The 107,060-nt window shown below is 42.7% G+C and overlaps 3 protein-coding genes, 1 long non-coding RNA gene and 1 other non-coding gene across 14 annotated transcripts; 3 read left to right on the forward strand and 2 right to left on the reverse strand.

Moving 5' to 3' along the window:
* The first annotated feature begins 7,833 nt into the window (after positions 1–7,833).
* Positions 7,834–60,746, forward strand: TFCP2 (transcription factor CP2). Of its 3 annotated transcripts, none has more exons than XM_037030932.1 (16): positions 7,834–7,977; positions 8,500–8,649; positions 34,830–34,981; positions 37,505–37,581; positions 38,740–38,845; positions 41,424–41,530; positions 45,453–45,605; positions 46,337–46,447; positions 46,767–46,855; positions 48,153–48,201; positions 48,611–48,704; positions 49,468–49,558; positions 54,001–54,122; positions 54,552–54,694; positions 58,828–58,879; positions 59,264–60,746. In XM_037030932.1, the coding sequence occupies exons 1-16, from the start codon at positions 7,868–7,870 to the stop codon at positions 59,299–59,301; spliced, it is 1,644 nt and encodes a 547-aa protein (XP_036886827.1). In that variant the 5' UTR covers positions 7,834–7,867; the 3' UTR covers positions 59,302–60,746. The 3 variants fall into 3 exon arrangements, with proteins under 3 accessions (XP_036886827.1, XP_036886828.1, XP_036886829.1); XM_037030933.1 differs by having other exon boundaries at positions 59,267–60,746; XM_037030934.1 differs by having other exon boundaries at positions 7,887–8,285.
* LOC118976528 (small nucleolar RNA SNORA28) lies at positions 47,060–47,184 on the reverse strand. Its single transcript, XR_005064292.1, has one exon. It is a non-coding gene; the product is annotated as a small nucleolar RNA SNORA28 (small nucleolar RNA).
* Positions 60,747–66,600: 5,854 nt separating the features above from the next.
* CSRNP2 (cysteine and serine rich nuclear protein 2) lies at positions 66,601–84,523 on the forward strand. Of its 4 annotated transcripts, none has more exons than XM_037030904.1 (5): positions 66,601–68,923; positions 73,697–73,933; positions 75,185–75,243; positions 78,842–79,138; positions 81,187–84,523. In XM_037030904.1, exons 2-5 carry the CDS (start codon positions 73,783–73,785, stop codon positions 82,108–82,110), a joined length of 1,431 nt encoding a protein of 476 aa, XP_036886799.1. In that variant the 5' UTR covers positions 66,601–68,923; positions 73,697–73,782; the 3' UTR covers positions 82,111–84,523. The 4 variants fall into 4 exon arrangements, with proteins under 4 accessions (XP_036886799.1, XP_036886797.1, XP_036886798.1 ...); XM_037030902.1 differs by having other exon boundaries at positions 66,603–68,923; positions 75,185–75,444; XM_037030903.1 differs by lacking the exon at positions 66,601–68,923 and adding an exon at positions 72,115–73,070 and having other exon boundaries at positions 75,185–75,444.
* A 760-nt stretch (positions 84,524–85,283) lies between these two features.
* On the reverse strand, positions 85,284–93,570 carry LETMD1 (LETM1 domain containing 1). Of its 5 annotated transcripts, none has more exons than XM_037030965.1 (9): positions 93,370–93,570; positions 92,669–92,820; positions 90,809–90,924; positions 90,105–90,187; positions 88,591–88,777; positions 88,393–88,494; positions 88,139–88,291; positions 87,615–87,711; positions 86,122–86,282 (listed from the first exon to the last, which is right to left on the reverse strand). In XM_037030965.1, exons 1-9 carry the CDS (start codon positions 93,552–93,554, stop codon positions 86,212–86,214), a joined length of 1,146 nt encoding a protein of 381 aa, XP_036886860.1. In that variant the 5' UTR covers positions 93,555–93,570; the 3' UTR covers positions 86,122–86,211. The 5 variants fall into 5 exon arrangements, with proteins under 5 accessions (XP_036886862.1, XP_036886860.1, XP_036886859.1 ...); XM_037030964.1 differs by having other exon boundaries at positions 92,669–92,841; XM_037030966.1 differs by having other exon boundaries at positions 93,334–93,506.
* A 199-nt stretch (positions 93,571–93,769) lies between these two features.
* Positions 93,770–97,629, forward strand: LOC118976458 (uncharacterized). The gene is made up of 2 exons (XR_005064277.1): positions 93,770–93,861; positions 97,498–97,629. It is a non-coding gene; the product is annotated as an uncharacterized LOC118976458 (long non-coding RNA).
* The last annotated feature ends 9,431 nt before the right edge of the window (positions 97,630–107,060 follow it).

Genomic DNA, 107,060 nt, shown 5'->3' on the forward strand with positions numbered 1-107,060 from the left:
AAATTAGATCAAAGCCAGCACTTACCTCCATCCAGATCTCACAGCCCTAATGCTAGCTGTCCACACTAGGCTATGACCTACTACCCTGGCCAGGGGCACATTGTAGGTGCTTGGTAAATTTCAGATAGATGACTGAATGTATTTCCTATTCTCTCCTTCAAGGAAATAGTAAGAGCTGACTTCAGGCTACTGGGAGAAATCAGGTAGAGAGAATTCTGCTTAGCTGTACGGGGTTTAGGCTGTGATACGGGAGTGAATGGAATCTGGGTAGCAGCTGGTGGTGACTGGAGAGAGGCAGATCCCATCAGAAAAGTCAGTGGAAGCTGATAGCTCTGGCTCAGACCAGTGTGTGTGGCTTTTGGCAGTTGGCCCAGGAAGGTTTTAAAGAAAGAGAGGTAGGTTTTTGGAGAAACCACACTTTCTATTCCTAGGCTGTTCTTTCAGGTTCCTGGACCCAAATCCAACATGTGTATTGGGGGGGCAGGGGGCTTCCCCACACCAACAAGCAATTCTCAGACACCAGCGGGGTGTCCCAGAACCCAGCTCCGACACTATCTACCTGGAGGTGGTAGCATAGGATTCCACAGACAAGCGTCTCAGTTCCACCCTCCACTTCAGTTACCAGGCGGGAGCCCAGGTTATTTCCTGTCCTTCTGACCAACCTACTGCATATTGGAGGCTCCGACTATGTCCTTCAACTCCAGATGTCAATCACACGTTTGGGCTGTTACCTGCGCTTCTGACCGAGTGGCTCTAAGTCAGAGGTTTCCATAACCCTCTCCTTGCGTTTGGTTAATTTCAGTGCAAGAACTGCTGACAGAACTCAGGCAAACCATTTACTCACTCGGTTGCCAGTTCCTTACAAAGGGTACTTAGGATGTGAACAACAGCCCGATTTAGACATACAGAGGATGAGGTCCTGAACAAAGGGGCTTCTGTCCTCGTGGGCCTGGCACAATGGCCCTAGAAAGTGTTCTGGTTCCCCAGCTTGGAACCACTCCAAACCGCTTCCTCTTGGGTTTTTACGGGGGCTTTATTACATAGGCATGATTGATTAACTCATTTGCCGTAGGTGATTGATTTAACCCCAACCCCTCTCCTCCCAGACATCAGGAGGTGAAACTAAAATTTCCAACCCTCTTTCACAGTTGGTTCCCCTGGCAACCAGCCCCAACCCTTAGGTGCTTTCCAAAAGTCACCTTCATTAACATAAACCTAGTTGTGGTGGAAAGGAGCTTGTTATGAAAACAAGACCCATTTCACCTTTATGGCTCTGAAGGTTTTCAAGAACTGAGGACAAGAGACTGAATGCTGCAACGGAAGATGCTCCCAATGCTCTTAAGCTCAGAAATTTCAAGGGTTTGGGGAGATGTGGGTCAGGAACTATGGATGAGGACCAAACATATTTGAGAAATATATTTGGGTGGTTCAAGAGACCGAATATATATGTTAAAAAACAAAACTTCAACTCAGTGGATTTGAAGATCCAATTGGCTTTATTTGGTGATTCTCCATCGAGCAGCATCTCAATCGGCACCTGGAAGGGTGCTCCCAGGAGCTGTATAAAATGGGGGGGTTTTATAGGGAGATGGGCACAAGGGAGATGCTAGGGAAAGTAAAGAGAGGGTTATTCTTGGGCCAGGACATCTTTTCTTTAGAAAAGGGAAAGCAGAAAGTTTTTTATCCTGGAGATTGTCTTGCCTCTTCTTTTTATGGGGGATAGAGAGGGCCTGTACTACAGGTTAACTTACTGGTGCTTGACCAGAAAATTCCAGAATGGTTAAGGTTAATTAAGATTACATTTCTTGGAAAGTTTAAAGCTGCAATTAGATCAGGTATTAAAACTAAGTTTGGTATTGTTACTGAACAGGGACCAAGCCAGAGCAGGTCAGCCTTGCACTGGTCTGTAGTACCTGGGTTCTCGACCTCATGCGGGCAGGACTTCACAACACAAGACCATGTGATCTGAGAGTACTTTTATTAAAGCTGAGGACCGTGAAACAAGGAAGGTCCTATGATAGAAGCAACAGGAGAGAGACTAGGTGGGGCTGCTTTGGCTCTCTAGAAATGTTTGGAAAGGAAGTGAGCCAGAACCAGGCTGCTATCAGCCACTAGGGAGTCAGAGAAAAGGGAGCACTGGAGACAGGGTCAGGGGGTCAGCCTAGGATGAGCTGCCGCTGCTCATTGCTCCCTGGGTTGCAAGTCCCGTGGGGCTCCTTGGAGGTCAGGGGATGTGTGCTGGTGGGGGAAGTAGAGGGAGTGGGAAAGGTGTAGTAGGTGTGCTTCCAGAGGTTCCTTCTTGAAGGTTTTAAAGGCTAGGAGTTTAGAGGAGGTCTTAGGGAAGGATCTCAACAGAATATTCATCAGCTTCCCCAGGTATGCCCTTTCAGGGTCTTGGTCCTCATTGATTGGTCAGTCCCAGGGCACAGGGTGATTAGTTATTGCCTTTGGCCGGGCATCGGGCATCGTTCCCCCTGGTTTTGCTGCTTTTCTGGGCCTGTAGCTGAATCAATGTTATCTCCAGGGAGGAAAGCCAGAGGATCTAAATCACCTGGCCAGCTAGAATGCCATGGGCAGAAAGTCTACTTGGGGGCAAGATCCAGCACGAGTTTTGCCCATCACTTGGCACCTGTGGCTTTCTGTATCTGGCTGTAAATTACTCGGCCAGTTTGTCCAACTATCTGAGTTTCCCTATTCCACTTGCCAAGGAATTTTCCTAGTGTCTCACTATCCTGCCTCAGTATCATGGACTTTTAGTACTAATAATGCCATTATATTTAACATACATATTTCTTATAAACCACAACATCACAGATGTCCAATGTGCTATGGATGGTGGTAAAGGAGGAACTGACCTTTTCTGAACTAGAGAGGACGTGGGCTGGTTCCTGGACTGGAGATGGGAGTGGAAGGGAATCTAATGTTTGGAACTGTGTGGGTGAGAAAACTTTTAATTTCCTTTTTTCTCAACTGCAGGGTCCTTCGGGGAAGATAGACTGGGTGGGCCTCACAGTCTGAGGGGGGTGTAAAAGATGTAAAAACTTAAAGTTAGATGGTCAGTCTAGCTTTACAGTAAAAAAAAAAAGTTGGCCTGGATGATGGTTTCCTCTTGTCCTTGGAGGAAAAGGCCCAGTGACTGGCCCAGAACCCCAGCAACAGGGACCAACTTGAGTTAGTGAGTGAGAAGGGAAGCCCTGGTGCTGATCCAGGGAGCTCGAGCCCTCGGGTCTCCGAGAGAATTGATTTGTCTTAACAGGTAGGCAAGACGGGTGCTAGAGTCCCCTTTTTTGTCACTCACAATAATGGCTAACCCTCACTTATCACTTGCACTAGGCACTCTTCTGAGCATTTGCCATGCATTATTTCAGTTAATCCTCCTGTCATTTCATAAAGTAAGAACTATTATGATACCCATTTCACAGGTAAGAAACTGAGGCATGGGAAAAAATGAGAGAAACTGACTCAAAGCTGCTTTGCTTGCGAGCAGCAGCACCAAGTCTTGAACCCAGGTGAGCGATCTCTGGGTCTGTGTGCTTAATCCACCCCCCATACAGGGTGGTACCCAGGGGTTGCCATCTGTCCTGACCTTTTTGGTAGGATTTCCACATACCAGGGTAAACCCTGCCAGTTCTGTCTAAACAGTCTGGTTTCTGGAATTGAATCTAGGGAAAAGAACCTTTTGCAATGAGCCTTAACTCCACCCAATGGTTTATAAAAAGGATTTTGGAACTGTGCCACAGGTGCTCTGTTTTCAAGTCATATTTATTACATCTAACAGGATTCTGGATTTTTGTGGTGGGATGAATTTATAGGCACAAAAGTTTGGTTTATTGATAGATGTTGCTGGATTTCCAGGGGAGCACTGGTGATCTTTGATTGGAGGGAAACCTCCCAGGGTTGCCCCTGAAATCCCTGTTTCCATCCACGGCATTCAGATTTCACTCTTAGAACACTGGGGAAGGGAGAGGAAGGAAAAAGTCCACTCCTCCCAGGCACAAATTCTCAAGGGCCTTCCTCCCCTCCAGGACATAAACCTCAAGGCTGATTGGCACTCCAACTGGGAGAAGCCAAGGTTTGGACCCCTCACCTCAGATTATTTTAGAATTAATCAGAATTAAGGTAAAGAAAACCTTTGTGAAGCCTTTATTTTGGTTCAGAATTTAAATATAGGCTCAAACATTTCCAAGAAGTACACTTCCCTGTGTCTGTCTTTTTCTTTTCTTCTTTTTTTTAAAGATTTTATTTATTTATTTATCTTTAGAGGGGAAGGAGAGGGAGAGAAACATCAATGTATGGTTGCCTTTCGTGCATCCCCTGCTGGGAGTTGGCCTGCAGGGAACCAGCCTGCAACCCAGGCATGTGCCCTGACTGGGAATTGAACCGCGATCCTCTGGTTCGCAGGCCCGCGCTCAATCCACTGAGCTACACCAGCCAGGGCTTTGTGTCTGTCTTTTTCTAAATATTTCCCCGAGGACAGAGCTCCATGAAATTTCCAGATATGGCAAAGTCATCTCTTCCAAACATCTCATATGAGCTATTTCTCTGCATCTGAAAAGACATGTGTTGTCCAATATTCCTTCATGGGCGCAATTTTCTGAAAATTCAATATTCTTACCTCCACAAGCTTCAAACTCATCTCTAAAGAAAGTATATAGGAAGTAAATCTTTCTCAGGTCAGAACTACCCACAGGGACAGACACCATGGTGGTGAGATGCCCAGACTTCTACACTGGCTTGAAATTTCAGTCAGGCTTTAACGCTCAAGCTGGGTGGTCATGAACTAGCCAATTAACTTTTCTAAGCCTACCTTTCCTTATCTACGCAATTAATCTAGAAATAGTACTTTCCTCAGAGAGGTGGTGTGAGGATGAAATGAGATTGTACACATAAAGCACCTAGTCAAGGCTTGGCACTCAGGAAGGGGTCAGTAAATATGAGACTGTCATTTTTATTAGTTACTATTTGCTGTATGTCCCTGTGGTTTCTAGGAACTTGAACCAGCATCAGGGAGGAATTGCCGTAGACAAAGTCCAGCTAAGAGAATCAGGGACCAGGAATGTAGTTTCTGGCTCAGCTGCTGGTTTATATAACATTTGTTCCCCATTCAATGATACATTTTTTGTAAGTTATGAAGCATAATGATGACACAATCACCCATGGACCTGCCACTTAATGTGAGTAAACAATTACCACTATTGTTTTTAAAGATTTTATTTATTTATCTTTAGAGAGAGGAGAAGGGAGAAAAAGAGGGACAGAAACATCTATGCATGACAGAAACATCGATTGACTGTCTCTCACATGCCCCAAGGGACCTGGTCTGTAACCCAGGCATGTACCCTGACTGGGAATCGAATCAGCAACCTTTTGGTTCACAGGCCAGCACTCAATCCATTGAGCCACACTAGCCAGGACCTATTACACTATTGAAGCTACTTTTGAGTTCTTTTCCTAGCCCACTCCCCTGCCTTTCTTTAAAGTGACCGTCTAGAGCACAGGTGGCAAACACAAGGCTCAGGGCTGAATCCATCCCTCCACCTTGTTTCTACCCGGCAGCAGCACTGAGCTCTCGCTTAAGGAGTTAAGGAGTAGTTACATTCTTACAGTCCTAAAATTACATTTGGCCCTTTGAAGGCAACTGTGAGGCTGATGTGGCCCCCACTGAAAATGAGGATTGATTTATTTATATATGTCTTGCTGCTCTAAATAATGCTGCCCTGGACATTCTCTTACAAGTCTCCTGGTATGTACTCGTATGTGCAAGACTTCTCTAAGGTATACATGTAGAGTAAAGTCGCTGAATCACAGAATAATTTTCAGGATAATTTCTAGAAAGGCTGTAGTCTGCTTAATCACATTGCCTTCCCTTAGCCTGTTTCTTCATATTAAAGAAATGCTGAACAACAACTCCTAGGAGGATTAAATAAGAATATATGTTAAAGTGCTACTAAAACCATAACATATCATATAGTGTCACTTAATGTTTTTAAATAAAACAATATTGACCCAATCTTAACAGTGAAGTGAAAATGGCGAGTGGAAGACTGAAGTTAACATTTATTGAATAATTAGTATTTAATAATAATTATTGGCCTCTTGGCACTTCATTTAATTCTCCCAACAACTTTAGGAGTAGTGTTATTTTCACTAATTTATGAATTAAAATACTAATGCTCAGAGAGGTAAAGTTACTTGCCCAAAATTATGTATCTAGTGATGGAGCTATCATTCAGACAAGGCGTGGTTCTACCTAATAGATGTTTAAAAATACTTTGGACATAATACTTGAATACAAGGGGTTTTGATTATGACATCTGTCTTTCTGTGTCTGAGCTCAGGACCCATTCCTTTAGCCAGAGACATATGTTTTGAGATGACATGAGCTTAAGAGAAGAAAATATGGCTCGAGGAGACACTGAATGACACAAGAATGAACCAAGATTTGGATGCCAGGGCTTATAAAGGAAAAAGATGGAGAAGCCTAGAGCTCTCAAAAAATGAAGCCAGTGGCTGAAACTGGGAGCATGCTGTCGACTTCATGTCAACCTCTTTCCTCTAGCTCTTTCCTTTTATAATTCAGTAAGCACTTTTGTTCAGAAAAAGTCCTATTGGATGCAGAAACTGTATTAGAAGAGTCTTAGAACAGGAGCCTGTAAAAGCCACCTTCTCTATTCTTTAGGAGATGGCAGTCTAGTGAAAAAGGCAGATATATATAAAACGTTAATTCAAGGCAGATTGTAAAAGATTCAATAATTGACTACTATAAGCCAACACTTTTACAAGTAGCCTATGTATTGTAGTGAAAAATGTCAGGCTCCAAAGTTGGTACATCAACTTAGCTCTGGCCAATTTAAGACCTTAGTCTCCACTTCTTATTAATAAAATGAGGGTCACAGTACTTAGCTTTAGAATTATAATTCTAGTTCAAGATTGTCTTGAGGATTACTGACACGGTAACAAAGTTACCCGGCATATAGATGTTGCTCAAAAAACTACGAACATTCTTATTTAATCCTCAAGGAGGAAAGTGGAGTAGGCACGGTTATCCAATTTTAAATGAGGAAATTAAATTTCAGTGAGATTAAACGACTATTCCGAAGTTACCAAACCAGTTAAGTGAAGACACAAACCCAAATCCTGCTCTTCATTCAGACCACAGCCTTTTCTTTCTTTCTTTCTTTCTTTTTTTTTTTTTAAGATTTATTTATCTCTACAGAGAAGGGAAGGAAGAAAAACATCGACGTGTGATACATCTCTCTCTCCGTTGCCTCTCGCACGCCCCCAACTGGGGATGGGCCCGCAATCCGGGCCGTATCCCTTGCCTGCGAGCCAAACCAGCGACCTTTGGCTCACGGGCAAGCACTCGATCCACTGAGCCATACCATCAAGGGCTAGACCACCCCCTCTTAAAAACCACATTTTCACCTATTTTATGCTGTCCTGTTCAAACGCATTAGGAAGAATGCAGGAGATAAGAAGACCATGGAGGGAGTGGGTCTTAAGCAGGGTCCTGACCTCTAGAGTTTAAGAAGAGAGTATTCCAAGAGCAAACGAATGCGGGTAGGTAGCGTCTGGGAAAGAGTCGTCATGGGTGGGTGTGCGTTCAGGCGAAGGATCCACCCACGCCTTAAGAAGGTGACTGGGTACCCAGCGGAAGCCAAATCGCAGGTATCAACACCGAGGGAGGTTTAAACCAAGACACCTGACGTACACTAGATTCTCTGCCACATCGCCCAACCCATTTTCGGGGCGGGAGGCCATGGTGTAGCTGGCCTATTAGCACTGCCGAGGCCAAAGAAGTCTCTTTTCCATTGGTGGGCGTTAGGGTGACGTCATGTTCTCCGGACCCACATAGGAAGAAGGCGCCATGATTGGTTGGCGTTGGGGCCGCGGGTGGAGGAGCCTGACGACTCCGTGTTTCATACCCGTGCTGGACTCTCCCCTTCCATGTTTCGAGGCCGTGGGGGGGCTGCAGAGGTCAGGGAGTAGGCTGAGCGGAAACGTGGATTTGGTTCTAAGAACCGTGGGGCTGACCGGAAGTGATCTTGGGGTTGACCGGAAGCAAGGCCTGGAGGGGAAAGGGAGAGTGGGTCCCGGGAGGGAGGGGTTGTTATCGGCGAGGGGAGGGGTGAAAAGGTGTGAAAGGTACCTGAGAACTCCTCGTAGGCGGTGGGTCGCTGCTGTTGGTCTCTTTGGGAAGTAGCGAGTGACCACCACGAGCAAAAGGGGAGAGCCCAGAGAGTGGGAGTGTCCAGGGCTGCTTCTGGACAGTCTAGAATAATTAAGTAAAAGGGCCCTCACGCGGCTCCAGAGCGCTGGGTGGGAGGGACTTTGGAAGTCGAGGCAGCCCAGAACGAGGAGTCAAGGGTACGGGCGATTAGTGAGGGAGGGCTTGGGGGTGGCTGGTGGGTACTGCGTGGGAGATCTTGGTTTGGAGTTTCCTACAGTCCTTGCCCCCGTTGGGTAGAATCACACTGCTCACCTTTGTGCAAGAAACAGTGTCGCCTGGGGCAAGGAAGGAGCCAGGATGGCTTGGGCTCTGAAGCTGCCTCTGGCCGATGAAGTGATTGAATCCGGGCTGGTGCAGGACTTTGATGCTAGCCTGTCCGGGATCGGCCAGGAACTGGGTGCTGGTGCCTATAGCATGAGGTGAGTGAGGTCTTCCCAGAACCTGCACTTTCTGAATAACAAAGGCAGGATAGAGAGTCGGGGCGGGGGGCGGGGGCGGGTTGGGGGGGCAGAGTAGTGTATAGAGTTAAAGAAGCTGTCTGCGTTTAGGGAAAAGGGACTTGTTTCTTACGTTGCTTTGAGTTGTGAGTGTTGTGAAAGAAATGGAACAAGAGATTGTAGGCAGTGTCAAGTCTGCAGGGTCAGTGGAAGAAGGAAGAATGGCCCTTGATTAGCAGCCATATAAATGTTGAGGGGCTGTTGTGCCTGTGTGAGACTTGGAGACTTGTTCTGTGTGTGTGTGTGTGTGTGTGTGTGTGTAGGTTGGACCGGACTTGTACGAAGAGGCCACTTAGGGAGCTGGGTCTTAGTGATGAATATTGGTGGACTGCTCCTTGGAAGGAAATGTGAGACCTTGGTGAAGAAGTCCACACGTCTGTATCTTAGCGTCCTTTTAAGGCTTTGCTTAATTCTGCGGGGTTTTGAAACATAGCTGTGAAATGAAAAGTGTCAAACATAGCTTTTAGATACTTCTAGACCTTTCTGTATCAAGCTAAATGTTGGTAATAAATAAAAGTACCCTTTGAATTACTCTTCATGTAATTTATTTGTATCCATCAGCTCCTTCATTCCCCCAATATGGTTTGTTTCATTTATAAGATGTGCAAGAATCATGTGTGGAAATGTTGAAACATCTGCATTTTAGGGTTAGATAGAATATAGTTGGATTTCCAAATGTATTATAAGGCTTAATCTAAATAAGTCAAAAGAGACCTTATTGAATTTATTAGGCTGACGTTGGTTAATAAAAGTATATAGGTTTTAGGTGTACAATTCCATAATACATCATCTGTCTATTGTATGTTCACCACCCCAAATCAAGCCTTCTTTCATCACCATTATCCCCCCCATTTAACCTCTTTTACCTCCCCCACCCTCCTTTTCCTCTGTAATCACCATAGTGTTGTCTCTCTGTGAGGTTTTTTTTCTTAATTCCTTCACCTTTTTCACCCAGCCCCCAACCTCCTCCCTAAGACACTTTAAAACTTAACACTTTAATTGGATTTAGGGCTTTATAGGGGAAAGATGTTTTTATGGGGAAACTGCAAAAATTTAAATTTTGCATTCTGATATTGAGATCCTTTTGAGAGTTATGTAATATAAATTCCTCTCTTTATCCCTGTAAAACTAAAATGGACTTTCCTTGTTGCAGTAAAATTACGAATTACACCTTAGTAAATACTTTCCCTTCAGTAATCTTTGCTTACAGTTAGAATAATGAAGGCTATCTGTGTATGCATATTTTTGTGATTTTCAAGGAAATTTGAGTTCTGTCATGCAATACTCTTGAGAAGTTTAACTCTAGCTTTCCCTGTCCTTGTTTACATAAATCTGACCATAAAAACAGAGACTAACTAGGTCTGAAAGTAAATGTCTGACCTTGCATGTTGGTATCTGGCATAATGTTCGACAATTTATGCTATTGTTCACTCAAAGATTATCACAGCAAAGTTTGGTCTTTGTCAAGGTTATTAGAGTTTAGGATGGAGATACATAATCATAACTGTAGTTGTTATAAAAATAGTGAACATTGGCAACCTACATTTGTGGGTCCACTGTGTACCCTCTGCTGTATGACCTTCTGTTGATGAGTGCTTTCTCTGTTATACCCTGCCTGGTCATTGCAGGAATTAGTAAGATTGGCTTGTATATTTACACATTTAGAATTTTTTTCCAACATCAAATCCACAAGTTTTCAAACATTATTTTACATTTTCTCAAAATCACAGTGTGCCACATTTTTACTATTATTTTGTCTTTTCACCTTTCTCATGCATTTTGCTCTTATCACTATTCTTTTGGCTCTTCCATACATTTAATCATTTGCATTAACTTGTGTCAATTAGATATTACTTCCCAAACTTTACTGTTTATGAGAGTTATCTGGAGTGCTTACTAAATGTGGTTTCCAGGGTCCCATCATTGGTGATTATCTGGGACACAGTCCAGAAACCTGATTTTTTAAAAACAAGTTCTTAGATGGTCTTGATTCAGGTAGCCCAGGAACGACATTTTGAGAAACACTGCCTAGAGGAGTTTTTACAGGTAGAGGTCATGGTGTTTTGCTCTTCCTGTTTCTCCTTTTAATTAGACCTTGTGATTGCATTTTTTACACCTTCAATTAGGGAAAATGTTCTCTTTGACAAGCATTTTGTTTTGTAAAATTCTTTCCCTGATGTATTTGTTTTACCCTAGTTTGTTTACTTTAATGATTTTGTTTCAAATATGTTGATTTTTATTTTATAAAGATTCATCTTAACTGGATTCCTCTTTTGGATTCTTGATCTGCCATTATATTAGGTTAATGTTCTTTTCATAAGTAGTCCTTTAATATTCTTCTTACTTTTTCCCTTACATTTTAATAAATGGCGCAAACTTTATGGTTAAAATAAAGGAGATTTCTTGAAAATATGCTGAGTGAAAGAAGCCAGTCACAGAAGACCACATAACAGAAGATTCCATTTCTATGAAATGTACAGAACAGGCAGATCTCTAGAGACAGGAAGTAGATCAGTGGTTAATGAGAGCTGTGAGAGAGGAGGGAATGGGGAGTGACCACTAATGGATACCATTGTTTCGGGGAGGGTAATAAAAAGGTTCAGAAGTTGTGAGGTTGCACATCCCTATGATTACCTAAAGACAATTGAATTGTACATTCTTTTTAAAACATATTTTCCTGGCTGGTGTAGCTCAGTGGATTGAGCGCGGGCCTGCGAACCACACGATCGTTGTTCGATTCCCAGTCAGGGCACATGCCTGGGTTGCAGACCAGTTCCCAGTTCCTGGCAGGGGACGCACGAGAGGCAACCATACATTGATCTCTCTCTCTCTCTCTCTCTCTCTCTCTCCTTCCCTTCCCCTCTAAGATAAATAAATAAAATCTTTAAAAAAACAAAAACATATTTTATTCATTTATCTTTAGAGGAGAAGGGAAGGAAAAAGGGAGAGAAATATCAATGTGTGGTTGCTTTTCGTGTGTCCACTACTGGGGACCTAACCTGCAACCCAGGCATGTGCCCTGACTGGGAATCAAACTGCGATCCCTTAGTTCCCAGGCCCGCACTCAATCCACTGAGCTACACCTACCAGGGCAAATTGTACATGCTAAATGGGTGAATTGTATGACATATGAATTGTATTTCAATAGGACAGTTATTAAAAAAGCAAAGATTAAATTTTGTTTTAAGATTTTACCTTTTTCTCGTTTTTTAAGTTGAGGTGGAATTCACATTACATGCAGGTAATCATTTTAAAGCGAAGAGCTCAGTGGTATTTAATGAGTTCACAGCGTTGTGCAACCGCCACCTCTAGTTCTAGTTTTTTGTTTATTGCCCCCAAAGAAAACTCTCTGCCTGTTCCACAGTGCTGCTCATTTCCCCCTCCCCTGTCTCTGTAGTAACCACTAATATGCATCATGTCTCTGAATTAATCTGTTCTGGATAGTTCACGTAATGTAATCATAGGATGGGTAATTGTGTGTGTCTGGCTTCTGTCACTTAGCATAAGTTTTCAGGGCTTGTCCACATTGCACCATGTATTAATACTTCAGTACTTCATTCTTTTTTTTTATGGCTGAGTCACATGCCATTTTATGTACGTATCATAATTTGTTTATCCATTCATCTATTAATGGACATTTAGGTCATTTCTACTTTTTGACTTTGATGAATAACTAACATAGCATTGTGTTTATGAAGGAAATGACAACTGAATGTTTATAAACATTCATGTACACGATTCTGTGTAAACATTTTTTCTTTTTACTGAGGTATAATTGACCTATAACATTGTATCAGTTTCAGGTGTACAATGTAATGATTCGGTGTATTTTGTGGAACTGCCGCCACAGTAAGTCCAGTTACTGTGGGTCACTATACATAGTTACAAAAACTGCCAGCGACATTCAGATGTGCAATACATTGTCACTGACTATGGTCACCATGCTGCACTGTACTGCTACAGGGCACTGACTGTAGTGCACCAGGCTGCTGCATTATAAATGAATGTCTTCATTTCTCTTGGGTATATATTTAGAGCTGGAATTGATGGGTCATATCAATGATTATGATTAACTTTAAATTTTTTATTAACTTTTTTTATAATTTAAAGACCTTTTTTAGCATTCTTAGGTTCATAGCAATAGAGGAAGATACAGAAATTTCTCACATATCTCCTGCCTCCATCCATGTAGAGCCTCCCCTACTATCAAGGTCCTCCACCAGACTGGTAACCGGGCTTGCGCTGATGAACCGCATTGACACACCATAATCACCCAAAGTCCATAGTTTACTTTAGGATTCACTCTTCACGCTGGGTATTGTACATTCTAGGGTTTTAGACAAATTTATAATGACATGTATCCATCATGTCAATATGGAGTATTTTCACTGCCCTAATAATTTTCCATGTTCTGCCTCTTCATTTCCCCACTCCCATCCCTTGCAGCTATTAATCTTTTTGCTTTTATTTTTAAATGTGTTTATTGAGTTTAGAGAGAGAGGGTGGGAGAAAGAGAGAAACACTGAGAGAGGAACATTGATAGGTTACCTCCCATACACACCCTGATTGTGTATATTAAACCCTCAATCCAGGTAATTGCCCTGACCAGGAATTGAACTGCTAGCCCTTTGGTGTACTGGATTGTGTTCCAACCAACTGAGCCACACTGGCCAGGGCTGGCAACTTTTAATCTATTTACTGTCTCCATAGTTTTGTCTTTTCCAGAGTGTCATACAGTTGGAATCGTACAATATGTAGACTTTCCTTTCACTTAGTAATATGTATTTAATATTCTTCCATGTCTTTTTATGGTTCCGTAGCTCATTTCTTTTTAGCAGTGACTAATATTTCATTGGCTGGAAGGAATGATATTTATCTACTTACCTGCTGAAGGACATCTTAGTTTCTTCCAAGTTTTGTCAGTTATGAATAAAGCTCATATAAACATCTATGTGAAGGTTTTTGTGTGAAGATAGTTTTCAACTGCTTTGGGTAAATATCATTGAGTGTTATTGCTGGGTTATATAGTAAGAGTGTGTTTAGTTTTGTAAGAAACCGCCAAAATCATCTTCAAAGTGGTTGTACCATTTTGCTTCCCATCAGCAATGAGTGAGAGTTCCTTTGGCTTCACATCCTTGTCAGCATTTGGTATCATCAGTGTTCCAGATTTTGGCCATTCGGTGTGTAATGTAGGCTTAATTTTTTTCAAGAACTGCCAAGCTGTTTTACACAGCAGTCGAACCACTTTACAGTCTCACCAAAAATGTACAAGGGTTTATGTTTCTCTACATTCTCACCAACATTTCTTTTTTTCCCCAATTTTTAAAAAAAGATTTTACTTATTTTTAGAGTGAGGGCTAGGGAGAGAGAAAGAGGGAGAGAGACATGGATCAGTTGCCTCCCATATGCACCCCAACAGGGACCCAACCCACAACCCAGACACATGCCCTGACCGGGAATTGTACCTGGGACCTTTTGCTTTGTGGAACAACACTCAACCAACTGAGCCACATGGGTCAGTTTTTGTTGCTGTTGTTGTTTTAAATTAAAGCCATCCTAGTGAGTGTGAACTAGTATCTCATTGTAGGTTTTTTTCCCCCATTTCCTTAATGTTCATGATGTTGAACATTTCATGTGCTGGTTAACCATTTGTATGACTTGTATGTCTTCTTTGGAGAAGTGTCTGTTCAGTCCCTTGTACAGTGTTTTTTAAGTTATATTTTATTTTTCATGCCACTACAGCTGTCCCAGTTTTTCCCTCTTTACTCCCCTCTACCCAGCCCCCCCACTTCCTCAGGACTTTATATCCTCATGACTGTTCTATAACAACCAATTTGTACTTCTTAATCCCTTTACCTATTTCACCCATTTCCCCAACCTGCCCCCTCATCTGGCAATCATCAAAACGTTCTCTGTATCTGTGATTTTGTTTGTTCTGCTTGTTCATTTATTTTGTTTTTTAGATTCAATTGTTGATATATATTGCCATTTTATTGTTCATACTTTTGATCTTCTTAGAGAAGACCCTTTAACATTTCATATGATACTGGTTTGGTGGTGATGAACTCCTTTAGGTTTTTCTTGTCTGGGAGGCTCTTATCTGTCCTTCCGTTCTAAATGATAGTTTTGCTGGGTAGAGGAATCTAGGTTGTAGGTCCTTGCTTTTCAACAGTTTGAATATTTCTTGCCAATCCCTTCTGGCCAGAAAAGTTTCTTTTGAGAAGTCAGCTGACTGTTATGGAAATTACCCTATAGGTAACTAATTGCTTTTCTCTTGGTGTTTCTGAGATTCTTTCTTTGTCTTTAACCTTTGACATCTTAATTATGATGTATCTTGGTGTGGGCTTCTTTGGGTTCATCTTGTTTGGGATTCTCTGCAGCAAGAAGTTACGGAGACTTAGCTCCCTGGCATTGGAACCTTGGGCTGTGGGGGCCTGGTGTGAGACTGGCGCCCTTGTTTCTCAGCTGTGACATCACTCCTGATTTTTGCCCACCCTAGTGCGTGTTGGACCAGCCTGGTCAGCCTCTCCGCCCCTCCTACCAGACTCAGTGTGGTTTCTTCTTTAATTCCATAGTTGTAGGACTTCCAGTCAGCTCAATTTCTGGCTGTTCTGAATGATGGTGTCTCTGTAGTTTAGCTGTAATTTTGATGTGGTTGTGGGAGGAGGCAACTACGGCATTAACCTACACTGCCTTCTTTACCAGAAGCCCCACCTTGCCCAGTTTTAAATTGGGTTGTCTTTTCTGTTGTTGTATTGCAAGAGTTATTTATATATTCTGGATACTAGATCATTATCAGATATCTGCTTTGCAAATATTTCTCCCATTCTTTAGGTTGTCTTTTCACATTCTTAATAATCTTCTTTGACTTACAAAAGTGTCTAATTTTGATGAAGTCCAGTTTATCTGTTTTTTAAAAGATTTTATTTATTTATATTTTTTTAGACAGAGGGAAGGAGGGAGGAAGAGAGGGAGAGAAACATTGCTGTGCAAGAGATACATCAGTCAGTTGCTTCTTGCACATCCCCAGCTGGAGACCTGGCCCACAACCCAGGCAAGTGCCCTGACTAGGAATTGAACCAGTGACCTTTTGGTCCACAGGACAGCACTCAATCCACTGAGCCGCACCAGGAGGGGCAGTTTACCTATGTTTTCTTTTGTTGCTCATGATTTTGAAGTCAACTCTAAAAATCTATTGCCAAATCAAAACCCATGAAGTTTTACTCAGTGATTTATCCTAAGAGGCTTATAGTTTAAGCTCTTATATTTAGGTCATTGATCTACTTTTGAGTTTTTATATATGGAGTGAAGTAGGGGCCCAAATTCATTTGTTTGCATGTAGATATCCAGTTATCCCATGTACCGGGAATAGGTACATTCTTTTTCATTCTTTCTCCATTGAATGTTCTTGGCACCTTCATTGAGAGTCAAGTGGCCATAGATAAAAAGATTTGTTTGTGAACTCTTACTTGTATTCAGTTGGTTGGTATATCTATTATTTGCTAGTACCACACTTTTTTGATTACTGTAGCTTTGAAATAAGTTCTGAAATTGGGAATTTTGAGTCCTATTTAGTTTTTCTTTTTCAATATTGTTTTTGCTATTCAGGGCCCCTTGTAGTTTCATATGTTTTTGAGGATTCATTTTTCTATTTCTACAAAACACGTGATTGGAATTTTGATAGTGATTTCGCGTCTGTAAATAGTTTTGAAAGTAAGGCCATCTTTTTTTTTTAAACATGTAATTGACTTTATTCAACAATTCAGTAATTGGGCAGCTGCCCAGCTGGTAAATAGAAAGGTGCTCCTGGAAGTGCTGTCATCTTAAAATGTTAAGTTTATCAATCCATGGACATGAATGTTTTTCCATTTATTTAGGTCTTTAATTTTATTCACCACTGTTTTATAGTTTTCAGTGTACATGTCTTTCACATTCTTGGTTAATTTATTCTTACATATTTTATTCTTTTGGATGCTATTAAAATAGAATTATTATTTTTTTGATTATTCATTGCTAATGCACAGAAACAACAGGTTTTTTTAGTTGATTTCATGTCCTGCAACTTTGCAGAATTCACTTATTAGCTCTTTAGTTTGGGGGGATTCTATGAGATTTTCTTTACACAGAATTAGTAATCTACAAATAGAGATAGTTTTAGTTCTTTTTCCCCCCAATTTGTATACATTTTACTTCTTTTTTCTTGCCTAATCATTCTAACTAGGATTTCCAGTACAATGTTGAAGAGCAGTAGTGCATCCTGGTCTTATTGCTGATCTTAGAGGGAAAGCTTTTAGTCTTTCATCATGGAAATTTGGATTTTTCATAATACCCTTTTAATGTTAAGGACATTTTCATCTATCCCTAGTTTGCTCTGTGTGTGTGTGTTTATGGTAAAACGGACATAATATAAAATTTACCATTTTAGCTATTTGTAAGCATACAGTTCAGTAACATTACACACATTCATGCTGTTGTGTAGTCATCACTGCCATCCATTTCCAGAACTTTCTCGTCACCCCAAACTGCAGCCCTGTACACACTGATCACCACTCCCCGCCCCGCAACCACCACTCTGTCTGTGTGAGTTTGACTACTCCAGGTAAATTGGGGTCACGTAAATTTGTCCTTTTTGGTTACCTTATTCACTTAGAATAATAGTGTCATTAAGGTTTTACTGAGTTGGGTTTTTTTTCATCATAAAATGGTGTTGAATTTTGTACAGCCTTTTCTTGGATGAGATGGTTATGTGAGGTATTTCATTGATTGATTTCCCTGTGTTGAACTACCCTTGCATTCCTGGGATAAATCCTACTTGGTCATAGTTTATAATCATTTTAATGTACTGTCAGATTCAGTTTGCTAATATTTTGTTGAGGACTTTGTGTCTTTATTCATAAGAGACTTGGTCTGCAGTGTTCTTTTCTTGTGATCTCTCCACCTGACGTTGGTTTCAGAATGACACTGGTTTTATGGAATGTGAGGAAGTGTCCCCTCTTCTTCTCTTTTTTGGAAGAGTTTGAGTAAGATTGGTGTTAATTCTTTAGATGTTTGATGCAGTTCACCAATGAAGGCATCTGGTCCTAGAACTTTTCAGTGTCGAGAGGTTTTTGGTTGCTAATCCAATTTCATTGTAAATGATCTGTTGAGACTTTTTAATTCTTCTTAAGTCAGTTTTGGTACTTATGTAGACAACCTACATAAAACACATGAAGTTTTATGTAGGTTATCTAATTTTTTTGTGTATAAATTATTTATAGTTTTCTCTTATAATCCGTTCATTTCTGTAAAGTTGGTAGTAATAGCATACTTTCATTTCTGATTTTATTCTTTTGTGTCTTCTCTCTTTTTTCCTGGACAATCTAGCTATAAGTTTGTTAGTTTTGTTGATCTTTTAGAATTGACTTGGTTTTTCTGAGAAGGTATTTTGAGACCATGGAAATATCCTATTTTCAAACTTCCACCAGTTTTAGTATTTATCGATTATTTTTCTTGACCTAATCAATTATCTTTATGATGGTTGCTAAATGATGATTTTTCTAGTCATGTCTTTTCTTCTACATTTATTAGTTGGCTTTCAAAGAGCTTTCCCTTATTTATTTATTTTTATCAATGTAGCCTCAAATTACTTTATGTAACAGGTTATTTAATATCTTACAAGCTCTCAGGAAATTAACCTTTTATTATCACTATATATTTTGATAAAATTGTTCCAGATTTGGCCAGAGGAATCCCTTCTAGCTGGCTCTCTGCAGAAGCTTTTTAAAATAAGGTCTTGTTGATGCTTATTGTCCTGAGTGAACTATTAACAGCACCCTCCTTTGCTCACCAAAATGTCCCTGTTTGAGTAATAAACTGTATGACAAATTACATATGATAACAGATCATGTTACTTTCCTCCAGAAAACTCTCCAATGATTTTGCTTCTCACTTTGAATAAAAGCCTGAGTTCTGGCGCTGATCCCACGGACTGCCTCTCTGGCCGTGTTGTCCTGATCTCCTCTTCTCCTGGCTTGCTTTGCTCCCGCCGCATCTGACTGCTGTGCGCTCCCACCTCAGGGCCTGTGCAGGTGCTGTTACACTTCCTGTGGCAGTAGTTTAGAGGAAGTGGAGTGAGGGGGGGCAAGGAAAAGGCACTTCAGTTGTTCAGCTGGAACTTTAAAAAAAGGGAAAGGAGAGGTGGGAAATATGAGAGATGAGACTCTACAGGTAAGCTGAGCCAGTTTAGAAAGGACTTGGGAGCCCTAGTGAGAACTATCATGATTTCACTGAAAGGCCACTGAAGCATTGTAAACAGAGTAGCGATATTTTAGATTTACATTTTTAAAGGTTACTCTGGCTCTAGATTGGAGAATAATGATAAAAAGTTAGTTATCATTCCTAAGAAGGGTTGATGCTTAGCAACTGAACTGGGTATCTTCTGGTTTGCATGTTCTTAGAAATGTAAGTTGATTATCTATAAAAGAAAGGGAGCAGATAAGAGTTCTGCTTTGATTGCAGCATCAGGACTGAGGACATCTTGGAAGTGTTGGCCATTTTAGAAGAGAGGGCCTCCATCAGAGGTGTGGTCTGAAGGAAGAGAAGGAGGAGAACTTTTATAAGCCCTGAACTGTGAGCATGAAGGGAGAGGAGGTATCTGAAGCCTTTTACCACTTCATAGGACTAGTGTTCTGGCACCTTTAGGATTTCCCCAGAACTCATTATCAGTTAGTCTTAAAAACCAAAAATATCTGTGCTTCTCTTTCAGCGCAGGGAGGAATTGGGGCTGGAGAGATTGTGTGGTTTTGAAACTAGGTTTGGTAGTGGGGATGGAATAGGCAAAGCAGAAGAACCCCAAAGGTGGTGAGTGATACTTCTTGCCAGTGAAGAGGGAGAGAAGCGTAACTGCAAAAGAAGAAAAAGGGGCGACAGCGGTAGCAGCAGCGGCAGCAGCAGCAACTGGTAGACATTCTAGACCTGCAAGAGGCTTTGAGGCTTACCACTGTGAGGGGCTAAGTGTGGTTTCCCTTATCCACAGGAAAACAAACACAGAAACTGTTGTTCCCCTGTTAGGTCATATGATGATGGTGTGTCAGATCTTTGAATGCTGAAATGGGAGTTATGCTTTTCTCTCTCTTTTTAAAGTATTTTATTTGTCTATTTATTTTTAGAGAAAGGGGAAAGGAGAGAGAAGGAGAGGAAGAGAAACATCAGTTGGTTTCCTCTCACGCCACAACTGTGAACCTGGCCACAACCCAGGCATATGCCCTGACTGGGAATCGAACTGAGGACCCTTTGGGCTGAAGGCAGGCACTCAATCCACTGAGCCACACCAGCCTGAGCCACAGTTCTACTTTCTATATCGAAATTGTCAGGTTTCCTGAATATATAACCCATGAATACTGTGTCAGGTTGCCATTTATCACCTTGCCATTAATAGGAAGAGTCAGTCATTTCAGAAATCTAATACAAAAGCCTGGTATTAATGATGTCACAGGTGATGTTTTCTTTCTTTTTCTTTAAATATATTTTATTGATTATGTCATTACAGTTGTCCCATTCCCCCCTTCACTCCCCTCCACCCTGCACACCCCTCTCTCACCATTCCCCCCTTTTGTTCATGTCCATGTGTCCCAAGTTCTTCAGATTCTGTATTTCCCATAGTATTCCTGCCCTCCCCCCTGTCTATTTTCTACCTACCGTCTATGCTACTTATTCTCTGTACCTTCTCCCCCCTTCTCCTCCTCCCACTCCCCTGTTGCTAACCCTCCATGTGATCTCCATTTCTATGGTTCCGCTCCCTATTTAGCTGTCCTCTTAGTTTGCTTTTGTTTTAGTGTGGTTGTTAGTAACTGTGAGTTTGCTGTCCTTTCACTGTTCATATTTTTTATCTTCTTTTTCTTATATAAGTCCCTTTAGCATTTCATATAATAAGGGTTTGGTGATGATGAGCTCCTTGAATTTGATCTTATCTGAGAAGCACTTTATCTGCCCTTCCATTCTAAATGAAACCTTTGCTGGATAGAGCAATCTTGGATGTAGATCTTTGGCTTTCATGACTTGGAATACTTCTTTCCAGCCCCTTCTTGCCTGTAAGGTCTCTTTTGAGAGATCAGCTGACAGTCTGATGGGTATTCCTTTGTAGGTGACTGTCCCCTTGTCTCTTGCTGCTTCTAGAATTCTCTCCTTCATTTTAATCTTGGCTAATGTAATTATGATGTGCCTTGGTGTGTTCCTTCTTGGGTCCAACTTCTTTGGGACTCTCTGAGTTTCCTGGATTTCCTGGAAGTCTATTTCCTTTGCCAGACTGGGGAAGTTCTCCTTTATTATTTGTTCAGATAAGTTTTCCACTTGTGGCTGTTCCTCTTCCCCTTCTGGTACCCCTATAATTCCGATGTTGGAATGTTTAAAGATGTCCTGGAGGTTCCTAAGCCTCTCCTCATTTTTTTGAATTCTTGTTTCTTCCTTCTTTTCTGTTTTGTTGTTTCGTTCTTCCTTCTGGTCCACTCCCTTGATTTGAGACCCAGTTTCCTTTCCATCACTGTTGGTTTCCTGTGCATTTCCCTCACTCTTGGTTTCCTTTCCTGTGCATCCCTTCATTTCAATCAGTTTAGCTTTCATATATTCCTCTAATTTGTGGCTAAAATCAACCAATTCTGTGAGCATCCTAATCACCAGTGTTTTGAATTGTGCATCTGAAAAATTGGCTATTTCTTGGTCACTTAGAATTATAGACTCTGGGGCTTTGAGTTGTTCTTGAGTCATATTGTTTGGTCTGTTCGCACCTGTTATGTATGAGGGGCGGAGCCTTAGGTGCTCACCAGAGCCGGGCAACCCAGTTGTTGGGTTGTGATGCTGTATGTGGGGGCGGGGTCAGAGAGGGAAAAAATGGTGCTTTGCTCCGCTCTGCTCTCTTTCAGATTTCTGTTCCCTCTGTGGCTTCCCACAAGCAAATTGGGCCCCTCTGGTGCTGGTTCCTGGGTGTGTGGGCCTGTGTATTCTCCAGGACCCTGTGGGTCTCTCCAACGAACTCTCTGTGACCCTGAGAGCCTCTCCCGGCCCCTTGACCCCAAGAAAGTCTTTCTAGTTGGTGCTTTCAGGCTCTAATTCCAGTTGCTGGGGCCCTGGCCTGAGCCGTCTGTCTCACTGTTCACTCCTTTACTTGGTTTATCTGCGCGAATGTGTGACCGCAGTCAGCCAGCTGCCCTGTGCCCTCACTGGGTCAGCCCCTCGCCCCCCACACCTGGGATCCACCAACCGCCTCCACTTCTGCTCCTGGGTGGGTCAGACTGAAGATCTTTCCAGCCCAACCCCACTCTGTCACTGACTCCGCCCCTCTTACCGGTCTGGCTGAGTGGTTCGTTGTTGTGGGACTTCCGTACAGTTCAATTTTCACTGTTTTGGCTGCTTTGTTGTTTCTGAAACTTTGCTGTTTGTTTTTTTTTTTAAAGATTTTATTTATTTATTTATCTTTAGAGGGGAAGGAGAGAGGGAGAGAAACATCAATGTATGGTTGCCTTTCATGCGCCCCTCCTGGGAGTTGGCCTGCAGGGAACTGGCCTGCAACCCAGGCATGTGCCCTGACTGGGAATTGAACCACGATCCTCTGGTTTGCGGGCCCACGCTCTGCTTTGCTGTTTTTAAATTTAGTTGTGGGAGGGGGCACAGTGTTTCCACCTAGGCCTCCGTCTTGGCCGGAAGTCTGATGTTTTCAATTAGCAGTGTTTTAATGAGATTTTTAGGCTGGTAAGAAGTAATCCTGTAATGCAGGGGGGAAAAAACTGAGAAAGAGGCCTGTATCTGGCAAATCTCCTGAGGCAGGGCTTTGCTGATTCAGAAGTCTTTGATTAAACATTTAATATTTTACAAGCTCTCAGGAAGTATCTGACATTGGTCAGATACTTTTCCACTTCCAAAGTAAGACTTGTAGACAGATTTGAAATTAGAAGTTTTTAGTGACTTTCTTAGCTAAAGGAAATTAAAAATTACATTGCGCAGAGGAGTAAATTAGTGAATCTACTCTGCAAATAGCAGAGTAGAAATGAGGGGGATTCAAAGACTTGGGCGGAAAAGAAATTAGCATCAGTGTTAGGTAAATTTGAGAGGTACAGGATGACTATTCAAACCTCTGGTCTGTCATAACTGTGCTGAAGAAATAGAATGCTTTATACCTAAAAGCACCTTCTTAAAATATTTTTTTAAACAGATTATCTTTATTAGAGAAATCTGTTTTTTTAAAAATGTGAATGGAGGAGGATTTATTTCCCTTTCTGGGCCTTAATTTTCCTCAGATGGAACTCCAGCTCTTTGCCTTCTAGCACGTAGCCATCTGCTCGGCCACACTGGCCTGGTTTGAAGTGATGCGTGTAAGAAGCTTGCCCTGCTGGAACTGCTCCTCCAGAAGACTGCTGATTTTGGCGTTCTTTTTCTTTTCATCATATTTCTTCTGAATTTTCTTTGATCTTTTTTTGTTTAAAATCTCTTCCTCTTTGGAAGTCAGCTTGGCCCCCTTCTTGCGGCCTAGGGACAGTACATAGTGGGAAGATACCACTGTCGCTATGGTATGTGGTCAATGAGCACGATGCAGTTCTTTGCTAGGGTCTTGGTTTGGACCAGTTCATGTTGGATGTGTTGTAGACAACATCAGTAATCCTTGTTTTGCACATACAACACTGAGCCCCAGGAGAAGTTGCCCACATCCAGCCTCAAGGCTCAGTACTTCTTGTTGCCTCCTCGCACCCGAACTGTGTGTGTGCGCCAGGGGCCAATCTTAGTGTTGGCTGCAGGGCACCCCAGCTCATGTTTTCGCTTCTTGTAGTGGGGCTTCCTCTTGCCCACACTCTTGTGGCGCTTGTGCCAATTGTCCCGAGAGATGCCTGTGGCTTGGTGCTGGCTGGAAAGAGCCTTCTTGAAGTATTTAAAGAATATTAAGCCCATATTGAGATCTGGAGAAAAGTTCCACAAACAGTATTCTTAAAGAAAGACCGTCAGATGACCAGTGTCTCTATTAGGGGCAACATCAGTATAAAATCCAGATACGCTGTTTTTCCTCTCCTGCTTGCTTGTGTTTTGATTTCATATTCAACAGTCTGTGTTCTGTGCTCCAGGTTTGAAGCTGGAGGGGAGTGAAGTTAAGCTCCTCAGAGCAGAGTTGAGTAAAGTACCTACTAGAAACACACTAAGCCCTTTTGAGTCACATCATTTTTACTATATTTTTAAATAATTGATTTATGCTTCCTTGAGTGTTAGTTAATACTGTAAGGACAACGAACTGGGATGTAGGAAAACAATAGGTGTTTGTAGAATAGTATGATTTGTTGTTGTGCAGAGTTAGAAATTTAGGTAACAGTGATACTATGCTTTGTAAAGGGACCTAATCCACAACTTGTTTATTGCTATGTCCTGCTACCTACAGTAGGGCCTGGCCTGGAACACCATAGGTGCTCAAAGACTATTTGCTAAATCAATGGAAAAAATAAAAAGGTTTAGAAGGGATTTACTGATTCAATGTCAAGCTCAGTGTTTGCCCCCTGTGGAGGTCATGGAACAACTCCTTTGCCCTAACTAGTTACATTTGAAGATGGCTGACTGGAGACCTGTGTAAAATCAGGTCTTGGTGAAAAAAAGCGGTCATGGTAGATGACAGAGATCAAATGTATTACCTTGACTTATTAAGACCCAGCACTCTAATTAAGCTCACCAACCTCTTCCTCCCAGTTCTGATTTATTTGGCATGGGATATGGCCTGGAAGGGATATTTAAAACCTTTTCCCCGGTGATTCTTAATACACAGTGCAGCCACAGTTGAGAGTCACTGGAATTTGCATGCCTCCCATACAGACCTGACTCCCTTAATTTAGTAAAGCAATCTATAGGTACAAAAGATGACTTGAAAGCTATTTTATTTCCAAATATTTGCTCACTTAAAAAGCAGCATTTGGATTGCAGTTTTTAAAGACAGACTTTGGTATGAATATGTTGGCTGTTAGGTTTAGCAGCATTGTTTGTTGCTTTGCATTGGAGAGTTAGGTATATATGAGGCTGTAAATGAGAGAGTGAAAAGGGACCCAGTAAGGGTGGGTTGGAGGAGGTAACTTTTCTATTTGAGTACCATCTGCCTTTACTCTCTGTGTGAGTCTCTGTGAGTATTTGTTTAGTTATTTATTAAAGTAGATAATACCCCTGTTTTTAAGTAACTGAGTTACAGTCCGATGTGGAAGGCTTGTCTTTTATTGTGTTAGTTTTTTAAATACTGGTAAATGGACTGTAAATAAACGAGTTAATTTATTGCAAAGTTCTAAGGGAAAAACTAGAACAGTGTTTTCAAACTGCAGATTGTGGGCAACATTTAAAAAAGTCAGATAGAAAATACAAAAATTAGTAAGTATTGTTTTTGAAGCTAGTTTCAGTTCTGCAGACACATATATATGTATCTTCTGGGCCTTAATATAAAAATGACTTAATTAGCCCTGGCTGGAGTGGCTCAGTGGATTGAGCGCCAGACTGTGAACTAGGGGGTCGCCAATTCGATTCCCAGTCAGGGCACGTGCCTGGGTTGTGGGCCAGGTTCCTGGTGGGAGATGTTCGAGAGGCAACCACATGCTGATGTTTCTCTCCCTCTCTCTTTCCCTCCCTTCCCCTCTCTAAAAATAAATAAATAAAATCTTTTAAAAATGACTTAATTAATGTGAATGGTATCCAAAGTTTGAAAGCCATAGGACAGCGCATTGAGAGGTGGAGGAAAGAGGCAGCTGCCTTCATGGGTCATACCGGTCACTGTGCATGTCTTTGTCCTCTTACACATATTTTTGTTTGTTTTTTTATACAGCTGCTTATTCTTTGAATCTAGCCACATAGTTCACATTCTTGTTTTTTTTAAAGATTTTATTTATTTATCTTTAGAGGGGAAGGGAAGGAGAGAAGGAGAGAAGTATCAATGTATGGTTGCCTCCCGTGAGTCGCCTGCTGGGAACTGGCCTGCAACCCAGGCATGTGCCCTGACTGGGAATCGAACTGTGATTGTGTGGTTTGCAGGCCCGCGCTCAATCCACTGAGCTACACCAGCCAGGGCACATAATTCAAATTCTTTACTACTCTTTCTATACCTGAAGAGTGAAAATAAGTATGCTTTATTGGCAATGTAGTTTTTGTAGCATCAGTTACTGTTTCAAAAGGTAATGTAAGTAAAGCACTTCTGTGCTTTGTTGTTTATTTTTCCTTAAATGCCATACTGTGGCTTTTGGAATGTACCCTTTTGGGTTTTTTTCTGTGTGTAGGGATTTAATATCTTCCTTTACCTATTCAGCACTACTATTATGTTTGGTTATAAAGAATTCTTTAGAAACATTGGAACAGGGGCCTATTCCCTCTATTTTATAACTTAACAAACCACCCTTAAAATGCAGTGGCTTGAAACAACAATTTATGACTTTTCATGAGCCCATGGATTGATTGTGCAGATTTGCTTTATGGGGGACATTCAAGATGGCTCCCTTGCCTGACTTGCATCTATCTGTCTCTCTCTTTGCATATAACCTCAGGCCTCTCCCTTTTCACAGCACCGCTCCAGGTGGTCTCTGTGAAACCGAAACATCAGCATTCCCCAAACAAAATGCAAGTTAACAGTCCTTAAAGATTAGTTTCCCGGCCAGACCTTGCACATTGCTGTTCCCTCAGATTGTCTTTGTTAAAAGCAGTTTACCAGCCCAGATTCTCAGATTCAGTGTGGACGCAGGGTCACGTAAATGTGTGACTACCCGGAGATGCTGATCGTCCTTGGCCCTCTTTGGAGATTAGCTACTAAGGGAAGGTTCAGCAGCCTAGGTACGAAATCTCACGCAATTTTTCTGGTATACAAAACCTAAGACTATATTTGGATTGTCTAGATTTATTCATTTTCATTTTTTCCCCAGACTCTCGTTTACCATTTGTCCTGTTACACTTAGATAGGAATTGTCTACCAACTATTTACCTGTAAGTTAGGCATAGAATGAAAAAGAATTCAGTAAACATAAATTGGTTAGGGATAAGTGTGCACAGAATGGGAAAGAGATGCCGCAGTAAACTTTGTGTTAAATGATCAGTAAGAACTAGAAAGAGGCATCAGTTATTCGGTACTGCTGAAATAGGGAAGACCAAAGGAAAGAAGAAATAGAGTCCCCTGCACAATGTGGCCCAGTTGGTTGGAGCGCCATCCTGTAAACTGAAAGGTCGCAGGTTCGATTCCGGTTGGGGCACATGCCAGGTTGTGGGTTGGGTCCCCAGTTTGATGTTTTTCACATCAGTGTATATCTCCCTTCTTAACCCTCTCTCTAAAATTGGTAAGCATGTCCTCAGGTGAGGATAAAAATAAAATTAAAACAAAAGAGGAAAAACGAAAATAAATTTATATATTTTTCAAGATTTTTAAATTTTATTTTTAGAGAGAGGGGAAGGGAGGGAGAAAAATATCAGTGTGTGGTTGCCTCTCACATGGCCCCCACTGGGAACCTAGCTACAACCCAGGCATGTGCCCTGGCTGGGAGTCAAACTGTCAATCCCTTGGTCTGCAGCCTGCGCTCAATCCACTGAGCTACACCAGCCAGGGTGGAAAATAAATTTATGTAAGAAATCGTATGTGAATTAGTACTTAGAGTGGTATCTGGTGCCAGCAGGCACTCAATAAATATTTGAATGAATGATGGAAGCTTTTTTTCTTTAATCCTCACCCAAGGACATGCTTATTGATTTTTTTTAGAGAGAGGAGATGGGAGAGAAGGAGTAAGGGAGAAAAACATCAATGTGAGAGAGAAATATCCATCAATTAGTTGTCTCTTGCTTCCTCCCAACTGGGGACCTGGCCTGCAACCCAGGCATTTACCCTGACTGGGAATCAGACCCATGACCTTTCAGTTTATGGGATGATGCCCAACCCACTGAGACATGCCAGGCAATGTGAGGACATTTTAAAGAGGCCAACTCTTTCACTCCTGCACTGGTAATTGAATCTCTTTATAGAGTAGATCTAACAAGATTTCTTTGCTTCAGGTAGACATCCTCATTTCCTTCATTTAACTCTTCAAATGGCATGATGTTAGATCCCCTCAATTCTTATTTCTCTCTTAGATTTTTAAAGTCCTCTTTTTAAAAGTTCTGTATTTATAACTAAGAACAGTACTCAAGTGCTGTCTGATTTGCAAAGAGACGGATGTCATTTCTATCATCAGTCTTTGTTTTGAATGAAACCTGATATCAGCATTTTTGGCAGCCATAGTTCACTGTTTGTCTCAATATAGATTTTTTTTCTTTTTTTTTTCTCAGAGCATGCTGTTGCCTTCACTTTACTTTTTTAATGTTAATTTTTTTTATTTAATTATTTTTCAAGTACAGTTTTCTGTCTATTACTCCCATCCCATCTCACCCCCTGTGCTCCCCCCCTCCCATTTCCACCCTTCTCAGTTGTTGTCCATGTATCCTTTATATATGTTCCTTAATTTATTTACTTTTTTAAAATATTTTTTAAAGATTTTATTTATTTATTTTTAGAGGGAAAGGAAGGAGAGAGAGAGAAATATCAATGTATGGTTGCCTCTGGTGTGTCCCCTGCCGGGAACTGGCCTGCAACCCAGACATGTGCCCTGACTGGGAATCAAACTGCGATTGTGTGGTTTGCAGGCCCGCACTCAATCCACTGAGCTACACCAGCCAGGGCTATATATGTTTCTTTAAATCCCTCCCCTATTTCCCCTGAAATTCCCTCCCTTCTCCCCTCTGGTCACTGTCAGCCTGTTCTCTATTTCAGTGTCTTTGGTTATATTTTGCTTGCTTGTTTGTTTTGTTGTTTAGCTTCCTGTTAAAGGTGAGATCATATGGTATTTGTCCTTCAACACCTGGCTTATTTCACTCAGCATAATGCTTTCCAGTTCCATCCATGATGTTGCAAAAGGTAGGAGCTCCTTCTTTCTTTCTGCAGCATAAAATTCCATTGTGTATATGTACCATAGTTTTTTGATCCATTCATTTACTGACGGGCACCTAGGTTGCTTCCAACTCTTGGCTATTGTAAATTGTGCTGCTATGAACATTGGGGTGCATAGGTTCTTTGGGATTGGTGTTTTAGGGTTCTTAGGATACAATCCCAGCAGTGGAATTGCTGGGTCAAAAGGCAAGTCCAATTTTAGTTTTCTGAGAAAATTCCATACTGTTTTCCATAATGGTTGTACCAGTCTGCAATCCCACCAACAGTGGACCAGAGTCCCCTTTTCCCCACACCCTCTCCAACATTTGTTGTTTATTGCTTTGTTTATGATAGCCATTCTCACCGGTGTAAAGTGGTATCTCATTGTGGTTTTAATTTGCATCTCTCTGATAGCAAGGGATATTGAGCATCTCTTCATGTGTCTCTGGATCCTCTGTATGTCCTCCTTGCAGAAGTGTCTGTTCAAGTCCTTTCCCCATATTTTAATTGGGTTAGTTGTCTTCTTAGAGTAAAGTCGTGTGAGTTTTTTGTATATTTTGGAGATTAAACCTTTGTCTAAGGTATCATTGGCAAATATGTTTTCCCATACAGTTGGTTGTAATATAGATTTTTTTCTTAAAGCCCTAGTCTTTCTCATGTATATTGGGCCATTTTGTTGTTTTTAGTTCTAAGTGCATGCCTTAATATTTATCCTCATTAAATCTTATCCCATTAGGTTTAGCTTCCTGTTCCAGCCCATTAGAATTATAGCGGTGCCTTGGTGTACGTCAATTCGTCCCAGCACTCATGACAGATGCCAAGACCAATGAGTACTGAATGATGAAGCATTTTCTCTTGCATGGCAGTGCTGTGACTCATACAAGCTCTAGCGAGTGTGGCAAGTCCTGAGCAAGCGCAAGTGCTGAAACGTTTTTTCTCATCAAAATATAACAAATACAGGGTTTGATGGGTTCTAAAGTCAACAAGCACCAAGGTATGACTCTACTTTAAAAGTTGAGTTTTTTTTCCCTGGCTGATGTGAGTCAGTTGTCCTGCAAACCAAAAGGTTGCTGGTTCAATTCCTGGTCAGGGCACATGCCTGGGTTGCAGGCCAAGTCCCCAGTTGAGGGTGTACATAGGCAACCAATTGCACATTGATGTCTCTCTCCCTCCCTCTCTTTAAAAATAAATAAATAAATAAAATTTATAAGTTAATTTTCTCATATAGGATATTTGCTTTTCTATCCCAGATTCCTATGATTTGCATATTTGGTCATCATCCTGTGTCCTCATCAAGTCATTTATTGTGAATAACGACGTTGCAGAGGATGAGTTTCTGTAGAGTCATGTGGCATACCACTAAATCATCTAGACATACTGTACTCTTTAGGTACAGTTGTATAATCTGTAAAGCCACTTAACTGTAGCAAAATTCATGTTTTCACCTTGAACAGGGGTATCAAGAGAGACTTTATTTTATACATTGCTACAATCCAGAAGTACTGATGCTTCCAGCATTCCCTGGTCAAATCATATAAAAAAAGAAAAATGAGTTAGTTTGGTTATGGCTCCTGTTGATCCCTGATGCCCTGCCTAACTACTCAAACTATTCCTCTATTTTTATTTATTTTTTATCAAACTATTCTTTTAATAACCTGCTGTACAGTCTTGCCCAAATTTCATGTCAGATGGCTCTGGTGTAAGGTGTGGGGAATGTACTCTCCTCATTTTGAGGAGACATAAAAAGCTGATGTGACATTTGGCATTTTCAGAATCGTGAAATGTGTCTGAGTTTACAGCGTCACTCATGGATCTCAATTGTACATTCTTTAATTCTGGTGTATAATTTCATCCAGGTATATTAATTTCATTCCTTCACTTTTTGATAGTCTCATTATTTATCTTGGATGTTAATCTACTTTCCCCATATTTGGTCTTCTCTCTCTACTTTCAAAATGGATAGAAGAAAAACAGGAATTGAGATGTTCTTCTATCTCTGCTCATATTAATTAGTGATATGCCATTTACATCAAAGAGTAGAACTGTGCCTCCCTTACCTTTTTGCAGGTCTCAGCACATTCTGGACTTTGGCTCAGGCTTGCTGCTTCTGTGTATCAGTGCCACATTTAAAACATAGTTTCTTTCCTGTTATATGTATTTTTCTTGTGCATATCCTTCTAATTCTGAGTTAATGGGTGAGCTTTTCATCCAGTCTTTCTAGGTCCTTCCACTCTTCTTCCCCCTCTATGTCTGATAATGTGAAATTGGCAGAATTTCATTTTTGAGGATCTTAATCTTTTTGTGTTCCCCTTTAGCACCTCAGACCCTTTGGCTTGGGTCTGTCTTCACTGTGTGAAGCCTGTTCTTTAAGAGTCTAGGAATCACATCTGATATGTTCCTTTTTCTTTTTTCTTGTCTGTAGCTTGGTTGCTTTCTTTTGAAGCTCCCACCACTTCCTCTTTTCTGATGAGTTTCTTCTTGGTCAAATGAGGTTTAAAATATAATTCTACTCATTTTTTATGCCTTCTGGGTGAATAGAATAATTAGCAAGGCAATTTTAAAAATTATATAGGCTGCTGCTTACTTGAATGAGATTTTTCGTTAGATGTTCAGGTAGCAGGAATCTTTTTTATCACTTTGAGACAGAAGGCTTCTAACAAGAAAGTAAGACAATTTCACCATTACTCAGTAGTCAGGATATCTCACTGGCTTCATGTTAAAACTTGCAAAGCCATCTCCTCTCTTTGCCAGGTCTTCTCCCTGATCTGCTCACAAATCCAAGGAGATCAGTCTGCTTTCTTCTCCTCTTTAACTGGTGTTATGACCAGTTACTTACTGGATATTTTTTTCTTTTGAAGCTGACCTCAAGGTGGGGTGTAGTCTCTTCAATTATTGCCCATTTATTCTTATAACATAGGGATATTGGCATGGTTTTCAATTTTTTTTTGTTTTTATCATGATGGAGTCTAAATGAGGGTTATAAATAGGGAAGTTAGAAGCTAATGACATCTTATTGTCCCATGTTAGTTCCTAATTTCTTTAGATGCTGTAGATGCCTATCTACTTGCCTCTCTTACTCAAGACAGCTCATCAGGCCTCTCCCTGTCTATGATCTAGGCCTCTTTCTAGAAAAGGCCATTCAGTAGCTGGTAGGCCTGAGGGAGAAGGTTAAACTGTAGTTGTGAATTGATAGAGATCATTCAGAGGCTGCCTTGTATCAAAAAGGGTACCATATTTTGCCGCATGTAATGTGCATTTTTGCCCAGTTTCTTGAAGGTAAAATAAGGAGGCACATTATACATAAGTAGTACTAATCCCATATCTATATAAGTGTTTTATTTAAATTTTTTAGCAATTTTAAATTTATTTTTTAATTTTAAAGATTTTCTTTATTTATTTTTAGAGAGAAGGGAAAGGAGGGAGAACAAGAGGGAGAGAAACATCACTGTGTGGTTGCCTCTAGTGCTCCCCTTACTGGGGACCTGGCCGGCAACCCAGGCATGTGCCCTGACTGGGAACTGAAGCCACAATGCTCTGGTTCATAGGCCGTGCTCAATCCACTGAGCTACACCAGCCAGGGCTGTATATAAATGTTGTAAATTCTTTCATTTATGCTTATGCGTTAAAAGCATAACTCTAGAAAGCAATAATGATATCTGTACACGAAGTAATACCCCAGAATATGGTGATTGGTTTTGTTGAACTTACTATGAACTTGCAACGAAAGCAGTTTCAGCCAACAGTTCAACAAAATGAAATGAAGAATGACGTATTGTTATCTGCAGAGTGAGATAGATTCTTGTACCTTGTATCTGTTCGTATGTTTTGTAATTATTTTTTACATAAAATTTCTTGTACCATATGTTCAAAAATAAATACTAAAATTCTTTTATAATACAGAAAACAAGTATCTAAATATAAATAAATAAATAACTGAATTTAAAAATTAAGACAAAATATTTTTTTCCTGAAAGGTTGTGCCAAAAATGTGGGTGCACATTATACACTGCAGAATATGGTAACTTATACTTCAGGGGACCACAAAGCAGCTCTTCAGAGAATCCCAGTTATATATAGGGAAGATCACTTCTTTTTTTAAGAAATTATTTATCTTTAGAGGGGAAGGGAAGGAGATAGGGAGAGAAATATCAATGTATGGTTGCCTCTTGTGTGTCCCCTGCTGGGAATTGGCCTGCGACCCAGGCATGTGCCCTGACTGGGAACTGAACTGCGATCCTCTGGTTCGCAGGCCCGCCCTCAATCCACTGAGCTACACAAGCCAGGGCAGATCACTTTTGATACTGTTATGCCTCCACTCTCAGGTGTATCAACACCTGAGTTTTTTTCTATTTAGCGATACCTATTTTAAAATATACTCAACGTATTATTTTTAACAGGTAAGCTTTCCATATCCTTATCTTTGGTCAGAGATACTATGAGGTGTTGAGAATTCTATAATGATCACAATGTACTAGGTCTGAGTATTTGGGGGAATGGAAACAATCAAACATGTAAATCATACCAAAAATATTTTCTAAACACGGAAAAGATGAATTCCTTCAAATAGCTGATGTTTTATTGAATGAATTAAATACATGAAGCAATCAGAGAATATAATAAACTGCCAAATTACACATTGGTAGCAACTACTTAAGAGTCCACCAGAGTGAGTTTTCCTAATGCACTCAACTTATCTCTGAGATGGAGCAGACTTTTATTTCCAGAGTTGTTTCTGGTTGAATTTGTTACTGTTTTTGTATAAGCAGGGGCCTAGAACGGTAGTTACCAATGACCTTTAGCCTCCATCTCTAGGAATGTGGAACTCAGTGGTACTCTTGTTCCCACAGCAGAGTAAAAGAAATTCAGTGTATCAAGAACATGAGTAATTCAGATATATTTGAGGTCTTTAGATCTTACAGTCTCTGGTGAGAAAATACAGTTTTGTGTGTTTAGTTTGGCTGTACTATTTTGAGTTAATTTTAGGGGTAATTTTAGAATCAATTTTAGAATTCCAGCCTCAGATCATAGTCCATTGCTTAGTCATGAGGGGTTAGGTGTAATGCCACATTTTATTGAAAAGACTAGGAACTGTTTCTATATATTAACCTTGCTAGGCACTGAAATTTGAGAAGGAAATAAACACCCTACATTCCTAAAGGTTGAGCTGTTGCTATGTTGCAAAATCCGATTTGCCTTGATTCCTGGTAATCTTCACTAATCCTTCAAGGAATCATCAGATGTGATACACTTACGAATGGAATGGCAACAAAGTCTCCCAAAGACTAATGTCTTTTATTACACTGTAGCAAAAGGTATGTGCGTGATGCATGTGTGTGTGTGATCTCACTCTCTCTAAATATCTGATAACTGACAGTGCTGCTAAGTGACTGACAAGTGGGTAACAAATTCGGAGTGTATGGTGGACAAAGGGATGAGCCACGCCCTGGGTAGGACAGAGCAGGACAGGACAGGGTGAGATTTCATCACACTACTCAGAATGGCGTGCAACTTAAAACCTAGGTATTGTTTATGTGTGCAATTTTCCATTTAATATTTTGAGACTGCAGGTGACTGAAACCATGGGGGAAACAGTGAATAAGGAGGGTTCTGTTTTATAGAGATACTGTAATTGGATAGAAATAAAGAATAATCTGACAGTAATCAGAGGGGAGGGGGAGAGGGATAGTAGGGGGTAGTGGGGGGCATCAAGGAACCTGTATGAAGGACACGTGGACAAAGCCAAAGGGGGTGGGTTTGAGGGTGGGAGGCAGGGGGGACATGGTCAGGTGAAAATGGAGACAAATGTACTGAACAACAATAAATAATCTTAAAACGATAATGTAGTTGGTACCTTTCTGAGAACAAGTATATTACTGAGTGTCTTAAATTGAGATTTGGGGACTCCACATACAATTTTCACAGCCCTTCTAGGGATACTTATGTTTCCTAGAAATGCAGCCTTTGGGCACTTAGGTAGTTTTCATAGTGAGTATCTGTCTTTGCTCACAGTGTTATGGTCGGGGGCGGGGTGTGTCATAGGAGGTAATCTGAATGGTTGGGAAGAAACTCCACAAAATGAGTAGTGTTTATGGTTTTACAAAGCAAATTGCAGTGAAATTACTTCGATAATAAATCTGTTCTTGCACCTTCGTCAGATGTTAACGAGAGTCATTTATTTGTTTTATTTCAGTGACGTCCTCGCATTGCCCATTTTTAAGCAAGAGGAGTCAAGTCTGCCTCCTGATAACGAGAACAAAATCCTGCCTTTTCAGTACGTGCTGTGTGCGGCCACCTCTCCAGCAGTGAAGCTCCACGACGAAACCCTGACCTACCTCAATCAAGGTGAGGTGCCTCCTGTCCCTCAGTGGTGGTGCAGGCCTGCTGGAGGCCTGACGTTTAGTTAGGCACACTCTGTGTAAAAGCACACCTTTCTGCTGTGACCTGTCGGAGTCGGTGGCTTGCTTCAGATATTTGAGTTTTAATGTCGTATGTGATATACACCATGTTACTGGCTTCTTTTGTCTTTCTGCCCGTTTTTCGTTCCCATCTCTTTTTTTTCATTCGTGTTCCCCAGACATGGTAACTGTTGGAGAAGTATTGTCCTACCCAGCATTATTGCTTATCAGTTGTGTGGCCTTGGATATGCTGCTTAAACTCTTTGTGTTTCAGTTTCCTCATCTGTAAAAATGAGATTGATAATACCTCAGAGAGTTGTATCAACTAACTGGTGTAATGTATGAAAACACCTAGCACTGTGCCTAGCATACAGTAAAGGATTGTAGTTGTTATTAATGCTAGTAATATTACACTCTTGTATATTTAACCAACTAAATTTTCTTTTTTTTCTTGCCTCCAAGGCAATTTATGAACACTCCTCCTGCATTTACCTGTCAAACCTCCATAAAGAAGATATTGTGGGGCATGCAAACTCTCCGGAGACTCTGTCTCTGCTCTTCTAGGATAGACGGGGTTTTCACTGAGTTTTACTCTTTCCTTAAGTGATTTGAAAAACACTGTCTATGATGTATCACTTCTAGGTGATGTTGGCAACATAGCAATGACACACATTGAACCATTGAGTGTCAGGCGTTGTTTTAAATGTGTTATATGTATTAAGGCATTTATTCCTCTTATAGCCCTGTGGACTAAATCTTACTCCCATTTTTTGGATGAGGCAATTGAGGCAAAGATAAACTTGAAAAGGTCACACAGTGGAAGAACCAGGTTTTATAAAATATTTATTTATTTACTTTTAGACAGAAGGGAAGAGGGGAGAAACAGAGGGAGAAAACCATCAGTTGGTTGCCTCTCCCACACGCCCACTGGGGACCTGACCAGTAACCCAGGCCAGTGCCCTGACTGGGAATCAAACTGGCCATCTTTTGGTTAGCAGACCAGCACTCAGTCCTCTGAATCACACCAGTCAGGGCAGAACTGAGTTTTACCCAGAGAATAAGTAGTTTGGCTTCCAGCTACATTGAATTCCTGAGGAAAAGGACCGGGCTTATGTATGCTGTCTGTCCAGAACAAGTCCAGCCATTGTGAATATAACGAGAATGGTGTGTGTGACATCCATGTAACCTGGCAGCCAAGGAGAGTGGACTGGAATGTGCGTGGGTGAACAATGATGACTTCACTGTACTAGTCAATGGGGATGGTGGACGCCATTGAGTGAGCATGTGTACTATGTGGCTGTCCCATTCAAAATGAGCAAATAGAGCAACAAATCTGCATCAGATTTTGCTTGAAGCTTGAACAATCCTCCATGGAAACTATTTGGATAATTCAGAAGGCTGCAGCTGTGGGCAACTGGTGATTGGCAGCTTTATTACAACAATGTGCCTGCTCACGCACCATGTCTCATACAGAGTTTTTAAGCAAAGCATCAAATCACTCAGGGGACACAGCCCCCCTACAGCCAGATTTGTTGCCCTCCAAATTTTGGCTTTTCCCAAAAACTAAAATCATCTCTGAAAGGGAAGAGATTTCAGACCCTTGATGAAATTCAGGCAAATACAATGGGGCAGCTAATGGCAATTGAGAGAACTGTGTGAGGTGCCTACTTTGAAGGTGCCTACTTTGAAGAAGACTGAGGTGTCATTGTCTTATGTACAGTGTTTCTTATATCTTCTTCAGTAAATGTCTATATATTTCATATTACATGGCTGGGTACCTTCTGGACAGACCTCGCATACTTTTATTGCACACAGAATCTGACATCACTTTCAAAGCTCCAAAAAGGTAAAATGCCCTTTTGGGGGGTAGGTTTGTGGAGAAAGAAGAATCTTTATTCATTCAGTAGTCCAAGTCATGATTCTGTCTGAAAGATGAATACTTCCCATTGCACCGCAAGGATAGTGGTATACATACGTATCTGTGCTTGGACCATTTTCTAGCTGCCCCAACTCCAAGCTGATTCTAGACACGTGTGTCGCCTCTGGGCGCCTCAGTCTACCTGCAGGTAAACCATTGGGGGAGGGGAAGCGTTGCACAGCCTGTGGTGTCATGGGAGTAAGGGGTTTCTCATCTCATTCCTCTTACAGCACACAGGTTCCGGTCCCTCCTGGGTGCCCTGGGGCCCACTGCACACCTTCCCTTCCCCTGAGCTGCCTGCCTATGTCTGAAGCATGGGTGTACCTGCTGGTTCTTTCCCCCACCCGGGGACTCACGCCCCTCAGCCCTTCAGCCCATCCAACAGCACGGTGGCCCCATACCCAGAATCCTCAGAGAACATTGCTCTCCTAAAATTCAACTCGCTGCCGCCACAACAAACCACACAGAAACTCTCCCCCCAGGTGAAATTTTCCTTTCAGAATTTTGAAGTTAATTATGATGAATATAATACATGATTACTTTTTCTTCTAGGACAGTCTTATGAAATCCGAATGCTAGACAATAGGAAACTTGGAGAGCTTCCAGAAATTAATGGCAAGTTGGTGAAGGTAAAAGAAAACTTAACCACTCTGTGTCAGGATAGTCTCCTGCCTCAGTGAAACTCTTTTTGGATGGAATAAAGTAACCTTCTTGGGATTGTTAGAGAAGTACCAGTGTGTTTTTGGATGCCTGGTCTAGTAACAAGGAAAACAGAAGCTAGTGTGGATGAATAGCAGGTTTCTTTGTCTAGACTCCCGGTAATGAACTCACAGCACAGTTGGGATAGAGGAGTTGTCAGCGGGTATAAAAGGTAATAAGAAGGAGATTAACAGGCACCTCTGCAAAGTAAGAGTAACGAAAGGAAAGTTGATAGAAACAACCTCTGCCTACCCGCAGTGTTTACAGCTTATATCAGGGGTAGCCAACTCATTTTCACGGGGCGCCACATCGGCCTCATGGTTGCCTTCAAAAGACTGAAATACTTTTAGGACTGTATAAATGTAACTACTCCTTAACTGTTTAGGAGTTGAAATTACACTTGCCCTTTGAAGGCTGATGTGGCCCCTGGTGAAGATGATGGAGTTTGATACCCCTGGTTTATATGGTGGGTTAGCAAGCAGAGGACTTGGTGAGGTTTTCATGCCCATCTGAAGAGCCAAGCTGAATATCGATTGCATGGTAACAGTAGGGGCGTGTGGAAATGCCCCGATAGGGGTCCTTTGTGTTTAGTTACCATCAGGACCGATGTTTCAGCCAAATATGGTACCAGTCAAACTATAGAGATTATATCTGGGCAATTATAAAATTTACCTTAAAACAGAGCATGGTATGGTATGGGTTTTAGAGCGAAATAGTTCTTGCCCTGGCTGGGTAACTCAGTTGATTAGAGCCTTTTCCTGATACGCCAAGGTTGTGGGTTCAGTCCTTAGTCAGGGCACATACAAGAAACAACCAATGAGTGCATAAATAAGTGGAACAACAAATTAGTGTTTCTGTCTCTTTCTCTCTCTCCTTCCCTCCTTTCCTCCCTCCATCTCTCCCTCCCTCCCTCCTTTCCCCTCTCTCAAATCATTAAAAATAAGTAAACAAACAATAGAGTGAAATAGGTCTTAAACAATTTTAGGTGTATCTAGAAACCAAGTGGGGGTGGCTACTGCAATTTTTTGTTTATCAGCATTGACTTTTGAGGGATCCTATTATGATTTGGTTTTGTTGCTTGCTTTTAGAGTATATTCCGTGTAGTGTTCCATGACAGACGGCTACAGTACACTGAACACCAGCAACTAGAGGGCTGGCGGTGGAACCGACCTGGAGATAGAATCCTTGACATAGGTGAGTTATGGGAATCTGTTGCCTAGGCAGAGAGTGTCTGAGTGCTCTTTACTTGATGTTTACCTTGGTTCATAATGTTCCAGGGCTCAGTCAGCATGGATTGGCAGTGGTGGTTGCCTCAGTTTACAAAAATTGCGGGTATGGTGATATCACAAGTTGGCAAGTGTAGGCACTTCGGTTCCACAACAGGCACATCTGTTACTTCTGGGTGATTTTTTAAAAAATTTAGGTGTGGTAAAATATACACAACATTTTAACTATTTTTAATAAGTTAAATAATCCAGTATTGGATTGGCTTATTTCACTTAGCATAATCCTCAAGGTTTATTTATATAATCGCATGAGTCAGAATTTCCTTCCTTTTTATGACTGATTAACATTCCATTGTGTATAGATACCACACTTTGTTTTCCCATTCACCCCTCGATGGGTGCTTAGGTTGATTCCACCTTTTGGCTACTGTGAATGAATAATGCTGCTGTGAACACGGGTGTACCAGTACTTATTTCAGTTTCCGCTTTCAGTTTTTTTAGTAACCACCATACTGTTTTTCCACAGTGGCTGCACATTTTATGCTCCTACCAGAATGCGCAAGGGTTCTAATTATTCTAAAAATGAATGTTGTACTTGCCAGCATTTCTTTTCTGTTGTTTTTTGCGGGGCGGGGTTGGTATTAGCCACTCGAATGGATATGGAGTGGCACCTCACTGTGATTTTGATTTACATTTCTCTAATGATTAGTGGTGTTGGGCATCTTCCCATGTGCTTATTGGCCATTTCTGTATCTTTTTTGGAGAAATGTGTATTCAAGTCCTGTGCCCATTTTTGAATATGGGTGGTGGTGGTGGTTGGAATGCAGGAATTTTTTATGTATTCTGGCCATTAACCCCACATTAGACATGTGATTTGCATGTTGTCTCCCATTCTGTGGGTTGTCCTTTTGTCGTGCGGATAGTGTCCTTTGTTAGATGAAAGTTTTAAATTTTGGTGTAGTCTAGTGTATTTCTTTAAAATTGCCTGTGCTTTTTGGGTCACACCTAAGAAATCTGCAAAATCCAGTGTCATGAGATTTTTCCTGGTTGTTTTCTAAGAGTTTTATAGTTTTAGGTTTAGATGTACATCCATTTTTTAAACTCATTTTAAAGATTTTATTTACTTATTTTTAGATAAAGGGGAATGGAGGGAGAAAGAAAGGGCGAGAAACATCGATGTATTGGTTTTCTCTCACACATCTCCAAGCAGGACCTGGCCCACAACCCATGCATGTTCCCCAACCAGGAATCAAACCAGTGACCTTTTGGTCTATGGGATGATGCCTAATGTACTGAGTCACCCAGTCAGGGCTCCAACACCATTTGTTGAAAGACTGTCCATTACCGTTGATGGCCTTGTTACTCTTGTCTAAAATCACTTTACCATATATTGGAAGGATTGTTTCTGGGCTCTCAGTTCTGTTCCATTTGTCCTTATGTCCATCTTTATGCCAGTTCCACACTGTTTTTGACAGCTGTAACTTTGTAACAGCTTTGAAATCAGAAAGTATGAGGCCTCCAATTTTATTACTTTTCAGGATTGTGTTGGCTATTCAGAGTCTGATAAAAAGGGACTAGGTTTTTCCCCTAAATTTCTTAAGTCCTTTTACTTTACTAGTACCTGAGAGCTAGACTAGTCCTGCGTCTCACCTAAAGTAAGACCTGGACTAGAATCTGTGTCTCTTGGTTTGCAGTTCAGGTTTTTTTACTTTGCCACACAAAAATTGTTTTTGTTTTTCTTACATTATAGCACATAAGAGAAAGGTCTTTACAAACATGCACACAATCTCTCTTCATAAATATACTCGGACTCCCGGCATCTATGTCTTTGATCTCTTATGGGTTATTCTCTATTTACAAACACAGTTAGATCTAGGTACTGTCAGTTTTACCTGAGAAAACACTAAATCTCACACAGATATCCTGATGGCCGTATGTTGGCTTTAGGATGAACCCAACAACTAGCACAGTGGAGTGGGACCCACTTAATGCTTTTTGGTTATGCGCTACACAGAATGGAAAGCGAAGTCCTAGTAAAGCTCATTCACTTTTGCTCACCTCTTGAGTAGACGTGTCACTCTGTTACCAGGTTATTCGATGACTTTCCCCTTCTGTCTGTGCTGCTGTGCTTTCTGCCTCCGTTCAGATACGGCACTTCACCCTTCCATAGCAGAGCTGGCAGCCTGCTTCTGGCAGTGATGCTGATCTGAAAACTGAGTGAGACAGACTCTAAGTTAAAATTTTCATGACACTAGAGCTAGTGTGTGGAGTAGATTATCTTTAAGTAGAGTTTTGGAAAATTTAAAGAAACTTTTTTAAGGAAAGCTTCTTGTGTCATTTTTAAAAAACCTTTTCAAGTGGGAAAAAGATACTCGGAAGGAAAGTACTTATGCCAATTTTAGCTCTATCCAAACCCTCTTCACTGGCAAAAAGAGGTTTACACAAAAATCTTGGTAACCAGGAGCCAATAATACCTGTATAAGAATCAGTGCTTTTTCGATCCAGTGGTGCTCAGAATCGTTCAGTGACTGCCCTTTGTCTCTCAGACATCCCGTTGTCTGTGGGTATCATCGATCCTAGGGCCAATCCAAACCAACTAAACACAGTGGAGTTCCTGTGGGACCCTTCCAAGAGGACATCTGTGTTTATTCAGGTAAGGCATTGCAAATGGGCTTCCGGTTCTGAAGAGCATCTCTTACTACTGCTCTGTTTCTTAAAGGAGAAAGCATGCTGAGTTGGAAACCTTTACAAGTACAGACTCCTCAACATGTTTCTGAAAGCAATAAGGAGTTTCTGAGTTGTTCTTCTGATTTCCCCAATTTATTTACTTGTTTCTCCCTAAATGCTTACTAATAGCTGCATAATAAGGATGAGACAAAAGTAGGTTTACAGTTGTTCATGTGGAAAATAATGCAATAACTAATAAATTAATAACACAAGAATAAACTGTTTTTCATACTAAGAACTATAAACCTACTTTTGCCCCACTCTGTGTCTAGTTCTGGATGGACTGTAACTTATCTAACAATTATTTAGCATTGAGATTGTCCTAATTTTTCACTAATTTTTTAATTTAAATTATTTTATTGTTGTTCAATTACAGTTGTCTGTATTTCCTGCCCCCTCCCCCCTAATTTTTGGCCATTATCCATAAAGTTATTTTTAACATCTTTATACTTAAAGTTTGATTTGCATATCTGATTATCTTCTTTTAAAAAAATATATTTTATTGATTATACCATTACAGTTGTTATATTCCTCCCCTTCATTCCCTGCCACCCTGCATACCCCCTCCCCCTCCCCCCCTTTAGTTTATGACCACGTGTCTCAAGTTCTTTAGATTCTGTATTTCCCCTACTATTCTTGCCCTCTCCCCTATCTATTTTTTACCTATCGCTTATGCTACTTATTTTCTGTATCTTCTCCCCCCTTCTCCTCCTCTCACTCCCCTGTTGCTAACCCTCCTTGTGTTCTTCATTTCTATGGTTCCGCTCCTAATCTAGCTGTCTTCTTGGTTTGCTTTTGTTTTAGGTGTGGTTGTTAGTAACTGTGAGTTTGCTGTCCTTTCACTGTTCATATTTTTCATCTTCTTTTTCTTATATAAGTCCCTTTAACATTTCATATAATAAGGGCTTGGTGATGATGAACTCCTTGAATTTGGTCTTATTTGAGAAGCACTTTATCTGCCCTTCCATTCTAAATGAAAGCTTTGCTGGATAGAGCAGTCTTGGATGTAGGTCTTTGGATTTCATGACTTGAAATACTTCGTTCCAGCTCCTTCTTGCCTGTAAGGTCTCTTTTGAGAAATCCGCTGACAGTCTGATGGGAACTCCTTTGTAGGTGACTGTCCCCTTATCTCTTGCTGCTTCTAGGATTCTCTCCTTCATTTTAATCTTGGCTAATGTAATTATGATGTGCCTTGGTGTGTTCCTTCTTGGGTCCAACTTCTTTGGGACTCTCTGAGCTTCCTGGATTTCCTGGAAGTCTATTTCCTTTGCCAGACTGGGGAAGTTCTCCTTTATTATTTGTTCAAATACGTTTTCCACTCGTGGCTGTTTCTTTCCCCCTTCTGGTACCCCTATAATCCGGATGTTAGAACGTTTAAAGATGTCTTGGAGGTTCCTAAGCCTCTCCTCATTTTTTTGAATTCTCATTTCTTCATTCCTTTCTGGTTGGATGTTTCGTTCTTCCTTCTGGTCCATTCCATTGATTTGAGTCCCAGTTTCCTTTCCATCACTATTGGATTCCTGGACATCTCCCTTCATTTCAATTAGTTTAGCCATATGTTCCTCTAATTTGTGACTATAATCAACCAGTTCTGTGAGCGTCCTGATGACCAGTGTTTTGAATTGTGCTTCTGAGAGGCTGGCAATTTCTCGGTCGCTGAGAGTTATTGGCTTTGGGACTTTGAGTTCTTCTTGCGCCATCTTTTGGGCTGTTCGTGCCTGTTAAGTAGCAGGATCGGAGCCCTACGGTGTTCACCAGAGCAGGGCAACTAAGTCGCTGGGTTGTGACGTTGTATGTGGGGGCGGGGTCAAAGAGGGACAATGGCTTCCCGTCTGCCGCCTGCTGCTGCGGCCCACACCAGTGCCGCAGCTGCTGCTGTCACCGGGCTCACGCATTTCGTCCCACTGCACTCGAGTGTGCCACCGCCATCAGCCCTCACCCCCTGGGGCCTGCATGGTCCGTCTCACTCTGCGTGAATGTGCCACCGCAGTCAGTCTGCCCCGCACCCCAACTGGTTCCGGGCTGCCTGCGTGCGCACCTAGGTCGGGGGACCTGTCCTGCCCGACCTTGCTCGCTGCTGGCTCCGCCCCTCTTACCATCCCCGTTGAACGGTTAGATGTAGTCGGATTTCCGTATAATTCAATTTTCTGTCCTTTGGCTGTGTCTTTGTTTCTCCAAACCTTTGTTGTATTCAAACTTGGTTGTGGTAGAAGGCACAGTGTTTCCACCTATGCCTCCATCTTGGCGGAAATCCCGGATGTTGGAATGTTTAAAGATGTCCTGGAGGTTCCTAAGCCTCTCCTCATTTTTTTGAATTCTCATTTCTTCCATCTTTTCTGGTTGGATGTTTCTTTCTTCCTTCTGGTCCACTCCCTTGATTTGAGTCCCAGTTTCCTTTCCATCACTATTGGATTCCTGGACATCTACCTTCATTTCAATTAGTTTAGCCATATGTTCCTCTAATTTGTGGCTAAAATCAACCAGTTCTGTGAGCATCCTGATCACCAGTGTCTTGAATTGTGCATCTGAGAGGTTCACTATTTCCTGGTCGCTTAGAGTTATCGGCTCTGGGGCTTTGAGTTCTTCTTGAGCCATATTTTGGTCTGTTCGAGCCTGTTACGTATGAGGAGCAGAGCCCTAGGTGTTCAACAGGGCCGGGCCACTCAGTCACTGGGTTGTGATGCTGTATGTTGGGGCAGGGCCAAAGGAAAGCAATGGCGGGCCCCCTCTGCTGCCTCCTGCCACCGTGGGCCGCACAGTCTGTCCCACTGCACGCGAATGTGCGACCACGGTCAGTCCGCCGCTGGGTTCGCCCGTTGGGGCCTGCGTGGTCTGTCTCACTGCTCACTCCTTTGCTGGTTTATCTGTGCACTGATGTATTACTGCAGCCAGCCAGCTGTCCAGAGCTCTCATTGGGTCAGCCCCACATGGAGTTGCCTGGGCACCTGGGGTTGGGGGATCTTTCTTGCCTGTACCCCCTCCGCTGCTGACTCCGCCCCTCTTACTGGTCCCGTTGAATGGTTCGTTGTTGTCGGACTTCCGTACAGTTCAATTTTCTGTTCTTTGGCTGCTTTGTTCTCTAAACCTTTGTTGTATTCAAACTTGGTTGTGGGAGAAGGCACAGTGTTTCCACCTACGCCTCCATCTTGGCGGAAGTCTTGATTATCTTCTTTGGATAGATTCCTTGAAAATTCTTATTTTTCATAAGGAGAACTATTAGTTCGTTTATTGAGTAGTTCCCGTGAGATGGTTACTGTGTTAAGTATAACACTTTGTATCCATAATTTTATTTAAGACTTTCACCAATAATCCTGTGGAGTAGGAATAGTTCTTGAGGCTTAGAGAAGATAATAACTTACCCAGGCTAGTATTTGGTCGATCAAAATTCCACCATTCACATTTGCCAAGGTCTCAGGCTTTATGCGGCAGCCAAACAAACCTTTTCCCCCTTGTTGCCAGCTTTCCTATTTACCATTTTTCCAGCATGGATGGCACCTCCACTTTCTAAGATCTATCTAGAAGTCAAGGAAACTTTTACTAACAGAACTCGTTTCTCTTTTATGTTTACTAACAGAACTCGTTTCTCTTTTATGTTAACTCTGTATTCTTTGAAGCAGTTAATGAATTTAATTCCTCACAGTAGTTTTTGTAAACATTAGATCTGTATGTTTACTCTGTTTGTATTTGTAAATCATTTAAGGTTTCCTCAGTTCCATCATTAGAGTGTAAATTCTTCTAGGTAAAAACAGTAAAAGTTTTTCTGGTAGGTGTGCATTATGCTTTTTAAAGGTTTTACTGTTAGGAGTTGCTCAAAACATGTCATGGACGTGACGCGGTGTCCCCCTCAGGTGCACTGCATCAGCACAGAGTTCACCATGAGGAAGCATGGTGGGGAGAAGGGCGTGCCGTTCCGGGTGCAGATCGACACCTTCAAGGAGAACGAGAACGGGGAGTATACTGAGCACCTGCACTCGGCCAGCTGCCAGATCAAAGTCTTCAAGGTATCCCGGGAACGACCCTCCTCATCTCTCACTCGTGACCTTCAGGCACCCAGTTAGAAAGTCAGCTTGTCTTTTTACAAAAACTAAGAAAACTCAAGGACTTTCTTGGAATGCCCTTAAAGCCTGTGGAAGATACAAGCTCTTATAAAAGCTCACAAAGTTATGAAAATGTGACAGTTTTGGTTATATTTGCTCTTGATCTTTCCTTATTTTGGTTTTTATTTATTGTTGTCACATGGATAAATTTGTCCTCATTGCAAAAGTTTCATAAATACCAGAGTATTCAGAGCACAAAGTGGACGTTCCCGTTACCACTCTTGCCCTGACTCCCTAGCCCCGACTCCCTAGCCCCTCCCGGAGGCGGCTCCCCACTGTCACAGTTTAGGGTGTGGGTGTCCTTCCAGTCCCCTTCTGTGCTCTGATATGCACATGTACATAAGTGAGCACATACTTTCTTTTCTTTCAAACATAAATGGGATGATACTGTATGAACTGTTTTGAGGCTTGCTTTTTTCTACGTGCTTTAGAGATCTATCCATGTCTATAGCTATAGATCTCTTATTCTCTTTTAACTCCATCAAACATTTAAATTTTCTAGTTTCACTCTTGTGTGCAATGATGCATTTTGTCTTTATATCATTGTAATGTATCTTTGTTTCACTTGTGACTAGTTAAGTTTTTTGAAGTAATATTGTTAGGTTGAGTTTAAAACAAAGTATTTCTTATTTCAGCCCAAAGGTGCAGACAGAAAGCAAAAAACAGATAGGGAGAAAATGGAGAAACGGACACCTCATGAAAAGGAGAAATATCAACCTTCCTATGAGACAACTATTCTCACAGAGGTAAAAAGGATTTCTTTGGTAACAGTTTCAATCAGTACTTTTTACCTTTAAGAAAAATCTAATCATTTTACAGAGTATGCATATATCAAGGCATTATGTTCTAATTTACCTGAAACTAATATAATGTCATATGTCATTTATATCTCAATTTTTAAAAAATTGCTTCCCACCTGGTCACAACTTACTTATCCTCTTAGTTATGGGGGGAATCTGAGGAATTAAAGTTTACTGATCAAGGTGAGCTATTCAAGTGACAGTGTTTTGGTGGAATACTAGAGTCAGTTACACTTTTTAGTGTCTAAGTTGTCCTTTGTTTCAGTGCTCCCCATGGCCGGAAATCACGTATGTCAATAATTCCCCATCACCTGGCTTCAACAGTTCTCATAGCAGTTTTTCTCTTGGGGAAGGGTAAGTCTGGGAAATGGAATTGGCTTGTGTTTGTCCTAAATGTGTATTTTTAAATCATCATTCTAGAAACTAAATCTTTCCTAACCAATAAGTACTTCTATTTGGTCAAGCTCTGATATATTTATGTAGTAACTGAGGTTTGGATTACCTTCAAAAGAAACTGAAAGAAGGGTTTTGTTTTATTTTATTATTATTATTGTTTTTCCTGCCTAAGTCTGTATAACTTGCTTCACAGAGGAGAGAGCACCAGAATAGGTTAGACTTTGTTGCTATAGAAAGCTCAAATTGAGTCAGACAATTTTGATCATCTGCTTGCAAGAGACTGAAAGAGTTTTATGTACCCTTTTTGTCTTTTTTTTCCCCTCCCATTAAAAAATCATATTTATTGTCAGTTTTTCATGATTCAGGGACTGATTTTCTGGGCTTTTCACTTCTCCCTGTTACTGCTTACTTGTGGTTCTTTCCTTCCTGATCACACTCTCACCACAGAGTAGTCATCGGGAACTGAGACACAAGTGTACGAATACTGCTGTCTGTCCGTAGCAAAACAGACAGAGTGATCCTAGCACCGAGTGATCCTAGCACCGAGTTGATCCTTCACCGAGAGTGATCCTAGCACCTAGTTGTCGTGAATCTTTGCTAATCAGGGGAAGAAGGTTGAACATGATAGCTGAGGAGTGGCTTATCTCCATAGCATTTAGCCTGTCCTCTACATAGGCCATATTGAAATTTCAAGATTGATTGACTGATTGATTGATTTTTAGAGACAGAGGAAGGGAGGGAGAAAGAGAGGGAGAAAAACATTAATGTGTGGTTGCCTCTCATGTGCCGCTACTGGGGACCTGGTTTGCAGCTCAGGCGTGTGCATGTTGGATTCCCTAATTGGGAATTCAACTTGTGACCCCTTGGTTCGAAGGCCGGCTCTCAATCCACTGAGCCACACCAGCCAGGGCGAGATTACTTTTATATTCTGATATTTAGTTTACATTCTTATAAATGTATGTTAAATTGTCTTTATGTCATAATTTGTCTAATCAGTCCAAATTTACTGGAATCTTGATTTTTTTCAATGTCTCCAATTAAAAATGTTGCAAATTACATAGTTTTTCTTCCCTCTAAAAAGTCTTTGTAATAAGTGAATACATAATAGAAGTGTTGGGTCCAAGAGTAAGAATGTTTTATGAGAGAGCACAAATTCCTTTAAATATCTAGCTTAGGACTTACAAGAGTCAAGAATGAGATGATGAACCCTAGTATGTGTCATGGACTCATGCTTTCATTATAAATGTTTCTTTAGAAACGGTTCACCAAACCACCAGCCAGAGCCGCCCCCTCCAGTCACAGATGTAAGTTTAAAGTTAAATGTCAGCTATTTGCAATATCTAATAATACTTTGATGACTGTGCAGTTCAGTACAAGTGCCCAACTTCTAAGGTGTGTTCATTTGTTCATTAAATATTTATTGAATTTTGACTGTGAACCCAATACTGTGCTATGGACCAGATATATAAAACAAGAAACATAGGACTCTTGTATTTAAGGAACTTACAATCTAGTGGGGGAAGATGAGGATAGAAAAATCAAGGGTATCTTGCATGGTTATGGAAGGAAAAAGAATATATAAACAATTTACTAGCAAACCAAGCCTGTCTGAGTGTGGGTGTGTTTGGCTACTTCTTATCTTATAGTGTAACATTTACCTTTTTTTAAGTTCAATCTATTTAGTTATCCCCCAAATTTCTTTCTCTCTTTCAGAACCTCTTGCCAACAACCACACCTCAGGAAGCTCAGCAGTGGTTGCATCGAAACCGGTTTTCTACGTTCACAAGGCTTTTTACAAACTTCTCAGGTTAAATTTGGGTACCCTTTTGTTTTCCCCCGCCTGGGATACTCTTCTACGATCTAGGGCCTCCTGGTTTCCCTGTGAGGGTGTTGTATGCGTGTGCTGTGAAATATTTAAAAAGAAAGACCTCTTAGTTTGATCTTATTTTAATTTAAAAATCCTCATTTTTTACAACACTTTAAAAATGTACTATATAATATTTTATGAAGGAGCATTTGCAGGTAGTCTGAAATTTTCTCCTCATGTCACAATATTGTATTTTATTTGCACATTCCACTTTTATTTAACACCTTCAGGGTAACCAGTCATGGTAGGAATACTCAAATGGGTAAGGCGTATTTCCTGATCATTTATCATCTGTTACCAAAAAATCACATCCAAATATCCCTGCCCTCCCCCACAAAAAGGGTAAACGAGTAGTTGTGATGTAGTAGAAGCAAACTTGGGCATTTAGGGGAGGCCTGGGGTAGAGGAGCATGTGTGATGCATGAGAGATGAGGAGTTTATTGATCAGGCAGTGGAAGGCTGTTTCAGGCAGGAGGACCAACTTCTCATTCGATGTCATCAGTATCACAAAAGCACAGGGTTAAGTGGAAAAGTAATTGGATGGGAATTGAGGTGGGAGAGGAAGCAGGGGCCGGGTGGTGGAGGACCTTATGCACCACGTAAAGGGATTGTAGTGTAGCAGCAGTGAAGTGTCCTCATAACAGAGTCCATTTAACAAAGAGAGTCTATGCCTCTATCACCCATTTTCTTATATTTATTTCAGGGGCAGATTTATTGAAACTAACTAGAGATGATGTGATCCAAATATGTGGCCCTGCAGATGGAATCAGACTTTTTAATGCATTAAAAGGCCGGTATGTGATTAGTGTTAAAATATCAGTGAGGTTGGATTTCAAATGGATTTGGATTCAGGGACTCTTCACAATACTCATTGCACAGTTAAATACATCTTGTCAAAACATTCTTTTTGAATGCTAGCTATGTACCAAATAAACAAAGATGAAAAATATCCTTTCTCACACTTGATTCAAGGAATTCCTCATGATATCCCATTTTTTACTTTCAGGTAGTTTTTTCATTCAATAAATATTCATTGTTACTGTTATGAGCCATTTAGGCTAAAGGATACATTGGTAAGCAAAGTAGACAGGGTACCCATTATCATGGAGACTACTTTGTAATGGGAAGAGAGATAGAGATACAAACAGTAAGTATTTGGGGTAGTAATAGTGCTTTGAAGGAAAACAAAACAAAAAGAAGGTTCTGGCCTATGGAGTACCCAGAATTTGGTTAGGAGAGATCTTTCTAGGGAGTGGTTATTTAAACTGGGTTCTGAAAAGACTGGCGTCTGTGAGGTTGTCCCAGGGAAGAGCCTTCTAGGCAGAAGGAACAACAGCTATAAAGGCCCTGAGTCAGTGTTACCTAGAGAAGAGATCAGTCTGAAGGTTGAGTAGGAATTGCTTAAGTGTCTGCTTACAAATATCACTTATAATACAAAGAGTGATTTGTAGTCCCGATTTGTGATTTCCAGTTTCCAGTAGGTGCTAGTAGTATTGATGGAAAACACATACAGGTTGATGCCATGGAACCAAATCAGTGACTAAATAATGAAACAGATTGTGAACTGTTTATGTTTGTGAATATCACAAGAGTTATTAGGTAGGCCATAAACTTTGAAAATTTTAAGAGGTGAATTTCAAGTTTTAATGATTTAAGGAAAAAGAATGATCTTTCAATTTTTTAAAGATTTTATTTATTTTTAGAGAGAGGGGAAGGTGGGAGAAAGAGAGGGAGAGAAACATTAATGTGTGAGATACATTGATCTGTTGCCTCTTGCATGCTGCATCTGGGAACCTGGACTGCAACCCAGACATGTACTCTAACAGGAAATTAAACCTGCATCCTTTTGGTTCGCAAGCTGCCACTCAATCCACTAAGCTACAGCCAGGGTTGGGTCTTTCATTTGAAAATGTATTGTCTAAAGAGCATTTAGAAATAGGCAGTAAAGAGGACTTCCAGCCAAGATGGAGGTCTGGGTAGATATACATTGCCGCCTCACACAACCAAAAGAAGGACAACAACAAATGTAACAACAAAAAATAACCAGAACTGCCAGATAATCAACCTATATGGAAGTCCAGCAACCAAGGACTTAAAAAAGAAACATACATTCAGACTAGGTAGGAGGGGTGGAAATGGGCAGCCAGGGCAGAGAGGCCATTTGGCAAGGCAGCTGCTGTAGTACTGAGTGGGTGAAGTGGGGGCTGGTGGTCCCACATTTGTGTGTGGCTTAACCTGGAGGAAAATGGGGGAGCAAGAGAGACCACTCAATTAAGGGTTCTACCATGAGCAGAGAAAGGCTCAAAACCCCTGGCTGTAAAAATCTGTGGGGGTTGCAGTGAGAGAAACTCCCAACTTCATAGGAGAGTCCATTGGGGAGATCCACGGGGTCCTAGAATGTACACAAACCCACTCACTCAGGAATCAGCACCAGATTTGCTTATGGGTAGTGGGGGAAGTGACTGAAAGCCTACAAGAGCTGAGCAAGAGGCACTGTTCCTTCTCAGACCCCTCCCCCACATACAGTGCCACAAGGCAGTGAAGTGGGTTGTCCTGCCTGACAAATACCTAAGGCTCCACTCTTTACAACATAACAGCTGTGCCAATAAAGAAATATGGCCCAAATGAAAGAACAGATCAAAACTCCAGAAAAAGAACCAAGCGATGAAGAGATAGCCAACTTATCAGATGCAGAGTTCAAAATACTGCTTTTAAATCAGGATTCAAAACATCCTGATTACAAGATGCTCACAGAAATGGTTGAGTATGGTCACAGAAGAGAGGAAAGAATGAAGGCTATGCAAAGTGAAATAAAGAGAAATATACAGGGAAGCAACACTGACAGGAAGGAAACTAGGACTCAAATCAATTATTTGGACCAGAAGGAAGAAATAAACATCAATCAGAACAGAATGAACAAACTAGAATTCAGAAAAATGAAGAGGCCTAGGAACCTCCACAACAACTTTATTAAATGTTCCAACATCCAAATCATAGGGGTACCAGGAGGACAAAAGGAAGGGCGAGAAATTGAAAACTTATTTGGAAACATAATGGAGAACTTCCCCGATCTGGCAAAGGAAATAGTCCAGGAAGCTCAGAGAGTCCCAAAGAAGTTGGACCCAAGGAAGGACACACTAAGGCACATTTTAATTACATTAGTCAAGATTAAAGATAAGAGAATCTTAAGAGCAGCAAGAGAAAAGTAGACAGTTACCTACAAAGGAGTTCCCATAAGGCGATATCAGCTGATTTCTCAAAAGAAACCTTGCAAGCAAGAAGAGGCTGGAAAGAAGTATTCCAAGTCATGAAAGGAAAGGCAAGGACCTACAGCCAAGATTATTCTATCCAGCAAAGCTGTCACTTAGAATGGGAAGGCAGATAAAGTGCTTCCCAGATAAGGTCAAGTTAAAGGAGTTCATCATCACCAAGCTCTTATTATATGAAATGTTAAAGGGGACTTATCTCAGAAAAAGAAGATCAAAACTATGAACAGTAAAATGACAACAAACAACTATTAACAACTGAATGTAAAACAAACTAAGCAAACAACTAGAACAAGAAGAGAATCACAGAAATGGAGATTGCATGGAGGGTTATCGGGGAGGGGGAGGGAGGAGAATGGGGGAAAAGGTACAGAGAATAAGAAGCATAAGTAATAGGTGTAAAATAGAGGTTAAAAATAGTAAGGGAAATGGAGAAGCCAAAGAACTTACATGTATGACCCATGGGCATGAACTAAGTGGGGGAATGCTGGTGGGAAGCAGGGTACAGGGTAGAGGGGAGTAAAGGGGAGAAAAAATGGGACAACTGTAATAACTTAATAAAATATAGTTAAAGTAATAAGGATTAATAAGATACCAGATCAAGAAGTAATTGAATACGGTTATCAAAGAAGTAGGAACAGAAAGAAGACTTAGGCTATTTAGGATAAAGTAATGTGGGAAATAAGACTCTCCAGTTTATTATATTGGTACTTTTAAGTAAAAGGTATACCTTGAGCCCTGGCCAGTGTGGCTCGGTTGGAGCATTGTCCCATATATGAAAAGTTTGAGGGTTTGATTCTCAGTCTGTGACATACCTAGGTTGTGGGTTCAGTCCCTGGTGGGGGCACATATGGGAGGCAACTAATCAGTGTTTCTCTCTTACATCGATGTTCCTCTCTCTCTCCTTCTCTTTCTTTCTCTCTCTCCCCCCACCCCACCACTCTCTCAAATAAATAACCATGTTTTGTTTTTTTAAAGGCCCTGGCTGGCGTGGCTTAGTGGATTGAGCACTGGGCTGCAAACTGAAGGGTCGCCAGTTCAATTCCCAGTTAGGGCTTAGGCCAGTCCCCAGTTGGGGGCATCCAACCACACATTGATGTTTTTCTCCCTCTTTTTCTCCTACTCTTCCCCTCTCTGAAAATAAATAAATAAACAAATAGTAAAAAGATATGTCTTGAACAAGACAAAATAATGGGTTGTACATTTTGAATACAGATGGGTCCATGATTTATGATGTTTTTTAATTTATGATTGTTCAGCCTTATGATGGTGCAAAAGTGATATGCAGTCAGAAACTACTTTGGTTTTTGAATTTTGGTCTTTTCCTGGGCTCTAGTGATAAGTGGTACAGTATTCTGTAATGCGGAGCAGTGGCAGTGAGCTGACTTTGCCCAACTGTAGGCTCATGTAAGTGATTCTGATCATGTTTTTGGTAGGCTGGGCTAAGCTGTGATGTTTGGTAGGTTAGGTGTATTAAAGCGCTTGCAATTTACAGTATTTTTAACTTACAGTGGGTTTGTCGGGATATAACCCCACTGTAAGTTGAGGAACATCTGTATTTCTAACCTTTTACATCAGAGGTTGTGAACTCAGGTAATTATAGAGGACACGTGTTAATGAGCGACACTCAGGTCTAGGGTGTTCTGAACTATGCATACCCCAAGTAAGAGGGACAGCTGATTGTTTTCTTCTAGAAGGAGGGTTTTGGATTGCCAAATCTGATTGTTGAAGAAAAGCCAAAAATTCAGAGGTTCATATGATATCTTCTGTTGGAAGGAATTCATCCAAGTGCACACACATGCACGCACCCAATGGGGAGCTAATAAAACACAGCAGGTGAGCTGCATTAGCTCAGGGGCTGCCAATGTTCAGTCCTTGCATTGTAGTGTTAACATAAGTACACAAGTTCTCCCTTAAAATGTGCTTACCAGGAACAATGTAAGACTAATAGCGTTTTTTTTTCTCTTTAGGATGGTGCGTCCAAGGCTAACCATTTATGTTTGTCAGGAATCCTTGCAGTTGAGGGAGCAGCAGCAGCAGCAGCAGCAGCAGCAGAAGCATGAGGATGGAGACTCAAATGGTACTTTCTTCGGTAGGTCATGCTGGCAGGCCAGGACAGGCGTGAAAAAAGGGGAAGAGGTGACTAACAAGCATGTTTGATAGGAATTTCCCAACAGCAGATTTAGAATTTGCCAGAAGTAGTGGTAATAGCTAACTAACATTTATTGAGTTCCTTATATATGCCAAGCACTATTCTCAGCACTTTTTTACATGTTTTAATTTTTATGACTAGTGTCTCCTCTTTGTAGTAGGTTTTATTGATATCTCCAGCATTTAGGTGAGGAAAATGAGGCTTAGGGATGTCAAGTAACTTACCCCAGGTCACACACTAGCAAGCGGTTGCATCAGGGTTTGAACTCAGGATTTGACTCAGTCCTTCAGAAAAGCGGCCGTTTCCATTGACCACACTGCCTTTAAGATCAACCTCGTGCTGACTGCTGCTGTTCTCTCCCTCTTGCAGTGTACCATGCCATCTACCTAGAGGAACTGACAGCTGTTGAACTGACGGAAAAAATTGCTCAGCTCTTCAGCATTTCCCCTTGCCAGATCAGCCAGATCTACAAGCAGGGGCCGACAGGAATCCATGTGCTCATCAGCGATGAGGTGGGTTTCCAGTGCAGCTGAATCGTCAGATGACGATTGATCTGTCACGGCATGTGCCAGGCAGGAGCAAGAGCAGTGTGCTTTGTTTTCTAGATCAGAGGTTCTCAAACATTTCTACTTCTTTACCAACTAAAATAATTTTTTTAAAATGTATCCCTTGCACATTTTTAGGGGCTTAAAATTTTTTCTCTTAAGTTCAAATAGGACTTCCGCCAAGATGGAGGCGTAGGTGGAAACACTGTGCCTTCTCCCACAACCAAGTTTGAATACAACAAAGGTTTAGGAAACAAAGACACAGCCAAAGAACAGAAAATTGAACTATACTGAAGTCCAACAACAACGAACCGTTCAACCGGGACCGGTAAGAGGGGCGGAGCCAGCAGCGGAGCCGGGTCAGGCAGGAAAGATCCCCCAACCCAGGCACACAGGCAGCTCGGACCCAGTCGGGGTGCGGGGCAGACTGACCTCGGTCGCACATTCGCACGCAGTGGGAAGAAACGCGCAGGCCCCAGCAGGTGAACCCAGTGGTGGAGGGCTGACCTCAGTGGCACATTCGTGTGCAGTGGGACGAAACGCGTGGGCCCCGGTGATGGTGGCAGCTGCGGAAGCAGTGGCGGGAGGTGGCAGACGGGACTGCCATTGCTCCTCTTTGACCCCGCCCCCACGTACAGCGTCACAACCCAGTGACTGAGTTGCCCTGCTCTGGTGAACACCTAGGGCTCCGATCCTGATACATAACAGGCACAAACAGCCCAAAAGATGGCTCAAGAAGAACTCAAAGCCCCAGAGCTGATAACTCTGAGCAACCAAGAAATAGCTAATCTCTCAGATGCACAGTTCAAAACACTGGTCATCAGGATGCTCACAGAACTGGTTGATTATAGTCACAAATTAGAGGAACATATGAAGGCAAAACTAATTGAAATGAAGGGAAATGCACAGGAAACCAATAGTGATGGAAAGGAAACTGGGACTCAAATCAATGGAATGGACCAGAAGGAAGAACGAAACATCCAACCAGAAAGGAATGAAGAAATGAGAATTCAAAAAAATGAGGAGAGGCTTAGGAACCTCCAGGACATCTTGAAACGTTCCAACATCCGGATTATAGGGGTACCAGAAGGAAAAGGAAGGGCAACAAGTGGAAAAGTTATTTGAACAAATAATAAAGGAGAACTTCCCCAGTCTGGCAAAGGAAATAGACTTCCAGGAAATCCAGGAAGCTCAGAGAGTCCCAAAGAAGTTGGACCCAAGAAGGAACACACCAAGGCACATCATAATTACATTAGCCAAGACTAAAATGAAGGAGAGAATCCTAGAAGCAGCAAGGGATAAGGGGACAGTCACCTACAAAGGAGTACCCATCAGACTGTCAGCGGATTTCTCAAAAGAGACCTTACAGGCAAGAAGGGGCTGGAAAGAAGTATTCCAAGTCATGAAATCCAAAGACCTACAGCCAAGATTGCTTTATCCAGCAAAACTTTCATTTAGAATGGAAGGACAGATAAAGTGCTTCTCAGATAAGGTCAAGTTCAAGGAGTTCATCATCACCAAGCCCTTATTATATGAAATGTTAAAGGGACTTATATAAGAAAAAGAAGATGAAAAATATGAACAGTGAAAGGACAGCAAACTCACAGTTATTAACAACCACACCTAAAACAAAAGCAAACCAAGAGGACAGCTAGATCAGGAGTGGAACCATAGAAATAAAGAACACATGGAGGGTCAGCAACAGGGGAGTGAGAGGAGGAGAAGGGGAGAGAAGGTACAGAAAATAGCATAGACAGTAGGTAGAAGATAGATAGGGGGAGGTCAAGAATAGTAGGGGAAATATAGAATCTAAAGAACTTGAGACACGTGGTTATAAACTAAGGGGGGGAGAATGGTGGGGGAGGGGGTGTGCGGGTGGAGGGTAATGAAGGGGGAATAGAACAACTGTAATGGTATAATCAATAAAATATATATATTAAAAAAACAAAGTGGCAAAAGATGTTACTTCTGGGCATATTATATGACAGTTAAAAATGAAATGGTTGCACTGGCCAGTATGGCTTAGTTGGTTGGACCATGCGGTCCTGTGACTGAGGAGTTGCAGGTTCAATTCCCAGTCAGTGCACGTACCTAGGCTGCAGGTTTGATCCACAGTCCAGGAGCACATGGGAGGCAGCTGATTGATGTTTTTTTTTCTCTCTCTCTACCCCCTACCTCTCTCCCTAAAAGCAATAGGAAAAATGTCCTCAGGGGAGGATTAAAAAGAAAAATGAAATGATTGCTTCCCTGTTCTAACTGTATTCCATGAAACCTAAGTACAAGAGTGATTTAACAGAATTTTTAAAAATTTATTCATTTTTAGAGAGGGGGTGGAAGGGAGGGAGAGAAGCATCGATCTGTGAGAGAAACTTGAACTGGTTGCCTCTCGAACATGCCCCAACTGTGGACAGAACCCACAGCCCAGCCACCAGCCCTGGCTGGACAGTGAGCCCGGCAGCCCTTTCGTGGCACAACGCCTGACCGACTGAGCCACGCTGGTCAGGGCCAGAAATTTTACAGAATTTCTTTGTTTCTGTGAATTAATATTTCCATTCACTTCCCATAACATTTTTATGCTTGAACTTTTTTATTAATTATTCTACTCTATTTCACTGAAACAAAAGTTTGTTTCACCAAAAATATTTCACTAAAATTATTCCTGTGACTAGCATTAACACCATAATTGTACATTTGATTAAAATGATGTGAATGTGTATGTTTTGATGAGTAGTAATTAAACATTAAGGAAAAATGTATTAGTGCATCTATGAATGCGATGGATGGGGTTGTCTGATTCCCTTCCCCCTATTCTGTGCACAGTTAATTCATCTATAAATGATTACTGTCTATTGATTGAAATAAGAGTTTAGCATCAATTCCATCTGGTTATTTTCCTCAAGATACATGTGCTGTGGAACCTGATTCACGTTTATTGACTGAGAACAGTGGATTGAGTTTTGCTATGACAGCATTGCTGAGTCTTTTTTTAACTTCTGAGTTATGTGCCAAAAATTACATAATGATGTTGTCACAAATTACTTTGAATCATCTATCATTTGACAGTTTGTGATTAAGTCTCTCCAGTTCTGGTGGAAGGAGGAAACTGGTCACCATGTGGCCTCCACAAAGAATTTGCTCCCTAGGCATTGGAGTTTACCTTTGCAGTTAAACGTGGCTGTTCTGAGAGTGCCTGGGAGGCAGCTAATCTGATCTTTGTTTTTCTCTCTCTCTGGAGGCTTTCATAACCCAGGGCAATGCATTTGAGGATTCCAGGAGGGTAAAATTCATGCCTTTGTTTTATAGATGGGAAAAGGGAGCTTAAGAAGGGAAAGTGGGAAAGGAGAACTGAGAAGAGTCTTGGGCAGTTTTGGGAGAAACTCGATATGGAAGTTGGAGAACTAGAAGTCCGTTCTCCCTTATGTGCCTCTCGGTGTCTGTGTTCCCCTTGGAAAGTCTTGGGGTTAACCCAAGAAAATGCATACTCCAATTTTAAGACACCTGTTTTAGAATTCTTTGTTTAAAAAAAAAAAAGATCTTATTTACTTATTTTTAGAGGGTGGAAGGGAAGGAAAGACAGAAACCTCTTTTGGTTGCCTCCCATACGTGCCCTGACTGGGGACTGAGTGGGTAGCCCAGGCATGTGTCCCGACTGGGAACTGAACCAGTTACATTTGGCTTTGCAGGACAATGCCCAACCAACTGAGCCACACAAATCAGGGCTAGACTACTTAGTTTTTATTTATTGTTTTTTAAAGATTGTTTATTTATTTTTAGACAGAGAGGAACGGGGAGAGAGAGGGAGAGAAACATCAATGTGCGGTTGCCTCTTGCATGCCCCCTACTGGGGACCTGGCCTGCAACCCAGGCATGTGCCCTGACTGGGAATCAAAACAACAGCCTTTTGGTTCACAGGCTGGTGCTCAATCCACAGAGCCACACCAGCCAGGGCTAGACTACTTAGCTTTTAAAACTTAAAAACAAAACAAAGCAAAGATTATTTTTCACTTAAATCTATGTAAGAAAAAGCCACATAAGCGTGGTAAATACAACAAACCAAAGCTTTTAATAATTGGCAAATTTTTTTGCTTTTTTTCCCCCAGATGATACAGAACTTCCAGGAAGAAGCCTGTTTTATTCTGGACACAATGAAAGGTAATAAAATAGTAAGGCAAACATCATTTTCTGAGGAGTTTAAGAGCTTTTTTCGTAGAGGGAAGGTATGAACCATTGTATTTGAAGTAGAGAAAGTGGCATTATTAGAGTTTGTTCCTTTGTATAAATTGGCTTCTTGTCATTATTAGAATAGACAAAGTGTAACTAATGACTGTCTGCTATTGTCTTTGACCTTCCATGGACAAATGAGGAAATTGAGGCATGTTGTTTTTATAATGCATATTTATTATAAGTATTCTGTGATCAGAATACTTTTTGCCCTGCTGTTTTTTCTCTTTCTCAAAAGAACCTTACTGTACTTTTTTCCTCCTACTATGTTTTAAAGGTGACTAAAGATTATCCTCTTTCTTTTCTGTTTTACAGCAGAAACCAATGATAGCTACCATATTATACTGAAGTAGGTGTGGGGCATTCCGTCCTCAGTGGCTGCTGCTCCCTTCACTTCTGGGAAACGCCCCTGAAGGGGTTGCAGATGGAGTTTGGAAGGTCTGCGGGAACCTGGCCCATCTGACTGTGTGGGGGGAGCGTGGGCCGTGGAGGCGGAGGCCCAGCCGTCCATGCGGCCCAGGCTCTGTGGCACACAGATTACTGCCTGACATGCCTTTCTGCAGCCATTTCTGAGTTACAGTTTCTGGACCCTGTTGTGGAATATCAGTGGAAACGCCACAGCGTTTGGGGTGTATGTAGAGCATAACGATGATGAGAATTGTGTGATGTTTAATGGAAAGATGTTAAATTTTGTGATATGGAGCTGTGTAATTTTTTTCTAATATAAAAAAGTGGGCATCTATATTCATAAGACTAGATCCTCAATTTCTTTTGCATCAAACATGTACTGGCTTTTTACCATAGCCCCTGAAAACCTCATCAAAGAGAAATACTGAGATAGACTAGAATTTTTCCTTTGGTTCCCCTGTAATACTGTGACTAAGAGTAATTTTAGCTAAGATTTATGGAGCATTTATTTATGCCAGGCAGTGTGATAATTCTTTTAGTGGATTATCTTGTTTAAATCCTCTTAAAAACCCTATGTGAAGTAGGTGATAATGATTCTTCATTGAAGATGAGGACATGGAGACGTGTAGTGGCTAAACAGCTTGCTGGGCGGTGGGCAGCCAGCAGGTGGTGATGCACAGAGCCAAACCCAAACCCAGGCAGTCGGGGTCTTACTGATCGTCACCGATTGCTGCCACCTTCGCAGTCCTTGTGCTTGGCATCATTTCTTACTGTGGCTCTTCTGGTGATTAGGACAGAACACTGGGTGAGAACCAAGTGTTTAACCACTGAAAGAGACAAACCATACCTAAATAATGATGCACAAATGAAAATGTGCAAAAAGTGAAAACGTAGGTGCTTTGTGAGCATCACTGGTTATCAGGTCATAGCATTTGAGGTGGTGAAAATGGGATTTTCTGTAACCCCCAAATTTACTGTTCTTGGATGACCTTCTCAAACTATTTATTAATGAGATAGACAAGCCCCTCCTTTCTCTTTCCCCTCTCTGCATTTTCTCTTGGTGTAGGAAGTTATTTTATTCATTTAGTGTTCTTTTATTTAAGCTTTACAAAAAATTCATTCTGATCCCATTCACATTCTTACCATATATTTTTGTTATTCCTTAAAGAATGACTGTGTGTGTGTTTACATGTGTAAGAATCTGGGTCTTTCTTTTTCACATGTAAAGTTTTATCCAGAAATCCTTTTATATATTATGTTGAAGTGAAAAAGATAACATTCAAAGATTATGTATTGAATTTGGGTCTGTGCGTGTGTGTTTTTAAAGCATTTGATAAAGTTTAATGTTTTTATATTGGAGGTTTTTGTTCATTAAAATCAACCTGCAACATAGTCTGATTTCTTTTGGTTGGAAACAAGTTGAAAACTTTGGAAAATTAAGTCAACTAACTTGTTTAGAACTGACTTGGGCAACTTGACATCTTAGGCCAAAATAATTTTTTAGTGAATAATTACCGTAGGTCTTGCCTCCGTTTTGAGGGCTTCCCACTTACTCCGTGTTTCTAGGGCTGGTCCTCTGCTCCAAGGGGGTCGCTCGCTCAGAATTCTTGTGTTTTGTTTTTTTCTGTTCTGTCTCAATACTGTTAGGCTAGGAGGGTTGCACTAGATGGCTTTGAAGGTCCCTTCTAAATCTGAATCTTGACTCTTGTTGACTGCAAATGCTGCATAGAATTCTATATATTTACTGTAAATTCACACTTACCATTTTTACTTGGCATTAGGGTTTTTTTTAGAGTAGTCTTCAAATTTATAGAAATAAATTTATACAAGTTTGTAGTCACAGATCCTTAAGTTAATCAGAAAATCTCTTAGGCTTTCTGTAGGTTCAAAAATACTTATAGTGCCAATACTATATAATTGGTAAGAATTGGTATAGCGCTAAAACATTGTGCTTATTCAACTTCCTTTAAATATTGTTCACTATCCTTCCAATTTAATGAAAATTTAAAACTTGCTTTTTCATCATGAAAGTCATGCACAAAGTGATAAATGCAAAGAATAAAGAAGGCTATAACTTACTACTCAATGCCTACTTTCACTCTACAGAGGTCAACATTGAAAAAATTTACTCCCCCCATGTCTGTCTGTGTGTCTCACACACAAATACTCAGGTGGGCTCAAAATGATCTGCAATTTGCTTTTTGTATTTATGTAACATAGTTTGAACATCTTTGTCTATTAGACTTCATAGTTCCACATCATTCTTTCTGAAAAATGGCCTGGGGATGCTTTTTGGGTTAGGTCCATTTGAACATGTATCTTCACAATATTTTTTGTAGGTATTTCTAAAATATTCCTAGAAGTAACATTTGCTGGCTTTTACCTTTTAAACAGTATGACAGTAGATATTTAATATAGATAGTTTAGCTCTGGCTGGTGTGGCTCAGTGGACTGAGTGCCAGCAAACCAAAGGGTTACTGGTTCAATTCCCAGTCAGGGCACATGCCTGGGTTGTGGACCAGGTCCCTGAGGGGGTGAATGAGAGCAACCGCACATTGATGTGTCTCTCCCTCTTCCCTTCCTCTCTCTCTAAAAATAAATAAAATATTTAAAAAATATATATATATAGTTTAATATTTCTGTTAGAGGCAGTATATAGTGTATGAGAAGGAGGATGTTTAAGTTTTAGGCCCTCTTAAGTAGAGTAGTGTCCTATTTGACTTAGCATTTTCTGTTCTGTTCCCTGGAAGGTAATAAATAAGATTCTAGAAGAATCTGCTGTGTAAAGACTTGACAGTTAAAAAGCAACTGCTGAGAAATAAAAAGGGGGAGTCATTGCAGGACTCTAGTATGAGTCACTGCGTGAAATGTGTCCAGTGAATAATATTAAGATTGTTTTCCAGTATTTTGGCACAAAAACAATGTTTGTCCACATAAAAGATTTCTTTAAGAAGTCATTTAAAGGCAGGAGAAGTGGAAACGGTCATGCTGTCTGGAAAGAGATTGCAGTGCAGTGAATACCAGACCACTGGAGTCTGGAAGCCCTGAGAAAGTGAGGTCCAACGTGAGGGGCATTCATTCTGACCCCTGGGATCCAGGGGCCGTCAGACACGGCGTGTTGTGAGGCTAGATCATGACCTCACCCCTGTGAGTGGGGGAGCACGGAGAGGCGTGGCCAAGGAAGAAAGTGTGGCATAGTAGAACTAGCCATTTCTAATTTATGCCTGATGAAGGAGGGTTCTGAACACCCTTGGTATCCCCAGGTGTTCTGAGAAAGGCCTTTGTATAGGGTTGCTGCAGAGACATGGGCCATCTTGCAGACCACTGGGAAGGACTGAACGGAGCTTCTGCACTCAGTTTTGGAAGTGATGCAGATTTGGGGTGCAAATATTTGAAGTCAGGACTCAGCTTCTCCCTCCTTCCCTGTGGGCTTTTTCTCTGGCCACTACTTAACAATTCCGTATAGCTCGGGACTAGAGAGCTACAGTGGAGCAATTTCATCATTTTCCTGATTCATTAGTCTCCCTGGCCACGGATGGTTCCTGTCAGGAATGTCCAACCTGCGTGGCCCAGATGGCTATGGATGCGGCCCAATATAAAATCATAAATTTACGTAAAACATGAGATTTTCTTTTTTTTTTTTAAGATTTTATTTCTTTATTTATCTTTACAGGGGAAGGAGAGAGGGAGAGAAACATCAATGTATGGTTGCCTTTTGCGCGTCTCCTGCTGGGAGTTGGCCTGCAGGGAACTGGACTACAACCCAGGCATGTGCCCTGACTGGGAATCGAACCGTGATCCTCTGGTTCGCAGGCCCACGCTCAATCCACTGAGCTACACCAGCTAGGGCGAGATTTTCTTTGTGATTATGTGTCATAGTGTATTTAATGTGTGACCCAAGACAACTCTTCTTCCAGTGTTGCCCAGAGATGCCAAAAGGTTGGACACCTTTGGTCTGTTTGCCTCCACTGGACTGTTAACAAGAACTCTACAGCCTCAACAGAAATGGTACAAGTGCCCCACCTAGCTGCATAATTTATACAGAGGGGAACAAAAGTAGGTAAACAGGTGGGAGTACTCGAAACAGAGTTTATCCTCATATTATTAGTTATTAACGACTGTGTTATTTTCCATATGAACAACTGTACACCTACTTCTGCCCCACCCTGTATACCATTTCATGTAGAGTAATTGTACATCATTCTTCTTTTAAAAATGCTGTATTTTTATTGGTGTGGGCTAAGGCTGTTCTACTAGATTATTTATTTTTAGCTTATGATTAAATTTTTGTTACATGAACTTCACGGCTTAAATGAGGAAGAACTTACTACCACTGCAAAATGGAATAAACTGAAAAAGATGGCTTTTATGAAATGAGGTTAATGCCATCAGTACTTCTTATTTTCTGTATCATTAATACATTATTTCTCTTTTTTAATATAGTTTTTGATTATGCTATTACAGTTGTCCCATTTTCCCTCTTCACTCCCCTCCACCCTGCACACCCTCTCCCACCCACATTCCCCCCTGTAGTTCATGTCCATGTGTCTCTTTAGCTTCTACATTTCCCATACTATTCTTACCCTCCCCTGTCTATTTTCTACCTACTATCTATGCTACTTATTCTCTTTACCTCTTCACCCTCTCTCCCCCTCTGACTCCTCTGTTGCTACCCCTCCATGTGATCTCCATTTCTGTGGATCTGTTCCTGTTCTAGTTGTTTGCTTAGTTTGTTTTTCTTTTTTCTTAGGTGTAGTTGTTAATAATTGTGAGTTTGCAGTCATTTTACTATATGTTTTTTATCTTCTTTTTCTTAGATAAGTCCCTTTAACATTTCATATCATAAGAGCTTGGTGATGATGAACTCCTTGAATTTGATCTTATCTGACAAGTACTTTATCTGCCCTTCCATTCTAAATGAAACCTTTGCTGGATAGAGCAATCTTGGATGTAGGTCCTTGTCTTTCATGACTTGGAATACTTCTTTCCAGCCCCTTCTTGCCTGTAAGGTCTCTTTTGAGAAAGCAGCTGACAGTCTGATAGAAACTCCTTTGTAGGTGACTGTCCCCTTATCTCTTGCTGTTTCTAGGATTCTGTCCTTCATTTTAGTCTTGGCTAATGTAATTATGATGTGCCTTGGTGTGTTCCTTCTTGGGTCCAACTTCTTTGGGATTCTCTGAGCTTCCTGGATTTCCTGAAAGTCTATTTCCTTTGCCAGACTGGGGAAGTTCTCCTTTATTATTTGTTCAAATAAGTTTTCCACTCGTGGCTGTTTCTTTTCCCCTTCTGGTACCCCTATAATTCGGATGTTGGAACATTTAAAGATGTCCTGGAGGTTCCTAAGCCTCTCCTCATTTTTTTGAATTCTTGTTTCTTCCTTCTTTTCTGTTCGGTTGTTTCTTTCTTCCTTCTGGTCCACTCCTTTGATTTGAGTCCCAGTTTCCTTTCCATCACTATTGGTTCCCTGTACATTTTCCTTTATTTCACTTAGCATAGCCTTCATTTGTTCCTGTAATTTGTGACTAAAATCAATCAGTTCTGTGAGCATCCTGATCACCAGTGTTTTGAACTGCGCATCTGATGGGTTGGCTATCCCTTCGTCACATAGTTGTATTTTTTTCTGGAGCTTTCATCTGTTCTTTCATTTGGACCATTTTTTTTTTATCTTAATGCGCCTGTTATGTATGAGGGGTGGAGCCTTAGGTGTTCACCTGGGTGGGGCAACCCAGTCACTTTGGTTGTGACACTGTACATGGGAGAGGGGTTGGAGGAGGAAGAATGACACTTGTTCCACTCTCTGCCGAATTTTGGTCACTTCCCTCGCTTCCCTCAAGCAAATTGGGCTCTTCTGGTGCTGGTTCCCAGGTGGGTGGGCTTGTGTACATTCTAGGACCCTGTGGGTCTCTCCAGCGAACTTTCCTGTGAGGCTAAGAGTTTCTCCCGGCACCTCAACCCCCACAGGTGTTTTAAATCAGTGTTTTGTGGCTTTACTTCCCGGGCTGGGACCCTGGGTTGCTCAGTCTGTCTCTCTCCCCACTTTGCCTGGTTTATCTGCACACAAATGTGGGACCGCCCAGTCCACCAGCCACCTTGTGCACTGCACCCACTCACAATCAACTGCCTTGCTGGGTCTGCCAGCTGCCGCTTTGCCGTGAGCCCTCTCCACCCTGCTGCCCAACTCCACCCCTCCTACTGATCTGGGTGAAAGTTTCTTCTTTAACTCCTGGGCTGTTGGACTTCCATACAGTTCAATTTTCTGTCAGTATTGGTTGGGTTTTTGTTTCTAAATTGTTGTTGTCCTTCTTTTGGTTGTTTGAGGAGGCACAATGTGTCTACCTGTGCCTCCATCTTGGGCAGAAGTCCTATTTCTCTCTTTTTTTACAAATCACTTAATGACCTTGTATTTTACCTTTGGCTTTACACTTCCATTTGTTTCCACTTCCTCCTTTTTCTTTTTTCAGTTTTCCTATTCACTTCCAGATCTCTTCTGTATTGTTACTTATGAACACAGACCTATTCAACACGTTACCTGGGAAATTGCAACTAAACAATTGCAAACAATTGCAACTAACATTTGCCTTCTCCAATTCAGAGATTTAAAGGTTATACCTGAATTAAAATTTTCAATTGGATTAATGTCAATTATAAGGGAACTTGCTATTTAAAAATATTAGTGCATTATTTATTGCATTATTATACTATTTTGTACTGTGTGGGATCTTTTGGGACATGAGTAATAACCCATTTACCTATTAGGTGAATCTGTGTTTTTGTATATTTGCATAATATAAGGTGCACAGGCCTTATTTTATATTAAAAAAAGAATCCTCAGCTGAGCTATAGCCAATGAGGTTTATCTGAGGTGCAGTTATTGCTCATTGAAAATCCTCATCCAAGGATAACATTATTAATTTTTTTTTAATTTGGAGATGTCTTTTTTTTTTTAAGATTATTTATTTATTTTTAGAAAGGAAGGAGAGGGAGAGAAACATCAATGTATGGTTGCCTTTCATGCGTCCCCTGCTGAGAGTTGGCCTGCAGGGAACCAGCCTGCAATTAAGATTTTATTTATTTATTTTTAGAGAGAGGGAAGAGGGGGAGAAACATTGATCGGTTGCCTCTCACCCATGATAGGCTACAACCCAGGCATGTGCCCTGACTAGGAATGGAACTGGCAGCCTTTTGCTTTGTAGGACAGTGCTCTAACCATCTGAGCCACACTGGCCAGGGCAGTCAGGTAGTATTTTGACTGGTCTAGAGCTTAATGCCAAATTGGACTCTGCTATCTTAAAGAATAACTTTGCTTTGGTTGTCATCAAGTTTGGTATCATTAACCAGCAAAGTTGGGGCACTGAGGCAGATGGTACCCCAATAAATGTCCGTGACTGCTCAAACTCTGGATGTGTGAGCCTATGAAACCTTTTTTAGCCTCCCCACATGACTTTTGGACTGTTTTCTGTTCCTTATCCCTCTGAATCACAGAGTGGTCTGGGGCCATCTCTTCCTTTTTGTCTTCTATGTCCAGGGAGAACAGAATCATGAACATTTACATAGCACTGACTGTTATAAACATTTGATACTTTGTTAACTACTTAATCTTCACAAAACCCTGTAAGAGCTATACTGTCTTCTTCATTTTCCAGATGCAGGAGCTGTGGCACAGGGAAGTGACATTCCTTGTTAAGGGTCACACTACCAGTGAGCATGGGGAGCTGGCGTTTGCTTTCAGGCTAAATTTCCACAGTAGGAAGATGACCAGTACCTGGTACCCTGAGGACTGCTTTTCTGTGATCTGCTGTTTCATTTTGCAGTATTGTTTCTTAGCCACTTAGATTCTCTAATGTCACCTGGGGGGAGAAATGGAATTTGTGGCATTTTTTCCAAGCCACCCAACCTCTAGATCTGGCTTCATGGTTCTTGGTTGCAGTGGAAAGTTGGGCTTTGGAACCAGCCTAACCTAAGTCCTGCCATCGATCAATTCAATATGTAGTAAATATCGACTAAGCTCCTTAATGTTAAATACCAGGCTTTGTAGTGGGTACTGACTATACAGTAAACAGAACAATTCCTTTCATGAAATTTAGTCAAGTGAGGGGAGAGTGGAAAACATAAATATATGTAGGTGGTAAATGCTCAGAAATGCAAGGCAGGAGGATAGTGACTAAGGGAAAGCACTGTTTTATTTGGTTGTTTATTTATAATCCTCACCCAATGATATTTTTATTGGTTTTTAGAGAAAGGGGAGGGGAAAGGAGGAGAAACATCCATGTCATCCCTAGGTTGCCTCCCCTAAGCACCCCCACAGGGGGATGAAAGTCACAAGGTAGGCATGTGCCCTGACAGAATCAAGCCTGCAACCTTTCAGGGGACAGGACGGTGCTCCAACAAACTGAGCCACTGGGCTAGGGCAGGAGAAGCACTGTTTTAGAAATATGGTTAGAGAAGGACTTTGATAAAGGGGCATTTGAGCAAATATTAAGTGAGGGCGTGTGTATGTGGCTAGTTGGTGAAATGGTGTTCCAGGCAAAAGGCCCTGAGATGAGAGTATGATTGTCCTGTTGAAGGAACTGCAAGGAGGCCAGTGGGCCAGAGGCAGAGTTCCAGACCAGTAAGGGTAAGAGAAAGTGGAAACAAGAAGACATAGGACTGGGGGTGCTGGGGGCAGAGGTGGTGCCTATCTCTTGTAGGGCCTTTTAAGGAAGAGACATGAACTATTCTAAATGAATGGGAAACCACGTCAAATAAGAGATAACTTCAGAGTCTTCGTTTATACCATCTTAAAGGTGGGTTGCAAAGTTGTGAAGATCAATGATCATGTAAAAATAATTTTTGAAAGAAGATCCGTCAATACATATTGAGATAACTCAGTATATTGCTTCTATTTTCTCCTCCGTATCTTGGGCAGGTTATGCTGCTTAAGACTAAGATATTCCATGAACGAACAAAGGAGGGTTATGTTCTTTTGTAGGCATGGGAATCTGGTCCTGTCAAAAGGAAAGGGGTAGTTTTAGACGGAGAATTCGTTTAGTCATTGAAGCTCTGTAGCTGAGTGTCTTCCCTCTTCGAAAGGGTGCAGCCTCGCCTAACTCGCTTTCCCAGTGTCCGCTGCAGCACAGACGCCGCCTCCTGTGCCGGTTAGCTCGGAGAGTTTCGGCTTTGCTCGGGTCACCCCCTCCAACTCCCATCATGCCGCGGAGCGTGGGGCCTGGACGTAGACTCCATTTCCCAGCTTGCCTCGGGCCTTGGTCAAGACGTGCCGGCGCCTATAAGAGCCAGGGCTCTGCGGCCACAGCCTATTGTTAGCCGGAGCCGGGGCGGTTCTGGGCGGCTGCTGCCGAGGGCTCCCGAGTTGCCAGAGCCGTCCACCCTTCGCCGCCCGCCGCCTGCCGGCCGACCTGCCCACCCGCCCTCCTCCCTGTCCTGCGGCCCTGGGAACTCCCGGACCGGACCGTCGCTGCAGTCCCGGGACTCGCGCTGTCCTTCTTCCTCACCAGAGGGCTAGGGCGGCGGCGGCGGCAGCGGGGGTGGCAGAGACCATCACGGGAAGAGGCAACTGCGGCGGGGCCGGTAATGGGCCTGGGGGTGCGGGGAAGGGGGGGAGGGTGCCGCCTTGTCCTTTCTGGGGGTCGGCCCTCAGAAGGCGGTGGAGGAGTGGTTACCCCAGAGCAGGCGGATGGAGGGGTCAGAAATGCTGGTGGCTCGGACGAGAGTGGTCGGGGGCGGGGAGCTAAGGCGCCGTTGGGAAGGGGAAAGAGTAGGGAGAGGCGTGGGAGCGAGCGGCACAGAGATCGCGGGCCCGGACTCCGGGGGCAGCCCGAGGGAGACCGATGGGCGGCTTGGAAGCCGGCACGATTGCGGATGAGGGCTAAGTTCGGAATGGAGTGGAGAAGATGTAGGATGGAGGGAAGTGCAGGAAGGGGAGGGGGAATAGAGGAAAATGTGGGAGGAGTGGTTGGGAATTTTTGAGTAGCAGGCAGGAAGGGATGGGAAGACTGGGTAGGGGCTGCAGAAGATAAGAATGAGCGGGAAGGTTAACAGGAATCAGAAAGAAATGGGCCCGGAGCCGAAGGATTCAGCGATGGTTTCATTAAGGGGAACTAGTGACTTGACATGTCCTTTCAGCTCAGGTTCCTGATGTGTCTCCGATTTTTCTGGCGTTGTGTGAAATGAAATCAAATGAAATGAAAGCATCACTTGCCCTGGTTGCTATCTTGATCCCTTTCACAGGCCCAAACACGCAGCTGACTGCCATTCATCCCTTTCAGTGCTGTGGTCTTGATTCATCGTTTTAGGGGGGGGTTAGAGTGGCATTGTGTCACACAAATCGTTCTTCCGTATGAAATGTTAGAAGTTATCCCCAAGAGACACAGTGTCCCCTTGTCCTACAGTTTTCAGTTCAAGGTAAACCCACGGTTAATTCAAATTTCCCTGTTCTGCCCTGACTTTTCGTCTTGCACATCTCCAAAGCCAGGAGGATGCTGGTGTGTCCCAGAGTTATAAATGACTGGATATCCTTGAGAGTTAATGGTCCCTCCAGCATCATGTTCCAGTTCTTCCACAGAGATCTTGCCTGTGTCCTCCTTATGATGGCACTTTAGGCACAGGAAGCCAAATTCTAACCTTCTGTCAGTGAACCGGTGAACACCAGGGAGTGTTGGAGGGGGACTTCTTAGACATACCTAGTTTAAAGGGTGTTTTCACTTGAGTGCTTTAAAAGTTCATGATCCTGGTAATGAACACACAGAGCTATGAAACTCATAGTATTTAAGAATTAACCACAATATATCGTAAAAGGAGAAATAGGACAGGTCATCTTATTCAGGTTGATCATGACACTTAGAAAGCTTTCCTTCCTCTGACCTAGCTACAGATGGTAGCCCTTGTGAGCCGAATAGAGATTTTGGTCCCTTGACCCTTAGCAGAAGGTTGGGTTCCAGTTGAGTGGAGAGGCTTTCTCCTGTGAGATGTATACTTTGTCTTACTTTGCATTGGTTTAGGAGAGAGGCTTTTATTACCTAAACTTTGCAAATATATTTTGCATCCACAAAATTTGGCAGGGTCGCATTCTGGTTTGGGGGGTTTGTTAAAGGAATCATCATGCCTGAAAAGGCTTAGATCTAGTACTAAAATGCACATATGCGTAGATCTATTTTGTTTGGTGCTAGCCTAATACCCTCTACATACTGTGAATACCTTTGGGAAATGTTCAGCTAGAAACATTTGAGAAAAGACCGGAAAGCATGTAGCCAGAAAGTGTCAGTTGACCTTTCATTTCACTGGCATTTAAAAGCTTGTATAGAGGTTGCATTATTTTCTCAAAAGCATCTGTTGTTTGAGTTGCTCATTTTGACAGTTAACTGTCAGTTATGGCCTGCGTTGCCAGTTTCACCTTGATTATTTCTGTATGGGGTCAAGTGGTGGGAGTATAACCTGTAAGTGTTTCTTGAACACATGCATTGATCCTCTGCCAGGTGAGAGGTGGGAATGACTGGTTGCTGATTGTGGTTTGAAAGGAGACTGATTTGATAAATTGGAAAAGGTGGAACCTATTCTAGCTGTTGCTCTTGCAAAGCAAGATCTCCACAGGCCACTGCGGAAGTGCACGGGAGATTTGTTCTTGGTGCCCAGTGAATAAGTCAGGTTCACACCAGAGAGTTGGACAAGGAGAGCTGGGTGGAATTTAAACTTATATTGGTTGTCAGGACAGAATCAGTGGATTTTTTTTTTTTAAATAATGGAGTTAATGTCAGAGAATATGATGGTAACAGATCCTGCATAAGGTGAAAAAAGCTAAGTCAACACACATGTTATTTACACATATAGCCATAGATTATTATTCTCAGGCATTTTAAAGAAAATATTTTTCTCCTTTGTTTCACATCTTTCTATCTTTTCTTCCCTATCTACCTTCTATCTACCTCCTCCCTATCTACCTCCTATCGCTTCCCAGAAACCACTATTCCAGAAGTAGAAGGGGAGAAGTAGATAAAAAGGCAAAGCGGAACGGGACTAGCAGCCCACAGTCCTTGCTGCACCGGAGTGCACAGAGATTAACCTAACAAAAATGATAGCCCTGAGGGCAACTGGGTGAGAACAGGGGAGAAGTTTGATAGTAAAGATGACTGGACCAAAGCCAATGTCAAGTAGGGCTTGAAGAGAAATATTCAAAGGTAATCCACACTGCCAGAAGCAAAGAGATACCCAGGGAAGAACCAGAAGGGCGTGTTTGCTTCCAGTCATAAATCCCTGAGTAATTCCAGGCTGAGGAAAAGACCACTTTCCTGGTAGCAACACCTCCTGGATCTCAGTTAAAACTAAAGCTGGACTTGCACCCTTTCTGAGGAAGCAGTATTTGGAGCTCAGTTTGAGTTTTCATGTGGTTGATAAGGTTTTTAAGTGGGGAAGAAGAATTAAATTCAGTGGTCAACATTGTTCTCTTTTTTATTAATCCCACCCATATAAGTACTTAATTGCAAAGGTTCCTCCCCCCTCCCATAATAGAATGGAATGAGAAATTTGTTAATAGCTATCTTTAAACACAGCAGTATTCTTAACCCATAAAAAGACCTTGGCTGTCTCCATTCTTACCATGTCCTAGGAATGTGACCTCTGACGGCAAGATCAGTAACCTGAAAAACAGAATTGAAAACTAATACAATAATGTATGTCAACTGTAATTGAAAAATACTTTTTATGGTTTTAAAAAATAAAAAATGATACTTTGGACTTATTTTTTCAATTTAATTATGATTCTTTCAAGTGCTTGATTACTTTTTTTTTCCCTCCCTGGCCACATTTATTTCAGGAATGCGCTTGTCTGAGACCTATATAGCCAGGGTTTCTTAGATTCCTCTTGTGACTTAAAAAAGGATTTTGATGAGGTCTAGATAGATAGATAGATTCGGAAATGTCATTTCTAAAATACTTATTAGATCTGGTTCACTGTGCAGAGCTTGTCCAAGAGCAGGCAAATTGCATCTAAAAGGCATAGTCCAGAAAACAGCTCTGTAGCAGGCGTCTCTTGACACCACAGTATATTCTGGGTAGCTGCTGCTCTGCAGTAATGCGGCCCTGTCTTTCTGGGCAGTGTCGTTATTCCTGCTGCATAATTAGCAACTAGTGAGATCATAGTCTGGGGAGATTCGGGCATTACTGAGGCAGAGCAGGGAGGCCTCTATCATCACACGTGGCTCTGGCTCTGACAGCGTTTCTGTCGAGCAGATTTACCTCCTTGGGAACTTACATCCAAAGACAGAGGAGAGATGTGTATCCAGACTCCTTGGTTGTGTGACAGCTCGTTAGAGACACCACCTGCCATATAGATGTAACCAGAGTAAATCGTCATTTCTTTTGCTGTTGTTTACCCCTTGCTGGTTTCTTCGCAGAGGGCAGAGGTGGGAAAGCTAAGTTTTCCTTGCACGGAGGAGGATGCTAGACCAGCAGAACCCTGTTTTATGGAGCAGTATGAGATTGGGAAAGATTCTGGGTTTTGAAGCCAGTGCAGATTCTAATCTTCAGTCCATTCTTTAGAACCAAATTTGACCTTTTTAGGAGCCTGGAGAGACACTTTATACCTGTGAAGATCTGGGTAAAGCGTTTCCCTGGCTGCCCCTGTACTTTGAAACTGAGAGCCTCGAGCAGTATTTCCCAAAGTGTGTTCCAAGGATCATTTGCCCCCTAAAATACTCTGGAAAACAAAGGGGTCCCTAATCAGGTGTGTGAAGCAGTGTTCCATTTTCTCCCACTCTTCCCTGTGCTCATTAGCATACTAAAAGCCTCCAAGAGGTCCTCCCATAAGCAGTTTTCTAAACTATTTTAACACGGCAGTCCTATTTCCATGTAAAAGCTATTAATATCCATTGAATAAGTTTATTCCATATGTACACTTTGGGAAATGCCAGGAGATACCTTCAGTAGGAAAAATAATTGGATGTAGCCTAGGTTTGGGCACTGCCGAATTCTGCTGTTGATCCCCAGTCCCTCCTGCTGGCCCCTTGGAGAGCTCTGCTGAGTGATTGGGGGAGCAGCTCCTGTTAGGCCCCAGCTAATGAAGCCTGGAGCCCAGCTGGCTGGGAACCAAGGGCCTTCACTCCACTGGGAAAGGTGCTGCGGTTCCTCATCTCATTATTCCGAGAGTGACTGAAGCTGGTGGGGGCCGAGGGGGAGGGAACAGAAGTAGGAGAATGTTGGCGGGAATCAGGAGAGAAATGACCCAATCTGGAGAGCCCAGACATCATGCTAGCTCAGATGCTTTCTGTCTTCAGCCAGAGGCTTGACTTATAGACTTGGGAGGGGTCTGTCTTAGGACAAGAATGCTGATTCCTCTTTTCCCCTGGGCAGAATCCTAATGCACCTGGCTAGCTGGTGGTGAGCGGGGGCTCTGGGGCCAACACGGTGGGCTCCCCAAGGAAACCCCTTTGAAACCAATGGATGCATTCACGGGCTCGGGTCTCAAGAGGAAGTTTGATGATGTGGATGTGGGCTCATCAGTGTCCAACTCAGATGATGAAATCTCCAGCAGTGACAGTGCTGACAGCTGCGACAGCCTCAATCCTCCTACAACTGCCAGCTTCGCACGTGAGTGAGCCGCTCCCCCACCCCACCCCACTCCCTGCATCCACCCACTCCCTGCATCCAGTCCCCAAGCCTCAGAGCCCATTGCCGCTCTTGAGACTGCTGCTGCTAACCAGCCTGGGGGGGTTCCCTTAGTCATAATCTTTCCCAATCTTACCTCAGGCTTGCTCTTTGGAGGACCTCATTGCTCTAGTATTGCAGACTTAAGTCTGATTTATTCTAGCTCGTTTTACTTGTGCTTGGTTTGTGGGTCCCCGGAATGGGCTGAATTAAATTGAAGGGGGAGAGGAGTGCAGGATTCCACCCTTCCCCACCAAAGTCCCGGAGAGTTCCATGATCCTGTAGCTCTAGCAGGACATAAATCCTTACTGCCTAGGGCAACTCCACGTTTCTTTGTTCTCATGGCTCAATTAGTTTCTTGGAAAGAACTTCTGATACTATAGATCAGGGGTTGCCTGTGGGCCAAATCTGGCTCAGTGCCTACTTTTGTAAATAAAGTTTTATTGGAACACAGCCACACCCGTTGTCTGATTGTTTTCGTGATACAATGGCTGAGTTGAGTAGTTGAAACAGAGCCCTGACGACCTGCAAAACCTAACCCTGGCTGGTGCGGCTCAGTGGATTAAGTGCCTGTGAACAGAAAGGTCGCTGATTTGATTCCCTCCTTTCCTCTCTCTCGAAACATAAATTTAAAAAAATTTAAAGCCTAAAACACATACTAGCCTGTTACAGAAGTTTGCTGCATCATTATACAACATTGTCTAATAGAATTTTCTGTTATGAAAGAAGTGTTCTGTGTCTGCACTGCCCACTATGGTAGCCATTAGCTGTGTGTAGTGTTGAGCACCTGAATTGAGAATTAGTGTAACTGCGGAGCTGAGTTGTAGGTGTTACTTCATTTTAATTGACTTTTCTTTAAATCGATGTATGTGGCTGGTAGCTGCTTTGGGGGACAGTAAAGTTATATAGGTTGTTTTATCCTGAGAAGATCACCTAGAAATCCTCTTCCCAGCTGATGTCTAAAAATAGATTTTGCGGTCTGTTTGGGCACAGTCATTCTGGAGGCAGCGCTGTGGACTAGCTGATGCCCACGGCCCCTTCTAGCTCTGCATTTATGACTTGAAAATCAGAAATGTCTCTGGGTACAGGGAGGACCTTTGGAGGAGAGTTGAGAGCCTAGGTGGATGGGAAATAATGAGGTCCCCAGACAGACCATCTCTGGGTCAGTAAAAGCGCTCTGTGCTCCCTTTGTAGCCACCTCCATCCTGAAGCGACAGAAGCAGCTGCGGAGGAAGAATGTACGCTTCGACCAGGTGACTGTGTACTACTTTGCCCGGCGCCAGGGTTTCACCAGCGTGCCCAGCCAGGGTGGTAGCTCTCTGGGCATGGCTCAGCGTCATAATTCTGTACGCAGCTACACGCTCTGTGAGTTTGCTCAGGAGCAGGAGGTGAACCATCGGGAGATTCTTCGTGAGCACCTGAAGGAGGAGAAACTCCATGCCAAGAAGATGAAGGTGCCTTGGGGATCTGGGGTCTGGTACTTTCCTTGTGCCAAAATAGAGTGGGAAACCATTTAGGTCTATTGATTTTTTTTTTTTTTTTGACTGTTGCCCTTGGCATCCAGATCTTTCTAGAGAAGAGCCTCAGATTTGGAATCAAATCTCAGTCTGAGACCCCCTTCCTTTGTATCTAGTGGGAAATCTACCAGAGATAGCAAAATGACTTCTCTAGAATTCCCTACCCTTGCCCCCTCATTGTTTTTTAAAGGTTTAAAATGTGAGTACCTGAAGGCATTCAAGTTTGCCCCACCAGAACCCGAGGAAGGGCAGTGTTTTGGTTCCTTGTCAGTTGGTTATCTGTTGCCCGCATGCACAGGGTTCTGAAATGTCGGTTTGGATTGTTTTCATTGTCTGAAAGGATCCTACTGTTTCTGTAACCCCGGTCATCTCTAGGTGATAGACTTTGGGTATGAACAACAGCGTTACCGAATGGCTATTTCGATTGTATAACCTGCCCCTGCTGCTGGTGCAGCACCGGCTGAAGTGCTCGAGGAGAGCAGGCCTGGAAGAGGCCCATCTCAGATGGCGCTATATAGCTACCAGTTTGCTCTCTTAGCACTGCTTGGCACTCTACAGCTGTGGTTTCCACCAGTCTGCAAAAATTCCCTGCAGAGTGTTTAGTTCCAAATTGGGAGAACACTGCTTTAGGCCTGGCCAAGTTTCTGGTGGGCCCATATTAAAATGGTGGCTGCGTTGTTTCCAGGGTTGTGGGTGAAATCCTACTGAGACAACCACAGTGTCGTAGGGTTGGAGGACTGGTGGCAGAGGATGCAGGTTAACTAGATCTCTCCCTCTCCCCCTCAGTGAGCTCTGTGTCTGCTTCCCTCAGCCTGCTCCTAAAGCCTTACACCTGTTCTAACTGGAATGACATTCAGGCTTCCCTTTCTTCTATCTGAGGAATTCCATCACTGACCCCATCCCCTTCCCACTGCTATAGCAACAGCTGGGCAAATATACACTGTTCTCATCATCTGCAGTGAAGGCTTTCCTCTCCCCAGGAAGAATCCCTCTCCTAAATCTGGTAGATGAATGACCTGTGAAAACAGAATGTTGTCGTGTTCTGTGGCCTCCCACAGAGGAGGTCCAGAGACAAACCCAAGGCTTAAGGTATAGGATTCCTGCTTATAGCAGGTTAGTGTACAGCAGCTGTGCTGGCATCTAATACAACTTTCTATGTCAAGAGGAAACCCTTTGCCCTCCCCAAGTCCAGTTTACTCTTTTCTTAGAACTTTTTCTATCTTTAGCACTCTGTAGGGGAGGCAGTTGCTCCCAAACATATATATTCTGGCCCCGGCCAGGTAGCCCAAGTTTGCTAGAACATTGTCCCAGTATGCCAAGGTTTCAGGTTCATTCCCCAATCAGGACACATACCAGAAACAACCAATGAATGCATAAATGAGTAGAACGACAAATTGATGTTTCTCTCTCTCAAATCAGTAAAAAAAAATTTTTTTTAATTAATTAATTTATTTATCTTTAGAGGAGAAGGGAAGGAGAGAAGGAGAGAAACATCAATGTATGGTTGCTCCTCATGCGTCCCTTGCTGGGAACTGGCCTACAACCCAGGTATGTGCCCTGACTGGGAATCGAACCGCGATCGTGTGGTTCGCAGGCCCATGCTCAATCCACTGAGCTACACCAGCCAGGGCAGTAAAAAATTTTTTAAATTAAAAAATATATTCTGTGTCACCTGTATGCCATCTAATATTTATTTTCCTTTTGGGCTGCCACAAAAAAAAGAAGAAAAGAAAAAGCTGATAGTACTCTGCAGCTTTAGTTGCCAATAATTTTTCTGATATTTTTATTAGGGTTTTTTTTGCCTTTTATCCACATGGAATTCATTATTATGAATAGTATGAATTGGAGATCTAACCTTTTTTTAAAAAGAATATTCAGTTGTCCCAATACCATTAAATTATTAGAAAACTGACATGATATGAAAGTCACCTCTATTATGATATATTCAATTCTTATATCTATGTGGGTTTCTTTCTATTGCATCTCTAATCTCTTGGAGAGGATAGCAAAAGCGAGAGTGATTGGGGAGGAAACCAACACAGGTGAAATAGACAATCCTAAGATCTGTGGCAAGGCCCCTGTAGTTGGTATAGAAATAGCCCTGGCTGGTGTGGTTCAGTGGATTGAGCACCAGCCTGAGAACCAAAGGGTTGCTGGTTCCATTCCCAATCAGGGCACATGCCTGGGTTGCAGGCCAGGTCCCCAACAAGGGGCGCATGAGAGGCAACCACACATTGGTGTTTCTCTCCCTCTTTTTCTTCCTCCCTTCCTCTCTCTAAGATAAATAAATACAAACTTTAAAAGAAAAAGAGAAGAAAAATAATAGACTAAGGAATTCTCAAAAGACCACTTTCTCTCCTCATTTTTCTACCAGCTCTCTGCTAACAAGCAAATGAACAAAACAGGTGTGTAGCCCATTACCCAGCTCTCTTGCATCACATCTCTCCTAGGAGTTGTTGCTTTACCAGCACTACTCTGTGGCTGTCTGACAAAATAAGCCAAACCCTCCAGTAGCTTGGCTTTCTTCCTGCTAGTAGCTTCCAGAGCCCTGGGGATTGTAAGGCCTCATTTTCTTTACTTGAATTGTCTAGCAAGTTTTCAGAAAGCATCCAGCTATGGATTGTCCTCAACATGTCCTTCCGCTAGGATCCCCTTTCCTGGCCGTCAGTCCCTCCTGGCCCAGAGAGCCCAGATCTGCCTGTAGGGAGTATAGTCAGTGTCACACATGCCACCGCACCGCACACCTCACATACAACTTTTCTCAGAAGTCAAATAAAAACAGATTAGAAAGGAGAAGGAACGTGCATACATTTTTTTCTAGGCCGTGGGCTGGAAGCAAGGGCTTGATGAATAATTTATTTTTCTCCTCCCAATAAAATGAAGCTCTTCTGTGTATGAATAGAGAATTGTTCACAGTGTGGGGATGCAGGCTCATTGACCAGGGCATGGTAGCCTTGTACTACCCTTCAGTGTACCCGTCTTTCCAAAATGTGGTTTTGTTGTCCTTTGGGCTGCAAATTGAAGGGTGTGAGGCTTCCTGTTTTCCTGGTCTAGATTTATCCTCTTGACCTACACTGTCCAATATGGTAGCCACATGTGGCTATTTATACTGAAGTAAAATCAAATAAAATTTAAAATTTAGTTTCTCAGTGGCACTAGCTACATTTACAGTGCTCAGGAGCCACATGCCAGTGGCTGCTGTATTAGGCAGCACGGGTATTTCACAATGCAGAAAGTTCAGTTGGATCGTGCTGCTCCGAACCATGCTAGCCTGTGAGGAGGCTCCAGCCGATAAGGGCCTAGGGGCTAACCTTTCCTTCCTGTCTCTTGGCAGCTGACCAAGAACGGGACAGTGGAGTCGGTGGAGGCCGATGGCCTGACACTGGATGATGTTTCCGATGAAGACATTGATGTGGAAAATGTGGAGGTCGATGATTACTTCTTCCTGCAGCCTCTCCCCACCAAACGGCGACGGGCCCTGTTGAGGGCGTCTGGGGTCCACCGCATTGATGCAGAAGAAAAGCAAGAACTTCGAGCCATCCGCCTGTCACGGGAGGAGTGTGGTTGTGACTGTCGACTGTATTGTGACCCAGAAGCGTGTGCTTGTAGCCAAGCTGGGATTAAATGCCAGGTCAGTCCAAGTTGGCCTGAGGTGGTATATCTGCACGAGAGTCAGGGATGTGGTGTGGGTGCCAGTGAGCCTGGGAGGCTGCCCATCAAAGGGCAGATGTCCTGTGACTGAACACCTCCCAGTTCCGCAACCCTCCTCCACCAACCAAGAAAACCAGCCTGACAGGACTCCGGCAGCGGAGACACCTGTTATCTCGTCTGTATTTTATACAGGGGAGTAAGCAGCAGCTGTCAGCAAATGGAGGAATGGGGGTTAGTAAATGTAACACTTGGTAGCTGTTCCCTAAATAATGACCGGTTCGTTGAGATAAAAGGAAGCAGAGAAGTGAGGTAGGCCTTTAGATTTTATCTCGCAGACACTTATTCACAGTACCTCTATTTCAGTTTTATAAAAACCAAAATAGTTCTTGGATCCTGTCATTCAGGATCACACTTGGCCTGGCAGAGCTTAAATTCATAGTGTCCTGAAAGATAGCACACATCAGCCTCCAGCTGGCCCTCGGATGGCCAGCGTGGAAGATACATTTCAACTGAAAACAGCAGTGCCGTCCCGAAGAATGAAATGTATCTGGAGCTTGTATACTGAGGATATGGATGCCGAGTCCTTACAGTTGAACTTCTCCTGACCGACCTTTTCTTATTTTGGGGTAGGTATCCTGGATCTAAACAAATACTGCTTTTCAGACTGAAGTCCCACAGTGAATCAGTCTATTACCCACAAACCTGAGGGCAGTCCCGGTGATTAGATGGTCCCTAAGCAATGAGGCGTCATAGGAAGATACTGTGTATTTGAATATACCAGCTTGCTCATGTTTAAAATTTTTTTTGCTACTTTTTTCCTTTTTGGGGGGACTCAAAAAGGAGAAAAGGGCCCTGGCTGGTGTGGCTCAGTGGATTGAGCATAGGCCTGCAAACCAGCAGGTCGCTGGTTCAATTCCCAGTCAGGGTACATGTGTGAGAGGCAACTACACGTTGATGTTTCTCTCCCTCCCTTCTTCTCTGTCCCAGTCTCAAGAAATAAATAAAATCTTTAAAAAAAGAAAAGAAAAACAACCAATGAATGCATAAATGAATGGAACAACAAATTGCTGTTTCTCTAAAATCAGTAAAAAAAATTTTAAATTAAAAAATATATTCTCTATCACCTATATGCCATCTAATACTTATTTTCCTTTTGGTCTGCCACGAAAAAAAAGAAGAAAGGAAAAAGCTGACGGTATTCTGCAGCTTTAGTTGCCAATAATTTTTCTAATACTTTTATTATTATTATTTTACTTCTTATCTACATGGAATTCACGCCAGCCTGCAAATGGTGTGATTCCCAGTCTTTGGCATCAGCCTGGGTTGCGGGGCAGGTCCCCAGTGTGAGGTGCACAACAGGCAACCACACATTGATATTTCTCTCCCTCTCTTTCTCCCTCCTTTTCCCTTTCTAAAAAAATCTTTAAAAAATTTTTTTACAGGAGATAGAAAGCATCTATTTTCCAGATATCCCTGGTGTGAAAGTTATCTTGGTTATTGCCTCAGTACCAGACCGATCAGCCATCAGGGGGAAATGCAGCTGGTAGGGTTTCCCCAGAATGTATTTCCCTGGACCAGCCAGAAGCCCCGCTCCCTTTCCCATGCTTGTCATCTCAGGGTTGGAGGCTCAGGCCCCAGGCTTCGGTTTCCTCAGTAAACCCAGTAACTTCTGAAGTATCTGAGACATGTAAATGTCTTCTGCTTTGAGAACTGTCGGTGTTCAGAGAGGTATCTCTGGACTTTTGAACTTGGAAGGGGCCTCTGATATAACTTCTGTCTACTTTTTGTTGAGAAGAGGAAACAAAGCCCTAGAGAGAAAAATGAAGCTGCACTGGAATTAAAACACAAGTGGCTTGGTAACTACCGGCTGGTGCTGTCTTAGCTCACGCTGAATGTTGCTTTGAATTGGTTGTCTCTTAGAAAGAGACCACAAATCCCAGCTGCTTGTTTTTGCCAGCCAATGTCTCTTGTCACCTTTATTAAATCTGTTGGTCTCTTCTCGCCTCAACCTCCTTGTGCCCTCCTCAGGTGGATCGCATGTCCTTTCCGTGTGGCTGCTCCCGGGATGGCTGTGGGAACATGGCTGGGCGCATTGAATTTAATCCAATCCGGGTCCGGACTCATTACCTCCACACCATCATGAAGCTGGAGCTGGAGAGCAAGCGGCAGGTGAGCCGCCCGGCCGCCCCAGAGGAGGAGCCCTCACCCACCGCCAGCTGCAGCCTGACTGGGGTGCAGGGGTCTGAGACGCAGGACTTCCAGGAGTTCATTGCTGAGAACGAGACGGCAGTGATGCACCTGCAGAGTGCGGAGGAGCTGGAGCGGCTCAAGGCAGAGGAAGACTCCAGCGGTTCTAGTGCCAGCCTGGACTCCAGCATAGAGAGCCTGGGCGTGTGTATCCTGGAGGAGCCCCTGGCCGTCTCCGAAGAGCTGTGCCCAGGCCTGACAACCCCCATTCTCATCCAGGCTCAGCTGACCCCAGGCTCCTCGGTCCTGTGTTTTGCCGAGAACTCGGACCACCCAGCTGCTTCAGCAGTGACCAGTCCGTCCTATTTGAACAGTGGGCCCCTGGTCTATTATCAGGTGGAGCAGAGGCCAGTCCTGGGGGTGAAAGGAGAGCCTAGTACAGTAGAAGCCCCACCTTCTTTACCCAAGGAGAAGGATCTCAGTGTCTTCTCTCTCCCTGTTACCTCACTGGTGGCTTGTAGCCCCACAGACCCAGCTGCCCTCTGTAAACCAGAGGTTGGGAAAACATCCACCCTAGAAGCGCTAATGCCTGAAGATTGTAACCCTGAGGAGCCGGAGAACGAAGACTTCCGCCCCTCGTGGTCCCCCTCAAACCTCCCCTTCAGCTCGGACAGTGAAGAAAGCTGTGTGGTGGAGAAGACCTCACAGCAGGGTGAGGACCGGCCCCCTGAAGATCCTTCTCTGGAACTTCCTCTGGCAGTGTGACATGCAGATGGAGATTCTGTCTCTTACCCTTCTCTATTTATTCCCTTATTTTATCTAACACCGTTTCAGAACAAACTGTAGAAGCAGCTGCTGCTCCTATGTTATTTTATTGGGGTCGTTGGGGAATGGGTGGGAACTGATTGTTTGTACCAGTATTTTTAAAAGGGTTAATAGAACCAAGGAGACCAGCCCCAGCTTGATCTGGGCATAGTCTTGGGGCAGAGGAGGCTGGCTGTACAGGGCCCAGTACTGAGCTTTCTGGGTCATTGGAACAAGAAAACTAGGATCTCACAGGAGAATCTAGGTAATTCAAGCAGGTATTCTTTATGTGGGGATCAGAATACATAATTTGAACAGCATGGCAAAGCCCCTTCTCTCCCGAGCTCCAGGGAGGTGCAAGCTCATTTTTCTCAGTGGCTACTCCAATATCCCATTTTGGTGTGTTGTAACGACAATTGGAAATGTTACCTGGAGAGGAGGGGGTAGAAGGGTCTCTGCCTCTGTACAAAACCTCTAGGATTCATAAAAATTTACCCCGCCCTCCCCAGTCCCCCATTTGGTAAATAAGTTAATATTTGACATGTTTGGTGTTCTCTGGCTTGTTCCCCACACTGGGGATTCCTGTTTGTAACTTGAATTGTTTCTCATGTTCTTAGGTACTAGAGTTGAACTCGTCTGTCTGTCTCCCCCTCCCCACCCCGCCCTTGAACTGCCTTCAAGAGCTAGATTGGCTGGGGACGTGGCATGAAGAGCCCGAGTCTTCTGTGTGTGTCTGACACTAGCTCCCTCCGGCCGCTCTAGGCTGGGCCGATGGAGGCGTGTATGGAGCATTAAGTGCATCCAAAGGAGGCAGCAGGAGCAGACAGCAGCCTGCAAAGAGGTCAACTTCTTTGTGCCAAGCTTGCTTTCACCCAGACACCACCTGCCCCCAACTTGGGAGATTTGAGCTTTAAAGGAATATAGGATGTGGCAATCTACAGTCACCAACCAGTTGGGGGGGTTTTTTCTTTTTCTGTATCTACCCTGGTGGTCTTTCTTGGATATACAGGGTTGGAGATTTATACCATTCCAGTTCACCCCCAAGAACTGCAAATATTTATTAGACCCCTCCATTTTGATATATAAAAATTGGAAGCCAAATCAATTCTTAAATGCTACATACAACTTCCACGTTCCAAAGAATTCAAGTTCTGCTGACCACCTCCCTCCGAGGTCTCAAGTAGGACTCAAACCCAGTTCTTACCTCTGCCCCGGCATACGACTCCTGTCCCTCTCACGTCCAGCTTTTGTTCCTGGGTGCGCGCCACTGAACTCATTAGCAAGGTTATCTTTGCTTTAAAATGGAGATAGTAGGGAGCAAGACACTCTTCTCTAGCATCCTTTACAACATGCTTTGCTGGTTACGGTTCATTAACCAGGGTAGAACAAAGTGGAAAACCTTTCATGGTGGGGGAGGTAACCGTTTCTGCTTCTCTTGCTCATAAAGCCTTTTCTTGTGGGACACAGACCCTGCGGTCTCGGAGCAGCCTTCGTGTGTATCGCAGCAGCCCTTCCCCTGTAAAATCGCTGAACTGAGCCTGACAGGCCTTGTACTTAACACACAGACGTCTTTTAACCCACCCGCCTCCCCTGTTCCTGGCCGGGAGGGTTCTGAGTTAAGTACATGGGTCCTTAACACTCCCCATCTTCTGGCCTCATGAGACAGAGCCGAGTCTTACATACCTGAGACCTAGAAGCTATTCCAAACCGATCTGCAACCCTCCCCACCCTGCACCTTAGACTGGTCCCCTCAAGTACAAGCCCAAAGCTTGATTGGGAATTAGACTCTGGAGAATCAGAAAGTTTGTGTTGGATGGGGAGGGTGAGCTGTAAACATTCCCTCCTTAGGAAGGGTTCCTAATCTAGGAAGTATTTCCAGTTGCTCAGAGATGTGTTAGACTTTGGGATCAAAGCAAGACTTTGAGTCTAATTTATTAAACTCATGGCCAACCCCAATGATGATGATTTTTCTGAAGAAACTAGTTTTCTTCATCTAAACCCTTAGTTAACTCCACAATTCTGACTCACACTGATTCCAAGCTTTTAAATGCTAAGTGTTAACATTCAGCATTAACTATGTTGTTAAGCAAAGGGCCTTTTCTGCAACCTGGTCTATCTCATTCCTGGTGCTACCTGAGTTGGACACAATGAGAGCTCACGGTTGCTAGAAAAGCTAGGCCTCTGGTCACAGAAGCAGACAGCTTCGATCCTGCTCAGTCTGGGCCTAGACAAAAGAAATGACTTCTTACTGCAACTCATTATTTTCCAATCTCCTCGTATACTATATACAGGTTGTATTTTCAATGTGAATCCAAAGCTTGTCTGGTTCTCTGAAAAAAACTTTTTTTTTTTGCCTTTTAGGTCCTTTACATTGTGATAATGCTGTATTTAAAGAGAATATTTAAATGTAATATTAAAGAAATATTCAAAACAATGGTGTGTTACTCTTTATCTTGGCACAATCCAGTTACTTGTTAGAAAAAGGATATTTCTCCAGCATCATGTATGAAACTAATTAGGTCAGTTAGGGAATTGTGTTAACAGTGGAAGAGTTTTATGGTGGAAAAACAGAACGTTCTCTTTGGAGCATCCAGAGCATCCCTCGCATCACACGCCTGTGGCCCCGCACCAGCTGGACAGCCTCTGATCCTGCCCGGCCGGAGCTCCCCGTCTGCAGTCCCTGCTCTTGGGGCCCATTTTCAATTTCATTATTTTCTTCTTAAACACTTTATTTATTTTTAGAGAGAGGGTAAAGGAAGGATAAAGGGAAAGAAACATCAATGTGCAGTTGCTTCTCACATGGCCCCCACTGGTGACCTGGCCTGCAACCCAGACATTTATGTGCCCTGACTGGGAATTGAACCAGCGACCTGTTGGTTTGCAGCCTGCACTCAATCCACTGAGCTATACCAGCCAGGGCTCGATTTCATTTATATATATATATATATATAAAGTTTTTCTTTCCTAGTTATTCAAAATCCAGCAACAGAATCAACTTCAAATCAGTTCCTCCGTAACTACCATCTCATCAGAAAGTTCTATTCCCACCAGTTATCTCCCCATTAGTTTGATTATGAGTCTTGTAAAGGAGCCCTGGCAAAATGATTAGAGTATACATAAGTAACTGCCAGCAATTGATTTTAGACCATCTTTACTTGGGTTTAAAAACAGTGCTTCATGCATTCACAATAAGTTACTACAGGTCAATGATGTACATACAGAGACAAAAGCTAACCCCAACTTACTATCTTGATGCAGACCTCTCCTGGTCTCCTGGGCTGGGTAGTAACTAGTACGGGACGGGTTTCATCCACGGCCCAAAGAAGGCAGCCACTGAGGCGACAGTGGGAAGGCTGCAACACAGTGGAGGTAGCAAAGAGTTTAAGATCCACAGGAGTTGTAGCACAGCCCGGAAATTAAGACAAGGGTGTGAAGGCTTTAAACCCTGGGGAAGGGGTCAAGAAGCACTTGCATTTCCTTTCACCTTTCCTATTCAAATGTTCCCATAAATTATTTCACTAAAAAAGTTATGGTGGTAAAAGGATTTGAGCAGGAAAGAGAGGTTAGTCACCCCAATGAAGGGGACAAAAAAATTCCTACTTTTGGTCACCTCAGGGTTAAGAGGAGCATCAGAGAACATGCATGAAACCACTCCAGTGTAAGTGGCACCATCCCCTCACCAGCCAGAAAGCAGCTTTAACAAAAACACTGCTCAAAAGAAGGCGGCAGTGCTAGGGCCTAGGCCAGATGAGGACTCCCATCTGGGGCAGACGCTTACTTCCTAGGATCTGAACTAAGTGTGTCACAGTAAAAGCCCAGTACAGTGGCTGCTTCCATTGCCAGCTAATTCCAAGGGAGCTGGGAATGACACCTCACATGGGCCGCCTCTGCAAGAGGGTTCTTTCAGTTCCAGCTCCCACATGGGTGCCGCATTGAAGCCTGTGGCCCCCGCTCTTCTGCCTCTCACACCCAGCAGTGCACACGGACTGTGCTGACAAGTGCTGCTTGGTCCCACGCTGCAGTGCTGTGACAGCAGGACAATGGCATCCACTCTGTGTTCCCTCAGCGCCTCGTCCCAGTGTAGTTGATGGAAAGCAGGACCACGTTGTGTAGCAAAAGGGACAGCTCAGCTTCTGAAAACATCATCAGCGTTAATGGTTTGGCCAGGGAACAGCTCACCTTCCAACTGCCTTGGTTTACAGGACTGAAAGCCGGAGGCAGGGAGCCAAGTGCAGGAGGTGTGATGTAACGGGCTGTTGTTCTCCAGCTCCCCTGCTTCGCTCCAGTCCCTGCACGTGTGCTCTCCTCTCTTTCCACCACAGATTCCTATCTACTCATCCTGATGTCTTTTTTTTAGAGGGGAAGGAAGGGAGAGGAAATGGACATGTGAGAGAAACGTTGATTGATTTCCTCTAGCAGGTCCCCACCTGGGAATGTGACTGTAACCCAGGCATGTGCCCTGACTGGGAATCGAACCAGCAACCTTTCAGTTCGCAGGCCAGCGCTCAATCCACTGAGCTGCAGCAGCCAGGGCTCATCCTCATTTCTCGACTCTCCTGTGACACTGCAGAAAATTCAGAAATAGCAATGGTACTAAACACCGCTGTCACCCTTGGGATTTTTCTGGTAGAAGTTAGTGCTCTGGGGATATTTTGCAGCTGGAATGGGATTAGCAGGCCTACCTGATATTCACAGGCTTAGGAAACATCAAGGCCTAGCCAAAGGTTCTGAACAAGAGACCCACCAGCCTAGATGCTTAGATGCTTATTGTTTCGTCAACTGGGTGGTTTTGTTTTGAATCTGCATACCTTTAGACTAGTACTTCTCAACTCAGACACTTCTGCTCTCCCCTCCCACCCGGGCATTTGGCAACGTCTGAAGACGTTTTGGGTGGTCAGAACTGGAACGAAGGTGGTACTACAGGCATGTAGTGGGTAGAGACCAGGGATATTGCTAAACACCCCATAAAGCACAGGACAGCCTTCACAACAGAGCATCAATAGTGTCAAGGCGGAGAAATGCTTCAGACAGGTGTGCACTCACACTTGTGCTCCCACCGTCCCCACTGTGCACTCGCTCATCTCGCACAGTCTGTTTGGTTACCTGCTTAGCCCCTGTAGGCTAATGAGCTTGTGCCTTCCGGTTAGACATATGTGTGAGAGAAGGGCCTCAGAGTAGTCAGTATTTAAATCCAAAATAACCCTGGCTAGTGTGGCTCAGTGGACTGAGCGTCGGCCTTCGAACCAAAGGGTTGCCAGTTCAATTCCCAGTCAGGGCACATGCGTGGGTTGTGTGCCAGGTCCTCAGTGGGGGGCAAGTGAGAGGCAACCATACACTGATATTTCTCTCCCTCTCTTCCCAGTCTATAAATAAATATCTAAAATATATAAGTAAATCCAAAATAATCTTAGAATAAAATACAAAAATGACTAGGATTTTGGTTAAGCCAGAGAGATCTGTCTTACCTTTTAGGCTGCAGGAAATCTGCAGCCACTCTGCCAGCCAGGTCCGACACCTCTCTTCTGCAATAAGGGTAGAATTCAAGCCACGAAGATAACAAGCCTGCAATACTCGGGAGAAAAATGGTCCTTAATATTCACAGAGCAAGTGAGCCACGGAAGTGTAACCCCACAAATCACCTGAAATCGCCTTGAAATAAGTTACAACCTCATCCCAAGAAACCTTTTCCCAGGGCAGTATGAACTAAGATGACAAGCAAAGAGGCCTATAGAAGCTAAAATAGTAGATCTAAGGTGTAATGGCCTTAATTTTTGAAGGACCAAAAGACAATAAACCAAAATTACTATGGGCAATTCCTTCACAGTACTTAAGTTCACTGAGGAAAAAAAAATAGATCTGGAAATGAGGTGAGAGAATAAAGAGCTTGAATTTGGTTGTAAACAAGACAACCAGCTCCTTCTAAGCTCCCTGCCTGTGAACTCTAAAGTCCACCAAGGGTGGAAGGCCAGTACTGCAATCAGGCTCTTACCGATTTCACTTCCTGTGTAGTCAGCTGGCTAATCCCCAGCTTCGCCAAAGCCTTGTCCAGTTGGTGAATCACAGTGGTGTGAGTCTTTAAACGGTGTCTCAACAAGACAGACGGCAGGTGAGGTGTGAGAAGCATGGCTCGACTCAAGGCTTTCTGTGACACAACAATATAGGAGAAAGTCAACAAAGCACCACTGCAAACAAAGACCTGAAGCAAGGTGAAGCTGCAGGAAGAGAAAGCCTCTGAGTACTCACCATTTGCAAAGTATGGAGCTGGTTCATGCTCAGAGGATGCTTCGAGAAACCTTCTCTCAGAGCCAGGATATCATGTGCTGCCGGATGGGTACCACACTGCATCTTGGGAGAGGGCGAGAGAGATAAGAGGTAGGTAGCTGTTGCAAATTGAATCTCACAAGATTCCCAGTCTGGAACAAGGGTTAACTGGAGGAATACCTTGGTACACAGCTCTGTCATGTGCCACCGGAGTCCTGCATCAGAAATTTGAGGGATAATTTTTTCTAAATAACAAAGGATTTCTGGGTGGGACTGCTTCCGAATAGCATGATAGATCTCTAAGAAGTCAATTTGTTGCTTTGGGGTCCAGAAATGTTTGATCAGTAGTTGCCTAGGAAACAGATACCTGAAAGGAAAAGGCATCACACAGTCACTTGCTGAAAGTGACATCCTTCAAAGCAGACATGCTTTGAAAGTGTTTGCAGACATGAACACTAGGAAGAGGCAGAGACAGTTTCCTTACCACACTGCTCTTTTTTTGCAAATGCCCTCAGACCAAGGTTTAGAGATGCAGTGAAGCACAAGGCCGAGCCGCACTGCTGAGGTTCTGTGAAAGCAGCAGTGGGAGAGGAATGCAGGCAGCGGCCAGAGAAAATGACTCCTTTGCACCAACACTAGTGAGTATTTTGGCCACAGCTGGACAGAGTCACAGAGCTGGGCACTGTATGTGATGCTGACAGCCTCAGACAGTAATATAGTCTTTATGTATACACAAAGTAAAAAGGGCAAAATTGCTTTTAATTTATTTCCGTACCTGTGTGATGGTTTTAAAACACGGCCACAAATTCCCTGGCACCCCTCTTATTGAGAAGTGATATCTATGTCCCTTTTTAAAATCTGGGTGACTGACTCAGCCAATTGAAGAGAGTAGAAGTGCATCTTTGTGAACTCCAAGCCTGGGCTACAACGGTTTCTCTGGGCCGTACGGATTCTTACTTGCTGGCACACTCACTCCGGGAGCTCTGAGCTGCCACTGGAGAAGCCACACTATCCTGAGGCCACAAGTAGACACTGTGGTTGACCGTCCCAGCCTTCCAGCCACCCCTGTGAAGGCACCAGACATAGGAGTGCCCTCAAACCACCCAGACTAGAACCTTCACCAGCTCACTGTCAGTGAGGGACCTCTGTCAACACCACAGAAGAGAAATGTCCATCACCCACCTGACCAAATCCTTGACCCAGCAGATCATAAAAATGGTGCTTGTTTTAAGCCATTGAGCTTTGAAGTTGTTTGCTGTGCAGCAACAGAAAACTAGAACATGCAAGGTCATAATCTAAAAGTATCACCTTCGGAGATAAAGTAATAAAGATTGACGTTTTCAAAATATGAAATGCACTTCTCTCCTGAAGAAAAAAATTTGTACCAAATTGCTATATCTCTCAGGGAGTGGGTTATTGCCTCTAGGGATAATGAAAAAGGTCATTATCTTATTTCACATCATGTAGGGGCAGCTCAGAGACAGGGAGAGTCCAGACCACCTACATTTACAGCTATCCCAGGAACCCGGGCGTTCTGAGTGGCTTTTATGAACCTGGAGCTAATGAAAAGACTGGAGCAGAAAGTTTGATAACTTCTGCTTAACTTCTGAATGGAAAGTTCTCCTTAAAATAATTTGTGATTTTTAAAATCTATAGACCTTCAATATGCTAGGGAGACAGAAGTCTGTACTCACATTAGCAAGAAGACCAGGTAGTTGGCAAAGGGCGGAATGGAAACAATACCTAGGAAAAGACACTTGGTGACGTCTCGACGGAACTATGCAGAAATAAACACAGATGCAGTTTTAGCCCACATTCTTAACTCAGTGGCCACCCCCACCACCCCACTGTGCAGTGAGCTTCTACTACAGCCCAGCAAAGGATCAAGGTTACTTCTGTCTACCTGTAGCTGGTAGGTTCTTTGAGGACAAAAGCCCTGATTTATTTACTTTTGTATCCCAAATATTCCTGAGTATGAGGCCTGACATTATACCAAATCACTCAGAGAATTCTTCCTGATCTGCAGAACGGGCCCCAGGGCCTTACTCTCAGTTCCGAAACTCCTCATCAAGTCACTACCAAATACCACTTTCCTGCTGCCTTTTGGATCCTTGCAGATTTTTCTGCGTTCAGAAACAAATTAGATTTTACTGCCTATAACTTTTATTCAGAAAGTGCTCCCAAAGTTCTATAGATCTCTGCTACGGAGGGCTACAACTCTGAAAGAATCCAATTTTGGCAAATAATCTGATGCCCCTTTAATTCAATACTTTAATCTCATGGCAAAGGGCAAAAGCTTGGCCAGTAGTTAACAAAATAGAAAAGAAAAAACACTTGAGATCTTGGTTAACTTTAATTACTCACCATGAACTTCTGGGTACCTGCCCCTGGCCCATACCTGTCTCAAATGCTCCATCTCCCGGTATGAAAGTTGATGAAACTTTATATTGTGCTTCCACATGTTTGTCTGTATTCTCTTAGCCTTTTTGGCGTCGGCCCAAATCATCTGCAATCCTGTCTCATCGAAGCAGAGGACAGTGTGATGTTACCCCCGTATGAATCTTACCACAGCCTCCTATTCCAAGCCCACCCACAACACACACGTTTGTCCCTCCCCAGTACTACTCGACATTAAAATTTCCATCTAGGTCACTTGCAGCTCTTGTGAGGCCAGCCACCCTGCAAGTCTTTTCTCATCCTTTTCCCCACAGCACATCACTTCTCTTCTAGCCAAGTGGGCCTTCTGGATCTACTATGGAATGGTCTCTCTTTTCTGCTTCATTACTCATTCCCTTTTTAAAGCAAAATGTCAAAGCTCCCTAACCTCAGGAAGTCTTGTCCAATCAACTCTGTGTATTCCCCAACCAGAAATTAACTTATCTCCTTTCTAGAACACTTTTATAATTACTGTAATGCAACATATTTCTATGGTTGCATTTTTCTCTTCAGAGAAAGAATTTTCTAGAATTCTTACATTTATCTAGAACATTCGTTTTTAAAAATGCTTTCCTACTTATGAATGAAATATACTGTCTAGGTTGGCTTCAAAATAATACAGAAGAAAGCATGTGTACAAATGAAATAAGATCGGAGGTCATGAATTAATTGCTGAAGTGAGGTTGAGCTCACAGAAGCTCATTATATTATTTTCTCTACTTTTGTATATGTTTAAAATTTTCCATAATAAAAGGCTTAAAACAACCAAAATGCTTTCAGACCCTTTTCTATTTGATCCTAGTTACAAACTGGGAGCTGACAAAGCAACCTCTTATCTCCACTTTACAATTAAAGACAAGCAATTTGCATGTTCACAAAGCTAGTAATAATTATGATAATATTCAAAGTTGACTGTGGTATTTACTGTAATTGATATTATGATAAAAGTATAAAGTATAATAATAGTTATGGCTACATTTATTGACCCCTTCCTATATCAGGCCTTAACTACTTTACATGTATTAATTTAATCTTCACAACCATGTAAGGTCACACAGGTAGATTTCATTATTTTTCCCAATTCACAGATAAGACCAAATGATGAAAAGGTTAAGTAACTGGCCCAATCACACTGCTAGAGAACCCAGGCACTTGGCCCTATACCATCTCCTAGTAATTAGCACAGCTCTGATTTGAACCAAAACATTCAGAAACCAAGCATTGCAGAGCTATTTCCATACCATGCTAACTAGGATAGGTTTGTAACAAGCATTAAACCACATTTTCTCATGGGCCAACTCAACTAATAAATCACAGGGCAAGTCTGTGCAGCCATAGACCCCTGCTGCTGTGCACAGCAAAGACTTTCTACTATAGTTAAGTGTGTGGTTAAGAAAAGTGCAAAAATACCTATATTCCCTCTGGATAGTGTTAGAAGTTGTTTCTCATAGTACCTTTAATTTTTTTTAATTAGTAACTTGAGAGAGGGAGTCAGACATAGTTTATTGTTCCACTTATTTGTGCATTCACTGGTTGATTCTTGTGTGCACCCCGAGGGGAGGGGCGTGTTGAACCTGCCACCTTGTATATGGGAATGATGCTCTAACCAACTAAGCTACTCCACCAGGGCTCCTCTCACAATACCTCTCCAGAAACACCCTCAAGAAGTGCTAACTTAAAAGATTTATTTTAACACTCAAGCATTTGTGAAACATAAGACCCCAGCTCACTCTCCCATAACAAAACCTGCAAATTATCTTACTCTAACCCTTTGACTTTGCTCAAGAGCCAATTCTAGTAATCTCTATTTCAGTTTTTTTACCTTTCATGAAAGTTGTGTACAGGACATAGAAGCGGGGGAAATGACGATCCAAAAAACGATGGTACTTCCCACTAATCACTTTTGTCTTAGTCACCACATAAGAAATTAAGCTCTTCACATCTGCCTTTGGAGAAAGGTGAAGCTTTGAAGACCTACAAGGAGGATCAAAGAGACTATCTGGGAATCAGTCCAAGAAGCCTCTTCATACCTGGCGTCCGTAATGTAAAACACAGGCCTCATAGAATGTACCCTAAAACCTCCGAAATACAAGGAAGACCTTGGGATCAAGAGATAAGCAATCAGACCGAAAAAAAACAAATGAGGCAGATGAGAGGCTAGGCAGGAAAACACGTCGGGGAGCGCCACGAATCAGGAGGGAGCGCACGGCCTGCGGCCAGAGCCGCAGGATAAAGCCAGACAGGTGGGACCAAGGTAAACAGCGGTACAACCTGAGTCGGAAAAGGGAAGCCGAAAAACGAACTCACGACGCGCCGGGAAATCTATATAGGGTACTAAGAGGTCAGAACGTCAAGAAGCCAGGTTACTAGCGGGGCTCGGGGTGCGATTTCTGAACAGAAGAATAAAAATGCCGAGGCCAGAGAGTGGAACCCTGACTACTAAGAGACAGCATGCAAGGAAAGATGAGACACTAGAAGGGCCTGTACATCAAAAAAATGCTTTTCCTTCTCCAGGTCCCTCACCGAGGGGCCCCCCAAGCCAATCCAAAGCGAACAAGTTGCAGCCTTCGGGTGACATAAGGTGCAGGGGTGACCGCTGAACCCCACAGAGCAGTCCGAGCCCAGCACACCCTGGAGAGCGCCATCTTCTTAGCGGGGGAGGGGGCAAAAGAGGTTTTTTTCAGATCTTGGTTCATACTACGTCGCATTCATTTGACTACGCATGCGCCTTCCCTGGGAGCTGATTGGTAATCGTAGACCGCTCGACTCGCGCTAATCCAGCTCCTACGAAAGCCGAAGACTGAGTACAGAAGAAAGGGTTGGGTTGGACGCAGCCAGTACTTCCTAGTTTAAAGGTGCCGGAAGCGGGTTATCCCAAAGGGAGCGAGTGTCGTACCAATGGTAGGGTTTGCGATCTTGAGGACGTCCTCTTTTTGAGGGCCTAGTGACCCCTCTCAATTCCCTAGCGCTGTCCGTGGCCTCTGTCCGTACCCCAGGCTTTGGGGCCTGAAGGCAGTAGGTGCCGGAAGTCAATCTGGCAGTGCCTGGGGCCCCGGCGCCTCCTGGGGGCTGGGAGGACCCGCGGCATTCTCTAGTAGCCGTTTGAGTCTCCGGAAACTGTCCATTTCCAGTTACGGTCAGGTGGCTGGAGGCCTGGAGCCGCCTCTGTGCAAACCAAGTCTACTTTTTCTTATTGTTGGGTTTCCCGGATTAGGTTTGTGGGGAAATATCTCTCCTTAAGCACCTCCTGCAGACCCAACTTTCAAATGCCACTTTCCTAAGAGGTTTTCAAATGCGGGTTTCAAATGCCACTTTCCTAAGAAGCTTTCTCTGGTCAAAGTACACACATTTTTTCCCCTATCACCCCGTGTTGTTATTTATAGCACTTAGCACTTACATCGTTTATACATTTGTTTCCTTGTTTAGCAGGTTCTCTGAACTAGATTGAGGGCAAGCATCTTGTCTGGTTCATTGTTATACCCTACTCCTATCACTAGGTGCCATACCTGGCACGTGGTAGGTGTGCAATAAACATTTTTAAACAAATTAATTAATAACTGAAACTGGAAAAGATTCCCAGAAGTGGCACTTAGCTGCCTCCAAGAGTTAAGTCTTCTTGACTACACATGAATACAGGATGGGGCAAAAGCAGGGTTACAGCCGTTTGTGTGGAAAACAAATAATAATACTGCAATAATACACTGTCACCCACAACTATAAACATACTTTAGTGCTGCCCTGTATTTACTCCCCATGAAGGATAATAGAGCATTCCATTAGGAAGCAGAGGCTGGAGTCTGGTGCCTTAGACCACTCGACCATCCTGATAAGCACCCATTTGGAAGGAGGAGATCTTGGTTCAAATCTCAGCACTACCACTTCCTTTAATATATGTGTAACTTCAGACGTGTCACTCTAGCTCTGAGTTTTTTTCCTTTATAATAGTACCTGACAAGAGTTCTGTGAAGGTCCAAGAAGAAAATGGTTGCCAAAGTTCCCATGGCTGCAGAAGGCTTTCTGGGTCACAGAGCTTTCTGTCAGTGTGTACTGTGTACGATTGTACCACTCCTGTAGTCAGAGGAAAAGTTCTGCGCGTGGGCAGCTGCCTGCAAGTGCTAAGTGGATGGGATACAGAGTTGACTAAAAAATGATCTCAGTCTTCTGACAATTCCCAGCTCCTCTTAACTGCTATGTATCTCTTAAGAAGGTTCAGTTCTATGACCTGGCCATTGTGGCTCAGTGGATTGAGCACGGTACTGCAAAGCAAGAGATCATGGGTTCAATTCCTGGTCAGGGTACATGCCTGGGTTGCAGTCCAGGTCCCTGGTAGGGGGTGCATGAGAGGCAACCACACATTGATGTTTCTCTCCCCCTCTCCTTCCCTTCTCTCTCTAAATAAAATGTTCAGTTCTAAAATTCTAGAGCATCCCTGGAAAGAAGTAAGATCAGAATTTTGTGAAGGAAATGGGAAGGGAAGGAACTGTGTAGGAGAATGGAGGAAAGGCATTTCATACAGTGAAACAGTATGGCGAGAACACAGGAATTCATTCATTTCTTCCTCAGATATTTATGGTTTAAATACACACACACTAGGTCTTGTTGGTTCTGTCTTCTGTTTCTTCAGTCATCCAGTTTCCTTCTCTCTCCTGTGCCACCGATCTAGATTACTAGAGTAGTTTCCTGTCATCTGTTTTGGCTTTACTCCAACCAGTTCTCTATACTGTAGCCAGAGAAAGCTCTTAAAATTGCAAATCTAAACTTCTCACTTTCCTTTATAAAACCTTTCATGTTTCCTCTGACTCCAAGGATAAAGTTCAGGCTCCTTAACCTGGCCTCCCTTCCCAGCCTCACCTCATGTCTCATGGTATCTCTTTCTCTTTAGCTTTCTGTGCTAAGAAATACTGGTCTTTAAGTACTGCCAAGGCCAAGCAACTTTATACCCCTGGGCTTTTGCACATGTTGCTCTTTGCCTGGAGTTTCTTTCTTTCTACTTGCCTTCTTTCTAGCTTGCCTTCCAGCTAGAAATGGTAATAATAGCTAGCATTATTGAGCAGATACTATGTGCCTTCATTGTTCTTAGTGTATTAAGAACATATATTAAGTCGTTTAGTCCTTACTTCATGAGGTAGCTCCACTTTAAAAGTGAGGAAAGGGAGGTTTTAAGTAACCTACTCAAGATCTGGCCCTGCCTGGTGTGGCTCAGCGGATTGAGCGCTGGCTTGAGGACTGAAAAGTTGCTGGTTCAATTCCCAGTAGGGTCACATGCCGGGGTTGTGGGCCAGGTCCCTGGTCTGGGTACATAGGAGAGACAGCTGATCGATGTTCCTCTTGAACATGGATGTTTCTCCCTCCATCCTCCTTCTCTAAAAATAATCCTCCAAAAAAAGAAAGAAAGAAAGAAAAAGATCTGAGTCAGCAGTTGGAACCAGACAGACTGGGCATGTGAATTACTGCTGCTTGTGTGTAAACAGCACTCTAACTGGAAACTCTTAAACTTGCAGAGTCAGATTTCCCTGTAACTTGTCTTGTAGCCAGCTATACTTATCCTTCACAGTATTTAAAATTATCATAATTAACAGTGGCATTATGCATTTAATGACTGTGTTCCCTATTTGATTCTAAGCTCACTGTATTTCTGGTCCCTAGCACAGTCCCTGGCACAAGAGGTGCTTATAAAGTATTTACTAATTAAATAAATATCTTATATATCGGAGTATAAGGTAATGTTTTTCCTCTCAAAATAATTCCTTAGAAAGGAAATTGTTTTATATTTTGTGTTCTTTCATTCACTAATAAGTAGTTAATTAATTCACTAATTTCACAGTTATTGACCATCTCCCACAGGCCTACTTAGAATAGTTTATATTATAAAATGTTTGAGAGACTGGAATACTAAAGTGAGTCAGTACTTTTCAGGACCTCATGTGAAGATTAGATTTGCTTGCAGACCTCAGGTATAAAGGTTAAGGATAGGGATTTGATTTGAAAGGTATCAGGGAATTATATTGCATTTTGCCCAAGGGAATGACAAGATGAAGGGGATCTTTTTACTCTGGTAAAAAGTGAAGGTAATTTTTTACTCCAAAAAGTACTCTGGAGTTAACACAGATTAGAGTGGGAAGAGACTGAAGGTTCAAGATATCAATCAAGTTATTTTATAAAGATCTGGATAAGAGATAGTTAGGAACCACCAGACTGCCCCCAAATGGTGACCATCTTTAAGTGGTCCCAGATCTTTAAGTGGGAACCCGATTTGAGCTCCCCAATCCCGTATGTCATTCAACTGTTTGTCAGCATTTGCTGTCGTTCATTTGGCGGACATTTGAGGGCCTGCTCTGTAGCCCTCTGCTAGATTCCAGGAAAATGTCAGGGCCTTTTGCTCCAAAAGCTCAGAGGTTTAGTAGAGAAGATTGACATGCTTTAGCCCTGGTCAGGGTGGCTCAGTTCGTTAGAACATCGTCTTGACACACCAAGGTTTTGAGTTGGATCCTCAGTCCAACTGAGGGCACATACGAGAATCAACCAATAAATGCATAAGTGAGTGGAACAACAAATTGATGTCTCTCTTTTTCTCCCCCTTTCTCTAAAATCAATCGATAAGTTAAAATTAGAAAATAATTGTGCCCCCCCCCCTCTTGCTCTCTCCACCAGGTGAGGGCACTGTGAGAAGGCAGCAAGCCAGAAAGAGGGCCATCAACAGAAACCAGCCCTGGTGGCTTCCTTATCTTGGACTTGCTGCATCCTGAACTGAGAAAATAAATGTCAGTTGTTTGAGCCACACAATCAATGATACCAGTCCTGGGTTTATTTATTTAATTATGTATTTAGTCCTAGGTTTAGGACTCAAATACTTAGAAGGGCCAGCACACACGAAGCAGATGAGATACCAGCAAAACAACGGGGTGTGCTGAGGGCACATCAAATTAGAGAACATGTACCCCGAGGAAGACGCCCTGGGCACTTCGTCACATTGTGTCAGAGCCTCCAAATTTTTAGGTAAAGCCAGAAATTCAAGTTTGTAAAGGTTAGCAACTGATTTAAGAAGATTTTAAAAGGAAAAAAATAATTATGCTATCGTACTGTAACGATAGGTGCTGTAACAGGAAAATGTCCAAGGTACAGTGTGAGTTAAATGAAGGAGCAGTACATTGAAAGATCCTGGTGGTTATGGTGGTGTGTCCAGATGAAGAGAAGTCAGGTGTGAACTAGATCATGGAGGATAGGTTAGAGACCGACTGGCAGGCAAGTACTGTGAAGAAGGGCTTTTTGGAAAGAGGGAATGGCATACACAAAGATAAGAAAGACTGGAAAATTCAGGGAATAGTAAACCTCTTGCTAGTACAGGCAATAACTGCAGTGATTTGCCACTTTCAGATACTAATTCACTGAGTTTGACAGGCTCTTTGGGGGCAGGTTATTCTTCCAAAGAAACTGAAAAAAAAAATCCCAGGCTGAACCAATTTTAATAACCAATGGTTTGCATTAAAACTTCTTAATTGCATTTTTTTCTTATGTGTTAAAAATGTTTTTTTAAAAAAAGAACAAAGAACATTATAATATTCATCTACATATCTACCACTCAAAATGAATAAATGTCATACATATCTTCTCTCAAGCCCATTTCCCTTTCTTCCTTTAGGTAGCCCCTTTACATCAGTCTATTTTTAATACTTTGAATATATACGAGTATATCTTTGAATTTTATATAATAATTTATATTTAAGTGAGGTCTGCCCAGGAGGTATCCAGCCATGTAATATGAAAAATAGAGACATTTATTAGAAAAGATACAAGAAACATTGTGTATAGAACAATGACACCTCAGTCCCCTTCAAAGTAGGCACTTTGGCAGCTCACACAGTTCTCCCAGTCACCATCAGCTGCCCCGTCTTATTTTCCTGAATCTCATCAACAGTCTGAAAAGTCTTCGCTCTCAAAGGTGATTTTAGGTTTGGGAAAAGGCAGAAGTCACAGGGTGCCAAATCTGGACTGTAGTGGGCCTGAGTCACCTGGGTGATTGGATGTTTTGCAAAAAAACCTGTCTGTGACACGTGATGCATGAGTGAGTGCGATGTTGTGATGAAACTGCCAATCACCAGTTGCCCATAGCTATGACTTTCTGAAACATCAGAATAGTTTCTGCAGAGAAATGTTCAAATTTAATGCAAAAATATGATGCAGATTCATTGCTCTACTTGCTCAGTCATTTTGAATTGTTGCCCACACAGCACACATGTTCACTCAACAGCATCTACTACCCCCACTGACTAGTACAGTGAAGTTGTCATTGTTCATGCATGCACAGTCCAGTCCACTCCCCCTGGCTTCCAGGTTACATTGATGTCATGCAAACCATACTTGTTATATTAATAATGGCTGGACTTTTTCCAGACAGACCTTGTATAAATAAATAGTATATGGTATTTAAAAAAATTATTTCTAACCTCATTGGAGGACATTTTTTCATTCATTTTAGAGAGTGAAACCAAGAGAGAGAGGGAAACATTGATGTGAAAGAAATGTTGATCAGCCCTACCTAGTGTGGCTCAGTGGATTGAGTGTCGGCCTGTGAAACAAAGGTTTGCCAGTTTGATTGTCATTCAGGGCACAAGCCTGTGTTGTGGGCGAAGTCCCCAGTAGGGGGTGTGCAAGAGGCAACCACACATTTATGTTTCTCTCCCTCTCTTTCTCCCCCCCTTTCCCTCTCTTAAAAATAAATAAAATCTTTTAAAAAAGAAAAGAAAGTTGATTGGTTGCCCAATCGGGGATCAAACCTGCAACCTGGGTATGTGCCTTGACTGGGAATTGAACCTCTGCGACCTTTCAGTCTATGGGACACTAATCCAACGAACTGAGCCACACCTGTGAGGGCTACGGTGTTTTTCTTTAATGTTTTGAAAATTCAGGGAGCACTCCTGTGCCTTTCCCTTCCCCCTTTTCTTCCCCTACAGGCATGCATCTCCTAAACTAATGCATGCTTTTTTCTGACTCTCCAGTGAGCTGATAGCAACCCCACCTGGACTCACTCCTTTCCCATAATGGTTCTAGAGAGCCAAAGCAGCCCCGCCTAGTCTCTCTCCTGTTGCTGCTCCTGTCCTAGGACCTTCCTTGTTTCACTGCCTCAGCTTTAATAAATGTGTTCTCAAAATATATAAATTACATATATATTTAATTTTGTGTGGCAATTTTCTGTTTTGTTTCCCTCAAATTTGTTTTCAGAATCCATCCATGTGATGCTGTAGATCAAGTTCATTAATTTTGGCTCCTGCTTGGTGTTCCATCACATGAATACACTCTGATTTGTTTATTTGCTATATTTACAATGCTTTCAGTGTTTCATTATTACAAACACTACATTGCAGGAAACATACTTGAAGATGTCTCCTTGTTTTTAGGTATAAGAGTTTTTCTTAAGAAACTTAAGCAGTGTTTTCAGAGTGCTTTTTAACCATAACTCATAGTAAACACATTTTACATCAAAACCCAGTTCATATATTTTACATTCTATTTCATTTTTGTAAAATACTGGACACGACCCACTAAACTGAGTTCATGAGCCACTAATAGGTGGAAAAGCACACACTGCTCTAAGGCAATAGACTTTGGAGCAAAGGGTATATGCATTTTCAACTTGCGCAAACAGCATCAAGTTCTGCTCTGCAAAGCAGTTGTATCAGGTTTTACAGGATATGCGAATCCTCCTAGTTTTCCCGCATCCTCACTATGGAAGAAAGGGGGCGCTGTAATAAGTCTAACCAGAAGTAGCTTCACAGGGCAATCCGACCGTAAGTCCCAGTTGGGCAGATCTTGGTGGGCCGTCTCGCCTCAGGCCTATAACTTCTTTAGTGAAAGGGTTTTAAGCAAGTCCTGCCCACTGTTCTTGAGCATCTAGGTTAACGCGCCTTTGAAAAGTCCAAAGTAATCATCTTTTCCAGACCCTGGCCAGGCGGAAGTACTCTCAAAGGAGCACATAATCTTGTTAACTGTCCTGTGCTTGGCTTTCTCTCCCCTTCCTGCAGTCCTCCTGAAGATCCCTCCTTAACGCCAAGTGCGTTGAAGAAACAGCAAACGGGCATTCTCCGGATCACTGGAGATCTTGCTTCCGGCAATTGTGGTCGGTTTGCCTCAAATGCACTCAGGTTTGGACATTTCTTGTGTGAACGTCACCGACGCTTAAAATGGTCAGACTTTTTCCTGGTTACATTCCCAGTCAGGGCACATGCCTGGGTTGCGGGCCAGTTCCCAGCAGGGGACACACCAGAGGCAACCATACATTGATATTTCTCTCTCTCTCTCTCTCCTTTCTTTCCCCTCTAAAGATAAATAAATAAAATCTAGAAAAAAATTTTAAAAAATGGTCAGACTTTTAAATTATTGCTAACCCAGCAGATGTGCGATGAAGCTCATTGCCAGTTTACTTTGTATTTCTCTGATGACTCGAGAGAGTTGATTTTTATATGTGTTATTGGTTATTTGAATTTCTTCTGGCAAGTCCTACATTTTGCCCATTTTTCTATGGGGATGTTTATCTTCTTTATTGTCATTGGTCTGTAGGAGTCCTTGAAGGTACCTGCTCCCTGTCTCCCCATCTGCCGCTTATAATTTAACCCTGTTTAAGGTGTCTTTCATGTGGAAGTTTTTCGTTTGTTATAGTAAGTTTTCTCAAAATTGTTCGTTATGACTTCTGCTTTTCCATAATTTGCTTGAAGACATTCTGCCTTAAGAGCATAGAATATTCTATATTTTTTTCAGATAATTTTGAAGTTGTTTTGTTTTATAACTTTAGGTCTTTAATTCACATGGAGTAGATTTTTTAATATATTTTATTGATTATACCATTACAGTTGTTCTATTCCCCCCCTTCATTCCCCTCCACCCCCACACTCCCTCCCCCACCATTCTCCCCCTCTTAGTTTATAACCACGTGTCTCAAGTTCTTTAGATTCTACATTTCCCCCACTATTCTCGCCCTCCCCCTTATCCATTTTCTGCCTACCATCTATGCTATTTTCTGTGCCTCTCCCCCCTTCTCCTCCCCCCACCCCCCTGTTTCTAACCCTCCATGTGTTCTTCATTTCTATGGTTCCACTCCTGATCTAGCTGTCCTCTTGCTTTGCTTTTGTTTTAGGTGTGGTTGTTAATAACTATGTGTTTGCTGTCCTTTCACTGTTAATATTTCTCATCTTCTTTTTCTTATATAAGTCCCTTTAGCATTTCATATAATAAGGGCTTGGTGATGATGAACTCCTTGAACTTGACCTTATCTGAGAAGCACTTTATCTGTCCTTCCATTCTAAATGAAAGTTTTGCTGGATAAAGCAATCTTGGCTGTAGGTCTTTGGATTTCATGACTTGGAATACTTCTTTCCAGCCCCTTCTTGCCTGTAAGGTCTCTTTTGAGAAATCCGCTGACAGTCTGATGGGTACTCCTTTGTAGGTGACTGTCCCCTTATCTCTTGCTGCTTCTAGGATTCTCTCCTTCATTTTAGTCTTGGCTAATGTAATTATGATGTGCCTTGGTGTGTTCCTTCTTGGGTCCAACTTCTTTGGGACTCTCTGAGCTTCCTGGATTTCCTGGAAGTCTATTTCCTTTGCCAGACTGGGGAAGTTCTCCTTTATTATTTGTTCAAATACGTTTTCCACTCATGGCTGTTTCTTTCCCCCTTCTGGTACCCCTATAATCTGGATGTTGGAACGTTTAAAGATGTCTTGGAGGTTCCTAAGCCTCTCCTCATTTTTTTGAATTCTCATTTCTTCATTCTTTTCTGGTGGGATGTTTTGTTCTTCCTTCTGGTCCATTCCATTGATTTGAGTCCCAGTTTCCTTTCCATTGCTATTGGTTTCCTGGACATCTCCCTTCATTTCAATTAGTTTAGCCTTCATATGTTCCTCTAATTTGTGACTGTAAGCTACCAGTTCTGTGAGCATCCTGATAAATAGTGTCTTGAATTGTGCTTCTGAGAGGCTGGCAATCTGTTGGTCGCTTAGAGTTATTGGCTCTGGGACTTTGAGTTCTTCTTGCGCCAGCTTTTGGGCTGTTCGTGCCTGTTAAGTAGCAGGATCGGAGCCCTAGGTGTTCACTAGAGCAGGGCAACTAAGTCGCTGGGTTGTGACGTTGTATGTGGGGGCGGGGTCAAAGAGGGACAATGGCTTCCCTCTGCCGCCTGCTGCCGTCAGCCCTCCACCACTGGGTTCGCCCCCTGGGGCCTGAGTGGTCCGTCTCACTGTGCGTGAATGTGCAACCGTGGTCAGTCTGCCCTGCACCCCGACTGGTTCCGGGCTGCCTGGGCGCCTAGGTCGGGGGATCTGTCCTGCCCAACCCTGCTCTGCTGCTGGCTCCGCCTCTCTTACTGTCCCCGTTGAACAGTTCGTAGTTGTCGGACTTTCGTATAATTCCGTTTTCTGGTCTTTGGGTGTGTCCTATTTCTCCAAACCTTTGTTGTATTCAAACTTGGTTGTGGGAGAAGGCACAGTGTTTCCACCTATGCCTCCATCTTGGCGGAAGTCCCCAAATTCTTATCGATTTTTGCCTGTTCCTCTTCTGTCTTCTGAATTTCTGGGTTCCCTATTTGACTTTTCACCACATTTCTTTCTCTAGGGGTTAGTTCTGGCATTCTAGGCATCTCACATCCTCCCTGTCTTTTCCTTAGAAACAACAGAATGGGAATATAATCAAGGCCCAGGCTTAGAGAAGCAGCAAAGATGAGGTAGAGGGAGTCATTGGGAAGACCCTTGGCAAACACGGACACACATGAGTTGTCCCTCATCCTTCACAACCAGAACCCGAGGATCTGGAAGGATATATCCTTGTCTGGAAAAAAAAAGAGTGCCTCAGAGGGCTGGCCCAGGAAGGAAAGAAGTATAAACTTCTAACAGGGTTTTTTAAAAGATTTTATTTATTTATTTATTTTTAGGGAGCAGGATGGGAAGGAGAAAGAAACATCAACGTGTGGTTGCTTCTTGCATGCCCCCTACTAGGGACCTGGCCCGCAATGCAGGCATGTGCTCTTGACTGGGAATCGAACTGGCAACCCTTTGCTCCACAGCCTGCGCTCAATTCACTGAGCCACACCAGCCTGGGAATTTTTATTTTGTTTTGTTTTTGACCTCTCACAGGATTTTCATGTCCTACTTTTAAAGCCCTTCCTCATCTACTGTTTTATTTTACTTCTCTGTCCTGCCAGCAAGCCCTGTGAGCTTCTTCTGAATTTTACTAGAAGACTGCAAAACTGAGGTGTATAGAGTCATGCAGAAGTTGCTGAACCTAAATGAGAACCCAGGTCTCCTGATCGTCATACTGACAGGGTGCAGGCAAGGCCAGCTGAAGCCAGTTTGAGAAAAGACCTATAAGAGGGGAGAAGGCTATCTTCAGAGGAGCAATATTCTAAGGACAATAAATAGCCTTTGATTTTAATGTGATCATCACAGACATAGTCATCCCGAGAAAGCTTTTATCAGTGCCTGCCAGCCATGGCAATCAAGGTAGACACTGGACTAAATTTAGAACGCATTATTTGTGAACATGGTCTAAGAATTTACAATCTATAAAAATTAATATGAACTGATAAGGACATGTCCATATGACAATAAAAATTGTCATTTTTATTGAGACAGGCAGCATGAGCAAGAAGCTAGAAAAATTCCTGGGCAAGTAGGGGGAAACTGAAACAAGAAAATTAAACAAGAAGGCCAAACAGTTTGAGCAATTCACAGACAGCTAGTGAATCACAAGACCTCATCCCCCCTAACCAAGAACTCTTGAGAGTAGACGGTTTATACCTCTCCTCCCCAACCACAGCTTACAAAACCTCCCAGCCCGATCACAGGCTCCAGGGGAGAGAAGGGGAGTTCTAATGCAAACAGAGGGGATAACACAGGAGGAACAAAGGAGTCGGCTTGAGAAGAAGAACCTGCGACTTCCCTTTCAGCTCCTGCTCCCAAATTCCTAGTTTCCCTGTATAAACCTGCTTCTGAAAGCTCAGGATGTTAGGGTTCTAACCTGCCACCTTCTCAGACTGCTGGCCTCTGATACTAATAAACGCACGGTTATAATCCAGTCCCTGTCTCTGCTTTCTGACTGAGTGGTGACAGGCAGCACCAGCCCTGGGCTCGGTTGCCCTCCAGTTTCAAGACCAATCTAGCTACTGTGGACAGTAAAGAATTAACATCAAACAAGTCAGAAATTGGTACAATTCAAAGATAAGGGCATCCGTGGGTGCAGAGCAGCGTCTAATAGGGATTGGTTATAGGGGTTCCAAGTTCAGGGAAACTGATTAGGGAGGGCGGGTCTCTTGCTTTCTGACTTTCTCCACTCCTTTCCACCCTCCACACACATGCCCCACCCCAGGCTTTTACTCTTCCACGTAACAACCCTTGCTAAGGCTTGAGATCAGAGGAATTTTTACTTCACAGTTGTCTTTGGCTCTGCTGAAGGAGACCTTTACCCAGCATCAGCAGGAACCACCCTCAAGAGCCATTTTGTGCTGTCTGGCACGTCCACAGCAATTAGAGCACAAGGACAGAGCAGGGAAAGTCCTGGAGAGGAATTTCCCCCTCCCAGCTCCGTGGGGTCACCCAGGGTCTCTGCTGGAGGTCTTGATGTTCACCGTGGTGCGTGGCTCACCGTCCAGCCAGCACCACTTACTGTACTTTGCGGCACGTTTGCACACTCAGCAACATTCATACATGTCTTACCTAGCTGAATCAGTATTAGAAAGGCTTCAAGGATTCTGCAGTTTGCCCTGGCTGGATAGCTCCATTAGGTAGAGTGTTACCTGGTATACTAAGTTTGCAGGTTTCATTCCCAGCCAGGACACACAAAAATCAACCAATGGATGTGTAAATAAATGGTACAACAAACTGATGTCTTTCTCTCTCCCTTCCTCTCTCTCTAAAATCAGTAAATAAATTTTTAAAGGATATTGTGGTTTATTATTGTTAGGTAGAAGTTTAAGAAAAGGAGGAGGTGCGGGACGGAGTCCATAGTACTTTCAGAAAAAGTCCGTGAATAACTTGATTACCTGCCCACAAGAAGTGGTCTGGAGCAAGAGAAAACTCTGATGACCTCCACCCCCACATATGCTCAGGTCACTCCCCGCTTAGAAGAGTATGCATCACTGTCATCCATCAAACCAATATTTAGCTCCCTCACCCCACCCACAAATATATTATGTGAGTCCTCAGGACAAACAGACAGAGCCTCGGTGCCTTTCTCACCCACCTCAGCCGGGCGGTCTCCTCTCAGACAACGTATTACTGATCGCTTTCTAACTTGCGGGTCTTTAACACACTGGCAGGAAGAATGGAGCCTCCCACAACAATATCACTGTCTTCACACCATTGTCATGTTTTCACGTAGAACCAAGGATTAATATGTTCACATACACATGCAAATATGTTTCTAAATGTACATGTATTGCTCCAGGGGGTAGTTATTGGCCCTATCTCAGGGTTTTGTTTCGTTTTTTTAGTTTATTAATTAACATAGAAAGAGGAAGGGGAACATAGAGAAACATTGGATTTGTTGTTCCACTTGCTTATGCAGTCACTGGTTGATTCTCACATGAGCCCCTACATGTCCCAGTTGATTCCCTGGTCCTGACCAGGGACCAGACCTGCATGCAAACTTGGTAGCAAACTTTCAGGATGACGCTATAAACCACTGAACTCCCTGCCAGGGCCACGTCTCGGGGTCTTTGCACCTGCTTTTCCCTCTGCCTGGAAGTTCTTCTCCAGATACCATTCACGCGACTTGCTCTTTGACTTTGGTCAGATTTGTGCTTCAAAGTCACCAAGAGAGTTTTCCTTCCTGAAATAGTGTTTATCTCTCATCTCTGGCTCTTGCTCTTCCTTACCTTGCTTTTTAAATTTATTTTTATATAAAATTGATCACTACCTGACATATACTAATTGACTTCTTTATTATTTGTCTCCCCAGTGGAAGTTTTCCGAGAGCAGGAATTTTGTATGTCTTTGATCATTGCTACGTTCCAGTGCCTAGAACGGAACCTGGCGCATAGTGGATCCTCAATGCTGTGTTTAGTGAATGAATCAAATGAAACACAATATATGTGTTTCACAATATGTGTTTGTGTGTGTATTATGTAATGTTGTATGGTGAAGTTAAATAGACGAGACCAAGATGTCTTCCTAAACTAATAATATTCGGCTTTATTAACTTGGTTATTCTGGATCTCCGACCCCTCCCCTGGAGA

The sequence above is a fragment of the Sturnira hondurensis genome, unplaced genomic scaffold (genome assembly GCF_014824575.4).
Source record: "Sturnira hondurensis isolate 20B ecotype Veracruz unplaced genomic scaffold, ASM1482457v3 Scaffold0020903, whole genome shotgun sequence".
NCBI lineage: Eukaryota > Metazoa > Chordata > Mammalia > Chiroptera > Phyllostomidae > Sturnira > Sturnira hondurensis.

Coding starts and splice junctions, on each gene's coding strand:
- CSRNP2 (XM_037030902.1), top strand. CDS start 73,783: ATGGATGCATTCACGGGCTCGGGTCTCAAGAGGAAGTTTGATGATGTG. Junction 73,934..75,184: donor TACAACTGCCAGCTTCGCAC/GTGAGTGAGCCG, acceptor CTCCCTTTGTAG/CCACCTCCATCCTGAAGCGA. Junction 75,445..78,841: donor TCCATGCCAAGAAGATGAAG/GTGCCTTGGGGA, acceptor GTCTCTTGGCAG/CTGACCAAGAACGGGACAGT.
- LETMD1 (XM_037030967.1), bottom strand. CDS start 93,554: ATGCGACGTAGTATGAACCAAGATCTGAAAAAAACCTCTTTTGCCCCC. Junction 90,188..90,808: donor AGATGGAGCATTTGAGACAG/GTATGGGCCAGG, acceptor ATTTCTGCATAG/TTCCGTCGAGACGTCACCAA. Junction 88,292..88,392: donor AGCTCCATACTTTGCAAATG/GTGAGTACTCAG, acceptor GTTGTGTCACAG/AAAGCCTTGAGTCGAGCCAT.
- TFCP2 (XM_037030932.1), top strand. CDS start 7,868: ATGATTGGTTGGCGTTGGGGCCGCGGGTGGAGGAGCCTGACGACTCCG. Junction 37,582..38,739: donor TTAATGGCAAGTTGGTGAAG/GTAAAAGAAAAC, acceptor GCTTGCTTTTAG/AGTATATTCCGTGTAGTGTT. Junction 41,531..45,452: donor GGACATCTGTGTTTATTCAG/GTAAGGCATTGC, acceptor TGTCCCCCTCAG/GTGCACTGCATCAGCACAGA.